This window comes from Taudactylus pleione, unplaced genomic scaffold (assembly GCF_031769625.1).
Source record: "Taudactylus pleione unplaced genomic scaffold, aTauple2 ptg000935l, whole genome shotgun sequence".
NCBI lineage: Eukaryota > Metazoa > Chordata > Amphibia > Anura > Myobatrachidae > Taudactylus > Taudactylus pleione.
The window spans coordinates 2,360,188-2,504,366 of NW_028285336.1; the positions used below are offsets into that span (position 1 = coordinate 2,360,188).

Consider the following 144,179-nt stretch of genomic DNA (forward strand, 5'->3'; position numbering starts at 1 on the left):
AACAGCAACCAAGCGGGACACATAAGTAAGTACTGCAAAGTAAAGAACACCACACATGAACACGGGTTTCCCATGGGTTCATAGGTAACCCCAGTATCTTCTCCCAGGCCTTATATGACTGTTTAGAATGTTTTCAACCTATCAATGGATCTGTTCTAATGTAAAATGTGGATGATTTATTGTTGTATTTTAGGTCATGTTTAAATGATATTAAACTGTTGTGCTTTATCTTCCACTCATAGGACACAAGGGCCCTCATTCAGAGCCGTACGCTCTGAGCAGAGTGCACGCTCTGAATGAGGGCCGGGCTCCATTTTCATGGAGCGTCCTCCTGGACGCTCGTATAGCTGTGGGTCACCACCCACAGGCTATACGAGCGTGCTTTGTGATGGCCGCGATGGTCGAGACCATCGCGACCATCGAAATTGTGAGCCGGAGCCTGCGGTTGAGGTTTTCAACCGCAAGCTCCGGAGTGATTTTGGCTCTATCAGAGCCAAAATCACTCCCACTGACATCACTAGTGATGTCAGTGGGCCGGCTTCTGACGGGAGGCGTTCCCGTGGGAACGCCCCCGTCAGGGAGGCACGCCCCCGGCACGCCCACCAAAGGGGGCGTGCTGTCAATCAACATTGACAGCACGCCCCCTTTGATCGGACACAACGAGCGAAGGACTTTCCTTCGCTCGTCGCGTCTGGTGCATGCGCACGACGGAGCTCCCTCCGTCGTGCGCATGCTCAGTGCATAACATCGACCCACTTGCGAGCGGACAGCCGCTCGCGAGTGGGTCTGAATCAGGCCCAAGGTTGCTAAGGATAAACGGCAGCCATGCCAGGGTAAGGTCGACTACTCGGAATACTATCCAACCCAGTGGCCCAGGCATTATTTAGAGCAGTAGCTATTAATAACAAGATTTAATTGCAGGAACCTGTATGCAGATACTATATCCCTAGAATTATTAAAAATGATGGGGGGACTTATTTTACAGGTGACGTTTCCAAGAACATGTGTAAGGTGATGGGTAAGAACACTAAGATTATCCCAGACTGTCTTTTCCTTTATTTGCCCCCCCTTGAGATACTTTTCAAACAGGCAGCCTCATGTGAAAATATGATAATGAGGTTACTGTACAGGGTCTCACGAAGATGAATGAGAATAACCAAAATTGAAAGTGTTATTAACTAACATGTCTAATGCAAACTGTCATGATGTCAAATCTGGAGAATTTGTTATGATCCAGATTTTTTTAGCTCAGGTTGTTTGACCGATCGGTGGAAAGGTCCGTATCTGACGATACAACATCCTCAAAGGGTGGCCGAGGAAGATACGTGGGTCCATTCCACTCACTATAGGGAGGTTAACCAACCGGTAGAGATACAAGGCGGAGACAAGGCCGATAACGTGGACCTGTCGATTGCGAGCTTGTGTCGGAAGGATTAAAAAGGTGACGGTGAGATATCTGAGCTAAAGAAATGTGTAGATCAGTGCTTCCAGCAATGGAGTGGTCTGCTGTGGTCATCCTAGTTCTTTTTTTTTCCAGAGTTTTTGTCGTGATGATCTGTTTGGGGATACCCAGTTTCTGTGATGGAGGACCGATTGAAGAAATGGGAGCTGATGGCAGTGCTGATGGAGTGGAGTCAGGAGGAGTGCAATGCCAATCAGGAGAGTGTCTGACCAATCTTAGTATTGTAATTGTTATGTTATTTGGGAAGAATACTTCCAGAAGTTATGACCCTCACACATGTTGAAATGCTTGGTATACATAAAAACACACCATCACCATATCTTCACACACAATATGAACACAGAGGCAAAAGAAACATGATACCTGGTGATGTGCATTAAGCCACTCAGTTAATTAGTGAGACAACTGGCTTTCAAGTTTTAGTCACACTGGATCCCACCAGAATTGCTCGGGGTACATTCAATTTTAGATATATTGAGGACCTTGCTAAATTGATAGATTATATCACCGAGATGTACGATGACACATTCAGGTATACAGGGAGAGAATTGCAAGCGTATAAGAAAGAACTGGTGCAACACAGGCTAGTGTTGAATTATTTAACTGCTGTTACTGGAGGGTTAGACATCCAATTTGGAGTAAAATGTTGCACCTATGTCACCAATGATACCAGCGACCCTAAGGAGGTGATAGACCGGAGGATGGATGAAATTCTGCAGCTAAAATGGGAGTTTCATAAGAACCATAATGCTTCAGTGGCTGAAGTAGGGGAGAAGATAGAAGGATGGGTTTCATGGCTGAACCCAGTGAAATGGTTCTCAGGTCTAGGGGAATGGGTCCAGGAAGTGATCGCCAGCATAGGCAAATTCTTAATCCTTATACTAATTGTCATCATAATAATTTGCATATGCGTTCGGTGTGTTCCTATTGTGTTGAAGTGTGGAAAATGTAAAAATAGAGTAAAACAAAAGAACGAAACTATGATGGTGGTCAGTAATGACAATATGAATACCAAGGTAAATATAAAACTGCATTACAACCCTGAACTAGGAAATACCATCATTTAATGTATTATATTTAGACATGCATAGAATGTATTATTGAAATGTTATTTTTAAAACGCCTCAGATAATGAAAAGTCTAAAGTCCCATTCAAGACTGCTTTTATAAGACTGGTGCATCCCCACACCTTTTACATGATCTTCCAAGATCCACGGTGTGCGTATAATAGTAGTTTTATGTCCCCACTCAGAGACACATTATTGATGGATTAAGAACCACCTTGTGCCATCCCATAATAACACTAAATAATATGTAACTGTAAGCCTAAATTAAATTCTAATAGCAGATTGGGATAGCATGTTGTTCGCTATCAAAGGGTGGACTGTCGAAACTGGATTATTGGCTGATACAAGATCAGTTTAAAATTGAATCGCAGCGACACCATCTTGCGACTGGCCGCAAGACGCCATTTTGCGAATGGCCGCCTAAGCGCCATTTTAGATAAACTCACACTTTAGTACATGTGGCGATAATACTATTAGCATCATGCGATTGCATCCGTGACCATCGCTTTAAGTTACGGCGATTCACCAAAAGCCCATTTCATGACTTTACGTATTATAAAGGATATATTTCAGAAATGGCTTTACAGTATGTCAAAATTGGATTGCATTAGCTGAACAGAGCAAATGGCCAAGTGACAACTAGCTTGTGTAGATAAGCTTCCTGGATAACATCTGCTCTCACTCCAGGTGGCCCAGCTAGAATACACACCTTACATTAGCAGGCTTCCTGCAATGAAATAACTTCAAAGACTAGAGTGTTATCTTTGGTTTGTGTCTTGTAGCTGGGTTAATTTGCATCCACACAAGAGTCTGGGAGAATAAAGAGTTTTTCTTTTGAGCCTGGGAAAGGTGGGGGCTGCTGACAGAGGGGGCATGTGGAACTATCATGCTCAGCAATCCACACTGCTAGGTGTTCACTTAGTAAGTGAGATTTAAGTGCACCATTTCTCATACACACATTAATACGCACAATTGCACTGGTAACTAATCGCATATTAGCGAATGCATAAGATCCTGTATGAAAACACTGTTTTATTAGCTTCATGAGCACGCATCTGCCCCAAGTTAACTAGCGTCTTTATATCAAACCCCGCATACTCACACATTACATATCCACATAAAAGGTTTAATAAGCTTTAGGGTATAAGATTTAAGTAGATTCAGTTAGTATAAATGCTGTGAAATAAAGATATTTGATAACTAAGGTTTTATACATGCTAAGAAATCCGTGTTTTGTTTCGTATTGATGCGTACTCTTTCAACAGAATTCCGGTATTATCGGTGTGGAGATCGCATCATACATTCTCAACTTATGGACCGCAGAGACTTCAAGCAACAAAATGTATATTATATGAACAACTGTTAGGATGATTGCATGGGGCGGGGGGTCAGAAACCCCCAGTTGTTGGAGGCTGGGTTGAGTCTATTTGAACCAGCCTGTTAAATGCTCTGTAACAGATGCTTCCCCCATGGGAACCAATAGCTTCAGCAACAAACTTCTCTATTGTCCTGTCTATTATAAATATGTGTGCTCAAACACTGGGTCTTTAGTCTTCTGGCTGAATGCTGAATGACGACGGGGTTTCTTGCTGATGCCTAACATCTGGACCAGAAAGCGCTGCGTATGTATACTGTACTTGGGGTCTGTATAATTCCTTTGCGTCTAATTGTGTCTGGATCAATAGCGTGTAACTGACTGTACTTTTTACTTGAATAATACTTTGTGCTTCGGAACCACACGTTCTGAGTCTGGAGTCTTTTATTTACTGTATGGCTGCGTACGTCATCCTTAGAGGTTTATAGGTAGAATTTTAGCAGGTACAGGCAGGGGTATATAGAGGTTCATTTCAATATCGTCAGGGCATAGTGGTTCCAATCTGATGTGCTTGACTACCATTCTTCTCTGACTCTAAGGGGGCGATTCAATCGTTTAAACGTGGCTATTTCTTTTGGACGCCTGACAGATAAATTCAATTGTTGCTCCGCTTGGGTGTGAACAGACACAGCTGTACACATTTTTGCATGCAGCATCCCTAGGTGGCGAGCAGAAGTGTGTGACAAGTCAGCACTTGGGTGTCCAAAGCAGTATTTTAAGTGGGTTTAGCCACTTTGTGTGGCTAAACACGGTGCTTCTGCGCACTCACGCCCTAGCTGAGGAGCAATTAAATAGCTCTCCCAAAAATAATTACATTGACCCCAAAGTCTCATTGCAGCCCTGTTCTATTGTTCTAGGACCCCAAAAGAGGTGGTACTCAGTAGAATATATTGCATACCACTCAATCAGCCGAATCCCAAAAGAGGTTCTAAGACCCCTACTGGCGTTCCAATTCACAGGATGCATACCTCTATTGTATAATACTAAACCCACCAGCCAGCAGGCAGTTGTTCTTTTACTGTATAATTACAATGTCAATATCAGCTCTATGGACCAATAGCCCTACTAGCCAATAGGGAATTAGCTTTGTATTGTACACTAGCCACAATAGAATTGTATGAAAGCCGCTACTTTTTTGTGTATTGCGTGTGTGTGATCTCACATCTAATGTCTGTTTTCATTGCAAAGTATAATGTGGGGCATGTGGACAATTTGGTGCTCAGGAGTTGGTACAGTACATCTGCTTTTTATGTAAACTGTATTTTTTTTTACTATGAATGCACACCAAAAATGCATATACAGGTACAAGCATCAGTATGCAGGTTATGGCACATTTTACACATTGTGTTTTTATCTAATTATACTTCATAGGGGGTAATACTGTCAAGGCAATATTCGATGTTGTGAATATGATACTTCATTACATAAATGTTCATGGTTTCAATTGTCATGGTTACAGTAAATTTTGATGTTTTCAGACGCATTAGCGCTTGTTGTTAAACACAGTGGAGTTCTATGGGAATGCTCATTAATTACTCAGTAAACTATACAGCAGAAAATCTGTAAGAAGCATTAATAAATAAGTGCCCCTCTAATGCAAGGACAATGTTCAAGGTTTGATCTATGCAATAAAATAGCCTTGTATTTGAAGGACTGTGTGTACAAGCCCTGAGTATATATCAAATATGTTTGATTTACACTATGATCCCCGCAAGGCTGTCTTTACAGTATATGAACTCAAAGCGTAGTAAGCCCAAGCTATTTTATTCATACTTCGATAATCAGTGATTGATACAAAAACACTAGTTTATTAGCATATAAATTGTTTACATGTAGAAGTGCATAGGCAAACTTATATAATTAAAAATACATATATATATATATATATATATTTTTTTTTTCTTTAAAAAAAACATATACTGAATGTAGAAGAAGTTACGAAAAGACACAGAACAGATGTGCATAGGTGGAAGCTGCCTTCATTACCAGGATTCCTTATTCACATTATCTGGGAAATCTAATGCTCGGAAGAATGCAAACACAGAGCAGACAGAATGAACCCTTCTCTGGCGAGTCTGCACCATCAGTGCAGGTGTGTACATGCAGATCGATGTCGCACTGCAATGCATTTATATATATACAGCAGCTTGTGTGATTGCTATTACTGTTTTATGGGACTTCTAGAAGAACATTAGCTGTAACATACAGTATGCATTATAGGAATAATACCTCTCAAGGAATATATACTGGATTGCAGTGTTACTTAGATAATACTAGAGTGTTATGATCTACCTTTACAGTGTCAAATCTGTTATGTTGGATAAAACAGAATACATTTTAGAACCACTTTATTATATTGATATTGCATGAAGTATTATTGATTAATTTGTTTTTTTATCTCACATTTTCAAGAAACAGTGTCTGGAGTTCTGCAAATACAGATTGGCATATATGTTCTGATTCATAGGAGTTTTACAAAGGTATATTTATCTTCTACTGTGAATATTATGGTTTACATCATGTGCCCTTCCTCTCCTTGCTTTCATTAATGGGGAACTATGCTTCAGATTTGGCTTAGAATCCCTTTGGCCTGGCAATGATTTCAGAGGCATAAGATTGTCCTGTAATCTGTGCAGAGTATTGCCTGCAACATAGGTGTAACCAGATGTTTATAGAGAAGGTAGTGATTTAAGGAGAGGGAGAAGGGAGAGAGTTTGTGTAAGATGTCATTTACCACAGCTGTTGAACAATAAGAGGTATATTTACTAAAGGCAGATATCTCTAAGTGGTGATGTTGCCCATATCAATCTTGCATATTCTACTTAACATTTATTTAGCACCTTCTAAGAGATAACAGCTAGAATATGATTGGTTGCTATGGGCAACATCTCCACTTCTAAAAACAGGCACTTTAGTAAATATACCCCTAAGTCTGAGCATTTTCAGGTTATATATACCGGTGGTGTTTGCTGTGACATACTATACTGTATGGTCAATACTGTCTGATCACAGTTTCCTATAATTACAGTTATGGTTTGTCAATATCTTGTACAGTTTTTTTTACTCTCTTCTACTTCCAACGTTTATGTGGATGGAAAATAGTCTGTGTCATCTTCATTTTTAAAGTCTGCCTTATATATTGTCAATCAAAACTACTTCACTGTAAGAGGGTCAGCAACATTAACACATTGCCTGCCAGTTTAGAAGGCTCACACTTACAGGCTAAAAGTTCACAGGCCCTCATACATTCCCAGACTGCAGAGTTTCCACCTAGACCCAGCCCAAACACTAGAGTTTTATCTGCACAAGCCCTGCTGAAGTTATGGAGGCTGTGCGATTATATTTTATTGAGCTGGCTGATTGGTTCTAATTACAGTCTACCATTTAGATTGAGAAGCACGGAACACATTTGTAGGTGAATATAGGGTTGACAGTTCATCATTTAAGATCGTGCATTTTGGGGAAAATTTAATGAATTTGGTTTTGTCTGTTAGAAAATAGCTGTTTTAATTCAAACTGCAAATATTGCAGAACATCTGTGATTTTGGCAAATTGCTGTTCATTACATTTACCCTAATTGTAGATGTTATGTTTGTTTAGGTGCATCTTGCCTGTGTGCAATTATTATGTGCCAGAGCCATGTATCTGAATGAAAGTCAGCACAGCAGGAGGGTTAGTAAATAGCTGGCCTGTCTTCACTGGGATAATAATCTGCACTCAGATATTATACATTCTGTAGCAAGGAGATATTTTTTAAAGAGTTTCAATACCTCAAACCATAATGGAATGTGTGAATAATTAAACATTATTCCTAATAGGTCTACAAGCTGTCGCTGGATGTCACAAGACCCTACACTACACAGCTTGGCTAGCCATGGTTTGCACCCTGAACAATAATACATTTGCATGCTGTCCTCAACAAACTTTTACACTCAAATCAAAGTGATTTTTTATGGATACAGTTATGAAGGGAACCAATTCCATTCATACAAGACAATTCATCCCTGGAACACACATCTATTGCAAGCATTGCTTACATATATATGCAAATACTTAGTAAAGCTATATGTAGAGGGTGAGTAACCATACAATTGTGTTTGTGTTTATTAGTTCAATGCCAGTGCGACCCTGTCAATTCTAATGAGATATATAGATTGCCTCATCTGGTAGTGATCACCCCTCTACACTATCTGACCAATGTTTGGGGTGAGTTTTATACCAAGGCCAGTGATATAGTTATGTCCTTCATCCGATAACACAATTTAGAAGTGCAAAGTTTTCTTGTATAGTAGGTTGAATTACACCTTTCCTGTGCCCTTACTTCCAAGAGGTAAGTTACCAAGTCAGATACATTTGTCACCTGTTGGCATCCTTTATCATTGACCTCCCTCCACTTTCCTACTTGGAAGAGTTTAAGAGCCATCATGGGATACCCAAAGAGGAAACAACAAGTGAAAGTTGACTTAATAAAGTTCACAAATCAGTGCAACCATCCATTCTGCTACCAGTGCCAATAAGACAAGCATCATGTGTCTGTCGCTATATATAGATATATAAAAAGCACAGTATGATCTGGAGTTCCGTGTGCAGTTGGAAGCCTGTGGAGGAGTTGCCAGTAATTAGTGCTGGAGAAGTTTCACAAAGTGTCCTCTGAACCAGCATCCAAGGGGGAGTTTAAGTTTTCACTTTCCTGTTGATAAAGAAGAGATAGTTGTCAGAAAATGTTACTCACACCTTCCATTCACTACAAATAGATGCTTAAAATGAACTTGTCCAAAAGTCTTGGGGAGATTAATGGGTGTGGTATATTTTTTAAACATTCAAAGGTTGGTATCCCCAAAATTTTACTCAGTGTTTTATTTTGGGTTATCCATTTAGCTCCCATTTTTCTTGCCTGAAAAATCTCCCTTTTTCACCTTAAAACGCATAAAATCCGTGATAAGTTCACGTTTTCGCAATTGCGCCGGGGAAAACAGAGCACTTATCAGGATTTCTTTTCGGGACCTTGGAAGGAGTTGCAGGGCTATTGGATAGCCCCGGGGGATCCATTATCGACGAATAATTTTCGTGTTTATTGGATACCGGTCAAAATGTTGACAGCATAATGTTGACATTGCTAGAATGGTATTTTAAGATAAACCCAACTGTAAGCCTAACCCTAATTGCAGCTAAACCCTAACCCTCTCTCGCTCTCTCTTCTCCCTCCCCCTCTCTCCTCTGTCTCCTTTCCTTTCTCTCTTTTCTCTTTCATTTCTGGCTTAATTCTCTCTAATCTCTTCTGTCTCCTCTTCTCTCTTGTAAATCTAACTTGGATGTTCTTTGCTCACATCTTAGATATACCGTCCATCTAATAACTTGGTTGCTCATTATTGCAATCACAATACAAGATCCGATTTTTACCCAACATTATAGAGCCTAATCATATATATTCTATTGTATAATAATGTAGCATTATATGATCTGTCAGTTTTTATAATGTGTTCCATAAATGACTGGTACTGTATAATTGGAAAGGACAAATAACAGATTTCAAATATATATGCTGTAAACCTATTCCTATGGTATATACAGTAGAATGCACAGCAATTGCTGCATCAATACATACTGTATGTAAAGTGTATGATAGAATGTTATACCCTGCAGGTGTCACTGTTTCCACTGCTGAGACTTTAGGCAGGCTAGAAGAAGTTATTCCACCAACCTTCGTATGTACTTTGGCAACTTGTGTGTTAATGAATTATAGTACTGGTTATTCCTTACTTTGGGGCAGATGTACTAAGCTGGAAAGTGATAAATTGGAGAGTGATAAACTGCCAGCCAATCAGCTCCTTACTGTCTTTTCAAACACTGCCTGACAGTTAGGAGCTCAGTGGCTGGTACTTTATCACTCTCCATTTATCACTTTCCAGAGCTTAGTACATCTCCCTCTTTATTTTTTTTAAATAGTTTATAGAATTATACAAAGTTCTTCCCAAAAAAATAGCTACATGTGTTCTTGATTAGGAGTAAAGCAGATTATTTTTTGAGAGGTACAATTAGTCAGAGAGGATAGTAAGCTCAGACATTATACTCACTTCTCAGTCATAACCACAGTTTACAAAAAAGAACAGATAACTGTGAAGTCAAATTTAATATAACTAGATAATTAAAAAAATACCATGGATTGAAGAAAACTAAAAGTACACATTGAAATCAGTAGCTGGTCCTAATAAGAGGAATACTGTAGAGTTTATTTTCACACCCAGGACCTGATTCTGGAAGTAAAGACAAAACGAGCAAGTAACTATGAACTCCTGCAGATCCAATAAACGCTCCAATCCGATGGATCGATTATTGGATCGGTGTGTACCCTTACACACTGAGCAATTTCTAGCTCAGTGTATACTTTCTTCAGATCTCCTTAATGGTATCAGGAGGTCAGAAATGAGGTAGCGTGTGGAGCACTCCAAAACCTGACCTCCCAATCTGACAATACGCTCCTGCATATACACACTATCCAATTATCGGCTGATCGGCCCAATAATTGGATAGTGTGTACCTAGCTTAACTGTTCCTATTGTATTTCCACTCCATACTATAAGATTTTCCTCTTCAGTTATCAGTGCCCTGCTACAATAGGTCCCCACTGAAAAGGCAGTGACTACTAAATATATATGTCATGATTAGAGCAATGTTGGGCTCAATCATACGAAAACAATTGAATTTTAGTTTAGTAATTATGGGTCTATGTACTAAACATTGGAGAGAGATAAAGTGGATATAGATAAAGTATAGATAATCAGCTCCTAACTGTCACTTTACAGGTGTTTAAAAATGCCACCTTAGGAACTGATTGGTTGGTACTTTATCTCTCTCCAAGGCTTAATACATAGACTCCTGATTCAGTCGTGGACGCTAAGCTGCGCTCTCACCCAGAAAAAGGTATACAATCGCACTGTCTGCTGGAAGGACGCCCTCTATGCCTTAGAGAGCGACGGCAGAGCGAACGCACGCCAGTATAAAGACACCCACCAATCTCTTAGTACACGTCATCTCCAGGAAGTGTGTGATTAATCAGTGACATCGAGAGCTATCGGAGCTGCATGCAGCACTTGGAGTAGACCCTACCCTACCACAAGCACTGCTATCAGTGCTGTCTAAAATACAACCAAGTGACGTGTACAATGACGCTTCTTTGCTAATTATGCACACCCCTAAAACGCCATTTAGACACCCAGACACGCCTGCGTTCGCACATCCACTCCCCCATTCAGAAGCACCTACCCCTGTTACCACCCACAAATGGCGCTATCTGTCACTCAAATTAGTGTCCAGTCTGTGTACTACAAGTGCACAATTCCCGAGCACAGTGAGTGTCTCGCGCATGCGCATTTTGATGCATACGCATGCGCCAATGTGCGATTATCGGTCATAGCGTGCGAACGCATCTAAGCGAGCGGGTCTGACTCGGGCCCTCTGCTCTTCATCTCCAGGAAATATATTAAACAATCGGTAACATCGACTGACATCGGACCCATATGCAGCACTTGTGGTTGACAATACCCTACCGCAAGCACTGCGAGTGCTGCTGTGTTTAATATAGCCATGTGACGTGTATGCCGATGTTGCGTCTTAATTATGCACGCCGCAGAAACGGCATTCAGATGCACAGACGCCCCTGCTATCGCACCACCACACCCCCATTACCATCGACCACCCCCTGTCACCACCCACAAACGGCATGTCCTGCCACTCATGCTTGCGGGGCGTCTATGTACAGGGTGCGAACGCTTCCCGATCACATGGACTAGTTCGTGCAAACTCAATGCGTCTTGTACGCATGCACAGATTGCAAACATTGGCAGGCTCCGTGCGAACGCAGCCTAGCGAACGGGTCTGAATCAGGCCCTTAGTACATAGGGGGCAAACTTTGAGAATAGTTGCAACTGCAGTCTGAAGCGCTAGCCTTTTTCAGGAGATATCTGTGATATTTCCTGCATGAGACTTTTGTTACGTGGCCGGCAGGATACATAAAATCATGCAGATACTACATGATTTTAGTAAAAAGTGGCCAAATACATACCCCTAAATCTACCCTTTGTCACCTATACTTTTCTCTCACAGCATTTTGATTGTGTGGATATACAACAGGTATGGCCTGTCACATTGTTTTTTTTTCTGTATTCTCTTAAGGCTCTAGTAATCAAGACTTCCGGAGTCATTTTATGCTCCTGGTCTGATCTCATGATATGTGTAATTTGTCTTATTGTAAAACACTATGGATTTTGTAATACAGATATTGTATAGATTTATTTATGCACTGTCTTTACATCACAAGGCGCCACGTACCATATTTTTGTTTAGATTTAGATTCTTAGTTGTATCACAGACACAGTGATAAGCCGCTAACAGCGTACCCGAGACGCTAGGCTGTGACTTTAACTGCACAGTAATTAGTTTTACCTGCGTATAATGTCTGAGATAAAGCACAAAGGAACTTGCCATGAGGGAAAGCCACGAATACTCGCATCAGAGTCCTTCTTAAACATAATTAGACTCAGTCGTACACAGATGTACACATGTCACAAGCCCGTCAGTGTACGCTGCCAATGCAGTTTTGTCGCTTCCAGTTGTTTTATTTATGTTAATAAGATGCACATTTTGAGCCGAGTTGCACAGGACCTGGCACGCCGCAAGGGGCTATTTGGCGTGACTTGAGCCACAGTACAAAAGTACACATCTGTAATAATCATGTCGTTTCTTCCCAAAAATAATCATATAATATGTCTATATTTAATATACAAATTTTGCAGACAGTTGCATGGAATAGTGCACCAGTAGACATAAAAAGGGTTATTAGGAGAAAGTATTTTTCTAAGTCATATTTTCTAAATGTTCCTACTCACTCTCCAGACCGTGTCCTGCCCACGTCATTTACTGTACTGTAGGTCTGAATTCAGTGCATGCAAAATGCTAGAGTCCCAACTTTATATTCCATTTTTTGTGTGTTTATATAAAGAGACAATCTACACGTGTCTGAGTGTATATACATTTTACAGCTTCTATAAATGTTACAAGCAAAGCATATGCGCTGTTAGTAAAGTATATTTAGTGACACTGTGTGTGGTATTGCCAATGATGTGCCTGTATAAGAATGTGTACTGGTCTTCTATTTATAAATGGTTTATAGCTGTTAAATGATACAATCACACTAGCTAAAGCATGGCTGATAGACAAAAGTAAATCACACTGTGGACAGTCGCGATGGAAATGTGTGAAATGACTACTTTATAGTGGGTGCTATATTACATATAAAAACCAGATGTTCTCAGGTCTGACTTGGAAAAAACATTTCTGTTTACTGTTTTTCTCATTGTGATAAACCAGGTGCCCCTGGGAAACATTCAGGTGGCATATGAGCATAGCTACAGTATGGTAAAATCCATGGCATGGATCACAGAAATGTGTACTTTATTCACTTATCAATGCACGATAATGTCAAAGTATGCCTATTATTATTATTACTATTATTATGTAACTCGCTGCAAGCACCAGAGCAATTCAACATTGAAGTATACAAAAGTAGGTGAAAATGTTAGTTATCACCTGCTTTGTTTTGTACAAAATAAGTGATGATGAACAGACCCCTCTATCTCACATGAAGGTTAAAATTGAGTTACAAAATTGCTAGTATTATCTATGCTCATTTACAGTACAGCCTTATTCTGTGCTCATATAAAATGATGTAAGGTAGGAGAAAGTTTAGATGTTGCATTGCTACTACAAGCTATCAGCACAAGGGCAGACTGAAAATAAGGGCCCCATTTAAGAATGTACTAAATGTTGCATATTTAATTTACTATCGCAGGGATATTAACGAATCTGCCACTGGCATTTAACAGTACTTACCACTCCGGCAACTATACCCTTCCTCAGCAGCGTCCTTTGATGGTTGCTGTGCGCATGACACTTTCACCCGGCGGGAACACAGCATAGCCTGGAAGGCTTTGCTGATGCTGGAAAGGCTGTTGCTGAGTCCCCATTGCTGGCAATGGGAACAGTAACGCTCTCTCCATCTATAGATAGCTTAAGAGATAACAGTGACAAACAGAGGTAACTTAGATTACTGCTGTGTGTTATATAGCAAGTGCTATAAGGGTTATGTTTTGTTGTTAAATGGGGCCCTAAGGATCATGGATCCAGGTTGATGAAGACATATTTTATCTCATTGAGGGGGAGATTTATCAAAGTTTGGAGATATATAGGGCGAGATGCATGACGCATGGCATTCATGATGTGATGCATCCCACCACCCTGCGCATGTATGCCAGCGTTAGTAATGCTGGTATGCATGAAGAACCCTGCAAAGGACCGCTCTCTCGCTCTCTAGTCTCATTCTGTGCATGCCGCAGGGGGTGCTGAGAAGGAACCAATTGGATCCCTCTCACAGCACTCACCGAATAGAAGCCCACAGGATTCTATATAGGGTAACGCCATCAGAAGATGGCGTTACCCACCGCATCCAAGCCCCAGGATGTATCGCATTCCAAGGCTTGGTGCATATGTGAAATGCAGTCAAACCCGCTTTTTCGGGGTTTTACTGCATTTCTCCCCTTGCTGCATCCCATTCATAATGTGAAAAGAGATATAAAGTACCAACCAATCAGGTCCTGCTCCGGCACTCGCATCCAAAAGGGGCAGCTGTCGATGTTGATTGACAGCTGCCCCGTTTGGAAGGCGAGCGGGGGGGGGGTGGCTGAGCAAACAGAGGCGTTCCTGCAGGAACGCCTCTGTTTGTGGGCGGCCCTACTGACGTCACTAGTGATGTCAGTAGGTGGACTTCCTGCTCTAATAGTGCAGGAAGTCCACTAGGGCTTGCGGCAACGAGACCCTACTGCAAGGGTCTCGTCGCAAGCCCGATGGTCGCGATGGTCTTGACCATCACGACCATCATCATGGCCGCCCGCATAAGCTGTGGGTGGGGGGGCCGCAACAAAAAAAAACACACGCCCTGATTCAGAGCGAGCGCTCGCTTTTTGCGAGCGGCTCTGAATCAGACCCAGAGATCCATGTGTACTAAGCAGTCACTTAACAGAGAGAAACAGTCGCTCCTACTTCACTTTTTACAATTTTGAATCAGGAGGCGGTGCTTACTTATGGGGGGCATCCACTAGACGATTTTATCCCTGTCCAACCTCTTAACGAGTTTCCCTTGAATTTTCCCTTGAAATTTGATCTTCCACTCTGAATGATTAGCAAACGATTTGCAAACGATTTGCAAAAGATCTAACGATAAACTATGTTGTTTCAATCTGTGATTGAGAGCTTTCAGCTATAGTGGGCAGATAGTGGTTCATCGTTTGATCGTTCAGCGTGAATGATGTGTAAACGATGTGTAAACGATTTGTAAGCAATCAAGTGAAATTGACCTGCATGTTCAGTCAATAGAGGAGACAATCAAACGACCAGCGGGAGTGCGCATCGTACATCGTTAGAAACAATTACTGCACGATTTGCAAACGATTTTTAAATGATTGAACGATAACGATATCGTTATCGTTCAATCACCTGCTAAAATCGTCTAGTGGATGCCCCCCATTAGTCATACACATCCTGACTGGCCGACTTCCAGCTTAATGTTTTTTTTCAAATAAACTTTATTGACAAACAAAACAAAGATGACATCTAGAATGCAACTTTTCACACTGTAGGAGGCAGATAACGGCAGCTAGAGGAGGTAAAGCTGGCGCTGGAGAAGACAGCTGACAATAAGTGACCTATCTCTTTAGTAACACCTGGGATGTGCAGTAAAAGTGTGTATGTAGATGTGTTTTTCCTGCTGGCACTTGTAGAATCACAAGGGACAGCATACCTGCTCCTCCAGGGCCTGCTGGTGTTTGGAGCGCAATTAGCAAAAAATATTGAAAATAAAAAGCACACACCTCATTTTTGAAAACATTTTATTATAAACAAAAACAAACTCACATACAGCCAGTGGCGTAACTACAGTCCCTGCAGCCACAGCGGTGGCTTGGGTCGCCGAGGAATGAGGGCGGCGCCGGTGTCAAAGAAGTGAGGGGAGAGCTGCACTGACTGCTGTGCCTACGCTGCCGCCAGAGTGACTATCAGGTGGGGCGTGTGGGAGTTGGTGAATCACCTGCGGTGATACAGGGCTGGGCAGCGGCTGCTCTTGGCTGTGTGAGGATGAAGACCATCGGGTCCTTACCCAGAACACCAGGGGCGGATTGGACCGGTCCTATTGTCCCCACACTGGCGACCCTTCACTCACTCCCTCCGCGGGCCGCTGGGCCGGATGCTGTGATCGGAGTTCAGCTCCGATCAGGCAAAAGCAGACAGCTTCAGTTCTGCTTACTGAAGCAAAAGAATTATGGCCGACGGGGGAGCTTTCACAGCAGCTCCTCCCATAAGCCTTTGCGGAGTCGTCAGTCACCACTGATACCTCCGCCTCCAGCCCGTGAGTCATTCACGCATCCGCAGCTTGTCTCTACACCTCCCCTGTCCCCTTGGACTGCCACAATGAGCAGCCTGCGGCAGGCAAGACTGGAAAGGAGCATGAGCCTGCCAAGTAGTGTGATAGGCTGTAAGTAAACCTGTTACATACTTATATAGTGCTGTCCTACCTGTGGTGTGTGTGTATATATATATATATATATATATATATTATATACTGTATATGTATATATATTCATATATTCCTTATAAACAGGCAGGCAGATATGTATAACATTATATATATATGTATATATATATATATATATATATATATTATCCAAAGGCCGCACTCGCATCATCAGCATTAATAGTGTCCTGGGGTGTCACCCATGACGTCCATACAGGAAATCCAAAAATATAGAAAAATAAGAAGCACTCACCAGATTTTCAGCACATAAGAAATATCAAAATTTTAATTCTCGCATATTCCATGAAAACGGGTAAAATCAGTCTCGACGTTTCGATCCTATCTTTACCATCCTCGGGAGATACAGCAATACACTGTGTACAACAAAGATCAACCAATCCTTAGAGATCCTAAGCTAAACTAAGCGTCACCCACTAGGTCACTAAATACCCCTGGTGGTTAGTCCAAAGGCGCCAAAACAGAGCATTGACAGCCTCCTCCAATCATTTCATCAAGCACGCATGGCTTACCACATTATTGTCCTCACACAACAAACCACCACTTCTGGAGTTCAAGCTGCCCATAGACATCAGCAGGAATATTGTGGCTGTGCTTCCACCAAGTGGAACGCACACGTCACTTCCCCTTTCGCCAGACGGGACAGTGCTCCGACACGTGGAACGCACGCATCACTTAAGCCAACCACACACTATGATTGGAGTAAACACACTGCCAATAACGCATCAGTGCCGTTACCTGGCCGCCCAGCCACCGTAGCCATGGCGATCTCATAGAAACAGGCTGCCTGTTATCATTATAGCAGCCTGATAACCTACAATAATCAATAGTTATATACAGCCTCAGATAACTAAATTATGCTCTATTTGCCACGGCACCTAGCAATATTGTGTATATTTATGTGTGTATAAAATGTTATGCATATCTGCCTGCCTGTTTATAAGGAATAGCTGCAGACCGTGGCAAGAAAAGTAATATGATATATATTATATCGAATATTTTATATATATCAAACGCCTAATTGAACATTTTGTAAAATACAGCCCTCATTCGTCACTTCATTCCTCACCCAATTCCTGTGGTATGGGAAAGGGGGAGGGGTCCTCTCTTTTGTTTCATTTAGGCAATCCAATGAATAGAAATAAAATACCCCATAACATACTGTATAACAAGGATTTGCTCATACAGAGCCAAACACGAATGTGGTACAAGTGGTATATCTTTTCTTTTTATGCAGTAGGAAAATCCATTAGTCTGAGGTCTACTGTAATGCATAGAAGTAATACGCTGCTAGCGTTTTATACACTTAACATGTATCTTGCGTTATTATTTTGCCCGTGCAGCCCCCCTTCACTGGAATGAGCTCCCTCGCTCGATCAGGCTCTCTCCAACCTTGCAGAGCTTCAAACGTGCACTGAAAACCCACCTGTTCACCAAAGCGTACCCTTCCACCACATAACCATGTTACCAGGTCTCTGTCCCTCCCGCCTCAGCCATCTCTACCTTGCTTACTTCCTGCACTCAGGTCCCTCTCTACACACTCACGCCTCATGTCATCTGTCTGTCTCCCCTCTCCCCTAGATTGTAAGCTCCTAGGCCCAGGGTCCTCCTCCCCAATGTCTCACAGCCCTCTTCTCTAGCACTTCTATGACAGCCTTCACCTTCCCAGCTGTATTGTGTATGGAGGATTGTGTTGCTAATTGTTACTTGTGCTCTGTTTATAAGTATTTACTGTATTGTAATGTAATGTTCTGTGTACCCTGTACTGTATGTGCGGCGCTGCGGACCTCTTGTGGTGCCCTATAAATAAAATGTAATAATAATAATTATAATTAATTATTTCAGCCAAAAACATGAAAAGCATATGAATCTGAAAGTGAAAATGAACGATAAGCAAATATTTTACTTCTTTATCTAACCCAGTGGTTCAAACACTTTCTTGAGTCACAGCTCCCTAGACTAAGGCTCGTATTCAATTTGAGGCGAAAAGCCGGAATCGGCGAAAAAGTTTTCGCCAGGTGGAAAAGTATCGTCATATTCAATTTGAAAGACTTTCCGCCTAGGTGGAAAGTCAATGTAATGTAATATGCGGAAAAGTTTCGCCTATGAATAGCAGGTGGAAAAAAGTGCAGAATTGGGGATTTGGGGTGCAACGTTGTGGGAACCCCATGTGGCCTTCAGACAGTCCCCCAAAGGTAAACTGCGTCAAAATAAAATAAAAAAACAGTTAAGAACACCCCTAAAAATCACTTTCATTTTGGGGGCGAAATTTTTTTTTTTAGGGGGACAAAGTTAAAAACTAGCGAACTAGACTCTCGGGGGGTCCCCAAGTATGCCCCATATGTTTTTTAATTGCAGGGGCTTGCGGCAGTTGGATTTTTCACAATTTTTTTACCTTAACTTTAGCAACTTTAACATATGCTGGCCCCCCCCCATTTTCAAGTACCCCAAATTTGCTGGGATAAGTTCTTTTCTGCAAAAAAAACCTCCTGAATACTATTCTGCACCACTTATACAAAAACGCTATTTAGCAGCTATTGAGCCCGTTTAAAAACACCAAATACCTTCAGCAAGCCAAATCGGGGGGTACCATAGCTAAACCCCATGTCAGAGCATCTTTTGGGGGGTGTCAGGCTGATTTCCCCAAATCTGACAGGACTTTTCGCTTGTTGAAGTTTCGCCAGGTCTCGTTTTTGCGTACTTTCAAATTGAATACGGGGATACGCGGGCACGCGCGTGATACTTTTCCGCCTGCAAAACATGAGATGTAGGCGAAAAGACCAGGAGGAAGAAAAGTATCGCGGGTCCGCTCAAACTTAATATGGCTCATAGCCACAAATTTATAGTGAAAAATTTGGCAAAAATGATTAAATGAAGTGAATTGTGCTCACACAATTACATCCTTAGTATCAGTTATGTGGTGTTGGACAGGTGTGCACCACTGTTGCAAATATTTATAGGATCACAATCCTACACAGGTCCTGGCCTACATCATTTTACAGATGGATTTATTTTTCTATGTGGAAATAGGATTGATGTGAATTTTGATTGTCTTGTAGAGCTTGGAGCGATCATTGCACTGAATTGTAATATAAATTGTATTGTATACATATAAAATAGTGTTATTAAATCAAACATGCGCTCCATCTGTATATCTTTCTAGATTTTCTCTGTTAGCAGGTAGCAGATCCTGCTGGTGGAGCTGCCAGTCTGAGAGAAATGTATATAGACTGATGGAGAGGTGCACCTGCTTTTTCTTTATATTGAAGGTATAACCATATTATTGGTTATTAACATTCTATTTAAAAGTACCACTATAGTAATTGATATGAGCACCTGCAACAATGCAGTTAGTATACTTTTAGCAAAATAGCCTTTTACATTAACCTTGATCACACCATTTTGTTCTACAAATTAAGTTATGTGCTATAGTTCTTTTTATAGATATCCTGAAATAGTTCCCTTTGTTACAGTAATCTTATTCAGACATTACCCTTACTGCTTCTCCAGTGTGCTTACTGCTTCTCCAATGTGCTTACTGCTTCTCCAATGTGCTTACTGCTTCTCCAATGTGCTTACTGTTTCTCCAATGTGCTTACTGTTTCTCCAATGTGCTTACTGCTTCTCCAATGTGCTTACTGCTTCTCCAGTATGCTTACTGCTTCTCCAATGTGCTTACTGCTTCTCCAATGTGCTTACTGCTTCTCCAGTGTGCTTACTGCTTCTCCAATGTGCTTACTGCTTCTCCAATGTGCTTACTGCTTCTCCAGTGTGCTTACTGCTTCTCCAGTGTGCTTACTGCTTCTCCAATGTGCTTACTACTTCTCCAATGTGCTTACTGCTTCTCCAGAGTGCTTACTGATTCTCCAATGTGCTTACTGCTTCTCCAATGTGCTTACTGCTTCTCCAATGTGCTTACTGCTTCTCCAATGTGCTTACTGCTTCTCCAATGTGCTTACTGCTTCTCCAGTGTGCTTACTGCTTCTCCAATGTGCTTTCTGTTTCTCCCATGTGCTTACTGTTTCTCCCATGTGCTTACTGCTTCTCCAGTGTGCTTACTGCTTCTCCAATGTGCTTACTACTTCTCCAATGTGCTTACTGCTTCTCCAGAGTGCTTACTGATTCTCCAATGTGCTTACTGCTTCTCCAATGTGCTTACTGCTTCTCCAATGTGCTTACTGCTTCTCCAATGTGCTTACTGCTTCTCCAGTGTGCTTACTGCTTCTCCAGTGTGCTTACTGCTTCTCCAATGTGCTTACTGCTTCTCCAGAGTGCTTACTGATTCTCCAATGTGCTTACTGCTTCTCCAGAGTGCTTACTGCTTCTCCAGAGTGCTTACTGATTCTCCAATGTGCTTACTGCTTCTCCAGAGTGCTTACTGCTTCTCCAGTGTGCTTACTGCTTCTCCAATGTGCTTACTGCTTCTCCAATGTGCTTACTGCTTCTCCAGTGTGCTTACTGCTTCTCCAGTGTGCTTACTGCTTCTCCAATGTGCTTACTGCTTCTCCAGTGTGCTTAGTATGAATCTGAATGAACTTTCAATGTTTAAAATCAGGTTTCACATGATGAGGGCTACATAGATGTCACAACAATGTACTTGTTAGGTGGATGTTATTGGGAAAATGATGTCATACAGCTGAGCCTATGGATCTTGTTAGGGATGGTGGAATTCAAACAAAAGCAGTGGCAGGACGCCAGTGGATGGTCCTGTTATAAATCAGGATTTATTCCACTGCTCTTGACAACAATTTACTAAATAAGCTACTGTAAATCCAGTGAGCTTATGATTTCAAACATATATCTACTCCCTCTCTTTCTTTGTAACGTGATGGAACTGCCTAAATATGTGACAATGGAATAAACAGGATTTAAAACTGTTACTTTACACTTTATTTTTCTTCATACAATTCCAAAATCTCCTTTAAATGTATTGTGTACGTAAATGAAGACAACTCATCAGTCTATTGTGTTTCACCACAATTGCACTTTCTATGAGGAGATATACTTTTACATTATTACAACAAGGAATGCCTTGCAGGCTGCTTGCCTGAGTCATAAATCTGGGTGACCACAAAATAGTATCTAAAGCTGTAGTGTGTAGTAATTATGCCTCAGCCACTGTTTCTGTGCTTTTAGGTAAGCTCACGGTGGGCATTGTATGAACCATATATACACTGACGCTGTTGTACACTGACGCTGTTGTACTGTTTAGTGTTTTATCAGGGTTCTGCACTATGCAAGTTCTGTCCACCCAGATCAACTTAGATGTCCCTATATACATATTTTGTTACACCTATACTTAGCTATATCTTTAAGGTGCAGGGGTTATTGTGCCGCTGACAACACCAAATGTGCTGTGAGAGCAGGACCATGATGATGTGATTCACAGTGAACTGGAGAAATGTCAGGATTTGGGAGGGTAGTTTACTCTCTTGGGAACCAGGGAGAAATCCCCCAAATTTGGGAGTCTTCTAGAATAGACAAGCATGGTTACTCAGCAAGTATGGTTAGTGCTGTAAGAACTAGAAAACAATTGGGTACACAACATATACGCTGCAGATATACCAATTCTAAGAATTATTTATCTTTGTAAGTTTAGCTGCTGCTCCTAATAAAGATACTGTTACCCACACTATACTGACTGCCCCCTCTGCCACTTCCTCTCCTCCATCTTATCCGTCATTTATTTCCTGTTCTCCATGTTCCCCTGTTCCCTGCCCTTACCTGCTTCAACTTACTGTACCCTCTCACCATTTCAATCCACCCTCTTTTCACCTAAACTGTTTAGCCTCCACCTACTCTGCTATCTGCCTGGACAATTAATGTCCCCTTCAATCCCCTCTCTCTAGTATGTAAGCTCTAACGGGCAGGACCCTTTACTCTGTGTTTCCTGTCTATCCGCTCTCTGTCCTTCCCATATGCTCCTGGCATGTCATATGCAGAATTGTTTCTGTATGTTTGATGCGTTCCGCTGATTTCATTTATTATTCTGCTTATCTGTGTCCATGTATGCTCACTGTTCTTAGAAATGTCTTTATTTGCATGAAGCTGCTGCATAATTAAACAATATTCAATGAACCCACCCCTATCAGAACAGAACCTTAATTAATCTACTCTTAGGGCCATATTCAATTTGAAGGTCAGACTTTTCGCCATCATCGTTTTTGCGGGGGATAAAGTATCGGACTTGTGCCCGCTTATCCCCATATTCAATTAGGAATCAGCAAAAATGGGACCCAGCGGAAAGGTATGTATCGAAAAGTCCTGTCACTTTTGGGGAAATCAGTCTGTCACCCCCCAAAAGATGGTCTGACATGGAGGATCACTATGGGTACCCCTGATTTGGCCTGCTGAAGGTAATTGGAGTTTTTAAACAGCCGCGGCAGGTGCATAAATGCGTCTGTGAAGAAGTGGTAAAGAATAGCATTTATCTTTATTTTTTGGGAGAAATAACTAGTCCCATCAAATTTGGGGTACATGAAAATGGGTGCAAGCATATTTTTAAGTACCTAAAGTGATTTTTAAAAATTATTCAAAAATCCACCTGCCGCAACCAGCCGCATTGTAGAAAACACCTGCCGCATACTTGGGGAACCCTCCTGAGTCAATTTAGTTTTTAAGTTTGTCCCCAAACTTTTTTTTTTCGCCCCAAAACTAAACCACTTCTTTAGGGGTGTCCTATGCAAATTTTTTTTTTTTTTTTTTGACACAGATTACTTTAAGGGGACATTCCAAAGGCTGCAGGCTATTTTTTTTAATTCTGCACCCCAAAACCCCAATTCTGCACTATTTTTTGCCACCTATGCAGTGGGGAAAACTTTTCCCCATTTTTTCGCAAAAACTTTTCGTACCTGCAAAAAGTCTTTGAAATTGAATATGGGGATAAGTGAAAATGGTGAAAATGACGTCATTGGCGATAAATTATCGCCGATAATGGACTTTTCACTCCAAATTGAATATGGCCCATAGTATAAAATAAAGTCCTTGGTAGGTGTCTGTCTGTTTGTTCGGGCTAATCTTGAGAACCACTGGATGGATTTTGATGCAGTTTTCACTATTCTCTAGAGCATTTGTGAAGTAAGGTTTAGGTGTATGACACATTAATATAGGACAAAAGTGAGCCGAGTAGTGACAATTTTAGTGATGCAATGAAAAAGCGGACTTCCGAGGGCTCTCTTGGCTTACACTGCCTAAACCGTTAAAGATATATCACAACGATGGATTTTATTTTATTCCATGTAGAGATTGATATGTATTATCCGGTATCTACAGAAAGATTTATTTAAGTCCTGTCTACTGATACAAAATACATTTTTCCCTTGTTTTTACTGTTCCTATTTCATTTATGGGGAATATGATTCTCTCATTTCAAACGAGTCCAATTCCCGGTAAGAGGCTGCTTTGACATGCCAATAAATAAAGCACATGGACAGACTAATGTGGTTGGAGTTGACCTGAGTGGAGACTGTTTTGCTCATAGACAACTTTACATGGCCCATTTGCAATTCACGTCAAAACGAAATCTTTTCACGTTGATGTCAGAAGAAAAAAACTACTAATGGCGTCTATAAGGCAATCTTATAAGACCTCATTTAAAAAAAGACGATCACTGTAAATACAAAATTGCTCCCGTGCAAAGGCGGGGCTGGTCGCTAGTTCATTATAAAAATAATACTTCAAAACTGTGGTTTGTATTATATAAACATAATTATTTACAAACGTATATGAATTGTAACTAAATCCAGGTCAGAAATATCTATTACAGACGTAGCCAAGCTGTCTGTTTTCTAGTTACTTCTGACAAACCTCTCCCATGAAAACAAAATCGTACCAAATTAGAAATATGAACAGTTTATATTAAAAGAAATAAGAAGGTATACCATACATAAATGACTATCGCAGTAATGTATGTACCATGTATGTATGCAGCTGTTTTGCACTTAAGTTGAGCCTTATTAAATGTTTAATCAGTGTGCTGCATTACTCAAGCACTGTCTTCCCAGGTCACCATGTCTGTAATGCAGTATGTACAACATTATACCGTGTCTGTAATGCAGTATGTACAACATTATACCGTGTCTGTAATGCAGTATGTACAACATTATACCGTGTCTGTAATGCAGTATGTACAACATTATACCGTGTCTGTAATGCAGTATGTACAACATTATACCGTGTCTGTAATGCAGTATGTACAACATTATACCGTGTCTGTAATGCAGTATGTACAACATTATACCGTGTCTGTAATGCAGTATGTACAACATTATACCGTGTCTGTAATGCAGTATGTACAACATTATACCGTGTCTGTAATGCAGTATGTACAACATTATACCGTGTCTGTAATGCAGTATGTACAACATTATACCGTGTCTGTAATGCAGTATGTACAACATTATACCGTGTCTGTAATGCAGTATGTACAACATTATACCGTGTCTGTAATGCAGTATGTACAACATTATACCGTGTCTGTAATGCAGTATGTACAACATTATACCGTGTCTGTAATGCAGTATGTACAACATTATACCGTGTCTGTAATGCAGTATGTACAACATTATACCGTGTCTGTAATGCAGTATGTACAACATTATACCGTGTCTGTAATGCAGTATGTACAACATTATACCGTGTCTGTAATGCAGTATGTACAACATTATACCGTGTCTGTAATGCAGTATGTACAACATTATACCGTGTCTGTAATGCAGTATGTACAACATTATACCGTGTCTGTAATGCAGTATGTACAACATTATACCATGTCTGTAATGCAGTATGTACAACATTATACCGTGTCTGTAATGCAGTATGTACAACATTATACCGTGTCTGTAATGCAGTATGTACAACATTATACCGTGTCTGTAATGCAGTATGTACAACATTATACCGTGTCTGTAATGCAGTATGTACAACATTATACCGTGTCTGTAATGCAGTATGTACAACATTATACCGTGTCTGTAATGCAGTATGTACAACATTATACCGTGTCTGTAATGCAGTATGTACAACATTATACCGTGTCTGTAATGCAGTATGTACAACATTATACCGTGTCTGTAATGCAGTATGTACAACATTATACCGTGTCTGTAATGCAGTATGTACAACATTATACCGTGTCTGTAATGCAGTATGTACAACATTATACCGTGTCTGTAATGCAGTATGTACAACATTATACCGTGTCTGTAATGCAGTATGTACAACATTATACCGTGTCTGTAATGCAGTATGTACAACATTATACCGTGTCTGTAATGCAGTATGTACAACATTATACCATGTCTGTAATGCAGTAATCATATCTACAATGGTACAATGTGACACCATATTTGTAATGCAGTACTCATCATATGTTCAATGTTACACCATGTCTGTAATGCATTAATCGTATGTACAATGTTACACCAAGTCTGTAATGCAGTAATCATATGTACAATGTTACACCATGTCTGTAATGCAGTAATCGTATGTACTGTACAATGTTACACCGTGTCTGTAATGCAGTAATCATCATATGTACAATATAAACACCAAGGGGTATATTTACTAAAGTGAGAGATTTTAGAAGTGGAGATGTTGCCCATAGCAACCATTCAGATTCTATCTATTATCTTCTAGAAGGTGCTAGTTAAATGTTAAGTACAATTCATTTCTAAAAACTCTCACTTTAGTAAATATATCCCCAAGTCTGTAATGCAGTAATTTTAAGGACAACGTTACACTCTGTCTGTAATGCAGTAATGGTATGTATAATGTTACAGTGCATCTGTAATGCAGTAATAGTAAGCGCAATGTGATACCATGTTTGTAATGCAGTAATCATTATATGTACTATGTTACACCATGTCTGTAATGCAGTAATTGTATGTACAATGTTACAACATGTCTGTAATGCAGTCATCGTATGCACAATGTTACACCATGTCTGTAATGCAGTAATCATTATATGTACAATGTTACACCATGTCTGTAATGTAGTAATTGTATGGACAATGTTACAACGTGTCTGTAATGCAGTCATCGTATGTACAATGTTACAACGTGTCTGTAATGCAGTAATTGTATAGACAACGTTACACTGTGTCTGTAATGCAGTAATTGTATAGACAACGTTACACTCTGTCTGTAATGCAGTAATGGTATGTATAATGTTACAGTGCATCTGTAATGCAGTAATTGTAAGAGCAATGTGATACCATGTTTGTAATGCAGTAATCATTATATGTACAATGTTACACCATGTCTGTAATGCAGTAATTGTATGTACAATGTTAAAATGTGTCTGTAATGCAGTAATCGTATGTACAATGTTACACCGTATCTGTAATGTAGTAATCGTATGTACAATGTTACACCATGTCTGTAATGCAGTAATCATTATATGTACAATGTTACACCATGTCTGTAATGTAGTAATTGTATGGACAATGTTACTTACAACGTGTCTGTAATGCAGTCATCGTATGTACAATGTTACAACGTGTCTGCAATGCAGTCATCGTATGTACAATGTTACAACGTGTCTGCAATGCAGTAATTGTATGTACAATGTTACAATGTGTCTGTAATGCAGTCATCGTATGTACAATGTAACACCGTGTCTGTAATGCAGTCATCGTATGTACAATGGTACACTGTATCTGTAATGCAGTAATCGTATGTACAATGTTACAACGTGTCTGTAATGCAGTAATTGTATGTACAATGTAACACCGTGTCTGTAATGCAGTCATCATATGTACAATGTTACAACGTGTCTGTAATGCAGTAATCGTATGTACAATGTTACACTGTATCTGTAATGCAGTAATCATATGTACAATGTTACACCACGTCTGTAATGCAGTAACTGTATGTACAATGTAACACCGTGTCTGTAATGCAGTCATCGTATGTACAATGTTACACCATGTCTGTAATGCAGTAATTGTATGGACAATGTTGCACTGTATCTGTAATGCAGTAATTGTATAGACAGGATGCAGTGAAGATGCTGGTGGACGGGATCCCGTACGTCAATATACCGACGACGCCATCTTGACGAGATCAGGATACTGACGTTGGCATCCCGAAGGTAAATATGTGGGTTAGCCCGGGGATTTGGGGTTTTGGTTTAGGGTCCTCCCTGGGTGGGTTAGGGTTAGGCACCAACCGGGTAGGGTAAGGGTTATGCTGCAGGGAAGGGGGGTTAGGGTCAGGCACCACCGTGGAAAGGTTAGGTTTAGGGTGCGGGAAGGGGGGTTAGGCACCACCAGGGGGGTGGTTAGAGTTAGGCACCACTGGGGGGAGGTTAGATTGGGCACCACCGGGGGGAGGTTAGGGTTAGGCACCACCGGGGTAGGGTTAGGGTTAGGTGGGAGAGAGGGAGGGTTAGTCTACTTACCGACCCCTGTCAGTATGTTGAACATCGGGATGCCGCTGTTGGTCTTCTGACCGCCAGCATTCCAACCATTGGGAAATCATATTGATTCCATATAAACAACTTTACACTGTGTTTGTAATGCAGCGATTGTATGTTACAATGTTACACCGTGCCTGTAATGCAGTAATCATCATATGTACAATATAAACACCAAGGGCCGTATTCAATTGCCGGCGAAAATGCATTCAGATAGGCGGAAAAGATTCGCCTCTGAAAGGAGGCGGGAAAAAGTGCAGTTTTGGGGTTTAGGGGTACAAAGTTGCGGGAACCCCAGTGCAGTGTTAGGACAGTGCCCCAAAGGTTAACTACGTCAAAAAAAAAAAACATTAGAACACACCAAAAAAGTACTTTCATTTTGGGGGCGAAATAGTGCAAAGTTGGGGGACAAACATAAAAACTAGTGAAACAGACTCCAGGGGGGTCCCCAAGTATGCCCCAGGTGTTTTTTTCTTTACAGGAGTTTGCGGCAGGTGGGTTTATCATGATTTTTAAAACTTCACTTTAGCTACTTTTAAATATGCTGTCCCCCATTTTCTGGTACCCCAAATTTGCTGGGTCTAGTAATCTGGAAGTGAAATTCTTGCTAAATGCTATTCTTCACCCCATATCAAATGCGCTAAATAGCACCTATTGATGCCATTTAAGTACCCCAAATACCTTCAGCAGTGCTATTCGGGGGTATCCATAGTGATCCCCCATGTCAGTGCTTCTTTTGTCAGGCTGATTTCTCCAAATCTGACAGAACTTTTCGCCTGTTTGAGTTTCGCCGGGACGCGTTCTCGACTTCTTTGCAATTGAATAGGGCGAATAGCGGGGACTCGCATGATACTTTTCCGGAGGCAAAACTAGCGATGACGGCAGAAAGTCCGGCAATTGAATACTAGCCCAAGTCTGTAATGCAGTAACTGTATGAACAATGTTATACTGTGTCTGTAATACAGTAATCTTAAAATGTTGCAAACTGGGGAAGTGATTTAGAGTATTCACAAATATGTATTTTTAGGTACACATCTTAAGATATCTGCAACCTTAAATCCAGCGTATTGCTGGTTCTGGAGTAAATATAGAGCAATTATCATCATATAGAGCAATTATCATCATCAACTCATTAACTGTAACCAACTTGTGTAGGTGTAGACAATACATGTAACCAAAAATAAGACCTATCTCAGAGGGAAATGTTCAATTTTCATCTGTTTGTCTTTACTATACTGCACATGCACATTTCACTGTTGCTCTCCCTTTCCAAGTGCAAGAGACCACCAATGATAAATCTGATGGAAGTTCGGTACAATAGGAAGTGCAGCTAATTGTATATACAGTATAAGAACAATATTATATGGCACAGTATGGACTTGATCAAGAGTAGTACACAAGTTGGCCACAGAGTTGGTCACTTCAATGCAGCTGCGTCACCCTCCTCCATCTGCTTGTGAAAGTAGCTACCATCACAACTAGCGTGCAATTCACAACAGATCTTTCCTTTTACTTTGTATGTCCACCTCCGATTAGCCCACAATTCCCACTACATGACCACGACACGTCGTGAGAACACAGACTACGGATGAATGGCAAAAAAGTGAATCGCTTGTAGTTGCTCAAAGTTGCATATACTCGGCTAGACAAGATCTGAATCAGCTCCTATATTGTATATGCAACTCTAAAATAACCCATCGTATATTAAATTATTGTGAATCTGGATACGACACAATTGTTCAAAAAGTTTGAAATTCCACTCTTCAGTAAGTGTATATAGGGACTGAATAAGAGTTGTATGCTGTTCGCAAAAATATGAATTGGCACAGGAGGCGTCTGAAGGTAAAAGATGCCCACTGCTGGAATTGCAGATCCGATGCTGCGTCCAAAGATCACTTTCGGGCAGCAATCAGCCATCTGAGTAAGCCTAAGCTAAGAATGGTCACTGGAAGTCCTACAGGAAATCTGAAGACGCAGACCCTGGCTTTGGCATGACTCCCTATCCGATGCCTATTAGATGCAGCTATAAAAGGTGAAATAACAATGAATTGACTTTGTACAGTATTTCTTGATCTATATATATTTAATTTTACTAAGACAACTACAGAAACAAAATAATATTTTGCACCAGTTCGGGAGTTTTATCAAGAATAGTAGTTGATAATGAATTACCTGTATATTTATATGCCTACAGGGGTATTGGCGATGCTGACATTTACAATAACAAGCCCTGATTTGTTCCAGTGTGTGAACAAATACAACAGCTGAATCACAAAGTTTAGCACCAGTACATTTGTTTTACCAAATGCTTGGTTAAAATCAAAACAAATCACCAGGGAATTTCTACACCTATAAACACATAGGGGTGTGCACAGGGCCGTATCTACGGTAGTGCGACCTGTGCCATGGCGCCCTGTTGCCTAAAGGATACATGAAAAGGGGCAGACTAGATGGGCCAAGTGGTTCTTATCTGCTGTCAAATTCTGTTTCTATGTTTCTACACAGATAAAGATGCTAAAACAAAGTACGGAAAACAGCTGTGTTTTGTGGTGGTCAGTGTGTTCTAGTGACAGTGTGAGAGGCATAAGAAAATAAAGTATAACTCAGTAACTAATAGCTACAGTCACAGAGGTCTTTTCCCTACTACACTCCAGAAAGACTGACAGTGCCATATAAGGCTATAGACAGGTGACATTTGCTGATGCTTTCTGTACATTACAAGCACTGTGATCCTCATTCTGCTATAGACTTTAATTACCTTTTTGGCAAAACTGGTAAAAATTCAAGAATTAATTAATTGAGGTAAATCTCTGAGAACTATCCAAAATGATTTGTTCATGTTTAAAGATGAGTATGCAAGGGGGCAGTTACCGATATTGGTTATCTTTGTTGACCTCGGCATGTAAAATTCTCAGTAGTTGCCGTCCCAATAACCGAAGATGAGAGTAGTCAAGATTTTGAAAAAAAAAAATAAAAAAAAATGAAAAACAAAATAAACCTAAAATGTAAATTGTCTTATTTGGAATGGATACATTAACATTCACAAATATATTTGATAAACAAAAGTTTCATAGATTTACTGTAACTATTTTACATATGAGAAAAGGCTGTGAATGTGCAGAAAGTATGTTGTGCACACGAGAGGAACCACTAAAATTAAACATTATGGGCGGGATTCAGAAAGGTGATAAATGCGGTCAAACGCCCAAAAATGCATTTCTCATATGCACCAAGCCGCTTGAATGCGGTGTGTAACGCCATCTTCGTTCTTGGCAAATGCTTTCGCTCTGGTTCGTCTTGAGCCGGTCCAAGAATTTCACCTCTAGCGGCATGATATGGATGTTCGGCACGCGTCCTCCTGGATTCCGGGGTCCAATTAGATCCCTCCCATCACCCCCCGTGGTGCGTGCGTCCTTATGCTGCATCATAGACCTGGAAGTCCCTCAGTCACAAAGGACAGCTATTAATGATGGAGCTGTTCTTTGCGGTCTCCTTCATGCATATTGGTGTAATTAACACATGGCAGGATACATCGCATCCAGAATGCGATGCGTCATTCATCCCACCCCCTATAAAGTAGTATATAGCAAGGTAAGTATCCAGGGTTATTGTTCATCAGAGCTCTTGAGGCTCCTTACCACTTGGAAAGTAGGACCCTTTTCTCTCCCACTCATCATTCTGGTGAGTACAAGACAATCCTCCCTGTTAATTAGTATACAAAGAAGAATCTGTTCTCAAAGCCTAAATAATAGCCCATGGGACCTTTGGCAAGATACTGGTTAGGCCTCTACACCCAGTTATACCATGCACAGCCAGAGCTGTAACTAGACTTTTGGTTCTCTGTGCCAGATTGAGCATAGGCGCCCCCCCCCCCCTATTTTTTAAACAGGGTGACAATACCCAAAAAAGGGCCATGGCCTCATGGGGAAGGGCCAGGGAAGAGATAGGGGGAAGCCAGGAGATGAACGATAATGATTGTAAAAATTCTTCATATCTTTGACATGTAGGGCATGCATCGATGAATGATTCACGTTCCCGCATGTCAGATAACGATATCTGACATCGACTGTATTTGCTGTCAGATTTTGACAATTGCATTCATTTTCATACTGTCAGAAATCATTTCATCGTTGGTAAAATCATTCAAATCGTAAAAATCGTTCAATCGTTCATCGTTCAACAATCATCAAATCTGACCGTGTGTATGCACCATTAGAGGCGCAGTATTCACAATATAAAATATTTAAGTTCTCCTGTGGTTTGCAAACACACGTTTTTGAATGATGATTCATATGTTTTCATAAAGGTTACAATTGTATTTGTTTAATAGCGTTTTAAAATAAGCAAACAATACATTGTACACATCCTAATAAAATAAAAGCAACACATGCAACTGGGTGATTGTTATTAAATAATGATTAATTCCAACAGAGCCTAATAAATGCAATTATAAAAAATTTACACTTCCATGTAGTCACACAATATTTGTAAGTATCTTCTTGAGAGATTTAAATTATTTGAACAGGAATAATGCATTGGATAGAGCCCAGTATTTTGACACTCTTACATCTATGGCATCTCAGTAATTCTAGCCTTCTGCTTTTGTTGCTCTTATTCCTGGTACTTTCCGCAATCTGTATTCCCCTTCCCTAGTAGTAGTGAATTGCTACAACTGAAGCACTGATTCCTTCCGATACTCATTTGCATGCCAGCACCCAGAATGCACTGGGGATAGCACAGCTGTATAGACCCGACTGCTTACAAGACTCGGCATCTGGCAACCAGATGGATCTTCATGTTATTAAAAGTTTTACTTTTTCCCATAACCAAGTAAATTTAACCAAAAATCAGGCAAACAGCACTAAGAGAATGACTAAATAAAGAATGATGGGGGAAGGGGGCTAAAATGAAGGTTAACTTGAGTACTTAACCCTTTAATGTGGAATGGAAATGTCACTTGTGACTTGCTAAAACATGCTGAATAATTAATATTATTTCTGCACATTACCCCTGAAAAAAATATAAAAAAATAACTAAATAAGCATTTGTACTCTGTTTTTAAGGGTTTTTATTTGTTATTTTATATTTGAATGCAATTTAGACATATGGACAGATCAAGACCAGAACTACTGTAACTGCTGTATATCCCTGTACGTGCTCTGTTAATGTAATATAAACCATCATTTACAGCAAGACAACCGGCCAGACGGCCCAGGTCAAAACAATATTCATTTAATCAACATGGTAAACAAAGGATAGAGTGATGTCATTTATGAAGCAAAACAAGTTTTATATATGCTCTTTGTTTCATGCAGTGGTTATGTGAGCGCACTACTGTAATTTGACAATAACCATATTGGGAATGGGTATGTAATGCCGTCACAATACCGGCAGCATCATCCCGATGGTTGGTATCCCGATAGGGGTCGGGTAAGTATACTTACCCTCCCCCCTTCTCCCCCCGGCCCTCCCTTCTTGTAGCCTAACCCTCCCCACCCCGCACCCTAACCCTCCACGTTAGTGCCTAAACCTAAGTTTCCCCCCCTTCATGCCTAACCCAAACCCACCCCCCTTAGTGCCTAACCCTAACTCCCCTACAGTGGTGCCTGACCCCAACCCCCCCCCCAAAAAACGCATAACCCCACTAATTTACCTAAACCTAACCCTCCCCCCCACGGCTAACACTAAGGGTGTCCCGGCTTACCTTCGTTCGGGCACACGTCCTCCTGGATTCCGGCGTCAAGATTAAGATAGGTGTCGGTATTTCGCCACTTATCTTAAATCCCTTGTCAGGATTCTAGCATTGGGATTGAGACCAGCGCCCACGCGGCTGTCGGTCTCATAATTACATCCCATACGTTGCTATAATATACTCTTGGGGTACAAAGATCATTCCACTATTTAATTTATAGGGGCAGATTTAATTAGCCAGGGACAGACTAACAAAGAGATGGATGGAGCTACAGCTCCAGGCTTCCATATAAAATTGGGCAGTATGGTGATGACCATCTGCCTAGCTGACCACACGGTCACCATAAATCATAAGTGTTAAAACTGTATTTCTTCTTTTCTCACAAAATGATGCAATTTTTCTATTTTCATGTGTTGAGGCTGATATTGTAGGAGGTGTACACGCCCACATGGCTCTGGCCACACCCAAACAGCACTGGTCACACCGATTCCCCTTCTAAGTAAAGGCCCTTGATCATTTTCAGCCCCAGGCCCTTGTGGCCCTTAATCCGGCCCTGCAATTAGCTACAAGTGGCTGACGCTAACACTGCGCTGTTACAGCAGGACAACATTGCATGGAAATCACATGAGCTTCCAATACATGTCATTAAATCGGCCTCTAATTTTCCTCTCATAACAAAATAAAAAAAGTTTATCTAATGTTCTGAAGACATAATGCATTATATTTCTATTATATTTCCTATATGCTTTGTGATAAATATATAAATATAATATATATATATATATATGTATATTGCATTTTGAAAGCAAGGAAGTTTAGATTAGATTTCTATTAAGACTCATGACAATCTTGTTTGAGCCCTACAGGATTATCTTATGTTTATTTTTCCAAGGAACTGTGTAGAAGTGATGGGACTATGAGTGTGCACTTTAATATACACTGTAAAACACAGTAGATTAGAATGTTAATGGAAATAACTAGACAAGCTCTCAATGATTTGCTGACATAATTCTTAATAAATCAAGACAAAATGAATGATGTCTCCTATGACACTCATAGAGCATTGCAAACATGATCATGTCACTGATAACTGACAAAGATTTCATCAACATTCACCTTGATCAAACAGGACATCTTAAAAATTATTATTCATTAAAGGATATTACATCTGCAGCTAGTGAGCTACTTATAATAGTATTACATGAGGGTTATTTGCTCTTACAGTTTGGATAAGGTTTCTACCGCTCCTCTATGTTAGTAAATACTGTAACTCTACATGTGTTAAAAACTTACTAAGCTACATAATTGTTTATTGCCATAGTGATGCAAAGGAGTTGTACAAACATCAGTAGATACAAGTTTTTAATAAAACCTTTTTGCACTAAAATTATGTAATGCCGACTTCTGCAGGACTAAGTTATTGGCAAAAATGTAATTCATGCTAGAATAAGTAGATGGTGACCTTGGTAAGTTCAGACTTGGACCATAGGACTATTGGTAGGTACTTTAACCATGTCTAGTACTTGCCACAACTACTTTTTAAATGCCCAAATACTTTCTGAATACTACTGGTCAAGCCAGTTAACTTTGGGCACAACATAAGCATCCACATTTCAAGAGTTTTATTTAGTACTTGCTGATGTATCCGGTTACACCCGAGTAGATCTTAGATATTTACTGTTTCTATTTCTATCTCACCACTCCAATAACACATTAATCCTTCACCTCTATAGTAATGCATCACTGCTATAGTAAGACATTAATGCTCCCTCACGTGTGTACTAACACATTCCACTCCCTCACCTCTGTAGTAACACATTCCCCTCCCTTGTCCGTGTTGTAACACATTTTCCTCTCACAGCTGTAGTAACACATTCCCTTCTCTCACTATTCAAATAAGGGAGCCACACCAACTGCCAGTGATGTTTAGTAAAACTTGGGATGACAGTTGGTGTTTGAATACTGAATGGTGCTACAGCCACGATGAGACAGGACATAGTACGAGGGGAGGAAACATTTTAGCTTATTTCACCCTCTTAGGAATCAAATCCCTGCTTAGTGGGTACCTCTGGTACCTCTGTCATGGAAGGAATATTCTCCTCAATTTTCATGTTTCCAGGTCCAGGGGTTTGGGCTGGGCATTGACAAGTCAGTCAGTCAGTGAGTCAGGACATGTGATTATATATATATATATATATATACTGTATATGGCAGAACATTAGACTGTAGTGAAACTTTCTTCCTATATGGGCAAGACATGTTACACGCGTCTGTTAGGAAGAATTTTACATGGCAGTGTTAGTGCGCATACATGACCTGAGGTCATGTATGCACATTGCCAGAGAGCATGCTGTGTGGAGGATCCCTCTCCTCAACCCAAACCTCCTTCCCATAGGAATGAGGTAACTCCAGTTCACTTACGCGAACGTCGGAAACTTTTAATCCTTGGAGTTTGCTGAATACTAGGTAGCCACAAAATAATGATGTGTAACATAACAGGTCCATTAGTCATGATAAATAGGCCCCTAACTGTTATCATACACTTTTCAAAGTTTTGTCAAATAAAAAGAATTGTGGTAAAACCACTAAATGCAACAAATAACTAAGTATTTATGCCTAGATACTTAGAGATATAGGCTATTAGTAATAACACTATCAATAAGACAAGTACAATACACAGGAATTATTTAATAAAGTACAAAAAAGTTATCACCTTACATCTTTATCCTGTTTATTACTGACTTTAATTGTAATGAAAAATGGTATAGTCCTAGCTTAAGCGCTACCTGGGAATCCTGATATAGGAGCTGATACAGATTTGCATGCAAGTCGGACGCACTATGTGCACAGATTTAATGTGGATTTTTGTTTGTATGTCGAGTTGTACGTATTTGAGAGTGCAGCACCCATACCCATATGCTTGGATAAATAGCTGTCATCATTATTAGTGTACAATTACACAAGGCTTTCCTTGGCACAAAAGATCTGTCTGAAATCAGATGCCACTTTGCATATGCACACCAGTATAGCCTGCAGATATGTCTACACTACCATGGCACATCTTCAGTGTGTCAGTTCAGCCGCAAGGAGATGTATTTGAGTTGTGTATTGTATGACTGATCCCCCATAGTTCCCATAGTTATGTACAGCCCGTCTGGTCTCATTCATAGTGTGAACAACTGCAACAACTCCCCATCAGCTCCATAGACTTCAAAAAAGCTAGGCTCATAATAGCCTTTTTAGGACCTGATTACGGACAAAATAAAAGCTAATGAAAAAAAATTGTTTAGGTGACGTACAGTAGAATTTCACAAATGTAATCACTGCAATATGTGCAAATATGTGAGCACAAATAATAAATATTTTATCTAATAGTAATAAAGTTAATGTGTTTCAAATTAAATATTTTATAAATTGGACATGACCTTTGGGAATTAGTGTATTTGTAGCTTGCATTATATGTACTCAAACTAAACGCCCACTGAAAACTATAATACAAGGACATGTCCTTAGCATTAGAAGTGCAGTTGAGAAGCACAATGTCTCTAGACACTTTAGGCTACAACATAATTCTAACCCTTTGTTTATCTATTTTTTTCCCAGTGTTATTACAACTGGCTCTTCTCCTCCTCCTCAAAAAGACTTCTTTATCCCCAGCAAGCACTAACGGAATGCATGTGCAAGAGCTCCGATTTCTTCTTCTACTAGAGTTCTGTGGTGAGAGCAGGTTGCCAGACACCATAAATATAAGGGTTAAGCCCGCTTGGCATGCCTTCTCTTCCAATATATTAGGCAATGGTTAATGTGTCTTTCCAAATCCACTGTTCTTAGCTGTCACCAGATGGATTCCTAATGCTCATCTAGAATTAATAACATGTCCCCAAAATGTAGTACTGCCACTTTTGATAACCAGGACCCCTGCTGACCGGAGGCATCCCAAGGAGCCGCACAGACTACTTGATCCAGAGCTTCCTCAACTAGTGGTGGCAGAAGTAAAACTTGGTGTACAGGAAATCTGCTGGTGGCACTCACCAGAGGAGTCTTGGTGGCAGACCCACTGATAAGCAGGCACCTCACTGGGTTACATAGGGTTGGAGGATTTTATTGGGGGGGATTCTTCCTGGTTTTTCCTGTCCAAACGGATGACTTCAAATAAAGAGAGCATGAAGGGCTTTGGCCAACTTATACCGTGTATTATATCTGATGAAGACTGAGGACGAGAACTTTGACTACTTACAGAACAAGCTTCAGTTAGTACTTTAAAGTCTAAATAAGAGGGTTTTTGTAAATAGTTATGTATTTCTTACCTTTACCATGTCCCAAATCGAGGTCTAGAATCCCATACAGACGTTCCTTTAATTTTGCTTACAAAGTGCCTCTGAGACATTACACAGCCATCACCTGATTCACCTGTGTGCTCACCTGTTGAACCATTCCCTATTTAAATCTGCACCTGCTAGTCAGCACATTGCCTGAACTACTTAATTCCTCCCAGGATAGTTCTAGGCTCCAGGCGGTCTATTCACTAAGCCTTGGAGAGAGATAAAGTGGAGAAAGATAAGTCCCAACCAATCAGCTCCTGTAAGTTTACAGTCTGTGTTTGAAAAATGACATTCAGGAGCTGATTGGCTGGGTCTTATTTTACTCCAGTTTATCTCTCTCCAAGGCTTAGTGAATAGACCCCAGGTCTCAGTACTCCTGATTCCAGCATGGACTGTGAACTATATTCTACCTCTCCGTGGACTTCACTATTTGCCGCATTGCTACTCTATGGCTTCTAGGTGCCTCTGCTTTATATGCTATTTTCAAGTGGACTCCATTACCTGAACTCCAGTCATCATACAGGATACAGCTACAGCCAGGTGCCTCTGCTTCATACGTTATGACTTTGTTACCTGCACTCCAGTCACCATATAGCATACAACGCCATCCAAGTGCCATTGCTATACTTGTCTCCATCTTCCACAGAGCCGACGTTACCTTCCGCGGCTTACTACCACCTGATGCTGTATTTCACCAATAAGTCTCCATCACTGTAGAGGTATGCCTGGCATCTGTTTCATCCAGCTGCTGTACTTTTGGGAGATTACGTGCAAGCCTTATTCTGTACCCCATTGTTACACTCGGCTCTCGAAAGGTCAATCTCAGGCTAGCGTTTACATTATTGTGCTGACAGAATATTTGTTTCCCTGTGCTGTGTGTTGTTGTCTGGGGCTGGGGCTGAGGAAGATGTGCAGTTTCCAGAGCTGTGGGCAGTGTGCAGAATACAGTATTAAAGCTGGGGTGATCATCAGATCTGTATTTCTTATCCTGACTCTTCAGTACTTGAGTTCCTAACCGGGTTCCAGTTCCAGGTCTTGTGCCAGAGCAGTGCCATAGTTCTTGCTTCCTCAAGCTTGGCTATGCATACATAAGACTCCAATTACTGGACGGAGTTCTGAGCTCCACTCTGCCGGTAGTGGTACTATATTGGTCTGAGTTCCAGGGTGGTCACCTTTGACCCTGGAGTGTGTCCTTAGCTCTGCTAAGTGCAAAGGGCTAAGGGCTGCCCAGTAGGGTGTGGGTTGATTCCTCGTGATTCCAGGTCCATATACCAGCGTCACTTCGGTCTGAGGTTCCTATTCTTGTCACTAGTGTACCTTACTGGCTGTCTGATGCATGAGCAAGAGTTATATACAACTTCCACATCTGACCTTTCATTCAGTTCGACCCAAGGATCTCGGGCCAGATCGACAGAATTCTAAACACGAGACATATAATTTATGTAATTTATTAATCTGTTTATATCTACAGTACAAGGCATGGGGGATGGGTGGGAACCTGGCGGTAATGGTGGACTACAATCAAGATCAATGCAATAGGTAAATACCAGTAACTAGTGTTATCATCATCATAGGCGGGGGGAGGGGGAGTCAGGATGATATTAGATTGTTAAGCTGGGCATCCACTATACAATTTTCTGTCAGATATCTGTCCAATCTGGCTGGTTGGAATGAAAACCTGGTAATGTATGGGAGCTAATGACAGTCGTCCATTTGCTCACAAACACTGGAAAATAGCCAAAAATGGTTGTTCAGACAAATTGGTTAAAAGTTTAAAACACACAAATGTAACCAATTTGTACAATTTTTTTTTTGTCCTTTCTTCAGTGTTTGAAACCATATGATCAACTGTCATTTGCTCCCATACATTACCAGGTTTTCATTCCAACTAGCCAGATTGGACAGATATCTGACGAATAATTGTATAGTGGATGGCCAGCTTAAGCTTTTCAGCTGGGCCTTTTTACCTCTTTGGGGTAAAATTACTAAAGTGAGAGTTTTTCGAAGTGGAGATGTGGCCCATAGCAACCAATCAGATTCTAGCTATTATCTTCTAGAAGGTGCTAGTTAAATGTTAAGTACAATCTGATTGGTTGCTATGGGCAACATCTCCACTTCTAAAAACTACTCTCACTTCAGTAAATATACCCTCTTGTCTTTGTTTGTGTTTATTCCAAGTAGTAAATCATTGTTGACTGTACCCTTGTAAATTAGGGTGTCCCAGCTTACTACTAAAAACAGGTTTTAATGGTGAATTCAAATACATAGAAAATATTTCAGACTCCATCTGTAATTAAAAGGAATTGCTTCTTCATCAGCCTGATATTGTCTTTTAGAAGACTAGAAGTAGTCCTCAGAAATACAGCTAGATCAGACACTAATCTTCTTTGAAAACAAAACTGTGTGGTTCTATTAATCACTGTAATATGTAAGATTCCAAGAATATATGCAATAACAAGAATAAGGTGGATTCTCATGCAGTATTCAGATATTTTAGCTTGAAACACATCTCAGATCCATCATTGCTTCACTTCAAAGCTGTAGTGTTACTCTGAGAGAAATAGGGGGCAACATAGGGGGCAACATACAGAACAAGTTTCCCAGAGGGAAATGTTTTGGATCTTTCAGCTTAAAACTATTTCCCCAGTGGCTTGAATGATGGTTATGAATACATAGCTCATTTTCTTTAGATGTTATTTTTACATTCTAAGGGTTATGTTTACTAAAGCGAGAGTTTTTATAAATCAGATTGTACTTAACATTTAATTAGCACCTTCTAGAAGATAATATCTAGAATCTGATTGGTTGCTATGGGCAATATCTCCACTTCTAAAAACTGTCACTTTAGTAAATATACCCCTAAGTGCCTCCTTGTAGTTGTGTTTTTTTTCTAATAGGTATACATCAGGCTTAGTTTAATGGCTTTCTCAGCTTTGTATGAATCACCACGTGTCCCCTTATGTGATATATATTGTATATATATATATATATAGTTAGTGCTGGATTCTGAACCTGTATATATGTATATATATATATATGTATATATATATATATGTGTGTGTACATATATATATATATATATATATATATATTGTATATAAAGGTCCAGAATCCGGCACTCGTGTAAAGTATATTGCAGCAACCCCGGTGCCTACCACATAAAGTGAATTCACAAATGTTAGCAAGGGGGCACTCTGAGATTTCAACAGGATGATCAGTGTCATTTTTATATATACTGTTATGTATATACATATACAGATGTGTCCTGCTACATCTTCGCTGATCGCGCTAAAAATATGCTCACCAATCGCACCATACAAACGTATGGAATTGTGCACTATACACTTGCGGGCAACGCCTCGCGCCATGTGTGGTGCGATTTGCTGCGTACGCAGCAAAGATGTAGCAGGACACATCTGTATATATATATATATATATATATATATATATATTATATATATATATATATATATATATATATATAAAATCAAATGTCCTGACTGACTCATCAATGCCCAGCACACAACCTGGACCTAGAAACATGAAAATTGGGGAGTACATTCCTCCCATGACATAGGTACCCACTAAAAAGGGATTTTTAAAAATTTGAAAAGAGCTAAAATGTTTCCTCCCCCTGGGAATGTCCTGCCTGACTCATCATGGCTGCAGCACAGTTATTAATATTAATATTATTATTATCGTTTATTTATATGGTGCTGCAGCGCCTTACAAAGTACATAAACAAATAAGTGACCAGTGACTTACAGTACAGTACAATACAATGCAGGACAAGGATATGGATAATATACATTGCTACATTAGTGACCATAACACCCAAATAAGTAGAAGAGTATAAGCAACCAAGTGTTAGGTGCCCTAGTTGGGAGTGAGGAGTAGATAAAAGTAAAGAGAAACACAAGAGAGTAAAGGGCCCTGCTCGTAAGAGCTTATATTGTAAAAGGGAGGGGCAGACAAACAGGTGTGACACAGATGGGGCAGACTGGGAGGAAGGAACATATAGCAGCAAGTTAGGATGAGAGCTGGAAGGCTTTGATGAAGTAGTGGGTCTTAAGAGCCAATTTGAAGGATTGTAGAGAGGTGGAGAGTATGATGGGGAGAGGGAGAGAGTTCCAAGGGTGGGAGCAGCACAGGCAAAATCTTGGAGGCGTGAGTGGGAGTAAGTTAGCAGTTGGCATGAGAGGCGACGTGCATTTGTTGAATGAATAGGGCAGACAGTAGAGTGAAGGGAGATGAGATCAGATATTTTTAAATGGGAGAGGAATGGGTGAGGGCTTTTAAGCGAGTGTAAGTACCTTGATTTGGGTTCTCAAGGGGAGCCAGTGGGGGTCTTACTGGAGAGGAGAGGCAGATGTAGAACATTTGGAGAGGAAGATGAGCTGAGCAGCAGCATTGAGGACCGACTGGAGAGGAGAGAGATGAGAGTTGGGGAGGCCAGATAGGAGGAGGTTACAGTAGTCCAATCTGGAGATGACCAGTGAGTGTATGAGGGTTTAAATAGCATCCTGGGTGAGAAAGGGTCTCATCTTAGTTCATATTCAAACAGCAACTGTCATCCCAAGTGCTGCCAAACATAACTGGCAGTTGGTGTGGCTCCCCTAACTTAATAGTGAGGAAAGGGAATGTGTTACTACACAGGTGCAAGAGGTAAATATGTTACAACAGCAGTGAGATGGGAATGTGTTACTATAGAGGTGAGGGATGGTAATGTGTTGCTATAGAGGTGAGAGAGAGGAATATGTTACAACAGAGAGGGGAATGTGTTACTATAGAAGTGAGGGAGAGGAATGTGTTACTGTAAAGGTAAGGGAGGGGAATGTGTTACTACACAGGTGGGGGAGGGGAATGTTAAATGTGGTGCAACGGGTGAGGGAAGGGAATGTATTACAGCACGGATGAGGGAGGGGAATGTGTTAATACAGGGGTGAGCAGAGATAATGTGTTACTACAAAGGTAAGGTAGGGGAATGTGTTACTACAGATCTTAGGGAGGGGAATGTTACTACAGGTGTGAGTGAAGGTAATGTGTTACTACAGGTGTGAGGGAAGGATTGTATATCTGCACAGGTGAGGGTGGGGAATGTTGAATGTGTTACAACACAAGCAACAAAATGTGTAACTACAGAGGTGAGCCAGGATAATGTGTTACTACAGAAGTGATGGAGTGGAATCTGTTAGTACACAGGTAAGGGAGGGTGATGTCTTACTATAGCTGTGAGGGAGTCAGGGATGGGATGCATTACTATAGAGGTGGAGGATTAATGTGCTAATATATAATCAAATGGAGTGGTGAGATAGAAATGAAAACAGTAAATATCTAAGGGCTACCCGGGTGAAACCGGGTACATCGGCTTATATATATATATATAGGGTTTGATTCAGAGATGGTCAGAGATGGACACAATGTCGATGTTTACGCAGTTAAGTGATTATCTGTGGTCTGTGCATGTGTCTAAATCACACAATGTATGCATCAAGTGTCATTACCGATGTCGCCCACAGTGAGGATTTATTTGCAAATTCATTGACAGACAGGGATCCTTTGTGGGCAGTAAGAGAGGTGAGTAATGTGTGTGTGTGTGGCCATTTTCTGGGCATGTCTCTGATTACAACTGTGATCCCGTATGCAGTGAATATGGCTCCGGCGTCTCACGGCCTGATTCAGCAAGGATCGCAGTTGCAAAGACACACGCAATCGGTCGATTAATTTGCATTGCGCATGCATATGCATCGCAGTGCGTGTGTACGAACTAGCAATTGCGATGGGAAATGCGTTTGCAGAGGCTACACAGACCCCGAGCACAGTGATTGACAGGAAGTGCCGTTTGTGGGTGGTGATGGGGGTGTGGTCGGGTGAACCCAGGAGTGCCAGTGCGTTGGGACGGTGTTGCAGGGGCGTGCATAAATTATCCACTGCAATACCATACGCAGCATGAGGGCTCATAACGTAACCTGAAATTAGCAATTCCTGAGTGAGGTCTGAGCTGCCATAACTGTGCATATGGGTCCGATGTTACTCGATGTTACCAATTATTTTGCTATGTTACCCAAGTATATGGATGTGTGTAAGGGGAAGTGGGCGTCCTTATGGTAAGCTGTGATCGCAATGTGATTGCAAACATTTGCATTTCACCGCTAATATTAGCAACCACGGTGCGTGCGTTCTAGCAGAATAGCGATCATTGCTGAATCAGGCCCTCAGTTCCCACCATTCTGCGCTACCATATGTTTACTCAGATGTTCGAAAATCGACTGATCTGCGACCGAGTTGCGTCTTTGTGCGCAGTTGCTTAGATTTGCAAAGCCGCCGATGTGTGTATTAATACAAATACAGGTGGCTGCAACATTTGCACATTTTAGCACAGTCACTGTATACAAATTTGCAGCTGCTGAGGCGTTAGCGTACATCTCTGATTCAGGCCCATAGTGCCTATATAAGCTTCAGGAAATGGAAACGTATGCTCCATGTCAGCCAATTAGTATATATCTGGGGTAGAGCTTAGCCTAGGTGAGGGGGCTTGTGGGCTTGGCACTAGATGCCGCACCAGCTGGCTGATCTGATTACCAGTTGGCTTGTGTTAGCTTAGTGCTAGGGATCACCCAAAAAAATGCTTTGTTTGTGAAAGTAGCTTCCCATCCTTATAAATAAAGCAGACTGTTGAACTAAATACTTAAAGAGTGTCATCTTAAATGTGTTTGTGTTACAAATGGTGTTATTGTTGAATGCATAGGGAAGAACCCGCTTCCCTCCCACCAGATAAAATGGAGGAATTGCTAAAAGGCATTTTGAAAATAAATGAAAAAGTAACTAAGGGCCAGGAGAAGACCAAATGGATTCTGCGTGGACAACTGAGAATGTTGGTGCACAAACAGTCTGATATGGGAGTGCAGAATACGCTGCAGAAATGATGCTGGCAGACGATGTCAAGGTATATCCTGTGATTTCTGAAACAAACGCAAAGCATGCTAAATGGCTGATGGCAGAACTAGGCTGAGGCAATACTATGTTATTTGTGCGGTGAAGCTCAGAAACCTAAATGGAAATGGATGAAATGCAGGCGTTGGACTATTAAGTGGAAGATTTTGGCTCACATTGGAGTTCCCGCCATTGGGAGAGCACAAAAATGTCATGGCTGGTCTTGAAAGACAGAAATCTTTTAGGTCACAGCTCATTGATTTGCTTAAAGTTCTTAAGAAATGGGTGTTGCCTTGAACAGAGTCTGGTGTGAGAGCACCATGATGGAAAAGGTGCCAGTAAGTGTAGAAACTATGAACATATATTTCAGTTTGGAGGTGTGTATCATTTACAGTCCCTATGTCCCAAGTTATAGGAGCCCATGTGCTGTAGCCTGTCTCATATTTGTGTATGGTGCTTTGAGTCCCACAACAGGGACGCCCTGGTTGTTTCAGATGACTGGATACAAAAGTAGTGTTGGCCTTAGTATAAACTCATCCTGGTCACCAGCACAGTGCTACCCGAGTAAGCAACTATTTATTTTTTATGGTTCAGATTCATGGTATACAAGGAATCAATTAGATGTTTGATAGAACTCTCTTAAAGATGTCAGTAAACAAAGGACAAACAATCCAACTATAAGTCACCAAAGTGTCAAGGCTACCATATGCCCTCATTTTGGGGCAAGACTTTTCTCTCTTTGAACAAGTCCTGTACTAGATATAGCATATTGGGGAGGAAATAAAACATGTGAGCATGTCTTACAAATATTCTTTTGACCCTTGATACCCACATCTAGTGCACAGGACCTTTGAACATGTTGGCAGGGACCTTGTAGAAGTCCAAGGGACGCAATGACAAACATATAATGTAATATCTGCAGTCTGTTTATTTAAATCAGGGGACAAAGTGTTTCTGTTGATTCCCACAAAAAAAGTGCAGATTTCCAAGGGTTTAGCTTGTCTGCAAATCAAAGACACCAAGCAGGAGAATGGTATTCCAATATGATGATGTGCATAGATCACATTTATTATATAAAAGGAGGAGTGTATTGTCAGAAAAGTTTGCATTCCCCATGGAGTCCACACACCCGGGTAAGGTGATGCTAGGGGAGGAGTATGTGGCAAAGCAGGAGACTTACCACACGCTTCTGGAAGGAATTCAGCTGTTAATGCTGTTAGCAGGCTGCAGGGTGGATGCTAGGCAGGTAACTAGGCAAAATGAAAGCATCGTTTATATCCAGCCAATTGGAATAGAGCTAAGGTGGGTCTTAACCTTTAAAAAGGTGTCTGTGTCACAATTTATACATTTAAAATATGAATTTATATTTTATGCTTGTATTTGTGCTAGAGTATATACAGGTAATAGTCATTTAATACAGGATTTTACAATGAAGATTTCACCCATTTGCCTCTGACTCTTAAGTTTTAATTGCACTTTCTTTGTGGTAATTATTTTTGTGGACGCATTTACAGTAAATTGAGTTGCAATTGCTCCATGTTAATCCCAACCTAAACTCTGGCTATTGATCTTTCCTACATTTACCACATTATAGGAAATCAATACCTATAAAATAAAAACAAAAAGGAGAGCGGGTTGCAAATGATTTATGCCACTATTTCCCTGAAGAATTCCCGTAGAGGACAGAACACATAGGGACCATTTAAAGGACTTGTTTCAAGAGCTCACACCTGTAAAGGATTTATAATCATTTGGACTCTACATACATTTTCCAGATAATCTTACCATGACTTTTATTGTATGTATGTGTATTTTTTATGCTGATCTGCTAATTTTTGCACTTGTACCTTGCATCTCTTGAGATGCTGACTAGTAGGAGTAGAAGTTTACAGATCCATATGTTAAACAGATAAGCCTACATATTGTTTTTATTTTGGTATGAAGCCTTTTATTTCACTGGGGGGGTCTACATTTAAGCACACTAACATTCCACACCATTAGGGTGCCTTCACTTTTACCAATAGTTTACAGATGTAGCACATGCCAAAAACAGGTGAACCCAAGTAAGGCTGTCACCTCAAGAGGAAGTTACTGTAATGTTTAAATATTCCTTGGACAAACTTTCAACTGCAACCTGCTTAACCTAATTTATGGCTTCATTTAATCATGAGTGTGACAGAGCACCTGGAAATAGGTGTTGTTTGAAGCGTTTCATTACATTCGGTAAGGTGCTGCACTGTTAAGGTGCAATAAGAAGGCGCCAAATGGGTCTTTGTATAATTATAGGATGAGACCTGATGACTCTAATAATGGCAGTAAGGATCTCCTATAAACCTTCTTCTCTTTTATATAATTTTACTAGTTCTGCTGCAAAACTCATTTATACACAGGTTATGTGGCTGATTCAAGTAACTTTGCACCTGGAACAAACAATGTTGCAATGCAAGGGGTGCAAATATATTTATTTTTTGTATGCATAGTAAATACTGGCTTCTTTTGCATGTAGCCCACAAATGCTGGACAAAGTTTAAAAAAAATAGATAGCCCAAGCGCCAGTAATGGTGTGCTGTTGACCCCCCTCCTTGTGTAGATTGTATGCATAGTAAATACTGGCTTCTTTTGCATGTAGCCCACAAATGCTGGACAAAGTTAAAAAAAAATAGATAGCCCAAGCGCCAGTAATGGTGTGCTGTTGACCCCCCTCCTTGTGTAGATTGCAGCACACTCACAGGAAGTTTTTGCCACACTTCCAAAATTTATATTTTTGAAAGTTTATATATACTGATAGTTGAGCCTTAAATAAAGGTGGTTTATAAATACACTCCCTGATATGTGTTCTAAGACGCCGCCTACTTTTTGTGTATTTCACAAATGCTGGACAGCTTTATTTTTACACTGCAATTTAAATTTTAGTTTGGACATACCCCACCCAAATCTAAACCTCTCTCAGTGGCAAACGCAGGATTTTGAAAGGGGGGTTTCCAAATCCTTGGTTACCGAACCAATGAAAAGACATCTACCCACAAATAAATAGATAGACAGACAGACACACAGATAGATAGATAGATAGATAGATAGATAGATAGAAAGAAAGAAACAGCTTACACAAGATTTAGGACCACTACAGTTAAATATACCACCGCCTATGACGGGGTACCCACACACTGACTGACACAGACACACACTCCTATCACTAAAAAACATGAATGCAGCAGGCAAATAAATATAGCCAGCATGATTTATTAAAGATCCCCCTCCCCCCAGTAGTTGTCCCCCCTTTGCAGTGCCCCCAGTAGTAGTCCCCCTTATGCAGTGGCACCAGTAGAATCCCTTATATAGTGCCCCAAGTAGTAGTCCCCCCTATACAGTATCCCCAGTAGTGCCCCTTATATAGTGCCCCCAGTAGTAGTCTCCCTTTGCAGTGCCCATAGTAGTGCCCCTTATATTGTGCCCCCAGTAGCAGTCCCCCTTACATAGTGCCCCCAGTAGTGCTCATTATATAGTGCCCCCAGAAGTAGTTCCCCCTTTGGAGTGTCCCTTATATAGTGACCCCAGTAGTAGTCCCCCCTTTGCAGTGCCCCAGTGGTGCCCCTTATATAGTGCCCCCAGTAGTAGTCCTCACTATGCAGTGCCCCCAGTAGTAGTCCACCTATGCAGTGCCCCCAGTAGTAGCCCCCTCTATGCAGTGCCCCCAGTAGTAGTCCCCCCAGAAGTGCCCCTTATGTAGTGCCCCCAGTAGTGCCCCCAGTAGTAGTCTCCCCAGAAGTGCCCCCAGTAGTAGTCCCCCCAGTATTGGCCCTTATATAATGTCCCAAGTAGTAGTCCTCCTATTCAGTGCCCCCATAACTGGCCATCCCCCTATTCAGGGCCCCCAGTAGTATCCCCCTTATACAGTGCCCTCAGTAGCTGCCACTCCCTCTATACAGTGCCCCCAGTAGCGGCCCCCCCATACAGTGCCCCTAGTAGCGGCCACCCCTCCATACAGCATACAGTGCCCACAGTAGGGCCCCCCCTATGCAGTACCAGTGTCAGTGCCTGTGCCCCTTTCACACACACACAAAAATAAAAAAAACAATTTACCTGAATCCCCGCTCCTGCAGCGACCGCCGCTGTCCGCTCCTCCCGGCCCACTCAGCACTATGGGTGAGACGTCATGGCGTCTCTCCCATTACCCGCTGCGAAGGGAGCCGGAAGGCGGAGCTCATGAGTGCTTGTCTCTGCACATATTACATCAGCCCAACATTATTTTACCAAGGTGCAAAGTTACTTTCTTTTTTTCTGCTTTGCTCCCAACTCCCTGCAATTTGGGGGCTCCTTGGTGGAAATCTAGGAACACTTGTGCAAATCGAGGCTCTCTGCACCTGTAGTTTGTACTTTGCGAATGACCTGTTGAGTGTATGAGTGTATAGCACAGCAATGGATGCATGTTTGCAATAGATCTTTGTAAATTGTAGTTGACTGCATTGATCATTACACATAATGCTGTCATATAATTACAAGCTATTCTAGAACTGCATTTTGTAGAGACACAAAGTTAAAGATGGCATTGGCATTTAATACTTTGAATGGTAGTTTGTGGGCTATAAAACACAGATAGTAAATTCCAGTAAGTAATTAAGCTAGTGTTACATCCCTAGAATGTTCATACATTCCAAATATAATATAAGTAATACAGTCTATAATGCATAAAATTTAATACAAAGTTGATTATTGCCTGCATGTAACACTGTGTGACATGTTATGGTCTCTGGTGATGAATATTTAGCCAGTAAATGAGGCGATATTTCAATGGCTTACACGCTTATTTATACTATAGGTCAGTGGTTCTCAAACTCGGTGTTCAGGACCCCACACAGTTCACTTTTTCCAGGTTGCCTAGCAGGTGCACAGGTGTATTAGTTACTCACTGACACATTTTAAAAGATCAACAGGTGCAGCTAATTATTTCACTTGTAATTATGTGAGGAGTCCTGCAAAACATGCACTGTTTGGGGTCCTGAGGACCGAGTTTGAGAACCTGTGATATAGGTGATTAAAATATAGTCAGACAATCTCAGTCAACATGCTCAAAAAGTAGTGACAATTTTCTGATCTATGTGAACATAAAAGTCTGTTTAATCAAGTTACCTGTTAAAGGATAATTCCACCCACGCCTGAACTCACCCAAATGCTATGTAACTGGACCACAGTGTTCAGGATCTCCAGTGAGTACATCCACAGATCCCGCAGTCACCTGCCATTTCTCTGTCCGCTCCTGCGCGCTTCTGCAGGCTGCATGTTGCTGGTGGACCACATGAGCAAAGAGAGTCCAGTGATGTCTGACACACTTTCCTTGCTCCTGCTGACGTAGTTGTTCTTGGAAAATAAGTAATGTTTCATTTACTGTAAATTAGTCCACCCAGGACTGAGTTGTCAATTCTAGCCTTCTAGGTCACATAGGGTCCCTAACAATTAGGTGAATTAATGATGAAAGTATAGTTTAGGTTAAAAAAAGTACAAGTAAAAATAAATGCATCAAGTTCAGTAGTTCCTCCTTAGAACCTCCAATTAAGTCATACCCCAAAAAAAAAACCTTATAAAATCCTGTTTGATCTAGGAGGGGGAAAATGTAATGGATAAACATATTATACATTTTTATGGGATGCAGTCAGGAAGCCGATGGTCGAAATGCCGACCGGAGGTTAGGGTTAGGCTTTAGCCCAGGAAACTTAGGTTTAGGCTGCGGGGAAGGGGGAGTTAGGTTTAGGTGCTTAGAGAGGGGTTAGGGTTGGGCACCCCTAAGGGAGGGTTAGGGTTAAGGTAGGGGGTAGGGTTAGGGGTACTTACCAAAATCAGATGTCAGGATCTATACCCCTGCCAGGCTTCCTGCGGTATTACATACTGATTCTATTTTATAGCTAGTTTATTAGAAAAACACAAGTTAAGCGTTTCCTAAATACTAATCGTATTGACCCAGAGAAAAGAAAAGTAAAACATTAATGGGACATGTGCCAATATAAAATAATAAGGGGGAAAACAATTTGTACCTGAATCTAAAAATGTAAATCTGAGAAATTCCCTGGAGCAATAACTCAGATAATCTCCTATAACAGAGTTGCCCAATCTCCACCCTTAAGCTGGGCATCCACTATACAATTTTCTGTCAGATATCTGTCCAATCTGGCTGGTTGAAATGAAAATGTATAGGTAATGTATGGGAGCAAATGACAGTAGATCATATAGTTTTAAACACTGAAAAAAGGACAAAAAAAATATTCAAATTGGTTACATTTGTGTGTTTTAACCAATTTGTCTGAACAACCATTTTTGGCTATTTTCCAATGTTTGTGAGCAAATGGACGATTGTCATTTGCTCCCATACATTACCAGGTTTTCATTCCAACCAGCCAGATTGGACAGATATCTGATATAAAATTGTATAGTGGATGCCCAACTTAACAGTCCATGTTTTAAGGCTATCCATGCTTGTGTCCTATTAATTTTTAAATCCTGTTAGTGAATTTACCATCACCATTTGTGGTAAATTATGCCACAGTTTAATCAGTCTGATGCTAAAACCTTCTGATCACTAGTGATGACCCCTTGTTCTCTCATCCTTGATATGAAAAGTTAATCAGACAAATATTTTAATTGACCTTTCCCAAATTTATACGTGTTAATTCAGGTAACCTTCCTGTGATTCCTGTGGGTTTCACCTATGCATTGATCTTATTTCTTATATATCCCAGGACGTTAATCCCCTAGTAGTCTCTTCTACTTCATGGGGCTGGTGCACGGACTGATACTAACGATGACGGATGAGGCAGCTGGTGTAAAATCAATATACGGCACGGGTTTCCGCTTGCAAATGAATGAACCACCACATAATCCCGATGGATTCTTGCATTAGCATACTGTAGCAAATCTGACTTCCATGGTGCCCACACTTACAGCCACATTATGCATCTATCAGACTGAAGAAGCCGAATGGGTGTAGGAATTAGCTTTCTCATGTTGAAAATGTTTAGAAAGGTCAAATTCACACATATATGTCTGACTAAGACAGAATCGGTATGAAATCCCGGCAGTCGGGATGCCTGCTGTCAATATTCCGACAGCGGCATCCAATGCTCAGGATCCCGACAAGTGTCCGGTAAGTATAGTAACCCTCCTCCCTTAGTGCCTAACCCTAACCCACCCCGGGAGTACCTAACCCTCCCTCTCCTCTAGCCTAACCCCCGTGATGCCTAAATCTAACCCCCCCTCCCCCTTAGTGCTTAACCCCCCCAGTGGTGCCCAACCCTAACCCACCCCCGGTGGTATCTAACCCTAACCTCCCCCTCCCCTAGCCTAACCCCCCGTGAAGCCTAAACCTAACCACCCCCCGTAATTAAGACCTAACAAGCCCCGATATACTTACAATCATCATCCTGGCTGTGGAGATTCTGGCGGCGGACTGTCCACTACTGACGTTATTCCAGCGTTGATCTTCTGGCCAGGTAGTGGCATTCCGGCGCTGGATGCCGGCTGTAGGTATCATAACTATATCCCGACTAAGAACAGCAATTATACACATACAGATGTATCCTTGCACATCTTTGCTGCAGTCGCACTATAAAGCCCCTCTCGGGCATTTTTAGGAGAGGTATCTTTGCTGCAGTGTAGCAGATGCAAATATAGGCTGATGATGATAACTTTCTGAAAACTCGGCGTACATGCTGAGTACGTAAATACACAATTTGCATGTTGCCTTTTTTTGTATCAATTTAAGCCAGTTTAATACAAAATGTGATCAGCTCTAAATCTCCTTTCTTGTAGCTACAGGTGGTTACCACATGGTCTCTGTGAGGACTTTAAACTGAAAAAGGTTGCCACAAAATGTTTGCTATGGGCTATTAATGTATATATACGCAGTGATCATATCTACCCTTAATCTTTTCTTAATTAGCCATTCCTCAAACTAAGATCTGCTTCACTCAGGATCCGCTCAGCTGATCTGTCAGTACTTCCTCCAGCACATCATCTATATAGTCACCTGCTATGTTACTGCCCAGTTTTCAAATTTATGTTGTAGGGAGAAGGAACCGTACAATATGTGCACTCTATTACACTACATGATTTAGTGTCACCTGCAAACAAAAGCACTACTTGTCCATAGAGTAGGTATTTATTACATACAAACTTGACCACGTTTATAAGGGATCTGTTAGTTAGTTTTCTATCTCATGTTACACTACATTAAATAATATTTTCTATAGTAAAAAAAACAACCAATTATTGAAATCTGTAACATATGAGGTTTTATGAGTGTACTAATTGACAATGATCTGTCAAAATATGTGTAATCCATCATTAAAGTGAAAACAGTCATTTACATCAGCAGATTACAGCATGGCAGATACCTGAAGCAGCTGACTTTTTATACCTGAGGGCTTCCCACCGTGCTGAGACGGGACTATTATTCCTGTAGTGAATCTCTCATCATCTTTTGGTGAGAGGCGATCAAAACCAAATTAGCGGTGATATATCCCTGCTGAAAGAACTGTGTATTTTGATATGAAGATCAGTCCATGTTGCTCTACATGCTTCATCTTGGCGAGGTTCTGTCCTGGTGCGGATCCAGCTAAATTCCTCTTGGCTGACGGTTTAGACAAGGTCAAGAGTTGCTGGAAATCTTTTACTTACTGATTCAGCACAGATAATAAAACAAGGATTTTCAAGTTCAAAAATGCATTGTCATCAAGGAGTAAATGTAACTAATGATAATACCATATGGAAGAGTTGTAGACTGCAGTCCTGCTGTAAACAGATGACGATACCACACTGAAGTATTATTTACTACAGTCTACAGATATATGTGTTATTTCTCCATCTTCCGCATGACACAATGATCTAGACATTTAAATATTTTGGACAAAAATCTTCAACATTCTCAAATATAAAATGATCAGTTTCCTTAAAAACAAACAATAAAGAGATCAAGATGAGTTAGTAATGTACCAAAGTCCTAAATATTGCAATATACAGGCTCATTTAGAGTGTGATGTGTTTGCTTTCAAAGCACAGGTGTAAAATGCAGCATAATTGCACATTCTGTGTCTCATGTAAGTTGGACGGAAACATTTTTACTTACATGCATCTTTATACATCCATGGATAGGCCAAAGGATGCAACTTTACACTCATGACACCTTGCGCTAAGGGTTATGGGAGAGAGGTTGGAGGGAACATGTAAGCGCGGACAAAGGGCCTGATTCAGCAAGGATCGCTATTGTGATCACAGCTTCGATTACGTATGCAGTTCAACTGCGATGATATGTTAATTCATTGCGATCGCTATGCCACCACAGCACTACATACGGACGCTCACTTTACCTTACACACATCTGTAATGTTTAGCAAGACTGCGAAAACATCGGTACAATCGAGCACCATCGCAGCCTCACGCACACTTGCACAAGGTCAGACCTTACTCAGAAATTGCTAACTTCAGCGCACGCTATGATACCTGCTGCGTATGGCATCGCAGTGGATAATTTATGCACGCCCCTGCAACGGTGTTCAAACGCACTGGCACGCCTGCGTTTCACCGAACACCCCACGTCACTACCCACAAACGGCACTTCCTGTCATTCCCTCTGCGATGGGCCTGTGTAGTCACTGTGATCACAGTCCCAATCACAGTGGCCGGTTCGCGCACTGCAATGCATACAAATGCGCAGAACGCAATGATCGGCCGATTACGTGCGCATTAGCAACTGCGATCCAAGCTGAATCCGGCCCAAAGTATGGTAAATGCAAAATGCATCCTATGCTGATCACAAGAAGCATATGTGTCTGTTTGTTGGCGTATCACCTGCGGGTAAAAACGCAAACTAATAATGATAGATACCTGATTGACCAAATGGATCTAAATACCTCACATTTATGCTAATACTATATGAATTTTGGTGTTGCAAACTATTTACATTATTACAGTGAGACTACCAATCTGGGAGGAATTCAATTAGTTGCGATAAAGTGATAACTTGTCACGCTTTAAGTTTTCGCACACATCGTGCAATTATTTTACTTTCCACATCTAAGTGCGCTTTCATTTTTTGCGCAATTCAATTGCAAAAATCACGATAAGTGTAGGTGAAAATTAGGAAATCTGCTTGTACCCCAAAAAAGGCAAAGTGATATAGGATAACAGTATATAAGTGTGTTAGTGACTCCAATAACATTTTTGGGGTTCTTAAATTGTGTCAAATGGCTGTTATATGCATATTTCTAAAACAGTCAAATAATGTTAGAAAGCGAGTATTTTTTGGCAAGATAAATGTTCTACTTAAATTGTGGGTGCATAAAAATGCCTATCAGTATATATTTGTGTCATCTACAGACACTTTAAAAAAAAAAAACTAACACCCACCTACAATCTTATACCCCTTTTACACCGTAGCTAAAACCCGGGTTTTTGAAGGGTTAACCCGGGCAGCTCCCTGGTGTAAAAGGGGAGAGAGTTTAATCGCCGGGTCGAGTGACCCGGCAATCCAACCCAGGTAACTAGCAGGGTTTAACACGGGCGTAGCCCGTGAAACCCTGCTGTGAGAACAGCGCACTCCAGGTCACGATGACCTGGAGTGCGCTGCTAGCCTGCCGATTGGTCCGGCTTCAGTGGCGCTTGGAGATGATGTCATCTCCAAGTGACCACTTTCACTCCGCAAAAGCCGGGTCTATGCAGACTCGACTGCGGTGTGAGCGGCGCTGACTCGGGAATATCCTGAGTTGGCGCCGGCAAAATTCCGGGTCTGATCCGGATAGGAACTTTGGCCCTCATTCAGAGCCGCTCGTTAGCGGCAGTACGCTCGTTCCGAGCGATGTTTGCACATCTGCGCATGCGTACGCTTTTTAGTACGCATGCGCGAACCAGTCAGTGCGGCCGAAAATCCTTTGTACGCTATATAGCGAGTGCCTGCTATTTTGAGTGACAGAATGAGGCGTATGTGGGTGGTAACAGGGGAAGGTGCTTGAAAATGGGGAGTGGAGATCCGAACGCAGGCGTGCTTAAAGGTCAAAACGGGCGTTTTATGGGTGTGTATATTTAAAACAGCAGCGTCATTGACCACGTCACTGGGTTATTTTATAGCCAGAACTGCACGCAAATTTGTGGTAGCAAACACCAACCACAAGAATAGCGAGCAGTTCATACGCTGGTCGATGTACTCGATTAATCTAATAAATAGCGGACATGACGTAGGATGCGTGCGGCCAGGGGGCGTTTTTAACAAATAAATTAGCGTATGTTTTGCTCGTTCGTTCAGACTTAGAGGTGTGAACACACTGCAATGTGCGTACGGATCATTTAAATAGCCACCCCTTGTTTTTAAACGAACGACCGCAAATAGCGTCCGGCTCTGAATGAGGGCCTTTGTTCCAAATCCGGGTCAGACCCGGAATTAAGGTGGAAAAGGGGTATTAAAAACACCTGACCCATTCATACAGCAGCCTATTTACCTGTCCCATTCATATAGCAGCCTATTTACCTGTCCCATTCATACAGCAGCCCCATTTACCTGTCCCATTCATACAGCAGCCCTATTTACCTGTCCCATTCATACAACAGCCCCATTTACCTAACCCATTCATACAGCAGCCCCATTTACCTGTCCCATTCATGCAGCAGCCTCATTTACCTGACCCATTCATACAGCAGCCCCATTTACCTAACCCATTCATACAGCAGCCCCATTTACCTGTCCCATTCATACAGCAGCCCCATTTACCTGTCCCATTCATACAGCAACCCCATTTACCTAACCCATTCATACAGCAGCCCCATTTACCTAACCCATTCATACAGCAGCCCCATTTACCTGTCCCATTCATACAGCAGCCCCATTTACCTCTCCCATTCATACAGCAGCCCCATTTACCTGTCCCATTCATACAACAGCCCCATTTACCTGTCCCATTCATACAGCAGCCCAATTTACCTGACCCATTCATACAGCAGCCTCATTTACCGGTCCCATTCATGCAGCAGCCTAATTTACCTGACCCATTCATACAGCAGCCCCATTTACCTAACCCATTCATACAGCAGCCCCATTTACCTGACCCATTCATACAGCAGCCCCATTTACCTAACCCATTCATACAGCAACCCCATTTACCTAACCCATTCAAACAGCAGCCCCATTTACCTAACCCATTCATACAGCAGCCCCATTTACCTGTCCCATTCATACAGCAGCCCCATTTACCTCTCCCATTCATACAGCAGCCCCATTTACCTCTCCCATTCATACAGCAGCCTCATTTACCTGTCCCATTCATACAGCAGTCCCATTCATACAGCAGCCCCATTTACCTGTCCCGTTCATACAGCAGCCCCATTTACCTGACACATTCATACAGCAGCCTCATTTATCTGTCCCATTCATACAGCAGCCCCATTTACCTGTCCCATTCATACAGCAGCCCCATGTACCTGTCCCATTCATACAGCAGCCTCATTTACCTGTCCCATTCACACAGCAGCCTCATTTACCTGACCCATTCACACAGCAGCCCCATTTACCTGTCCCATTCATACAGCAGCCCCATTTACCTGTCCCATTCATACAGCAGCCCCATTTACCTGTCCCATTCATACAGCAGCCCCATTTACCTGACCCATTCATACAGCAGCCCCATTTACCTGTCCCATTCATACAGCAGCCCCATTTACCTGTCCCATTCATACAGCAGCCTCATTTACCTGACCCATTCATACAGCAGCCTCATTTACCTGACCCATTCATACAGCAGCCCCATTTACCTCTCCCATTCATACAGCAGCCCCATTTACCTGACCCATTCATACAGCAGCCCCATTTACCTGACCCATTCATACAGCAGCCCCATTTACCTGTCCCATTCATACAGCAGCCCCATTTACCTGACCCATTCATACAGCAGTCCCATTTACCTGTCCCATTCATACAGCAGCCTCATTTACCTGACCCATTCATACAGCAGCCCCATTTACCTGTCCCATTCATACAGCAGCCCCATTTACCTGTCCCATTCATACAGCAGCCCCATTTACCTGTCCCATTCATACAGCAGCCCCATTTACCTGACCCATTCATACAGCAGCCCCATTTACCTGTCCCATTCATACAGCAGCCCCATTTACCTATCGCACATCAATTAACCTATTTTCCTACAATTTGCACTTTATCAACCCAAAAATTACTGTAACGTAATTTTTAGAGAAATTAAGTTAATAAAACATTATCTTTGCCTAATTAGTCATTAAGGGGGTGTCCCAGTGTTCCTGAACCACGTCCAAATATTTTTACCTTAAAATAAGGATTTTCCTCTACTTAACATCTGCTCAAGAGGTGATGAAAACTAATTCACTCTAAATGCTATGGAGAATTTGCACCCACAAAAACCGCGGCTAATAGGATTTAGTCACGCAATAAGATATTTTTCGCGAAAAAGCGTCTTATCGCAGCTGATTGAATTCCCTCTTCAGACTGCTATAATAAATAAAGCATGATCTTATTCCATCTTTTCATAGGTAAGAAAACATATGTGTGTATTTATTTGAACTTAATAAAAACTTTCATTTTGTATTTGCATCTCAGTCTAATGTCCCTTTGCTGTACATGGTGAATGCAAATTTATTAGCTTTTAAAAATACTCTCCAGATATGTACAATGTTGTGTGTGAATTGTGAACTGTAATTCTAGCATTAATTACTACCACTATCCTACATTCAATTCAAATGAAACACTAATGTGCTTTTACAGATACACATCATGATACCAAGGCATACTCAAGACACTGTTTATCATCATCATCAATGTGACTATAGTGAATGGTATTGTACTATAAAAGAAAAATAAATAAATGAAAAAAGCATTTATTTATTTAAAAACTTTTTTTAAAACCACAAAGATCGGTGCTGATGAACATGCCTTTATTGTACCTAGTCTACTCTTCCACACTCCTAACTCCTTCATTCTGCCTCTCTCTACAAAAAAAGCACAAGGCATACACAAAAATATTAATAGAGGTATGCTTTTCTGTTGCACATGTGCAGTATGAAAAAGTGTCGTTTACACACAAAAATGTGGTTCATATGTCTAACTAAATGAGCCCCACAGTGCCTGTATTTATTTCTTAGACTGTTTGTACATATATGTGCATTAGGCACCAATGGAGTTATGTTTATTATGATAAACTAGTTGAGGTGTGAAGAATAGGGAACTATCAGTTATACAGCACTGAGGGGTCTATTTACTAAGCAGTGTTAGGAGACAGAGTGAAAAGTGATAAGGTGCCAGTCAATCAGCTCCCAACTGTCATTTTTCAAAAACAGCCTGTGAGATGACAGTTGGGAGCTGATTGGCTGGCACCTTATCACTTTCTTATCACTTTTTACTCTGTCTCCTAACACTGCTTAGTAAATAGACCCCTTAATGTACTAAGCTCTTGAAAGTGATAAATTGGAAAGTGATAAATTACCAGCCACTCAGCTCCTGTCATGTTACAGGCTGTGTTTGAAAATTGACAGTTAGGAGCTGATTGGCTGGTAGTTTATCACTCTCCAATTTATCTTTCTAGAGCTTAGAAAGCTCCACTTTCTCTCTCTCCATACTTTGCCAGCCAGCTAGAAATGAGCTATTGTTATTTATGGCAGGCAGGTGTACAGTCCCTTTGACATAAAAACACATAAAAGCCATTAAGATGTTGTTTGACCTTCGGCCAAAATTTTATGTGTGCAGAAAATATTTTGCATATAGACATATTCTGGATAGTTCTCTTACAAGCCAGAAAAGTACACAGTGCTACTGTGTATTGTGTGCACTATCTATAGGTTGTCTGCATAGCTTTTTAGCAAGTCCATATTGCACTTTCTCTGTGCAGATGCTATGCATAATAATGATGATTTGTGCTTCATCTTTGGTTATAAAGGGTTTTGGAGCAGCCCCTTAATATAATGAGGCTACCTTTACTTCAGGTGTCACAGGTTTACATTTTAGTGTTTATGTGTATGAATTTATGCAGGTGTATTGTTGCTATGGAGTGCTTGAAGATGGCAGTAGCCACCCCACTGAAAGTAGTGACTGAGGCTGGATTACTATCACTATCTGAAGTGGTATAAAAATGTGTTGCATTCAACTAAAAGGCTGTGAGAATTCCAGCACCTCAAAATATGTACACATTCTGTCCTTTGATGTTATGTAGACTGTATTGTACCTCAGAACAAATCTTGTGTTTGCATCCTGGCATAGAATCAGATGTGTTACAGTAGTTTTCCCAAACCCTGAATGGAATGCCAAGAAACTCTACCCACCAGAATGACATCAAATATCTGCCATCTCGCTGTGATAAACTGCAACATGTGTATCAGCAATGCAGGAAGGCATGGATTTGGCGGCATAACTCCAAATATTTCCAGTTCATAAATGACTCCTGTGCGCTAATTTAATTAATGGTTTTTGACCTGAGAAACACGTTGAGATTTTTCCCAACTCAATCATTTTAATTATTTTTTATCTATTTTAAGGTTCCTAATTACTTTATAAAGGCCCTTGGACACTGAAGTCCCGATTCTATATGGGCAGGGCCATGTACATAAATCCATGTTCATTATCAAGATCCTATTAAAATTATGTTTTACAAAAGAGTCTATTGTGGTTCTCTTGGCCATAACAATAGAGTAATAGTGCTATAGAATGTGAGCAAATCTTATTTCTGGATCTTATTAAAAATACTCTAAAAATAACACAGATACCAGAATACTGAAGTCATATAAAAGTGTCTACAGAAAGGAAGTCATTTTGTTAGCCTAAGTGTGAACTGCTTGACAAATTGTTTTCTAGAAGTGTCCATTAAGTATCGGTTTCAGAGATTCTGGAGTTCTGCATTACTGTTGTTCATACAGTATACTGCCCCCTGTAGACATTACTATTGTTGTTATTATTATTATTATTATTAGAAGTAGTTATAATATATTTTTACATGGAGACTTTCTTTGGGGGTAGGTGATACATCTGTAGCTGAAGTTTCTGGAAAAAATATCTGAGTATTCAATAATTCAAGCATTGGTGCTTGGCTGTCATAGACACAGTACAAGTATTTTAAGATAAATTATATACTGTACATTCTTCTTCTTTTTAAATGCTTACCCCATTGAACATTGTGTTGCATAAGTTACTTTTCTGTTTATAAAAACATTTAAAAGTAACATGTTCCCTCAACAACATAGGAATACTGTCAAATGCATTCTGCTTTTTCTACTGATTATTTTTTCCTAAACATTTCTGGGGTACAGTAACATAATGTATTGCCCTTATTAGTTTGGTATTTATTTTTCTAGCACTGGCCTGAAAAGTTTGAATGACTATGAACAAAGAAATTAGTTCACTCTTTTACAGATGGTTGTGGGATGGTGTTGAAGTAGGAAATATACCGGTTTATAGATAAGTATGGCTTTTTCTTACTTTGTTTTCTCTTTATATGATTTTTAAAAATTCTTTAAGGAAAAGGTCAGTTTTTAGTATCATACAGAATTTTGTGTGATGAATGCATGTTGTAAACAATTATTTATTAGTTGAGCTCATAGCAGACTATTGTATAAATTAGTAAAGCTCTTCTGTTATAGAAAGGACACGGATTGAGCAGAAATCTGCAGAAAACAGAAACAAGATTAACTGTGATGGGAGGAAGGAAGTTTCTGGGTTAAAAAGACAGACACACTTTAGAAAGCATGAGACAAGATTAAAAATAAAAAAAAGCATTTTATTGCTGTCACATAATATAAAAAAAGAATAATGTGCGATTTTTCATACAAATATAAAAATATATAACATATTATTTTATAACATTGGATTAATACTCTGATTAAAAAAGATTATACCTATTTACAAAAGAATATTTCATGAACCTCGTCCACTGCACTAGCCAGCAGTTTCAGGGTTAAAACATGTCTTTCGCGGTGATCGTGTATTATATACTACATACGGTAGGTATTCCTTCAATAAAACACATATGATGGCATGTTGTTTGGACTGTGTTGCCCCAACCATCTATTACAGTGTGAGATCTGCCGCCTACTTTGAATTACTATGTTGAGCGTACAGAAATATGAGGAATGGCTGTACTGGCCCGCACACAAGCAGCTGATGAATCTCTTGTTCCAATCACACTAATTGCTCGTGGAGTTTACAAAACATTTCAGTTTTTGGTTTACATGAAATTACATTCTTTCCATATTAAAATCAGAAACATGCACAGATATTCAACTGCCATTGTTCATGTATAGATCCTGAACTCACGCCCACATTACCCCCAGAGGGGCAGACATTATAGCACCTAATCTAGAGAAGGTACAAGCTATTTCGGAATAATTCTTTTACGAACTCCTAACAGTAGTTAGTAAACTTGGCATCTCTGAGAGGCCCAGCACCATTCAGTGAAGATTTATCAAATCTACTAAAAAGGAGGATTGGAGGTGTTGTCCATAGAAACCAATCAGATTATAGCTATCAATTTAATGTCTGTACTAGATAAATGATAGCTACATTATGTTTGGCTGCTATAGACAAGACCTCCACTTGCCTCGTTAGAAGTTTTTATAAATCTCCCCCAAATTCATCTAAACCATTCTGTGTCTTCCCAATGACTGTGTTGAAATCTATGAGAACTAGTTGGCAATCTAAGCTGGGTACACACTGTACAATATATTGTATGATATATCATTCTGACATGGATCAGGTCAATATATCATACACAACGTATAGTGTGTACGCCCGATCCGTTGTTCACAATGGTCGTTCATCGCATCATACCATCTGCTGTTCTACACAGCAGATGGGACGATGCAATCAATGTCGCGATGATGTTGCGTGAAGTATGTAATGACATATTGTGCTGTCATACACCGGATCGTGTAGCGTGTACGGCGCGTGCAATGTATTGTTACATCACATTGCACCATCGCTTTGTCACACCATCATATGATGTGTACCCAGATTTTAGAGTGGACCTCTCATTCCCACAGAAATCGTGTTTTACTAAAACATATATTAAAAAAATAAAATCACTATAGTATTTACTTTTTCATTCCTCATGTTAAAACAATGTCTTACTTTCCTGACCGAATCCGAGATCCACTCATGAACTTTGGTGCCCTTGAATAATGCTAATTTAACCTGACAGGTCTATTCTAATCGGTGCTTGTTTCTCAGCTGCCCAGGCGCAATAGAAAAGTTATTTCTAGTTTTAATTCCTTCCTCGTAAAAAATAAAAACAGGAAGAATAAAACATGGAGAAATAACTTCATGTTTGTACACTAAGGAAGAGATTTTGCACAATTTTGATACAATCAGATCCAAGAGCTGGAAGAAAGCATGGCAGACGAGATAGAATTGCTGAACACATATATATTTAAAAAGGCAGCTGACACAGTGGCGTAAGGCCGCAGCAGTAATTTGCAGAGGTAACCAAGTTCATGGCAGATATTTAGAAAAATATGACCCTATATAATTGATAAAAAAATACATATACTGATAAAAACAACAGAAAAGGAGTATGACTGCACTCACAATTCTGTATAGATAATAAACATCTGGCTATTCATCATGGATGATCATCTTGTGGTTCGGGGTCTAGTCCCTTTGCTGCCAGTAAAATTAACCGCACATTACTTGGTAGTTAACATGTTAAGGGGTTTCAATCACTCTTTGGTTCCTGGCAGTCTAACCTCAAATGTACCTCTGGGGCATCTAATTTATGCACCTCTTACAGGGCTGGTATCTTTAATTAAAGCAAGGCCCTTCACACAGGAGCACACATATCCTGTAGCAAGGTCAGGGGGCAGTAGAAAGATGAAAAGCAGCCCATTGCACAAAGTATCACTACAAGGGAAGAGGGGGGTATGATTCCACATAGCTTCTCCAGATTTATTTATATGGGGAGGTGGGAAGGTAAGGGAGCAATGGGGTTTTGTAGCAGCCAAGGGAGAATAACCAGATGGTCTTACATTCATTACTAGTAACCTTTTCCTAGGGTTGCTCAATTAAGCAAAGTGTTACAATGCATAAGCCTTGCCACACTGGAGATGCAGGTGACGTTTGCAGATCTACTTCATGCTAGCAAACAGCAAACGTCATTCACTTTGTATGCGAACCTGAACTAAGCTTATCTGATGCCTCATATACCAAATTATAAATACAGCTGCGGCTAGATTAACAATTAGAACAGTTTGTCAGACTAACAATTAGGGTTAAGGTAAAGTACCAAGATGACCTGCGGTCATTGTGGGCATGTAGTTTTATATGCAAGGTGCATTTACACTGTACCTTTATTTCTCCTTATATCCTGACTGTAGCTTTGACCAATCTGTATGGTTAGGTGTGCTGCTGTTAAAGTATGGTATAAGTATCAGCAAGATGATGAGAGAAATAGTTTAGTATCAGATGTCAATTCACAGTTGTTTACCAAAATACATGAGAATACCATTTCATAACCAAGATGCCCTGTGACATATATGATCTCTAATGTACTGGGAAGTCATTTATAGTGTACATCCTTTATTTGCTGGCCATACACAGTAGAATCCAGGTGCTCAGCCCAATAGCCAGACAGCCAGATTTCTGTCAACTTTAGTCTTATATGTGTATACACTTCAGTGGACAAATCTAAAAGGCCTAGCTATTCCTGACCATTAGCAAGAATGAATAATGCCTGTGTCTGTATATATGCAAAATTAATTATGGTTATCGCAATAAACATCTTGCGAGCTTACATCGGAACCTTGCACTTAATAGAATCACCCTCTTATTCTCCATCCTGACCAATGTCTGTTAGAATCCGATCAGGCGATCAATCTATTCTGATTTGTTACCACTTAGATCTAAGTCAGCAGCATACTTAGGGGAGGTGGGATGTATGAAACCTTCTAAAGACGACAAGTAGAGAAGTTACCCATAGCAACCAACAAGCTTGTATCATTTTATAGAATGTACTAGATAAATGATAGCTAAAAGATGATTGGTTGCTTTGTGGTATCTTCTCCACTTGTCCTATTTAGTAGATTTGATACCTCTCCACCTTAACGTATAGACATATAAGGTATGTAAGTGCCGAGTTTAATGCTCGGACAAATAAAGCTGACACTAACCTTTCCCATTCATAATTTCTGTGCACATCACACATCCCTTAAGGTGGGTACACACCAGAAAGATATATCTGCAGATCAACTGATCTGAAGATATATCTGTAAATGATTGTCTGCAGCAAGTGTACGGGCGGCTGGCGGATGTGATGTGGTGCAGATATATTTGCCATTGGCTGTGCTGCACAGCCGACGTGATGTGTGAAAGACGTCATTCATAGACATATCATCTGTTCACACTGGTGGGCAACACGCCCACAATATATCGACTGTTCAATTGAAAGGCCGATATATCGGCCAGTGTCTACCACTGTTAACCCTAAAGAAAAAATATTGATTCATGAGGTTTATATCGAGTCGTTTTCACATTTATGAAAATACTTGTATTTTTAAAATACAGTATCGATTGTAGAGTATAACATTGTACTTTAATGTGTGTGCTATCTCTGGGTGTTGCAGTGTCAGTCACACAGATAAATCACAGCAGCTCCTTTGATGCGATAAGAAGTGAATAGATATAATCGTCAGTTTTATTTAGGTGGCATCCTCATATCAGGTGGCTCAATAATAGGAAGAGTAGAGATGAGGTTCTCACCTAACCTCCTGGCCCTCACTATAGCTATCCTCCAAATGTAACATTCAATAAATACATTATAGCATGTACGACACATGTTTTGGATGTAAATCCCGTACAAATGTATTTTCTACTTTTCTGAGGTGAGAGGTAAATATTATTATTAGGTAAGTTATTTCTGTGAAGTAAGTGCAGCTGTATAAATCCGACGCAGGCTGGAAGACTTGTAATGTAAAAGATGGGGTTTGGTTCATTTAAGAAGTTAAGGTAAAATGATGCGATAACGGATATGTCATAAGGGACAATGGTGTCACGTTAAACATCCCAATTACTAAAGGCATCCCTTCCTGTCTGTTAACAGTGGACTCGGATGACTACAAAGCGATGACTTGTCTGCATGTGTTTGTATTATGGCACTTGCCTGTTAGATTTAGGCATAAAAACAAGGCCAATGTTTTGAGGCAGGTTAAAAAAATATTCTTAAACCCCAAGAGGCAGCTGGAAAGGTCTTTGTGCGGTCCAGGGCGAACGGGGCCAGATGCTGACTGAGTTTCTGTGAACCTCAAAATAAAACATAAAGGCAGCTGGGAAATCTCATAGGACGAGGGTGGGGAGGAGGCGGAATATTCTCTTTTTCTTTTCTGGAACTCTTTGGAAAGAAATAATCATATTGAATCACTAATAGGGGATAAGGACAGTGGTGTTTTCAACCCCTTTAGCAGTGAATGACTTGAAATAATTATAGTAGAAGCTTATTAAAATATTATTTTTTTAGAATTACTCCACATGAAAAGTGTAGACACTCATTGACAAAATGTTGTCCACCATTTCCGGTAGTTTTCAACATGAAATGAAACTAGCAAAGATAATAGTACCTTGTATGTCCTTAATGGAGTATTAAAATAGGACTGACATTTTTTTAAGTCACTAGACTTACAGTAAACTGCTCAGTAATGTAGATACATGTTGTATCCTAACAGCGACACCTTTAAAATGCAATTTCTTTGTAGGCTATTTTTTGGTTACAAATACCTCAGTATGAAAACAGTGCCCATTGCCTATATTGTATGAAAGTAGTAACCCAGGACTCACTAAAACATTAATATACCGCTAAGTGCAAGGCATGCCCCACCCTCCATTATTCACATTTCATTAAGGAAGGACAGTTACATTAAATGAAATAATATATATATATGTATATATTTATAGAGAGAGAGAATCAAGAACGGTTACTGGTGCTACGGAGGCTCTATGCTTGAAAGACAATTATAGTGTGTGATAACATCTAGCCCCCTCTAATGATAATAGAGCTCACACTGCTAATGTCTGAACCTTGCAACATCAAGAAGCTAAATGATTTTACTTGTATTCATTTTTTTTGTTTTGTTTTGAGGCTCCGCTAGGACACAGGCTGTGTCAGGTATTGCTCATTGGGACGTCCCGGCATTGGGAAGGATACCCACTCAGTCTCTGGGTACCATGTGGGTTCTTACAAGGCTCAGCATGAGATACATTACAAGATTCCGGGGTACAGGCATATGGGTGCCCGTGGAGGTCATGTCTTAACACATTTCATGCCGGGGGGTGGAAGCTGCACATCTGCGGATGCCTGCTTACTTGTTCAAAGCTTTCTCCAGGTACTCCTGGATCCATTTAATCTTGGGGTCCAAGCAAATCTGTTTCCCATTGTGCTTAAGACGAGCCCTGTGAAGGATCAGGGAATAACAAGATAAGAGGAAGAGCTACAGGTAGGGAGAAAACAATAAGTAGACAGAAGGACAGTTTACCAAAATAAAGAATTTGCAACAAGTAATATAATGTTTCTATCATACAGCTATTTATTGGTAAATCACTGTTATTAAATAATTTCATTACCTGCAAATACACAAGGAAGGACAAGAGCAGAATTCTGCCACATTTTAATAAATACAGAAAGCAATCATTATTTCTGCTCAGTAGATCTTAATTACTGTTATATAAGGTTAAGAATTATTGATTATACAGCCGATGATGAGGTCTTTAAACTCTGAAAAAAGAATGTAAATAAGTAGCTATATTGCATGGGATGATATAACGCAAAATATGCACATCATGCAGCGTATGGTAATAATAACACAGAATATGCACAACATGCAGCGTATGGTAATAACGCATAATATGCACATCATGCAGCGTATGGTAATAACACATAATATGCACATCATGCAGCGTATGGTAATAAGGCATAATATGCACATCATGCAGCGTATGGTAATAACGCATAATATGCACATCCTGCAGCGTATGGTAATAACGCATAATATGCACATCATGCAGCGTATGGTAATAACACATAATATGCACATCATGCAGCGTATGGTAATAACGCATAATATGCACATCATGCAGCGTATGGTAATAACGCATAATATGCACATCCTGCAGCGTATGGTAATAACGCATAATATGCACATCATGCAGCGTATGGTAATAACGCATAATATGCACATCATGCAGCGTATGGTAATAACGCATAATATGCACATCCTGCAGCGTATGGTAATAACGCATAATATGCACATCATGCAGCGTATGGTAATAACGCATAATATGCACATCATGCAGCGTATGGTAATAAGGCATAATATGCACATCATGCAGCGTATGGTAATAACGCATAATATGCACATCCTGCAGCGTATGGTAATAACGCATAATATGCACATCATGCAGCGTATGGTAATAACACATAATATGCACATCATGCAGCGTATGGTAATAAGGCATAATATGCACATCATGCAGCGTATGGTAATAACACATAATATGCACATCATGCAACGTGTGGTAATAACACATAATATGCACATCATGCAGCGTATGGTAATAACACATAATATGCACATCATGCAGCGTATGGTAGTAACGCATAATATGCACATCATGCAGCATATGGTAGTAACGCATAATATGCACATCATGCAGCGTATGGTAATAACGCATAATATGCACATCATGCAACGTATGGTAATAATAACGCATAATATGCACATCATGCAGCGTATGGTAATAACGCATAATATGCACACCATGCAGCGTATGGTAATAACACATAATATGCACATCATGCAGCGTATGGTAATAACGTATAATATGCACCTCATGCAGCATATGGTAATAACACATAATATGCACACCATGCAGCGTATGGTAATAACACATAATATGCACATCATGCAGCGTATGGTAATAATGCATAATATGCACATCATGCAGCGTATGGTAGTAATGCATACTATGCACTTCATGCAATGCATTGTGGTAAATGCTTGATTATTTCCTGCAAATGGGTACAGGCGAAACACCCTAAGGCAATTAAAAAAATCTACGGAGGCCCTTTATAAAGAGAAAGGGTGGAGCAGATATTTGAGGATGGTCTTGAGTAGGAACTGTAAATTTTGCAGAATTTTGACAAAATGATGTTTTTCTGTGCATTGTGAGATTATTATAATAAGATAAAGGGCTGTAGTACTTGCATTTTAAGCAGCATGCCTTGTTACTCTGAAAGCCACTCCAATCTATCTATAATGTTTTGACCATGCATTGTTTATGACATTTGAATAATCTAGCAAACCTGAAGATGCTGTAGGCTACGTGTTTTATCAAACCCCCACTAGCTATCTCTGTTATCCAGGCCTCCAAGCCTTTGAATTTACAACACAAGAAGGACTGAGCCAGGGTTTCAGGATGCAGCTGATTAGACAAGCTGCAATCATTTTCTGGAAACTGTTCTTAGTTAAATAAACAACACCATACAGGACCATGCAAATGCTTTGAAGGACTCAAGCTGGTCAGAACACACAAGTGATATTAAAGCTGTAAGAGTGATAACAAAATAGATGAATTAGCAACTAACCTTACATAGAAGAATTATTAGAATTACCTATTTATACAATGGCAAAATACTATACAGCATTTACTTAATGTCTGTCACCCATTATTATTATATTTGTTAGCCATTATGGAGACCAAGAATGCAATATGGGTATGGGTCAAATAGGAGAAATATAAGGAAACGTAAAATGTTTATTAGATATATAAACACAGGTGAAACAATACAGATAAAATGAACAAACCATAATTGGAAAATGACGGGTGTAATGCTCACTGTACAATACCGTAACACGCATGATATATTATATATATATATATATATATATATACTAGTATTACTTGGTACTTACACAATCTGCAGAGAGCAGTTGGTGGTGGAGAGGATCTTCAGGTGTTTGATGTTGCTCTTGGCCACGTTGCTCTCATAGTATCTGCAGGGACATCGGTAAGTCAGGCTGACTGGTTTCTCTGTGGGATAAAAAGACAAACATTGAGACTAAGACCCCTGTGTGGAGCACGGCCTGTACACAACAATTACTCAGCGCTGCACGCTTTGCAGTTCTATGTTGGAAACATTGCATGGTTGATGTTTTCTTGGTTACAGATCAGTACAGGTTTGGATTTAGTGTCAGCAGTGTAAAAGAACAACTTCAAGTTTTTGTAAATGCAGATGTGACCTCTTGAGCAAGCTTGGTCTATGTGAAGCACATTACCTTTGTAAGGTATTTATTAAATTCACTAGTGACAACTGCTCAACAAGAAGGATCAACAGCAAGATGTAACTGATATATCAAGAGTTATATTTTATTATTTATTAAAGGGCAAAAATCCTTGCTGATAGTGAAAACGGCTGATTTCTCCAGCAATAGTGATTTTTCTTGCTTAACTCAATACATGAGAAATAAACCCCCCAGTGTTAGCGCTAACAACCGCAGGCACTAACAACCGCAGGCACTAACAACCGCAGGCAGTATGAGGCACAGACTTTTCTCTTCCATATGGAGGTTTATGTGAAAAGTTGGTGATAATAATAGATGAAAATCATTAACAAAAATGTTTTATAATTTGAACAGTTTATATATTTTATTTTATAATTTACATTAGTGGAACTGGAATCTCAAACCCGGGCTTTCAGCTCCAGTGCCCATGTTCCTGGCCAGTATAGCTAGGACATCTGACTCAGCTGCTAAGCAAAACATTTATCATTTAACAAAAACCATCACATAGGGTCATGTTAAGAGAAGGGTGGAGGAGGGGGGTACATGTGCAGAAGCATTGACGTGCATCCAGATTTGCAATTTGCATGAGGCGCACTTTGTCTGACATTGGCCACAAAAAGGCCACTCTTATAACTTTACCACATTTGCCTACTCTCAGGAGAATATCTGGGAAGTTCACAAATGTCAGGGAGTTCTCCTAGACTCTATCGCAGGGATGGGGAACCTCAGGCTCGGGGGCCATATCATTTGGTCTGGCCCTTAGAGCTTTTTTCTGCTACCCTTATCTGGCTAGCAGGGGGCCTAGAATGGCACCCTGCAGCCATAATCTATGCAGCAGTGCCACCTGGAGCGTCCTTAGGATGCGTCAGACGGTCACACCGCTGCCCTTACAGCTCCTGGAGCATCCTCAGGATGCTCTAGGCATTGCTGTAATCACCGGCAATTGTGACCCCACCCCTGTATGTTGTCACATGGAGGGGGCGTGGTCTGCACCCGGCCCGCAAATAATGTTGTATATATCAAAATGGCCCCAGCAGTAAGCCCTGCTCTATCGTAAGAGTGGACCATCCTGCCAGGCCTTGCACACTTCCCTAGTGTAGTGGGTGTGGGCCTGAATGATGTGATACATTACCGTGCCCACCCTGGGTGATGCAGCGAATTGTGGCCTTGCACAGGCAAACGCATCATCACACCTCCCCCCTTACTTGCCCCTAGTACCTTCCCTCCGACAGATGACCACACACATTGTTTACCAAAATAAATGTTTTTCATTCAATCAATTTCAATTGCATTGGACATTGAGGTTGTTTTCAGGACACACACTGCAGCACTGGACAATTGCTTACATATATTACAAATACAATGTGATGTGCTAGCATTAGGCACACTGTCCTGGAAGAACTAAGGGTATAGTGGTAGGGTATTCTATTATCCTGTACTTTTTTAGAACTGTATAATGCTGTACTTTTTTTCCCCACTTTTTATAGAAATAAATATGACTAGTCACTCTGAAAGTATGCTGTTTTGAGCTATGTGCTAACTTGGTCACGAGACTACTGTGTTGTATGAAAACATTTTGGAAACACAAATTAAATGTAAAACAAAATATAAAACTAATTATCATCTTACTTAGAATTTCTTTTTGTGATACATGACAGCTCCACATGTTATTGGAAAATGTTTCTTTAGTCACAAGACTCAACAACACTTCTAATTTAAAGACTACAACGCCCTTTATCTGTGCTTACAGTGGGGAGAAATGTCAGCCTACACATAAAAAACCCATTAAGCAAAAAAATTGCTGTAACTTCTGTAAAGTGTCACAAACATGGACGCAGAGCTTTAGTTAGTGCAGGTGTTGGGCACTAATGTTGGGGTGAGAAAAGACACCTGGGATATTTGATTTCAAGAAATGCCGGCAAGATTAGAGCAGGCAGTAAGTTCATTGTTTTTGGAGGTGGGGGTTAGAATTCAGACGAGATAACGGGACAGATAAGTCAACACTTAGCTGCACTGTTATTCTAGTTATTATAATGGTTTTTAACCTCAGGCCACATATAAATCTATTCCTGGAGGTGAGGAAGATAAACCATGCAAGGGAAATGGAAGATTTAACTACTGAACAAAGGATTAACCCCGTTTGGGTCAGATCGACCTAAAACACAAAGCCTAAACCATATGCTTTCAAAGAATGAAGTACAATTAATTTAAACATAACTGTTTTGAGTAACAATAACAAAGTACTACTGCCATTGTGTCTGTATGCCTGGTACTAGGTTCTAATCTAAGAACTGGGTAGACTTAAATAGTAAGTACTGTATTTATACCTCATTGGGGTATTGCCTTAATGATACTGAAGTCTTCATCTAGGGATTCAGCTTGTCAAAAAAAACAAGTTCCCATTTTCTGGCCTATTTTTCAATCTGCAGCAATAAGGCTGATATTTGCAGCAATAGAAAATCACTTATCACCGCGGTTATCAATAAAATATCTCCAGATTACTCAGCTGCCTCAGTGATCCTGGCCATGAGTGTTAAGGCTTCATTTACCGCTTTGTTGGGCCAAGCTTGGAGATGTGATGTTCTGGGTTGTTTGTGGACCCGGGGTGGTAGCAGGAGCGATCACAGAAGCAGATTTAAAAATAAAACTAGAATTTTTAATAAGTGCTTGAGTAGACATATTATGGCAGTAAATAAAAGTCCAGGAATATATAATGTGCACAAGAGTTCTGTGGTGGGAGTAAAAGGGTTAATGTCCAAGTAGAAACAATTAGAGCTGTCCAGGTGTGCAGGTAGTGAAACTGAAAATAATCAAGCCAGGTTTGCAGGTAGTGAACTGAAAATAAACAAGCCAGGTATACAGGTAGTGAACTGAAGCGCAGGATGTCAGCAGGCTCAGGCACTCAGGTATGGGCAAGGGTGATGGAGAAAGCGGGGTAGTCCAGTGGGAGCTAGGAGCTGACAGGCAGACTGGCAGACAGCGAATTCACAGGAACAGGAAAGCACAGAGAACTCCCTCTCAGCTAGGCTGAGATACACGTTGCACTGGCAAAGAAGGAAGGCACTGACCCTTCCTAAATACCCCATGCCGTGCTGTTACTGGCCGGAGGGAACATGTGACTCACCAGGATTGGCCAGCCGCATCACATGGCCAGAAGGCAAGATGGCGGCGCCCATGCCAAACGGAATGGAGACGCCGCCAGGCCTCACCAGCGCAGAGTGACAACAGGGCACAACAACGCGCCCAGCCAAAGCCCCCCGCCAGACACCAGCTCCCGCCACCAGACAGCCCGCGCCACAACGACCTCACAGGTAACACCCACCTAGCACCATGCTGAAATACCCTGGCCGTGACAGGAGATACATGCATATATGAGATGGCAGTAACAGATTGTGGTGGTACTTGTACAGACACGATCCTTGTCAAATAAGCTTTCCCATGCTTCAATAAGGAAGTTCTCACCGGTGGTGACGCCTTAATAGAAAGTAGATGGGTCTTTCAGTCCTTTAATAAACAGATCTCTTATTTAGCTAACATTTTAACATCCACTGAACTTAGAATATAAGTTTTACTGTATGAATGTTAATAAGTAAATATATAAATGGTAATAATAATAATAACCTGTCTAGTATAAGTTAGAAAAAAAACGAAAATAAGTGTCTGGTTGATTTTATTTAGGTGTAAATTCTGCACATAAATGCAATATTTGTAAATTAAGCATTCAGGCCCTGATTCAGAGCCGGATGCTCTGACAGAGTGCTTGCTCTGAATCAGGGCGTCTTTTTTTTTTTTATGTAGCGGCCTCCTGGCTGCTCGCATAGCTGTGCGTTGCCACCCACAGCTAATGAGAGCGGCCAGGATGATGGTCGCGATGGTCAAGACCATCGCGACCATCAGGCTTGCAATGAGACCCTTGTGGTAGGGTCTCGAGGCCGCAAGCCCCAGAGAGCTTTCGGCTCAAACAGAGCCGAAAGCTCTCCCACTGACATCACTTGTGATGTCAGTGGGGCCGCCCCCAAACAGTAGGTGTTCTCATGGGAACGCCTCCGTCTGGGCAGCCACCCCCCCGGCCCGCCCACCAATGGGGGCGTGCTGTCACTCAACATCGACAGCACGCGCCCTTTGGTGCGAGACCGGGAGCGACGGATTGCCCGTAACTATCCGGGTCTCGCGCATGCGCACAACGGAGCCGGCTCATTTGTGCGTATGTGCTCTGGGCCACCATCGACCCGGATGCGAGCGCTCAGCGCTTGCGACCGGATCTGAATCAGGCCCTCAGTCTGTAAGTGTATCTAGAGGTCCTCTCCAATACTGCTAATAACAGAACAATGGCTGGACCTCCTCTGCATAGCACATGTGTGTGCCATAACATCAAGTACTTCTGTCACTGTACCAAGTTTTAGCTGTCAATGCTCCAGAACTTATACATATTTCATGGTTACTGGTCATTTGTAATTCACATTTTCAAATAAATTATTAGCATTATATAAAATCTGCATGCAGACTAACACAATAGTTACATTTAGTTTGTGTCAGCATGTTGGTAGACTGTCTATATGAAAGGATAAGGGAATCCTGGTCCTGGATTTTACTGAGAATGAGGATTTTCTGGCCCTAGCCCTAACTGAGAACGAGGATTTTCTGGCCCTGGACCGACTGAGAATGAGGATTTTCTGGCCCTAGCCCTAACTGAGAATCAGGATTTTCTGGCCCTGGGATGATTGAGAATGAGGAGACCCTGGCCCTAACTGAGAATGAGGATTTTCTGGCCCTTACTGAGAATGAGGAGACCCTGGCCCTAGCCCTAATTGAGAATGAAAGTGACCCTGGCACTGGATCTGAGTGAAAATGAGGAGACTCTGGAGAATGAGGATTTTCGGGCACTGGCCCTGAAAGAGAATGAGGAGACCCCTAGCCCTAACTGAGAATGAGGAGACCCCTAGCCATCTGAGAATGATGAGACCCTGGCTTTGGCACTAACGGAGAATGAGGAGACCCTGGCCCTACCTGAGAATCAGGAGACCCTGGCCCTGATTGTGAATGAGGAGACTGACCCTGGCCCTGTTTTTGAGTGAGGAGATCCTGGCCCTGTCCTAGGAATTGCTATTGACAATCATTGGTAGTAACCATTGATGGTAGATTTTTTTGTCCTTGAAGGTTCTCCACAATCAATGGCAGGGAGCACGGCAATGTTTTTTATTCTCCTGGTAAAGATCCACCCTCCGTACCTCCCAAACAGTTCTGGTAATTGAAGGTGTAAAGCATCAATGTTTCTCCATCAATGTTTCTCCAGCAATGGTTTCTTGGGGGTACATTTACTACAGGTCGATTTTAATCAATTTAAAATCAATCAAAATCGATTAATATCAATGTTGTGTTTCTGAAGCTAAATCACACATTTACTAATACTTAAAAAACTAAATAAAAAATTGTCTGTTAGTATATGTGTGAGTAAGCCCCAGAAACCCAACAATGATTTTAATCGATTTTGATCGATTTTAAATTGATTAAAACCGATTAAAATCGATCTGTAGTAAATATACATCTTGCCATCAATGAAAAGCACGGATGGCATTATCAATGGTTAACCATTCGATGCCCTTACCACTGACTGAGAATGAGGAGACCCTGGCCCTCCCAATGTTTGTCCACAGCTTTGCCTTCCCAAACATTTCCAGAAAAGCAAAGTATGCTACAAACATTTTCAACTGTGTTTGAATACTGATCAGTAGTAGACAGTGTCCCAAGTCTAAAGCATTTCCAAATAGTAATCTGAGCCATCAGCTTGAAGGGCAACGATCATCCAAACATAACTTTCAGTTTAAACTCGGCCCTGTGTTGTGTACTTAATTTTCATTCTCTGAGCCAGTTCTTGTATGAGACAGAGCTTTGCTTTCACTCTCCTTCCTGGTATTTTCGGTAAGCCCATTTAAAGTGAATAAGGGCCTGAATCAGAGATGGACGCAATGCCGATGTTTACGCAGTTGAGCGATGATCGGTAAGCGCCTGAGTCGCACTGCGCATACATCAAGTTTAGTTTTTGTTGTCGCCCACAGTGAGGATTTATTTGCAAAGCAAGTGACAGGCACGGACTGTTTGTGGGTGGCAACGGGGAGATGGTGACTGAAATGCAGGCTTGTCTCTGCCTCTGCCTGCGACTGCGATACCATATGCAGTGAAAATGGCTCCGGTGTCTCGGGTCCGCAGACATTCTGCATGACCACAGGGCTACTCCAAAGTCTGATTATCGACTGATCTGCAACAGATGCTGCATCTTTGTACGCAGTCGCTTGGATTTGCAAAGCCACAGGTGGGGATCTCAATACAAATCCAGGCTGCTGCGACATTTGCTTATTTGCATATTACAAATTCACAGCTGCGATGGCATTAGCCTACATCTCTGATCAGGCCAAGGGCCAAAGATGTTTGCAATTGTGTCAGTTCAATGCAAGGTGATTTCTGATATTATTGCTAATTACCTAGTGTCAAATTAACCATATCTGCAATGTTATATCATTAGAAAAAAGGATTTGAATGTATTTTTGTCATGCTTGTCATGCCATGTTTTTATGGTTAGCTCGATCTTCTTGTGCAGCAATAGCTGCTATACCTGATGATTACATCAAAGTAACATTCCGCAAATAGCTGTGTAGTGTTACATGTGTGTATTGAGAGCTCACTCACTCTATTTCCCCACTGGATGTAAATGGCAAACTACAAATGCTTCTCAAATCCAATATGATCCAATTTATGCAGGAAAAAAGTGACCAACATAACAAAAACCATATTCAAAGTCAAACTCTCCTGTCAGCAGCAAACAAAATGATACAGTTTTATAAGCAAAAGCCCAATGATGAATTGCTAAACACAGGCAACTTCAAACAGACGTTGTCTATAAATGTGGAACATTCAATGGATATAGCCTTGCACTACGTCACGCTATATACTACTGCTGATATGCTGCAGTTTATTTCCATCATGAAGCTTCACTTCTAATTAGCATAGATGTTTTTAGTAGGGCTATGTATTAAGTTGGGAAAAGCTTGTCTTAACTTTTTTCCAATTTATTTAGAGATTTATCAGTTGCTCACCTAGGGGTAAATTTACTAAAGTTAAATTTTTTTTCTGTGTATGATTTGACATTCCATTTGCATTAAATTTTCATTCAATTTTGCATTTGGAGATTTACTAAAGGCAAAATCGAATGTAAAATCGGACATAAACCGAATTTCACTCAAATCCCACTCAAAATCGAACATCGGAAAAACATCGGTACTTTTGAATGGCTCCCTCCATTGAAGTCGATGGAGAGACGCAGGGTAACTAAAGTTTATTCTGCGGTTGCCACCATTGACTTCAATGGAGGGAGCCGTTCATTGGCTGAGAGAGGCGGGGGCTGACCTCTCTCAGCCAATGAACGCTCAGATACGGCTCTACAAAGGGTAGAGCCGCGTCTGAGCTCTTCATTCGGGAGGTAACAACCATCGTGGTTGTTGCCTGTGGCGTCGATCGTGATTCTCGTTTATTTATTTTACCAAGACCATGGATGCCTGCAGGGAGAAGGGGACCAGTCCAGGTAATGTAGGTGAGTATGTGTGAGTGTGTGTGTATGTATTAAAACTGTACTATCATGGTGTGTGTGTGTGTGTGTGTGTGTATTGTGTTTATTTAAACATTTCTTTACAGGTGAACTACAGGTACCAGCGGGCCCTTAATTCCTCGCATGTTGGTACTTGTGGTTCTCCAAGTACCAGCATGCAGGGGAGGCTTGCTGGGACCTGCAGTTCTACTGTAAAGACAATGTTTATACTCTTATTTTTTTACACTACACCTACACTATCAACACGCCACCCACTGCCCAGGGGCGGCGGGGATAGCCCCAGGCTTTCAGACTAGGTCAGGGGTGCCCTAGAGAGGGGGACCCCTTTATTGGGGGGTCCCCAACTCCCCAGGGATCTCTGGCCTGGTCTGACTAGTGATGCTTCGGCTGGGGGGCCTGGTGAAAGGGCTTCCCTGGCTGTGGCATGAGCCCCCCACTAGTAAGAGTCTGGTGCTGGTTCTGGAGATTACAGGGGAACCCTACGCATTTTTTCCCTGTACTTACACAACCAGGACTGGCGATGAAAAGTCCGGGGCAGGTTCTGTTTTAGGGGGGGACCGCACGTCATTTATTTTTTAAATGTAACTCTTTCTAAGCTTGTTACAGTAAGATACCTGCAGGCATCTCACTGATGTATGCATGTATATGTGTGAAAACGAACTGCTCATGCTGAAAATGAAAGCATAAAGCAGTTCTATTCAGTCTGAGCTTTGAAGTTTGTTTTGAAGTGGTATTTGCTGTTCGATTTGTACATGAACATGCCAAATCAAACAGCAAATCACTGTTCAAAAACAAACCAAATCGAATTTGATTTAGAAAATGCTTCTAAAATCGAATTTTAGTAAATGAGGGATATGAAGTGGGATTTGAAGATTCGATTTGATTAAATTTAAGGTGAGCTAAATCGCACAGCAAATCGAAATTAAAATTGAAATTTGATAAATATACCCCCTAGATTGTGCTGCTTACATCTGTCCCTATAAACCTCCATAGGGGCGGAGGCTGACCACAATTTAACAAGCCATGAGAAGTAAAGAAGAGATGACATTAACCTATGGATCCAGGAATGATTTTCACTCTTTCCTCACCAGAAGAAACTACTGTGTGCTAATTTAGAAATAGTGTTGTTGCTAAAAAGCTGCAATACAGATTTTCAGTTAGTGTAGGGTCTACATCAGTGGTCAGGGAACAGGAGTAAATTACCCCACATGGGGTAAAAATGAAATTCCTGGGTGTAATGGACGGACAGCCGGGCATGTATATGAATCATTCTATAATATAGAATGATTCATATGCATGCCCGGCTGTGCCGCAGGGAGGCTCTAAGCCATACGCCCGCTGAGATGTTATTACCAGCGGGCGCCCAGCTCCTTCCCTGCAGCGCCGCGTTAGCTGGAGGCTGGAGTTCTCTTCTGAACTCCTGCTTCCGCCTCTCTCCATGCGCACTATGGGAGAGACATCATGACGTCTCTCCCATAGTTCAGGACAGGACAGCGGTGGATGGAGGATCGGGGATTGTAAGTGTTTTTTTTGTACAAGTACAAGCGGCACTACAGGGGCATTATATGGGGGCACTACTACAGGGGCATTATATGGGGGCACTACTACAGGAGCATTATATGCAGGCACTACTACAGGGGCATTATATGTGGGCACTACTACAGGGGCATTATATGGGGGCACTACTACAGGGGAATAACTATGGGGGCACTACTACAGGGGCATTATATTGGGGCACTACTACAGGGGCATTATATGGGGGCACTACTACAGGGGCATAACTATGGGGGCACTACTACAGGGGCATTATATGGGGGCACTACTATATGATTTTCTTCCTTTCAAATCAAGGGGGTAACTTCGGCGTATCTAAATATATTTTGGGGTAAAAGGTAAAAAAGTTCCCTGACCCCTGGCCTACATAAATAGAGCCTTTGGGCCTGATTCAGAGCCGGTCGCTATTTGCGCTCGCTCGTCCAGAAAATAGGGGTGGCTATTCAAATGAACCGTTCGCTGTTTGCGGTCTGTTCATGCCTCTAGGTCTGAACGAGCGAACAAAGCTTGCGGTCGTTTTTTGGGAAACTACGCCCCCTGGCCGCTCGCATCCTACGTCATGTCCGCTATTTATTAGATTAAACGAGTACATCGAACAGGGTATGAGCTGCTCGCTATTCTTGTGGTTGGTTTTTGCTACCACAATTTTGTGAGCAGTTCTGGCTAAAAAAAACCCAGTGACGTGGTCAATGACGCTGCTGTTTTAAATATGCACACCCATAAAACGCCCGTTTTGACCTTTAAGCACGCCTGCGTTCGGATCTCCACTCCCCGTTTTCAAGCACCTTCCCCTGTTACCACCCACATACGCCTCATCCTGTCACTCAAATTAGCAGGCATTCGCTATTTTGCGAGCACATGAATTTCGGCCGCACTGACTGGTTCGCGCATGCGTATAACGATCCGTACGCATGCGCAGTTTGGCAAACATCGCTCAGAGCGAACGAGCTGCCGCTTACGAGTGGCTCTGAATCAGGCCCTTAATCTTTTATCTAGTGTAGAGTGGTGACTTCATACTGTACATGTATTGAAAGTGTAACAGATTTGGAAGTATAGCTGATGTGTGTGTGACATTCTACATTCATACATAATTGAAAGTGCTTCCTGTCAGTATCTGCTTCTCCTATCTGTCTTTTCTCTCTGGCAACAGGAATACAACATTCTTGGTTCATCTTTGAAGACTTAGGGACCTATATATCATACTAGAAAATGAGGTCAATCCTCCAAAAAGGGCTGTCTTGGGAGAGTTGCTGCATTTTTTCATATCGGGGTCATTTACCAAGGGGGCACTGCAACAGATACCAGGGATATCTGCTGAAGGCCCCTTGTTAGCAATCAGTAAAGCAGCCCCCATAGCTTTCTATAGAGATGGTGTAAGAGCCCCATTTACCAAGGGGGCACCACAACTGATGTCGGAGAAATCTGCTGATGGCCCCCTGTTAGCAATCAGTAAAGCAGTCCCCATAGCTTTCTATAGTTATAGATGGTGTAACAGCCCCAATTACCAGGCTCTGAAAAGATTTACTTTTTGGAGCTTGACCCTTCTAGCTAACACCATCTTTAGATGCCATTAGCCATTGTAGACTATAGGCTATGATATGGCAAAACTTTTCATAGAAGAATCCAAAAATTTCCTCTCAGTTAAAAAAGCAATGGACGATTGGCTTGCGTGAGCATTAGCTCTGTCTGGTCCTAACCCTGAAGTAAAGTAACCAATATATCATGTTATTTTTCAGGGATTTTCCACACATTTTAATAATATGCGACTTAGGGCTCTTATCATTACGGGTTAAGTGGCTGCAGTATGCATAGCTGCAAATTAATGCTATATAGAATTAACGGGTCAATTAACTAAGCTTTGTTAGGAGATAAAGTGAATGGAGTTAAGGTATCAGCCAATCAGCTCTTAACTGCCATGACACACAGGCTGTGTTTGAAAAATGACAGTTAGGTGCTGATTGGCTGGTACCTTATATCTGTTCACTTTATCTCTTAACAAAGCTTAGTAAATAGACCCCTTTGTTGTGACACTATTTACCAATCCGGGGCTCCTCCTAAGCGGAGAATTTCTCCCTCTAACCAGCAGCCTAACACCGCCATTGAAGGGACTACAGTGATATACCCATAGATATTTGACATTAAGAGTATCTAGTGATACTTCTCCTACTTTACTAGTCCCCCATTGCAGGGTATTGCGAATGCCATTCTGAAATGGTCTGAGCAAGCAGTTAAATAGACTCATCCTGCCATCCCCATAAAGTCTATGTGAAATATATGATTTCTCTGATGTAAACGTTTTGTTAAATTTAAAGAAACTGAGAGAAGTTCCGTCGAAAGCACAAGAGAAAACGCTGTTCTCAACATCATACATAGACACCTGAGCATATTAACCCCCTAATGTCTGCCACAAACTCTCTCCCCTTCCTGCCCATCTCGATTCCTTATATAATCATAGTTAAACTATTATACAAACGCCAGCCTGGAATGTCTTGAAATTACTTCTTAATGTGGAATTAGTGAAGGCCAAGAAAACACAAGGCCGTTCTGGAGAATTACCCTCATTAAAACTGATTGCAGTTGCTTTTGTAAATTGAGCTGCAAATGAGTCGAAGAAAATTAACATCAATAGAGAGCTGGTAGTCAGTGATTTACCAGTTAGGACAAATGTCAGCATGTGTAATTAATATAAAGTATGGTCTGGAATACTGTAAACATGTCTGTCCTTCCTTGTAAGGAATTGCAATGCTTTGTTTTATTACTTGCATCCTTGTTTCTATGAAGTGGATATTATAATGGAACAACAATGTCACACAAGTGAAGTGAGCACTAAGCCATCGGACACAAGGGTGTAACGGCCCAGCATCACTGGGCCTTGTCCCAGAGGAAAAATCTCATTGTTGTATGAAGAAGAATGTAGTTTTTTTTAGCTAAGTGCACCATCATAAAAATCAATTGAATAAATATTTGCATCACAATAAGTCTGTACAAGAAAATTATTTTTTTGCTACAGTCCTATATCATATTAATACAATAATATAATGTTAACCCTTTCATGCATGAATTATGATAAGCTAATACAAGATTTTTTTAAAACTTTTTAATAGTCTTTAAGCTTATAAATACAGAAAAAAAGTTGTTTTTTTAAACTGTAAAACTAAAGAAGGTATGCACCTGTTCACTTGAGTAGACAACATTCATCCGCAGCTTAAAAATTTGCCTTATTATCGTGGAACAGTATTTTAAGCGTGAAAGTACTTTTTTTTTTTTTTTGTAAAATGAAAATTCAAATGTCTGATAAGGTTCCAATTTGTTCTTATCATGTCTTTTATTTTTCTCCACAAACAAAAAATTATCTAAGTTGAAAACAATAATAAATGTTATGCCTATTTATGAATATATTCATCCAGACATAAAAATGGCCTCAGTGTTTATAACACAAATATTTTCATTTATGTCATACCTAGAAAGTTAGCGTTTTTCAATTTTGTGAACTGAATGTGTCAGATTTTATTGTATGAATTTAAAGTACGGATCTTTGTATTGCATTGCGTTCACTGAAGTGGACATATGATTTTACATCAACTGTGAAAAAAATAAATTAAGTATTTGATTAATACATCTACCACATTATGCTGTAAATGTTACTTTCCTTGAACTTATTTTATTTTTTTACCTGCTCTGCTATCTTTCAGTAAAATGATATTACAGAAATCCCTGAAGTGCTCAGAGCTGGTGACCTATTCTCTGCCATTGTAATTTCACCTTATTGGTTTTGTAGGAATTAAAAGCTGCTACTATGTGACATACTTTCTACTTTTGATAGAGGTCCAAAGAAGAGGACACTGGGCGCTCGCTCTGAATCAGGGCCAGGCATTTTTTTTTTCAGAACGGCCTCCTGGCCGCTCGCATAGCTGTGGGTGACCACCCACAGCTATAGCGAGCGGCCATGATGATGGTGGCGATAGTCAAGACCATAGCGACCATCGGTCTTGCGACGAGACCCTTGTGGTAGGGTCTCGTTGCCGCAAGCCCCAGAGAGCTTTCGGCTCTAACAGAGCCGAAAGCTCTCCCACTGACATCATTTGTGATGTCAGTGGGGCCGGCCCCAGACGGTAGGCGTTCCCATGGGAACGCCTCCGTCTGGGCAGCCACGCCCCCGGCCCGCCCACCAAAGGGGGCATGCTGTCACTCAACATCGACAGCACGCCCCCTTTGGTACGAGACCCGGAGTGACGGATTGCCCGTCGCTATACGGGTCTCACGCATGCGCACTGGCCTACCATCGACCCGGTTGCGAGTGCACAGCACTTGCGACCGGATCTGAATCAGGCCCACTGTGCACTAGTAATGTCTAAAGAGACTTTCTATAGGTGATATTGACTTAAAAGCAGCTGTTCCCTGTGGTGGACTTTATACATAAAAAGGTTAATGTATATAAATAAATATATGTATATTCTTACATATAGGATTTGTCATCTTTTACTTTTTCCCTTTGGCAACAAATTCAATCTGTACAATTAAGTCAGGGAGGGGATTCTCAACCAGGCATAAACAGAATATAGATTAATGATTCAATAGACACTTCTGAAAGTCTTTGGTTTATTTTAGTTTTAGGGTTTACATTTTGTGTCGACTTTGCAAAACAATAAACCCTCTATTTATGTTAATTTGGGAAAACTGGCAATAATATGTGTTGATAATAACTTCACTAGAATTACAAACTGTCATGTAATTTCAGGGATATAAGGATCATTATTGCAAAGTTTTTTAAACCACATATCAGACACAATGCTCTGTTGCAAAATATAGTATTTTTGTCTTAAGGTGCATATCTACTAGCAGATAGTGGAATGACAGTACGATTACAACATTGTAATCGTACAGTCGTTCCTTTTCCCCTGCAGTACCTACACTGAACGATATATATGTCATTTGGTGCAGGCACCCTCCCTCATCCCCGAACATGGTCAATCTGTCATTATTGGCAGATTGACCGGCATGTTCAGGCGATGATTGATGTCAAAAACAACCAGCGGGAGCGCTCATCGCTGGTCGTTTTCGACATTTTCATGCTCGATTCATGCACAATTAATGAGCGATTGCACGATTACGATGTCATAATCGTGCAATCGCTCATTACTATCTGCTAGTGGATACGCGACATTAGTTAAAGATGATTGCTCCTTATGGGTCTATTCATTATCCCTTAATCTCTACAAAATTAAATTTTCACCTACTTTTGTAGCAAATAAGTATTATAAAGGCAGGCCCAGTGACAGGGGGGGACTAGGGGCACAGCTGTACCGGGCCCCAAGGTTGTAGCAGGCCCCAGATGAGCTCACAGATAAAACTTCCCTTGATCACTGCCTACGCTGCTGCATGGTCAGCTGGGTACAGGCAGGTACAGACAAGGTCCACATGGGGAGTCTGTACTAATGTAGTTTTTATCTTTAATGCGGTGCAGCACGTGACATCATGACGTCAGCCAGGGCCGCACTGCTAGCAGAGAGTAGAGGAGCTTCAGCGTGGGTAGTGTTGTGGCTGCAGGGACACTGTGGGAGCTCGTTGGCCACTGGAGGGACACTGACAGAGGGCTGGCCACCAGAGGGACACTGACATTAGCTGGCCACTGGAGGGACACTCACAGGGGGCTGGCCACTGGAGGGACACTCACAGGGGGCTGTCTGCAGGGACACTGACAGTGGGCTGGCTGCATGGACACAGGAATGGGTGGGCACTTAAAAAAATGTGTGTACCTGGCCTCATGATTTCTGTTGCCGGCCCTGTATAAAGCTACAAGGATCATGGATATCTCCTGCTTACTTTTCAGTCCCAATCTGGCCCATTTAAAGTATTACATTTTAGGCAGTGAAAATAAAGAGTATAACATATAGAAACATACAGAAACTGAAGGTGAATATCCATCTCTTTGTTAGCTGATTATTAGTATTATTATTATTATTATTATTATTAGTATTATTATTATTATTATTATTATTATCCTTTATTTATAGGGTGCCACAAGGGTCTGCACCACCTTACATAGTGCATATACAGTTCAAACATAAGACAACATTGCAAAAACAGTTCAGAACAGTGCAGAAAAGGAGGATACAAGCCATATAAACATTACTGCATATACAATTATCATACATAAATGTTACAATTATCAGAGATATCAGACAAAGATTCATCAAAACTAAAGACATTCTAAAGGACAAATTGCACTTTGTGAGTCATTAAGCAAAATACAGTTTAACCCAAATATGTTTATTTGGTGTAACATTCACAAGATGTAAAAGTTTACTTCTACAGAACTTAGGGGAAGAGGGGTTAATGCAGATAAATTCAAGGTAGTGCTCTCTGTTACCAGACAATGCAGACAAGCCTACATCCTGCAGATGCTTATTCGGTATAAAACACTGTTTTGTTTTTTGTTTTTATCTTCGGATTAAGATAAATCATTCTAACAATGAGGAAGGATTGTAATCATTTTGCCATATAGTGCTTCTTATTAAGGCTATTAATGCTGGTTATATTCATTACGTATAGTCCTTGGCTGCGCTCTATATTCAACAAATAGTAGCAGCATTCTATCATCGCTGTGTTTTCAGTGATGATAAAAACCATGATGACATGTACAGTAGCTCTGTATTACATTTCACTCATTGGAATGTGTAAATGAGAGACAGCCTCACTTAATCCAGACACCAGAGGACACAGGATCTCTTATTAGACATAATTATCCAATTTAAATGTCACTATCTCTGGACACCCCACAGTTAACCATTTTTACGTCAGTGAAGCTTGGGCATTTGTAAATATGGAGACTATAACTAAATGCTGGAGATGAGAAAGTTGTCTGTTGCAGATATTACTCTGAGGAGGAGGGGGGGGAGGCAGTGGCAAACGCAGGATATCTAGAGGGGGGTTTCAAAATGCTTGATTTTAGAGTGAGTGTGGCCAGTCCATAAAGAGGGCATAATTACCACTTATCCAGCATTTATATGTGTCATACATAGTGTATTGTGTGTCATAATTCCAGCATATACAGGACCAGAGATCACAGTAAGCCATTAGATGTGGCAGTAAGACATCCTGCCTGAGCTGAATGTATGTATGTTAGATGTGGGCACCATTCCAGAGAATTAGAGCAAGTCAGGGAGCCTGGAGGAGCAGCAGAAGAACCTAGCACTGCTCTGGACATATATGTACATATTGGGCTCTATAGCAGTGCATCCTTAATGCTGGGCATACACTCTACAATTATCTGTCAGATATCAGTCAAATCTGTCTGGTGGGAAGGAAAATCTGGTCCGTTTTCCAGAGTATGGGAGCAAGTTTCTAATGTTATTTGCTCCCATACATTACCAGATTTTCATTCCAACCAGCCAGATTGGACAGATATCTGACAGATAATTCTATAGTATATGCCCAGCATACAGTGCATGTTTTCCAAATCCCCTAATTGGTGCACAGGTATATTTATTACTGGCTTATACATGTCCACAGGTTGTGCCATTTATTTAATTTATGATACTGAGAAGAACATGCAGCACTAGAAAGATTCCATTATATTATATCTATTGTGGTCATGGTGTGGGCTGGGGGGTTTTCCAGGCAGACAGAACCCCCCTGCTTTTGCCTATGAGGGGGGGGGAGATTGCTTAGCATTACTTTCTGCCCTTATGGAGGCATCTGCAGCCAACCTTAACATTCAGTTTTCACAGGAATTTCAGGTCTTCCTATCTCCAGCAGATCTGTTAACATGAACCCTACAAAGTGGACAAATGGTTATGGTACTGCAGGCAGCAGAATTACCTTTGGGGACATTTTAGAGGTTTAGAAATGAATCACTTTAAAGATCAACTACTTTATTCATCAGGTCACAGCAGACGTGAACTCTTGGACTCTCCTAAGTAGCATCTAGGTATTCAGATGTCAGCAGCAGGTCAGTAGCTTTTTCAGGGTTAAAAGTGTTAAACAGCTTTGACCCTAGTAGTGACAAAGTCATAACTCTATTGTACTGGCTATAGTAACATTAAAGGGAACTATATCTAGTATAAAAGTTTTTCTTTTGAAGCATTTGTAATGGATTTTTAGGCAATGAAGGTTGTGTATAGCACTTACTGAAACCTATACATTCTGCTGCCTGGACCAGCAACTGCTATAGAGCCCACATTATGTATACAAAGCACAAAATATATGTTATTATTAAGGGTTTTATATAATTTTTTTTATTATGATTTATTTACAATACACAGCCATGAACAACTGGACACACGGACAATTTGCCACATGAAAAGCACCCATATGAAAGCACTTTATTCTACCAGATCTATCCTTTAGAAACATGTTAATTATTTTAAATATGATTACCTGGTAATACAAAGTTAGAATTGGTTATTCTCATTTAACCCTTATCACTGTTATATTTGTGTCTATTATGAGTGGAGTTTGTTAAAGCAGTAATATATATATATATATATATATATATATATAATCCATCGATAGGTACGGCACACTCTATTCATAGTAATATAGCTGCCGCGGTGCCCGTAACATTAAAGTATATAAGTATCCAAAAACGACACCCAGTGGACTTAAAAAACAAACTCCACACCACCTTGGTAGCAACGTTTCGGGCTTTATTGCCCTTCGTCAGGATTTTTGTGCAGCCTGACAAAGGGCAATAAAGCCTGAAACGTTGCTGGGTGGTGTGGAGTTTGTTTTTTAAGTCCGCTGGGTGCCGTTTTTGGATATATATATATACACATATATATATATATATATATATATATCCATTATAACTATGCACATATGCATACATAAAAGCTTTGGAGAGAAACAAAAAGAAAATATTCACCTCTAAAAAACAACACTATTTATTGTAATGTGTGTGGGGGGCATGGGGAAGAATTGTACTGTACGTTGTCACAGTGACATCCCCCCCTATTTTGGCAGTGTTCACCTTGACCTCATCTGCACCTGGCTACCAGAGTTTAGCAATTTATTAAGTTGCTAAGCATGCGGCATATCAATGTGTCCCAGTATGTTTTTATTTTTTTCTGACTATAGCAAAGCATAGATATTACAATTGTAAAGCACAGCAGAATATGTTGGTGATAAATAACTAAATAACTACTAGCCTAAAAGTTTTAAAGAGTTACTGCACCTAAACTGTATTTTTACCCAACATCACCCTAGCTAGCAGAGTTCTGTGGCTTCAGTTCCACGGGCCCATTATGTGGCAGAACTCACCCATCTTGCACAGCAATGGCAATCCGAATTTTACATTCAAAGACACCACAAAGAAAGACATAGCACAACACTGATGGAGCCTTCCCTTTACCTCAGTGGTTTCTAAACTGGGTCCTCAAGCCACCCTAAAAGTCCAGGTTTTAAGGATAGCCATACTTGAGCACAGGTGACTTAATTAGCACCTCAAGCATGGATATCCTCAAAACCTGCCTTGAGGGCAGAGGTTGGGGAACACTGCCTAAACAGGAAGCATTGCAGTCCTGGTGGTAGTGACTTATCACTAGCTGCAGGGTCCCTGGCTTGGAACCTTCATGATTCTGCTTGGGAGAGGGGAGACTATTTACAGTAGGTGCCATTATTTTGTAAGTGGATGAATGCTGGCTATCATAAAATGTTCAGCAATCAGTGGCAATTGTCAAATATTGTGTCACATTTACAGAACACCCATCTGTTATACCACCCACTGTAACATACAAAATACCCCTATGCATTGTTGAATATGAAATGTAAGGGAGCCTATTTCTTTCTTGCACATGACTCCGCTAAGTAACATGTACACAAAGAATTGGAGGCATTGTCAATGTAATCCTTTATTTTCCTGTCTGCCACATATGTAATATTTTGTCCATTACCAGGAGCATCATAGAGTCTTGCCTAAGCACAGCTGCAACATAACTATGGCCAAGTTAATAGATGGTTACCATGATAAAGTGCATCATAGCAGCCAATTGCTCTTACATTATATCTAAGGATTTTTCTATGCTTCTACTTTAAAAAACAATAATAATCTTTCTTATATTGAGTGAAAACGTCATTTTTTCCCTATGATTTAATTACATATCTCACTAAGCCCCTGATATGTAAACTAGACAATGTGTTTCTAAAATACATGCAAGTAAGCAATTATCGTCTATGATACAATGAAATGACGTGTAATTGCAGCTATTCTTCACTGGAAAGTCCTTTCAAAGTTTGAGAACTAGGATTTAAACCCACAGAGTACGATATTGGTTACTAATGTAATAAATGTAATAGTATTGATGGTTCTGCAGGTCCTTTGGGTGTTTGCACTACAAAGGTCCCGCTTCTTCAAGGCGTTCCTTGTCTTTTCTCTGATCCTTTATCTCTGCACTTTCCCTCCCCTGTTTATCCTTAGCCATGGTGAGCTTGTAACATAAAACGGTAAATGAGTCCCATAAAAGGAGGTAACACAACGTGTTTGTTCAGCTCCAGGAGAAGTGTCACACACTACAGCGCCAATGAGGGTCTCAGCGCTCCTAATGCCTGATAACTAAACTGCGTCTGTATCAGTGATTGTACAATGTCATGTAATATATTTGTTAGTAAGTTATTGTGTGCATGCAACATAGTTACTGCACGTTATGTATCAACTGTATCACACTATAATGAGTTTACTATAAACAAATGCGGTAATAATGTAACATCCAGCTCTAGTTTTCTTGATGATGAGAGGTTAGCAAGAGCTGGACCACAATTTACGTAATAATATAGATCTATCTATCTATCTATCTATCTATCTATCTATCTATCTATCTATCTATCTATCTATCTATCTATCTATCTATAATCCTAATGATATATAGATAGATATACGCACTGACACACCTATAAAAGTAGTATAACTCTATGTGCAAAGAGAGAAAAAAGCACATTATTAATGTATTTAACTGGAAAATGAACTTTGTTTTCTCCTAATGAAGTTAAATGGCCTGTTTCACTTTCTGGAATTTTTATGTACAGGAAATCATAAAAATCTATTTCCCATCTGACTAATTAAATAGCCCTGTTATATACTCTGTGCTGCGTTATAGAGCAGTGATGTCGGGTTACTTGCCTGCAGTCAGACGTCTGCAGTACAAGCCCGGAGACCCCCCCTGTATGTGTTGGGAAGGTAGGCAGAATGATCCCCGGACATATATCATGTGCAGATAGAAGTGCACCCAGCAGGAATACTACCCACCTTGTACTTGGGAAAGCATTCAGCTATTAATAGTGTATATAAAGGTTAAAGACATACAATATTATAGCGCAAATCAAACCTAGAATTATGTTAATAAATCTATGGAAATAATTGGAGATGAAGCAAGAAATCAGTTCAAATATAAAATGCAAAACTGTAACAGATGTAAATAATAATGGGAAATGGAACAAGCACTAGATTGAGAAACTACCCAAATCTTTGTGTCTATGTTTATCTGATCCCACAAAATATACAGAGATAACTCAATTTGCGTCTGGCTGGCGGTCAGGGTATCTGCAACTCTGTCGTCAGTGATTGGGATATATATATATATATATATATATATATATACTGTGTACATCGAGTTAGCTACACAGAAAGGGATAAGGACCAGGGGAGGTCAGCACTCAGGCCAGATTTACCTATATACTATACACCCAGCCAGAGAGCCCTTCTGTAGCCATTCGTGATTAGGCAAATGAGGTAGTGCAATAAAACTATAACTATTCAATTTCTAAAGTGTGACTAGTGAGGAATTGGCCAACACTCCATAGTACAATAACGATGTAATTCATAGCAGATCCCACAGCTTCCTATGTGATTTATTATGGAGCCAGGGTCTCCGACTGGCAAACTAATGACACAGAAATGAGATACAATCATAAAAGATCTCATATAGCTGGATTAGGGAGAGATTACTTGTATAGATTTATTATTTTATTATATATATATATATATATATATATATATATATATATATATGTTTTATGGTGTGTGTGTAAACATATGATCGGCAATTTGCACTATATATTGGATTGGAAATCAGATTGGACAAACAGTCACGTCTCCTTAAATCCAATGGGATAAAGTGTGTGTAATCCAGCCTGAGAACAATAGTTTGGCATATAGAATAAATGCTACAAAATCCTGGAATGAAGAGAAAAAGCAGAAAAAGCAATATGACAATGCCACAGTTGTTCTATTCACGAGAACTAGAAATGACAATTATACCTATGCAACTATAGCTAAATATGCCCTAATTCTATTATCCATCGCGGTTAGGTCAAACTATAGACATCCATTCTGCCATATATACACTAATAAAAAAATCCTGCTGCTATTTCTAGTGATGTATTATGATATGTCTGTTTTGCTAGTTAAGGTTGTGGCTTTTAGACATTGAATTTCACCATTGCATTAATGATTAATATTTTTATTTAATTTAAAATCATATATATCATACGTCAAAAAAGATTGCAATCTATTTATATGTATACATATGTATTATATATTTTAATAAAATTGGTTGCAATATATATGATGATGTCTTGATAAAAGACATCTGGTTTGGTAAATATAAGGTGTTAACTTTGTGCCTTTCATGTGTGATATTTTGAAACCTGTAATACAAGTCGGACAATGCTGCTCCGTTTCCTCTCCACACACCTCATTGCCCGCATCACCCGTGAAACTAATATCTTGCTACAGACAGCCAGTATCATCTTTTTATCATTTATCTTTTTTTGTTTGCCCAACCAGACCTGTGAGGTTATCAGGGCGATGGGACTGTTATCCTCTATGGGCTTTAACTGTTCTGTTGAATGGACTGAGATGCCATAGATACATGTATGCTTCCCAGATGTTGTGCTGATATACTGGCCCTAGGCTAGGTAATCTGCTCTGTCTCATCAGAAGATGCTGTCCTGTGTAGCCAATGCAGACCCACACCCACCTTGGCTGCTGCTTTCTTTATCCTGCTATGCTAATGTTGTTTATGCTTTCCTTTTTTATGTAAATGTTGCAGACCCCCAAATAAATCCCTTTTTTCACTATAGTACGTAGGGACAAGAGGGGGTCAAGCATTTGAATGGATTTGATTGAAGGTGTTCTTGGTTGACAAAAGGTACAAATCTCAAGGTGAACCAACCATGATGGAGATTACAGGTGTTCAGGGGTCTCCTGAATCCAGGACAGGGGTTCCCAGAACATCTGCACATTTTCCTACCAGGCACTTAATCCAGTCACCACTCGGGTGTTACCTATAAGTAGTATCATACAGTCCATTTAGTGTGAGCACGTACACTTGTGTTATGTCTACATGCAGGGGAATTTCTCATGTTACAGGAGAGAGAAAAAACATTTTCATGCATGTTGGTTAAAGTAAGTCACAGATATACTCAAAATCGATTTTATCTATTATGAAAAAGACAAACATTTCAATCGTATATAAAACAAATTCTTGCAGCAGAACAAAGACAGTCTATGTACAGAAATATAAGGTCTACTTTATGCATCATGAAAAGCTGATGATGAACAATCAAATTGTTATATTGTTACATGGGTTAAAGAGACTACAAACCAACAGTAATCATAGTTAATATATAGAACAGTACTATATTGCATTCTATCTATCTATCTATCTATCTATCTATCTATCTATCTATCTATCTATCCGTGAAATATAAAAGGTGACAATCAATCAATAAAACGATTAACACCAGTGCTACAGACCATATTTCATGATCTATAAACTCCAGGTCTCTGCACTTATTGGTCGTGTAATTGCTAATTACAAGTAAATTAGACTCCAGTATTCTTGCACACCCAGAACTAAATTGCAGGGATTAAACGAAATAACAAATAGCTTAGGGGAGAGCAGCTCAATTAAGGGCGATTTAGTGACTCCTGGGAGACAGCAATATTTTATTTTTGATGAAAGCAATGAGATGTAACACAGGACAAAGCTGGGAATTAGGCATCTTCTGCTTATCTGCACGGGTGATGGGTGCCTCTGTCATGAATACATCTACAGCAATAAGACCCCCACTGAGTGGAACATTCACACTTCCAATCATAAAACGCTTTATTATCCGTTTGCAGCGCGCCTATGTGTGTGTTCACACGGCTGAGAGATGCGTCTGGTGGAAGCGACACTTCAGCATTATATGGAGGCGTTGGGGGACATGAGTAGGGCGCTTGGGGGGGGGGTGTTTAATGTAGATGTAGGAATTTTGAAAGCTATGAAATAGTAAACTTATATATAGGACACACACATGGCACACTGTATACAGCGAGTTGGAGCGTCAGCATCCTTATGCCAGCAAGTATACTCTGCAACTGCTACACACAGTACACAGCTGTAATGTCCTACACACATAGTAACGTTGGCACAGTACCGCATTGAAGCACACCTGCATAGAAGCAACCCACATACCAGCAAGACACATGTGCTATGCACATAGCATTACTATAACCACAAGCAGGAACCGCAGATAAACTATATTAAATACAGTTTGCAGCAACAGATGCGCTTTATAAAACATATCTTTTAAACTCATAACAGAGCTACAGATAGATAGATAGATAGATAGATAGATAGATAGATAGATAGATAGATAAAGTGCTATGTGAGAGCTATTCCAAATCTGACAGAACAGATCACTCTCAAAGTAAAACTATGCAACATGAACATAATAAAACATCACAGTTTATAAACAGATTACTTCTCAGCACACCAACATTTGCATTCATTTGGTAAGGCACTTTTTTTTTTGCCAGAACAATGAACTCTCATTGCTGCATAAGACGATCCATATACACAGCATACATAAGTGATTCTGTAGCAGAGCTCCCCAATAGCTACTTACCCTCAGAGAAGCAGATAGTCCCCAGGAGAAGGGTAAGTAGAGCTAGGCTCTTTGGGTCCATGCTGCTGCTGCTGCTGTTCTATATTGAGCTGTTTTCAGGACAAGAGTGAGTCTGCGAATGAGCTGAGTGCAATGTGGAGAAGTCTGGGAGCGCAGGGCTGGGGGTGGGGAGAAGCTCAGAGTGATTTATCACCTCTGGCATGTTATTACATCCTTCCTCTATTAAAATAGTTGGATGTAAATCAGCAAAGCTCTATTTCGGTATAGGTAGGCTATCTGCTAATAATACAAATTATTTCAGCTACAGAAATCTGTAAAATACTATGTGATGTGATCTGTCCCTGTGTTGCTGGGATTTGTTGCATTGTTGTAGGGGGATAGTGGTCTCTGGGTGTTGGGTAGTGTTTAGTTGGACCACTTTCCATCTGTTATATATTATTTAGAATGCTGGACATTGAGCTGTTAGTTCTCTTGTCACCTAGACTGTCTCCATATATTCAGTGTGAGGGAATATAGTAAGTATGTACAGACATAAAGGTGGAATGTAATGGACGGGAGTATTTAAAATATATCTTCAAAATGCTGAGTAGGAATGTTGTGTTTTTAGTATATGAACTTAATAGATGAGCAGAAGACAAAGTAGAGTCTATAAGGCTATATCATCATGATCACCATTGTTTGTTTATAATGCACAATAGATGATCGTACAGAGAACAACATTAAAAGTTAAATATCTTAATTCACATTTAAAATAAAAAAATAATGATTGATTTACTGAAGGCATATACATGAATTAAAAAATATCACCAATTAATCTTCAGGCGCTATTAGAGACTAAAGGCGTTCCTCTTCCCCCAGTCTGGTGATTCTGTTTCAGCTTACTACACCCAATTAGGTAAGGAGAGAATTGAAACATTAGGAATTGTTTTCATTTTCACCAAATCAGATTGGGGTTTGGAAGCAAACATAGGTCCATCAGGCTAGAGGATAATGTACACCTTTGGGAATTCAACCCCTTAATAAATATTTGTTTTGTTGGCGTTATTTGAGAAAACATAGGTTTTTTTTGTTGGTTTGTAGTGCCATGGTGTATTCAATGGCAAGGGTTCCGTGGCTGGGGATAGGATGGGAAAATGTATTACAAGAGGCTCTTACCATTTAGTCTGCCAATAATGTGGTAGGTGTGTTAGAAAACAATATATTCTTGTGAGGATGATTGTGATTAATGTATTTGTGCTTTTCTTCTGTGGTAGGGAATTTAGACTGTGAGAACCACTGGTGCAGGGACTGCTGGGAAGTCATTGTAAAGAGCTATTTAATATATTGGTGCTATAATCATAATATGCAGGTAGTAAAGGATGACATTAGTCTAGATTGCTAGATGAAAGTTTTCTACATTTTCTTTGACAGCGGTTTATGGTAAATTAATTATTTAGCAAGATATGTGGTTAACAAAAACCCACAAACCTACAATCTTAGCTATGATATAACACACCATATTGTATTTGCTTAATTTGAAGAGTACTTATGCTACATTTTGAAAATATAAAATGCTATATTACACAAATTCATGTTTTCCACGCAACTCTAGAAATATGTTATTTATAGCATACGCATAGTACACAGTGCTTTACAGAGAATATTTGGTCATTCACATCAGTTCCTGTCCCAGTGGAGCTTACAATCTATGTTCCCTAACACAAGCACACATACATACACACTAGGGCTATTTTATGTTGTTAGCCAATACACCTACCAGTATCATTTTGGAGTGCTGCCCAAATATAATTGTTTTCTTTACCTTCAGTTTGGAGTTTTAGGGGTTTATTTACTAAGCAGTGTTAGAAGACAGAGTGAAAAGTGATAAGAAAGTGATAAGGTGCCAGCCAATCAGCTCCCAACTGTCGTCTCACAGGCTATGTTTGAAAAATGACAGTTAGGAGCTGATTGGCTGGCACCTTATCACTTTCTTATCACTTTTCACTCTGTCTCTTAACACTACTTAGTAAATAGACCCCTTAGTCCTAAAGATGCTTCACATGATTAAATGCAGACATCTGTACATGCCTGTAAACCCCAGTGACCAAGACTTGTCATCTCCTGTCATTGCATATTTCTACTAATAAATATACCAATTTATTATATTTAACCACCGTAAGTCTATTTCTATGTTAACCTATTCAGGACCAAAGTTCCCTTTGTATGACTTAATATAGTTTTACTACTCTGCATTTGGTTTAAAATCCCCAAACTCCAATGATCCTTTTCAAGTCTATCCCTCAATATTTCCTAAATTATGTCTCTGCGTTGTGTTCTTAATCAATAGTGTGATAAACTGTTCTTAGCCTCATTACAAATGTGTTCTCTAATATGAGTTTTTCATTTTCTACCCATTCTAACAAGTAATTCACACGGACATTCCACCAAATAAAAAGTCTTACACCTGTAAGCATTGCTAGATTTAGTTGATATAAAGTCTTCCCATTAGTTTCACATTATTTTTAACTGATTTACAAGCTTTACATTTATTGAACAAAAACCTTTTAACATATTCCCTAGTAAAGGGATTTTATTATCCAGATGGTGAGAAGTTTTAACCAATTTGTCTCTTAAGATAAAGTGCTACTAAAAACGAGCTTTGGCCTAATTGGAAGCAATGTGCTAAGAATAGGATGCCACTTCTATATGTGCCGATTACCAAATTCATTTCTATATTCGTAACACTATTGAACCCTGTCATAAAAGATTCATATTCAATATATTCAAAATGATTGCCCCCTCCCCCAGCAGTTCTCTCTGCTTGCCGTAATGATTTGTCACTATCAAATACCCTTGTTTCTTCAAATGTTCATGTTCATAGAGTGTGTGCATGATAATAGATGTTTTCCTTAAAAAATAAATCCAATTCAAATGAATGTAGAGGTGTTTTAGCAGCATTCTGTAGTTGGAGCATCAGGGCACTCCAGATATTCTCCAAAAAGGTAAATCTTAGTGGAGCCTAGAGCAAAAATAACATTCATTCAGATTTTGTTATGTGCCATTGACGTTATTCACATATCTGGGTAAGGGATTACTCAAAATACATTAGTAAATCTGTTTCTGAATAAAATGCAGCTTTTCTCATAACCTAGATGTCATAATGTAACAATGTGAGCGAGTAGGGAATAACTGATTTCTGTAGTCATTTTCTGCAGTTTGGCTGCTACAACAGATTTCAGTGCGTCTGTGTCAAGTATTCCTGACCACTGCTGACTTCATTTTAATCAGTGATAAAGATATGAGAGCATATGTATTTGTTTATTTAATCACAGTTAAATTGAAACTCCCACATTTATTGGAATTCAAAATCAAAAAGTCACTATTCACAAATAAATCTGCCACAAATTCTTGGTTGAAAAATATATGAAAACATAAAGCCCACTAATAATAACTGACATTCATACTGTACTTTGTACTATGCCACAGATACTTGTTAACTTATGACAATTCACAGTTATAACAATATAGCAGTAGGTCAAACTATTTGGTATATTGTCAAAATGTGCACCCCCATCAAATGACATTTAAAACAATTAGTATTTACACATTATTAGACATAACAGTGCCCCACATGCTAAACTCAGCCCTGCTACATTGCATGAAAAAACACATTGCTTGCAAAAAGTGAATCCCCATACAATATACCAGTACAGGGACCATGTACATAGCCCAGTCCTGTAACCAGTATATATTACATATGTTGATGACTAGTTTACAATACAGAGTCTCTCGCATGGTGGCTAGTATGCAATTCAGAGGTTAACCAATGGAAAATACAAACCATAATCCCTTATGTCTTGTGTACAAAACAGAGCCCATACCTTGGTGATCAGTGTGCTATAGAGAGCAAATTACCTGGTGGCCAGTGTGCTACACAGTTCCCACATACCCTGGCGACTAGTGTGCCATACAGAACCCATTCCCTGGTGATTAGTGTGGTATAAGGAGCTCATTCATTGGTGATTAGTGTGCTATACAGAGCTTGTTCAACAGGCTCGGGCCAGGGTAATCAGTACCCACTCCCCCCCTCTCTCCGCATTCCTGCCCATTCTCTGGTGACTAGTACACAATTTCTATCTCAGTTTATTCCCACCAGATATCAATGTTGGGTGAGAGTAGCTCAGTTCATTCTATTGCAACCACAGCTGGACCAAGCTATTCTTATGTATCAGAAAGGCAGCTGATATCACAAAAGGTGAGGAAGCAATTAAAATTATTCCATCATCTATTAGGTGCACAGATCATGTGATGATGTGCATATCATTACATCACATGCACATTTCTCAGCAGCAAACTATCAGTTCTAGGGCTAGCAATTGGAAGAATGGGTCAAATTGTTTTTGACATTGTTGCATGCATAACAAGGGCATGTAACCATTAAGTGTAAGCTATTTTATGGTTTAGGCTATTGATGGTACACTTGTACATGTGCAAATTAGAAAATTAGTTTGCACATGTATGATACCCTCGGTTCCATGGGAATCAATGGACATTGCAGTTTAGGAGGCTATCACCAGGTGGAACTGCAACATCCCATTAAGATTGGGAGATACTGAGGAGCGGAATGTAGAGTAGAATGAGGTGCCACAGGTCTGCAGAGAGGGCAAGAGACTGGGCAAAGCCAAATTGCTGAAGTGATGAAAGGTGAAAAGCATCACTGAATGATTATTTGATAATATTTGCTACTAGTACCAAGATCTGCAGTGGGTACCCTCGGTGACCACTGCAGAAGTGCCAGCAGAATAAGGCTGAGATTTGCAGACAGTGAGTCAGCACTTGAAGATGCAGTTGAGATACGTGGAGGCTGTGTGTGAGTAAAAGCTGTAAAAGGGAAATACTGCTGAGATACTGAGACTTATTAATCCCTACTAAGTACTGTAAATCCTACTGAGAGTATATGAGAAATACTGAGAACTATTGAACACACTAAAGGTAGACATGTAATTAGGTCAACAGGTACAAATGGTCAACAGGGTCAAAAGGTCGACTTGCAAATGGTTAACATGAAAATGGTTGACACATCAGTTTTTTGCTCTTTTAGAGTTGGGCACTAGAAGGGACGGTTAGGGTTAGGCACCAGGAGGGAGGGTTAGGGTTAGGCACCAAGGGGAGGATTAGGGCTAGGGTGAAGTTTAGGGTTAGAAAAAAAATGTGGTGACCATTTTCATGTCGACCATTTGCAGGTTGACCTTTTGACCCTGTTGACCATTTGTGCCTGTCTACCTTCTTACATGTCTTCCTTTAGTGTGTTGACCTATTGTCCATGTTGACCTTTTGTCCTTGTCGACCTATTGCCTGTCTAACATCTGGTGTCTATCTAGACATTGTCTACCTTATTACTGTAGATCTATCAATCCGTAACCACCCTAACTTGTGCAAGAAATTGAACTAAAGATCTGTATGTGCAAACAGTGTGATATACATCTTGTATGAGCTACAAAGTAAAGTGAGGAAGATATTTTGTGTGAATTATAAACTGATAAAAAAAATGCACTTTGGAACTGAGCTATTGATACTGTTAAGTGCTGAAGATAATTGTCCTATTGAAAGTGGGACTGTGTTTATTGTGCTCTAATATTGGAAAGACAAATATATTGTTTCTCTGGGATTAAGAAAGACCAACATTTGATGCTAGTCCTACAACTTTTGCCTATTGTGGATTACAAATACATGCATGTTATAGGACAGTAACAGTCCAGCAACAGGGTACTCCAATGACAGAATGTTAGGTACACTTCAAAGGAAATGACTGATCAGATTGAGTTTTTTGCTAAATCTGTAATAATATATGTTGCTATTATCTTATATTTGTGTTTTGCAGTGGCTTTCATTTGTTTAGAGAATAGTATATTGAGACAACTGAGAAATTGCATTTTCTCTAGTAATAGCCAAAGATGTGCTGCAGCAGTTAAGATACAGAAGCCCATTTAACTATTGGAAAGTTATTTCCCATTACTTATTCACTACCATATTGCAAACTACTTTGTCATATTAGCTATATTCCTTTTGTGCTACAATTTACTATAATATGTAGGGTGATCATTATTTTCAACATACATTGACCTAACTCCTCTCACTCCCTTTCATACATCTACTTGATTATTCTATTTATCTAAACAGTTACATTATGTAATTTTACTTGTGTGTCTGAGGCTAGCCTCTTTGGTACAGCCTGAGGTGGATAAAGCTTGTGGAGTCGCTGCCAGAGAAGATGGAAGATCAGCTGGAGCTGCCATCTCAGCTGTGAGGTACCATCTACACCTAAGTTATCTGTGCCCACACCAACACCCACACATGCACAAAGGAGCACTGTTAGACAAACATCACATTGGTATGAAGAAAGTGATGTAGCAACTGTTGGGATAACCACAGTTACTGATTGCCATAGCCAATCAGATCTGCATGTGAGTGTCAGCCACAAAGATATGAGGGCCATGAGCAAAGTCTCTGCTGTGGAGCAAAGACTCAAATTCTGATTGTATCTGGCACCAAAATCATACATTTTAGTGCTCCATTCAATTAAGCACCCCAGGCTGGCCGTGTCTTCAATCAGTCTTCAAGGCAGGACAAGTAACATTATTTTGCTGCCCTGTTCTGAACTCTACTGCAGGAGTTCTTCAGTAGAAGAGAGAAAATTGAGCTGCTATTAGCATTAAATTCTTCTGGCCAAGCATGAGTCCTTCCATAATAAAACTGCCGCTACTTTACTATAACACGTTATTAGGTATCTCTAAGTGTTTACACATTTGTGTCATAATGTGTTAATGTAAAATACAGAGTCCATAAATTAGGGCTTCCTTAATGTGAAACTAAACTCAAAAATCAAAAAAATAAATAAATAAAATAAAAAAAAAATCATATCTGACCTTTAGACAAATGTTATTCTTGGCCCGGTATTGAGAAGGATCTGTGTTTGGTTAAGTCTTCCCACTGCTAAAATTATTTGAACAATTTTTTTTTCTCTATTTCACTCTTTGGGGTATATGTACTAAGCCTTGGAGAGAGATAAAAAGGATGGAGACAAAGTACAAACCAATCAGCTCCTGTCACTTTACAGACTGTGTTTGAAAAATAATAATTAGGAGGTGATTGGTTGGTACCTTATATCCATTCACTTTATCTCTCTTCAAGGCTTAGTACAGTGGTCTCCAACCCTTAGCTCGCAAACTACCAGTAGCTTGTGGTCTTAATTTTGGTAGCTCACCTAGCTGCAGTACTGCGAAGTGAACTAGGAGAAAGTGACCTCTGACGTGTGCTGCCCAGTGGCATCAACGCCATGGGTGGAGCCACAAGGAAGCATGTCAGGTGATTGCCGCAACCACTACAGAAATCAGCTGATGTGCTTCCCTGCAGTACCACCCACGGCGTCTACGTTATGGCGGAGCAAGTGACTCTCGCCCAGCCCTGTCGGAAAATCACACAGCAGCCCTGCCTATATCTTTTGCTCCTCGACTGCACGTACCTCCTTGGAGCTGGTAATTAACAGTGAAATGTGCCTGTGCTTACATTTTATTTACAAACTACAACAATATCACTGTAATAATTAAATGCATTTTTATTTTCTATTTTTTTTTCATTAAATATCTTCAATTGTTCAGTTATTAGCCAGATTTTAGAAGCTCTTCAGGAGATTTAATTTTTCTAAAGTAGCTCACACCTTAATTAACGTTGGAGACCACTGGCTTAGTACATAGACGTTTATGTCACTTACAAGAATAACATTCAAAGTACTCTTTTGGGCACAGACTGAGTGTAAATCTACCTGTATGACTGTAGTGTCTGTGTCTGATCTCACCAAAACATTGCTGTAACTATAAAAACTAATTTTGTTCTCTTCAGCTGTAGAATAAACAAAATGCAGTACAGTAATCTCAATGCTAGGCATTCAATTTGGTCGCTCAATGTAGTACAGTCTTAATGCTAGGCATTCAATTTGGTCGCTTGTTTGTACCAGTCAGACATTTGCTGCAGATGCCTATGAATTGTAAAAAATCTGTAAATACAAAGTGTTATCTCTTTTTAATTGTAAGTATCACAGCTATTTAAGTAATGCCTAACACAGGAGGCTAAATCTGAAGACCAAAATCTGTGCAGTTTTTCCATTGTGGCCTATAGGCTACAGTTTCATTGTAGAGAGATCTTCATATCCCTTCCCATCAGTCTAGGCTGTGCGCATGAACAACCCAAACCCTAAAAGTAGAGTGATAACGAAAGACATCACATAACTGTACACTCTTCACCTAAATGGGATCTTTTCCAGCCACTGTCCCAGCATGATAAGAAATTATACTTTTCAAGGGCCACTCCCGCAATGATTAATAGACCCCTTAATCTGTGTGACAGGTGGGCTGAGAAATTTCCACTGAGCTAGCCATCTTACTGTGAGTGAGAATTGATATAGTAATGCTGCAGAATGACAACCACATTAAGGTTTATTTAATAGAAACTACTTACTGTACTGTTATTATTAATACCATGGTATTCCTTTTTCTAAAGTATTAAAAAAAAATCCCCAATGAAATTAAAGAGTGACGATGTTGTCTCCAAATAAATTATCAATACAAGATTAGAGAAGACAAAGATGAAAAGAGATTTTTTTCTGCGCATACAAAGTACCTTTGCAATACTTGAATGACTGTATACTTTGCCAGTACTCAGGATAATACACAATAACACTATGGCGCTCATGTAGAGTTGGATTACTGGGGTTTTTTTGTGCACGATACACATCTTACAAAAAAACACAAAAAATATCTACACACATCCATAGAATTATGAATCCTCGAGCCTGGAGAGGTGGAATGGAGTAGGGAAGGGGTGAGTACAGTAAGAGCTTTTCCACATAGTTGCCATTCAAGTGGACCTTCATGTGGACACAGTTCCGGCTGTGAGGAAGAACATTTAAGTGAATGCTGGATGAAAAATGCCACGATACACAAATATAATGATGATGATGATTTTCAGAATAGTTATCTACACACTTCTGATTGGTTGATTGCAGATTGACCTCATCAACTGATAGTGCTTAAAACATAAGCTTTACGGTGTGGCCCTCTATTTACACTACATCATTTATTTTTCAATTTGAATTAATTATTGCGGTGAAGATTCCCATTTGATAATTAAAGGGAGAAACAACAGATGTTTGTATTTAATTTATTTTGTATGTAAATAAACCTTATATTTAATATGCATCTTTAGCATTTATTAATAACTTGCCAAGTACTAATCTTTCTTGTTTATGGCACTTCATTGCATTCTAACATTGCATACAAATTGGGTAATGTGTCTTTAGCACTTATTACTAACATGTTCAATCTGCATGTCTACATTATTTCTACACTATCGTGGGGCATAATTATATACTTGTGTGCCTTACATGCGCCTAGCACAAATACTACTGTTTGGCCTCCTAGTATTTGGCCAGAACAGGGAGAGAATTCTGTGCAAATAATCTACAATAAATCTGGTTAATTAGTGAACCTTGTGCAATATATATATATAATTTGTTATAACTGTTTTGTACTTAAGCATTGTGGCTATTTTTTTTTTCATAGTAAATCACATAATTCAATAAGTTCTGAATCTGTGTTTGTACAAACTCACATGTCAAATGTTAGCTTGGTAATTTTAGTGCTAAATATATTATGGAAGGGGAATGTGTTCTGGTAACATTATCTCATTGTGGAATTACTGTATATAAGTCAAAATGGGTGAGAGCTGAAAAACTCGCCAAGGGCAAGCTTATGAATTAAATCTTAGTCGTGGTGGTGAAGGCAATATTATTTATGTGATAAAGGTAGGTTGTAATTTTTAGGCATACCAAGGGGTAAATGTAATAGCCTGCAGACTGTAGGTATCAGCGAGTTCCATGAGAGACTGCCCAATGTTTTAAAGTAGCAATCATTTAAAAGGCAAAATCAACCTGGTTTTACGTTTTAAATGACTGCTACTTTGAAACTTCGGACAGTCTTGCACAAAACTCACTGCTGCCTGCACTCTGCAGGCTATTACATTTACCTCCAAGTGTCACAACAGTCTCAGATGAGAGTTGGTTGTGACAGCTTGATTAGCAGGTGCCACTGCCCACCTGATCTGACAAGTGTCCACTACTTCACTCTAAAGCTTCTTACACTTCAGAAACCATTTCTCACCTCACCTTCTCTTTGCTTTGATTCCTTTAGCTGATAGCTAATTGCTTTGCATGGCGTATTACATTGTTTTCTATGTATCTCCACACTGCCCCATCAACTGGTCCATACCCCAAACGATATGATGCCACTTTATCCTTGTCACACTCTGCACAAATTGTGTGACTTACCTTGCCATTTGTTGCAGGTCAGGATTTAGGCCTGACCTTGTTCGGGAACCAAGCAGTGACATCATCATCATGCACTATGTCAGCTGATAGCATTCTTCCAGTGAGAGTTCTCCTGTCTCAGCTGACCTCAGCAGCCTATCAGGGACTTTCAGCAGACTCATATCCCCTGTGAGACCTCCCACTGGTGCCTGAGCAAAGTGTTGCTTCCTAGAGTTCAGTTCTAACCTGTGGCTCCTTTGTGCAGAATACCACCACTGCTATCAGGCTCATTTACCATACTCCAGCGTTCCTGTGATATTCCGTTACCTGTTCCTGACCTTGGCTTTGTTTGCGACCCTGATTTCGCCTGACCCCTGGTACTGCATCTGATATCTGGTTTTGACTTTGGCTATTCCCTGTGACCTGTTTACGCCTGCTCCCTGGTTTCGTCTAAGTCCGTTTGGTTCTGACCCGGCCTGTCGACTAAGCTATATGTCTTCTCCGCTTCATCCGGAGACCTGGAGAAGGGGAACTATCCTGAGGGCCGCGACCTGTGTGTCAGACGCAGCCAAGCCCATACCTTCTTGCAAGGGTCCCTGGTGAATACTGCTGGCACATTAGACTGCCCGCCTCAGGCTTAGGTCTAGCCAACTCCCTAATATGGGCCGATTCCTTAACCATCCGGGAGTTGTGACAATCCTACAGTCTCTTTTTAGCCTCTTCTGTTGAAACTGTTTCACTGTATATCAATTATGTATACATCTGTATGGTGCCACAAAATCTGTGGTGTCTTATAAATGAACTTTGATGATGATGACGGCCTGTCGTGATCATTTTACAATCGTGTAGACTTTATAAAGCTTGCTGAAATGGGATTTTGATAGAAAAAGGCATACCTATGACCCAATGCTTTCATATGCGATATCTACTAAATTTTTTACGCAACTTCAAATACAGAAGTATTTAATTGGCAGATGGCATATTGGACCCTTTGTCAATATATGAGGATGGTTAGGGTGCCTCATAGGTCATACTAGCTGGAACTGCAATTGGAGCAGTATCTTCTGCAGATAGAACAGTAATGATCATATATGCAAAGTACACACATGCTGGCGGCAGCATTGCTCAGACCAGGTATTGAGAACAGAACTCATGTTAGCCATTTCCCATGGAAACAGTTCAAATATTAGGGTTATTGGCTGTCTCTTACTACCACGTGACTGATCAATATAACTGTTCAAAAGAATAATTTGTGGGAAAAATTTAATCTATTTTGAAAGATGCTCTTTTAACATATAGTTAACATATATAATATGTATCTAATATCTCAGATTTTTGTTGTTTCTCTGGCTTGAAAGAGCAAGAGTTAAGTAACAATGAATTAGAAAATTTTATCAAGCAACCTTAAATAAAATGGACTTTATTCTGTGTTGGACAAAAGTGGAAGCTTTCCAGCATACTGAACCTGCCCTGCACAATGCATATGTACTTTCACAGAGGTATCAGAGCTGAAGGTTTGCTGTCTGGGTGGCAACTTGCCAGGTACCATGTGGACACACAAAAGATCCATCTCATGGGAGAGTCAGACTTCTATACTTGTTTGAGGCAGGGGGACCTTGATGGGGCGCCTGTTGTAGACAAATCTTTTCATCCTACATAAGATGAGTGTAAGTGGTGATACTAATGATGACAGTAGTAGTAGTAAATCTGGCAGCCATGGACATCCGCATATGCAGGCACTTTGTGTCCTACTCAAAATCTATTTGCAGTGTAGGGCCACACCCATTGTAATGTAGTGAAAACCGAGCTCACCCTCATTCTTTCATCATCTTATGCAGTGAGAACTGTCTTGTTTGCTACCATAATCTGCAGTGAGAACTGTATTAGTAAATTCTATGGTGTATGTTGATTTGCAAAACTAACCTTCTATAATACATGTCTACCCTCCTGGAAGTCGCGGGAGGCTTCCAATTTTTAGGGTAACCTTCTGCACCCCTGAAAGAGTGGGAACTTCTCCTGCATTCTGCCCACTTCCGCATTCTGCCCATGGGTCCGTAGGGGGCGTGACCTAATGTTCTATGAGAATTGCTGCATTTGGCCCCACTCCCTTATTAAAATATGCGCCGTTCACGGCAAATTTCAGTGAGGAGGCGGGGCTTAATGATGCAATCCATCCACCCCCGTCCCCAACACCTCTCACCTGCTTCTCCTCCCCAAGCTTCTCCAGGGGAGGAGAAGTCAAATGTCGGCAAGTATGCCTTCTATTCACCAAAGTACAGTGACAGAGAGATTCAGCTGAATAAAATTCATAGTCACTGTCCAAACTAGTAGTGATTTTGTTGGGGGGTTTCTCTGGGGGTCCTCGTCTTTCTGAATACCGACTAAGGGAATCCAGCAGCAAAGCATGGTCTGAAGGCATCTGGATGGCTGGGACAGATTACAGTTACAGAGGGAAACAGGTACGACACGCACACCACTCACCGATCCTCAGCCATTAGGGTGGTATTACACCTACACATTTTGTTCCTCTATTTCTTTGAACTAGGACTGGCTCACAGAGCCCTGGGCTGGTTATGCTTTTGAAGGAGGACCCCACAGCTTTTTTTTTTTTTGTACCCTTTTTTTCTTTTTTACACAAAACTCACATGTAGCCTGCACATATCTCACTGATATGTGCAGGCTGCATGTTCGGGTGTGTTTGGCTGCGGCCAGACACAGGGAACACGGGGAGAACGCGATCACATACACCATCGAAAAACACAATTCAGCAAAACACGATTCTTGGTAAATTTTAGAGTTTCAGCTATCAAAATTCTCCCATGTTCCAGCAATGCTGTGCATGTTTAAACTCGGGCAATCTTGGACCAGACACAATTCTTAGTGAATTTACGCCTCGGTGTCATGTATAGGTTGATATAAGATATATTATTATATTTGGATAATTTTGTTTGTGCAAGCAGGTATCATTGAAATTCATATGTGCAAATATGCATATAAAATGTGCACACTTTGCATTATGTAAAGCCAAACTCAACTCAATTTCTTCCCATCTAAGTTTTTTTTTTTGCTGTAACTTTAATTCTAGTTCCAGACACAGGAAACTAATACGAGCAGGGCCCTCGACCCTCTTGTGCTTATCCTTACTCTACTTTCATCTACTTCTTACTCCCCACTAGGGCACCTAACACTTGGTTACTTTACTCTGTAGTTTATCTGGGTGTTATGGTGGCTAATGTAGCAATGTATATTATCCATGTCCTCGTCCTGTAATGTATTGTACTGTAAGTCACTGGTCAACCTATTTGTTTATGTACTTTGTAAGGCACTGCGGAACACTTGTGGCACCATATAAATAAATGATAATAATAACAATAATATCTGCAATATATATAATTATGTGTAAAGTAGAAATGTGACTGGATTATCATTTATAAAACATAATTGTTTCCAGTAACACAGCATATTTGGGTACCAAACAGAAATGTAAAGTTACAATGCCAATTATGGCAATGATATCATCACTCTTATGAGGAGCAAGCAAAAATTAGTGCAGCTCATTGCCTACATATTGGGAACATAACCCACTGGGCTGATACATAAACTCACGACTAACTGAACCACTAGATAAGACTGTACCTATTTCAGGATGCTAAAACACTTGGCTCTCAGTTAAAAAGATATACAATAAATGGTTGCCATGGTGACCCCACCTCGCAACTTACAGGGCTTAAAGGATCTGCTGCTAACGTCTTGGTGCAGTTACCACAGGACACCTTCTGGGGTCTTATGGAATCTCTTATGGAATCCATGTCTCGACGGGTCAGAGCTGTTTTGGTGGCACAAGGGGGGCCTATACAATATTAGGCAGGTAGTGTTAATGTTATAATTGATGGGTGTATATTTAATTCAATTAATATATGCTGTGCACATACAAACTTTCCCTAATTTTTATAATTGTTTTATTTAAATGTGTAAAGCCAGTAGTAACACTAGTATTTTATACTGTGTTACCCTGATATTGTGTGGTAGACTGATTATCATATATCATTTTTGTCTCATACTTTTTGCTTTCCATCCAGGGACACATGGCATAGACAGTCCATCACTTTGAGTGGTGATAGAGGTAATAGATTGTGCACACCCGCTTGCTCTCTTTGGTGTGCAGGTCTCCATCTGCCTGTTTATTTTCTCTCATGTGTCCATCTCCTGCTAGGAAAGATGCACAGACTGACTGTGACAAATGAGGAACCACTGTCAGAGGTTACAGTAATGGGACAGATTGCCAATGATTCACTGATGACGACAGGCTAAATCAAACTACAAGGAGTGATGTCTGAGAGATGTCATTTATACTGTTTTGGCAATAAATGACCAGTGGGCATGAAAAAACAATATGCCTTACATTATAAACTAACTATCTCTGAAGTATTTGCTGCCGGGTTGGTGGGGCCATGATGCAAATTGTGTCATGAAGCAGCTTCCACTTCAGTAAACACACAAGGCCCTGATGCACGTTGTCAGTAATTGCTCATGTATTGATGTATGGAACTACTTGTGTATATATGTATATTAGCCCATATGCAGAGTTGTATGCATCTTTGACCCTATAAGTACTCTTAGGGGTAGATTTACTAAAGTGCAGGTTTTTGGAAGTAGCGTTGTTGCTCGTAGTAACCAATCAGATTCTACTTAACATTTTTCTAGCCCCTTCTAGAAGATAATGGCTAGAATCAGGTTGGTTGCTATGGGCAACATCTTAACTTCTAAAAACCAGCACTTTAGTAAATATATACCCCTAGTTCGATAACCATCATCATAATCAGGCAGCACTTGCACAGGCCCTATTGGATACACCTGGAAACAGGTGTAAATACGCTTCCATCCAACTCTCTATAGCCTGCAAATACACTTACAACATGTCAACCTCATTTGCTTCTGATCAACATTCTCGGAATCCATCTTGCTGAAACCTTGTGCAGCCCCAATTTTTCAGTCAATATGGCTTGAATTCAGGTAGATGAAATGCCAGTTACCTCTTCTAAATGTCAATTGGTCAGTCTACAGTCATGACAAGGTCGTGGACTTTAGTGACATTTTCCAGAGTGCTGACTTCCACAGGCCTTCCACTTCTGGCTCCATCTTCGCATGCCTGCCTTCCACATCTCAATTCACGGCACCTCTTCTTCACTGCACTATATGATGGAGCAGACTCCCCTAATGGTTTTGCAAGTCAGTGTGAATTTAAGTAGGCGTCTTCTTCAATTGCAGATATCTAATGATGGCTCGAACTTCAGTATTCTCCATTTGTCAACTATTATTGACATTGTTCTGTTTATTATTCAATATGTGCAAAACTAAAATAATTGTGCTGTAATATTCCACAGTGTTCTACTAAGACTTCTAGTACATACATAAAGAAAATCAATACAGGGCGACATCTACTACTACTATGTCAGGACACATACTTTTGGATCAACCCTCGTAATTGAAGGTGCCTTCCTGATTTTACTACCTTGATAAGGAATGTGTCATATGTGCTACAACAAAGGTATATAACTTCACTGCACACCTACAGGAAGAGAAAACTATTTCTATACAATGGTCCGTATTCAATTTGAGGCAAAATGTCGGAATCGGCGATAAATTATCGCCGATGACGTCATTTTCGCCTTATTCCATTATCCCCGTATTCAATTTAATTGACTTTTCGCCTGTGCAAAAAGTCAATGTAAAAAAATGGGGATAAATTTTTGCTTGCCTTTAGCAGGCGAAAAAAAGTGCAGAATTGGGGTTTAGGGGTGCAGGCTTAAAAAAAAAAGCCTGCACCCCTGGGAATGGTCCCTAAAAATAATGTGTGTTAAAAAAAGTGAAAAAAAAATAGGGACACCCCAAAAAACTATTTAAAATTTTGGCGTTTAAAAAAAAATAAATAAATAAGGAAAACACTTCTACATTAGCGGAATGGAGTCCAGAGGGGTTCCCTTATATGCGGCACGTGTTTTCTTTTTTGCAGGAGTAGCAGCAGGTGCATTTTGTCAGAATTTTCAAAAATCATTTAAGGGACTTAAAAATATGCTTGCACCCATTTTCAAGTACCCCAAATGTGATGGGCATAGTTATTTTTACAAAAGTAAAACTTCTAAGTGCTCTCCTGCATTACCTTTTTCAAAGCCGCATTTATGCACCTGCCTCGGCTATTCAAAAACCTGACTTTCTTCTGCAGGCAAAAACAGGGGGTTCCCACAGTGATCCCCCATGTCTGAACATCTTTAGGGGTGTCCTACAATTATTTCCCGAAAATTCACGTATTTGTCCGCCAATCCAAGTTTCGCCTTTTCCCGTTTACGCCTACTTTGGAATTGAATACGGGGAATAGCGGGCACGCGGCGATACTTTTCCTCCTGGAAAACAGGCGAAGGAGGCGAAAAGTCTAGCAGGCAAAAGTCTGGACTATTCGGCTCAAATTGAATACGGACCATTGTTGGAAAAAAACGGTATTTCATTTTTATTTTAGATAGCACAGCTATGTACAGTTATCCTGCTTTTATTTGGTGTTCCTGTTTGATTTTTCTTTAGAAATTCTGCCATGACACGGATAGTTTGAAAACAGTTTCTGCATCCTCAGCAGGTCATGTTTTTCCCTGTTTAACTGAACAGAAACCCCACAAGAGTTCACACAGGCAGACATGTACAAGATGAATGCATGACGGAATCAGTAACTGGGTATAGAGTAATGGCTCGCTCTGCATTACCCGATGTAAGAGATTGCAGACAATACATACCACATGCTGCGCTTGTTAAAGACCAATTAAGCATTTCTGCGTAAATGAGGAAGCAGTGGAACAACAATGCAGTACAGAGATTGGAGGCTGCTTATAAAGAGGGTCTGTAATGTGGTATCTATGTAGAAATACTGCCAACAATTACTGTACATTAACATTCCTCTAAATTTGCAAATTACTGGAGGATCATTTGCAAAAACGTGATTCAAGCTGGGAATATCATCTAAGCACCATGCAATCAATATATAAATACAGGGTAGTACAGTAGGCGCTTCTGTATTGGGTTAAATAGTCACTTTTTAAGTCCGTAAAATTGTTGAAATCAGTCAAATTCCAGAATCATAAAACTATTCTTCTTTCTGTACCCAAGAAAAAAGGATAACTTGCCAGTAGTACATATACATATGCCTGGCACTTCAGCTGGCACAGTACCTCTCTTATGTATTATTATTATTATTATCCTTTATTTATATAGTGCCACAAGTGTTCCGCAGCGCCTTACAATGTACATAAACAAATAATTTGACAACTGACTCACAGTACAAAATAGGACAAGGACATGGATAATATACATTGCTACATTAGTGACCATAACACCTACATATGCAACAGAGCGTAAATTTGTATACCAACGATAGTGGATGGCACTCAGGGTCTCATATGTTATATAGTAAAAATGCACAGGTTAAAGTATTGAAGACGCTTACTGAAATTTATTTAGTACTTCGTACAAAAGCCTTTGTTGGTAATTCAATTAGGGTAAACTGCGCTCTGGGAACTGTTTCACAATCTGTGACAGCACCCAACAAAGAGGGCTCCACCTCTCTTAGACTATGGATTAATATAGATATAATATCAGGTGCGCTCAACTGATTGGAATTCGGGTTAAAGAACTAGTCTTAGACTGTAGTATAAAAAAAAAACCTATTTATTAATTTGTACAATATCTAAATCTATATATAAACCAGGGTAAGTGTGTTAGACACCTGTGTCCTAGTTACTCCCTTGCTCACTGCGTGGCTCTTGGACAACTCTTCTAATAATTATTTTCACTCCTCTGTCAGAAATCTTGTGAGGAGCACCTGGTCGTGGCCGGTTTATGGTAAAATTATATTCTTTCCAATTCAGGATTATGGCCCCAACAGTGCTCACTGGAACATTCAGTTTAGAGATCCTTTTGTAAACAATGCTATCAGTATGTTTTGCAACAATAAGGTTGCAAAGGTCATGAGATGTTTCTTGTGTGACACCTTGGTAATGAGACACCTTTTTATAGGCCATCAGTTGGGACTGAACCATCTTATATTAATTTGCACTGACAAGGGGCAGGATTGCTTTCTAATTACTGATAGATTACAGCTGGTGTCTTGACTTTCCATGCGTTTTTGCACCTCCCTTTCTTCATGTGTTCAATACTTTTTCCCTGTATCATTACACATAACTTAATTTACGGACGTTTATGGTTTGATTTCTTTGCATGTGTGGTTTGCATGGATTGTTGCTGACATTTGGTGAAATACAATAGCCCCATTACAAATATATTTACTGAGAAAAATGTTGATGTGTTCAATACTTATTTTACCCACTGCATAAACAGTATATATAACTCCTCGTCTTCTCCTCCTTCCTCAGGAAGTATATAAAATAATAGCGAATACCATTTATTAAACATTTAAAACATACAACAGAGTGATAGAAATTGTGCGTACCAAAATATATATTGTAAAATGCTTATCTAAAATCATTGGTCTGGATCTGGGTCCCGGAAACTACCAAAACAGATTCCAAGGTCTAAGTTTTTCAGCATACAGTTAGGTATTACAAATCACCCCAGTTCAGTCTTTATTATCAACGCGTTTCAACATAACTGTATCACCCTGAGGAAGACACCACCCCATTACTTTTTAGTAGCACTGTGCTTTGTAAACTAAACAACACTACACTAAACCATATTAATTAACATAATAATATACCTCATCCCAAATAATATAAAGCACATATACATATTTATTTATAGCCAAATGCATAGCACATACTGAGTTAGCATGTAGGAGAACCCTGTATAGTAGGTATTTAAAGTGTTTCAAAAGTGTATAAAAGCAATAGCTTAAAAAATATACATGCAAGTGCAATAGAAGATACACAATTAGAACAAAACATATCTGAGTAGACCAAGAAAGACAGATTAAATAAAGCAAAATAAAAGAAACATATTTTAGTATTTTTTTTAACACAGTGCATAGAAAATTTAATAGATGTCCTCCGTGAATACAAACAGGACTCCGGCAAAGAGAGCGGGGAAGGGCTTAGGAACGGTGACAAGGAGACATGCATGGGGAGGTGGACTGAGAGATGCAGTGCAGCTGCTATCACTGGGCAGATGTTTTCTGTTCCCTGTCTACACAGTGGGACATCTCTTTTCATGTTCCTCTTTGTCAGACTCTCTAACTCATTCAACCCTGCAGACTTTGGCTGGGAGATATGTTTATCTTGGGGTAAATACCACTGAATATTGGGGCAAGTAACACTATCAGACTTGAAAGGTCACCTAGTAAAACTTATGATAGGAAGAGAAAAAGTGAAGCTGTGACAGGATATCTGTGACAACGTCTGGTAACCCCTTCCTATTCCTGCCACCTCAGTGATCTTCAGTCTGATGATGATGTACAATTTCACAATACACTAGAGCCATTCAGCCTAATGGAATCTGATTCCTGATGAATAGTGTGGTGCAATTTGAACTGTGTCACTCTTTTACACTGAGGTTGTGATGACATCTATTATTCCCTGCTATCTCAGCAATTCCATGCATCTATATGCACATGCACCATCCATCTACAGCTATTCTTGTTTATTAAAAATACATAAGCCTGTTACACTTTACACAATGTGTGTGCCCGGCCGACCCATTGTGCGACAAACGACATATCGTCGTTTGTGCAGTCTGGTGAATGACCGCACAATTTGTTGTTCACCAGCCGCATCAACAACCATGCGGTCTTTCATGTCAATGTGATGAACAACCCGGTGGGAGCGCGCATGGTCACTCATAGTGGGTACACACTTGCCCATGTGGACGATATGTCGGCCCAATCCGCCAGATTGGGCAATATATATCGTCTAGTGTGTACCCAGCATTAGACTTCTGGCTTCCAAGACAAGGAATAATGAATAGAGCAAAGTAGAACTGTTTTAAAAATAGTTTTGAATAGAAATGTAACCATTTTTAGCACTGCCATGGGTAACAGCAATCACCCTCCTAGGTCTCTTTTATAGCCAGCCAATTACAGTTACAAATGTAGCCTACAGCTCTATAATACATTTTTGTTTGTGATCAAAAAGTGTCGTTTGTGAACCTACAAGATACACTGTGCAATACAGTCTTTGAAAATGTTTGATTCCTTACACATCTACCCAGGTGCTTCTATTTTGATCCTATTTGGATTTCTGTTTGGATCCTAGCTGTTACTTGGCACAAATCTCACATATTATTATTAAGGAGAAAGCAGCTGCAGCCTGCAGCCAATTAGCAACTGATAAAACACCACAGCACATTTTACTATATTATATATAGTTTATTAAGGCATAAAAAAGCATAACTGCAAGATATATGATACATGTGGCAAAATGAACTGAAGGATGATGTCCACGGAAATCTGGCTTGTCAGTTCATGCCATAGTCAACAGTATATTTGTTTTCTGGCCCACACAACAGGGCTAGGGATGAGTGACAGTTTCAAAACGACTCTACAGCTGGACATTATGCACCCAAATATGAGCCTGCGCAGATTTGGCATAGCCACATCAAATATGAGCCTGTGCAGATTTGGCATAGCCACATCAAATATGAGCCCGTGCAGATTTGGCATAGCCACATCAAATATGAGCCTGTGCAGTTTTGGCATAGCCACATCAAATATGAGCCTGCGCAGATTTGGCATAGCAGGGGTTAAAAAACCCCACAACATTTCCTTAATTTTCAGTTCGGACACCTGCAGAGTTCCTCATATTCTCTATAATGAAGGACGTTCATCCACCTATTCTTATTCTACACTCTTTATATAGTAATAATTATTACATTCAATATGTTAAACTGGTGTTTATAGACTGGAGGAGGCCTGTATGCAGATGTGCATGGACCTACACTGGCCAGAATGAAAGGCGTTGACGCATGCACAGAAAATGAATGGCATATTTCTGAAGAATAATGGCACAGGTGGCCAGCAGGACAGACAGGAGGTAAGTGAAATAAATGGGTGCAGGATGTGCGGGGATTCCCTTTGTTGATATATGTGTTTACCATTTGGCAGTGGTAAGCAGAGCAAATAGCATATACCAGTGGATTCACCAAACTAAATAGATAGCTAAGGACTTAATCAGTAGGATGGTTTATTGTGTAGCAGTATGTCCCTGCAGCCATACTCACAGTTACATATACTCAGTATCTGGATGGAGCGGAGCTTGAGTGGAACATACAGCATACTTGCCGACAATCAGCTCCAGCTTTCCGGGAGGGAGCTGATTGTCGGGTAACAGTGGGGGGCGGGGCTGGCCATTAACGTCACATTGGGGGCGGGGTGGGGGAGGGGTCAGCCATTGACAGCACATTGGGGGCGGAGCCAGGGCGAGGCCATGCGATCGCGTTATCATGGCCCCGCCCCCTCTTCACAATGCCTTATTTTCGGCATTGTGAAGCAGGAGGCGGGGCCACGATGACACGATTCAGCGCGAATCGTATATCACCGACCCCCCGCTATGGGGGTTTCTAGTTTTTTATGGAGGAATTCGGGAGGTTCGCAGACTTCCAGGAGGCTTGCCTGCCTTTCCAGGGGGCGGGAGCGGCACCCGAAAATCGGGAGGCTCCCAGCCAAATCGGGAGGGTAGGCAAGCATGACATACAGTGCACCAGCCGGTGATGCTTGTGGGTAGCGGTGCATATATAGTGGATAGCAGTATGGGCAATAGTCAAAATCCCTGCGGGTATAATCCCAGCATCAAAATCCTTGACACTCATAATCAGTGGAGGCTCCAGAGGGGGGCTGCAGCAAAGTTCAAATTCAAATAGGGGAGTCACACCAACTGCCAGTGAGTCCCAGTCAGTAGTGTTTGAAATGACAGTTGGTGTGACTCCCCTATTTGAATTTTGAACTGCATTGCAGCCTCACCTCTGGAGCCGCCACTGCTCATAATACAGATATTGACAGAATACTGACAACCACGATAATGACATTGACAAAATACAGTCACATGAAAATCCCAACACATTCAATATCCCAGCACAGTTAAAATCCTAACACATCACAATCCCGGCAAGGACAAAATTCCGACACATCAAAATCCTGGCAAAGACAAAATCCTGACACATTAAAACCATGGCAAGGACAAAATCCCGACACATCAAAATCCTGGCAAGGACAAAGGGTCTCCTTCAGACCCGGTCGCAAGCGCCGATGCACTCGCAGTCAGGTCGATGGTTAGCCCTGCGCACGCTCAGCGGCCGCACTACTTGTGTGCAAGCCCCAGAGCGAGAGAGAAACTCTCTCGCTCTGGAGCTCACTATCAAAGGGGCGGCTGTCGATGTTGATCGACAGCTCGCCCCGTTTGGTAGGCGGGCCGGGGGGTGGCTGAACAAATGGAGGTGTTCCTTTCGGAACGCATGCCATTTGTGGGCGGCCGCACTGACAATATCAATGATGTCAGTTGGGAGCTTCCTGCTCGATCAGAGCAGGAAGCTCCCTGGGGCTTGCGGTTGATGAGACCCAACCTTAGGGTCTCGTCGCAAGCCCCGATGGTCACGATGGTCTTGACCATCGCGACCATCACCCTGGTCGCTAGCTAAGCTGTGGGTGGTAACCCATAGCTTAGCTTGCGACCAGGAGGCTGCACTAAAAAAAAAAGAGGTGCCCGCCCTCATTCAGAGAGAGCGATCGCTTCTTGCGACCGCCTCTGAATGAGGGCCAAAATCCCAACACATCAAAATCCTGGCAAGGACAAAATCATGACACATCAAAATCCTGGCAAGGACAAAACCCCGATACATGTCAATCCTGACAAGAACAAAATCCTGACACGTCAAAACCCCGGCAGGGACAAAATCCCGACACATCGAAATCCTGGCAAAGACAAAATCCTGACACATTAAAACCCTGGCAAGGACAAAATCCCGACACATTAAAATCCCGGCAAGGACAAAGGGTCTCCTTCAGACCCGGTCGCAAGCACCGATGCACTCGCAATCGGGTCGATGGTTAGCCCTGCGCACGCGCAGCGGCCACACTGCGCGTGTGCAAGCCCCAGAGCCAGAGAGAAACTCTCTCGCTCCGGAGCTCACTATTAAAGGGGCAGCTGTCGATGTTGATCGACAGCTCGCCCCGTTTGGTAGGCGGGCCAGGGGGTGGCTGAACAAATGGAGGTGTTCCTTTCGGAACGCATGCCATTTGTGGGCGGCCGCACTGACAATATCAATGATGTCAGTGGGGAGCTTCCTGTTCGATCAGAGCAGGAAGCTCCCTGGGGCTTGCGGTTGATGAGACCCAACCGTAGGGTCTCGTCGCAAGCCCCGATGGTCGCGATGGTCTTGACCATCGCGACCATCACCCTGGTCGCTAGCTAAGCTGTGGGTGATAACCCATAGCTTAGCTTGCGACCAGGAGGTTGCACTAAAAAAAAAGGTGCCCGTCCTCATTCAGAGAGAGCGAGCGCTTCTTGCGACCGCCTCTGAATGAGGGCCAAAATCCCAACACATCAAAATCCTGGCAAGGACAAAATCATGACACATCAAAATCCTGGCAAGGACAAAACCCCGACACATGTCAATCCTGACAAGAACAAAATTCTAACACGTCAAAACCCTGGCAAGGACAAAATCCTGACACATCGAAATCCTGGCAAGAACAAAATCCCAACACATCAAAATCCTGGCAAAGACAAAATCCTGGCACATCAAAACCCCGACACATCAAAATCCTGGCAAGGACAAAATCTCGACACATCAAAATCCTGACACATCAAAATCCTGGCAAGGACAAAATCCCGACACATCGAAATCCTGGCAAGGACAAAATCCCCAAACATCAAAATCCTGGCAAGGACAAAATCCCGACACATCGAAATCCTGGCAAGGACAAAATCCCGACATATCAAAACCCCGTCAAGGACAAAATCCCGACATATCAAAATCTCAACACATCAAAATCCTGGCAAAGACAACATCCTGACACATCAAAATCCAAACAATGACAAAATACTGACACATGAAAATTCAGACAAGTAAAAATCCCAACACATCAAAATCTCAACAATGTATGTACACTCCATATGGGTGGCAATTGTGCATTTGACTGCTGGGATTTTGACTGTCGGGATATCATACCCAACCCAGCAGTATGCCTTGTCAGGTATCTCTGAGAAGGTATATCACAGGGTTTCTCTGGAGCTAAGTCTGAGTTCCATTGTGTTGCTCTTAAACAGTGACAAAATGGTGCCGCGCATGTGCAGAAGACCAACCCGGCAGCCATCTTGGTAAAAACAGATGCTTCCCTAGAGGAGCATCATAGAGGTAGCTCAGTGGCGCACTAAATATTTCAACACCCTTGATCCAGGGGTCCATATGTACCACACACTCTACATTATAGATAAGCCACTGATTTCAAAGCATTTCAGTATACTGTACCATGTTCATGATGGGGATGTGAGTGCACCATACTCTATGAAAACATACACCTAGATGCATCAAAGATGTCATTAGAAATTATCTTTGGGGGACACTTTGCACCATTGCTGCATTTTTGCAGTAAAGCGCTTTTCAAGAAACACAGAGACTGAGTGGACCATTTGCCTGTTTGCAGGGTTTACCTAACCTGTTTGTGCACAGTGATTTGTCTGGGCAAAATGCACACAAGTACGGAGAATCAAGCACATCTCAATCGTATTTACACTTACAAATGAAGAGGTGGAACTAAGATGTAGCTGGGCGTTGTTATGTCGGCAATGTTCACTGTGGGTTTGCTGATGAAACTTGCAGACTGTGCAGAGTCCAATACGCGTGTTTGAAGGCATATCTTTTGCATCTAGTATAGCGTAGGTGCAAGTACACAATGATGATGCCTAGTAGCAAACAGGGCGAACACATAGGAGACAGGCTCACTGCAAGATGCATGCAACTCGCGCTTTTTTTACGTGCACGCATATGCCTGATTTACTTGTAACTCTGCACCTGGTCCTGTGTCTCTATGTATCAAATAATGTTCATTACCAATTCCCCATCCATCCTCCTTTCCCCTGAGACTTGTGAAAATATCTCTTTTTTTTACAGTATCAAAAAAATTTCCCAGAAAACACGATCTGCCAACAGTCTACCTGCGCTGTGCTATCCTTATGGCATTCACAGAGGGCCTGATTCAGAGCCGGACACTCTGACCAGAGCGCTCGCTCTGAATCTGGGCCCTCCTCCATTAAAATGGAGCGTCCTCCTGGACGCTCGTATAGCTGTGGGTGACCACCCACAGCATATACGAGCGTCCAAAAAGATGGTCGCGATGGTCTTTACCATCGCGACCATCGGACTTGCTACGGAAACCCTGCGGTAGGGTTTCCCAGCCACAAGCCCTGGAGTGATTTTGGCTCTATCAGGGCCAAAATCACTCCCACTGACATCACTAGTGATGTCAGTGGGGCCGGCTTCAGACGGTAAGCGTTCCCATGGGAACGCCTCCGTCTGGCAGGCACGCCCACCAAAGGGGGCGTGCTGTCAGTCACCATCGACAGCACGCCCCCTTTGGTGCGAGATCCGGAGCGACAGCTTGGCTGTCGCAGTCCGGGTCTCGCGCATGCGCACGACGGAGCTCCCTCCATCGTGCGCATGCACAGTGGGGAACATCGACCCACTTGCGAGCGTACTGCCGCTTGCGAGTGGGTCTGAATGACCCCCAGAGTCAGAGCCGGCTGTGAAGTGAAGGTAATACAGGACTATCACATTATTTCCAAGCTCTTCACTTGCACAGGCTCCTATCAGAGCTCCCAGGGTGGCGATTATTTTGATAACTTCCACCCTAAAATCTCTGCTTATTATTACAATATATGTAGATAAGAAATGATAGCTATCAGGGCCCCACTGTCACAAATGATAACTATACACATTTGTGGTGTAAAACAGGGCTCTCATTAATGACATCCATGAATTGAACACAAGATAGAGCGCACTGCTGTTCAGTGATTTATTAACAGAATCGCTTTTGCCTCTTGTGCAAATTAACAATAGTGTTACCTTAGTGAAATGTAAGAGCAAAACTAATACATTTTATTTATTGGTTGTCTTTTAACTTTGACTACAAGAAGAATGAACTGTTAGCACTGATGTAGCCATTGGTATGATAGTATCATACATTGCAAGGTTCATCTTTTGCTCTTTAATATGGAATGTTAAGTTACAGTAATTACTTAATAATCTAAGAGATATAGGGTGAGATGTATTAAAAATCGTATTTATAATGAAATTATTAACGGACATCTTCACCTACCCACCTGCGGGAACATCCGTATGATTCATCTTCTTCTTGCCTCCAGTGTAAGTTTGGTATCTGTAACTTTTCCCCAATTTGGGAGATTGTACATGACCCTTATGGGCTGTGTCTTCTCCTAAGTAGGGAATTGGACATGATCCATAAGGGCTGTCATTACTCCTATGTGGGGGATTGGACAGAACACTTTTTAGCTAGCATTACTCCTATGTGGGGGATTGGACAGGACCCTTATGGGCTGTCTTCCCAGTAAACATCATTACACAAATGTTACATGATGGAGTGTATAACATCTGTTGTTAAAAGCAAAATGCATTATTGGTAGGCCAATTTGAATATATGTAATTTATTTTACCCATAATGCATCTTGTTTGTTATAGATGCAATGTTTTCACTCTTTTCCTGTGTTTTTTGCATAAAGAAATTAATAAACAGTGGTTTGCAATAGAATAAGTGCTATAAAAGAAATGTATATTAAAAAGAGAAATAAAAAAATATTCTCTCTATTTCTACAGGTGTGTGAATTAAACCCCAAGTGTAAGTTTAATTATCCCCAAATGTGTGGGATTGGGCATGACCCTTATGGCCTGTGTTTGTTCCTTTGTAGAGACATGGCAATGACCCTTATGGGCTGTCATTACTCCTAAGTGGGGGATTGGACATGGTGATCTTTATGGGCTGTCATTTTTTCTATGTGGGGAATTGGACATGGTGACCCATATGGGCTGTCATTACTCCTATGTGGGGGATTGGACAAGGTGACCCTTATGGGCTGTCATTACTCCTATGTGGGGGATTGGACATGGTGACCCTTATGGGCTGTCATTACTCCTATGTGGGGCATTGGACATGGTGACCCTTATGGGCTGTCATTACTCCTATGTGGGGCATTGGACATGGTGACCCTTATGGGCTGTCATTACTCCTATGTGGGGCATTGGACATGGTGACCCTTATGGGCTGTCATTGCTCCTATGTGGGGGATTGGACATGGTGACCCTTATGGGCTGTCATTGCTCCTATGTGGGGGATTGGACAAGGTGACCCTTATGGGCTGTCATTGCTCCTATGTGGGGGATTGGACATGGTGACCCTTATGGGCTGTCATTGCTCCTATGTGGGGGATTGGACATGGTGACCCTTATGGGCTGTCATTGCTCCTATGTGGGGGATTGGACATGGTGACCCTTATGGGCTGTCTTCATTCTAAAGATCATCACACAAATGTGATAACAGTGAATGACATGGTGGAGTGCAACTATGGCATTAGTTAAAAACAGAATGCACTAATGGTAGTATCATTTGCATATATGTAAAATATTTTACCAAGAATACATCTTGTTTGTTATAGATGCAATGTTTTCACTCTTTTCCTGTGTTGTTTGCATGAAGAAATTAATAAACAGTGGTTTGCAATAGAGTAAGTGCTATAAAAGAAATGTATATTAATAAGAGAAATAAAAAAAAAATTATTCTCCCTATTTCTACAGATGTGTGATTTAAACTACTCCCAGTGTCATGTTACATTTTTGAAGTGGGGGTAAGAGTATGGTCCTTATGGGGTTTTCAATTTGCACTGGGCTCCATAAAGCCTAGTTACGCCTCTGGTCAAAATACTGGTGCCGGAATCCTGACAGCGTCCAGATTCCAGTATCGTGACTGCCGGCATCTTGAAGGTAAGAATCTGGGGTTAGGGGGTGGGTTAGGATTAAGATGTGGGGAAGGGAGAGGTTAGGTTCAGGCAACAATGGGGGGTAGGGGGTAATCATTAATGTTAGGGTACTTCCTTGATGGCATCAGGATTCTGACTGTCAGGATGCCGCTGTCGGTGTTCTGACCGGCGACATCTCGACTGCCGGGATCCCATGCCTAACATGCAAGTGACCAATTTTGAGTAATGTAGCACTTCATTCCAGCCTGACAACTGACAATACACACTCATATACATTACTCATCATGCTGCACCCCCCCATTGATATTACACATGCTGCGCCCACCCATTGATATTACACATGCTGCACCCCCCATCCATATTACACATGCTGCACCCACCCATTGATATTACACATGCTGCACCCGCCCATTGATATTACACATGCTGCACCCCCCCATTGATATTACACATGCTGCACCCCCCAGAATATACATTACTCATCATGCTGCACACCCCAATTGATATTACACATGCTGCACCCACCCATTGATATTACACATGCTGCACCCGCCCATTGATATTACACATGCTGCACCCCCCCATTGATATTACACATGCTGCACCCCCCAGAATATACATTACTCATCATGCTGCACCCCCCCCAATTGATATTACACATGCTGCACCTCCCCCCAGGGCCCAGCATATACATTACTCATCATGCTGCACCCCCCCATTGATATTACACATGCTGCACCCCCCATTGATATTACACATGCTGCACCCCCCCATTGATATTATTTTATTACACATGCTGCACCCTCCCAGAATATACATTACTCATCATGTTGCACCCCCACCCAGTCAGTGAGACCACCAGAAAGAGAGAGTGAGTGAGGAGTCGAGTCGAGCCGAGGGCAGCCAGCAGCAGCACGGAGCGGAGGTCACTCTCAGCTGGCGGGACCGGACAGACTCTTCAGTGTGGCTGATGTGTGCGCGGCACGCCGACCCCTTCCTGTCATGTGACACCCAGGAGGAGAGAAGGCGGCTATTGGATGCACGCGCGAAGTTACTGTAGGTAAGACAGGCTGTCACAGCGCTGATGCAGCCTGCAGGAGTCGGACCCGGCGTATTTTGCATTGAGGGCAGAGCGCCCCGTGCAATTGCATGGGTTGCCCGCCCTAGAAACGGCCCTGCTTCCGGGGGTGCGGGGGTTACCCGAAAAATTAGGAGCCTCCCCCGAAAACCGGAGGGTAGGCATGTATGGTATACAGTTGAGTCTGAGGGGAATGTAAGTAGTATAAGTGAGGTCTGATGGCATAATTGGGTGTGCTGAGGTGCATGAAAGGAAGTCTGTGGAAGTCTGCTGGCATGTGAGGCATCTGCAAGGTATGTAAGGGCATGTCAGAAGGTGTGAGGGACATGTAAATTGCATCTGCCGCTTTTCAGCATTGTGGAGAGATCATCATAGCATGCACTTTCTGCTGGCACCAGGGCTCCACACTACACATCTGCATTCATCAGGCAGGTGGATGAATAGGAATGGTGGCCATGCATGTTTCATCTGTAATGGGACCTCCACTTTCGGATGGGAGCCCTGACGTGCTTAGGTTCATCTGGTGTTAATGTAAGCCATGTATCTAGCTGCACTCCTTCCTGAAATCACTGCATTAAGACTTTGATGACTGACATAGTGAGTGGAGAACAGCAGGAAAGTCAGATTAACTAGTCCTAGTCCACACAGATATTCACAATAAAATATGTTCGAAAAATTCAGCTAAGACAGTAATTTCAGTTCGGGTCAGGCCTAGAAGCTAGGGAGTAGCATTTCATCGTTAAACTTATTAGCTGTACACTGATATACCTCTTCCCTGCCTTGGAAAATAAGGTGGTGCTTCATGTCAAAGGCCTGTTTACTCTATAATGGGGATGTTGGGTTGGAGGTTGCTCACTAGCATGGGTACAAAACTGCAAACATGAAGTAACAAATCCCTGTGTATTACTGTAATATTAATTTGATTAGGGGTACTTGCTGCTGTAGCTTATTGTACATTTGCACTTTTGTACCTACTTTTATAGGTACTACATTTGTTCCGAATGCAAAATCTGCATATTTATCATCCGGAAAGTTTCAACTTCGATTGAATGAATTGCTGCCTATTGCTGATGCCGTAATATGCTGGAGGTACATGTAAATGAGTGAGTTGCTACTACTATATATGGTACTGTGTATTATTTACTGATAATTATTATGGGGTAAGTATTATATTCAGGTCAGTAAAATGTTTTCTGTATAGTATACAGTATTAGTCATTTATTGGGGTCTGTACAAATAAAATGAATGACAATTATACAGTACACTTAGCACCATTGTAAACTATAGGAAAGTGATGGCAGTATGGAGGATACGCAATGTACACTGCCTCAGAAATTTACAGTAATATACTTGTGTTTTTGTTTATTTTATAGATGTGACATCTCATACAGGTTTTATATAGGAGTCACCAAATGTTTCCTGGCCTATGGTGGGCAGACATATTGACACTGATCTGCTCACAGCAGATTTCATAATGTACTGTATGGGTCTCACACTCAGTGCTGACCTGATAAGCTATTGCTTTGCTAGGATTATTATATGCACTGTAGCTCATTACAGTTTAAGTACAATGATAATACTGAAGTGAGTCTCACCATTTCTTTTTCCTTCCTTCACACATAGCAGAAATATGTCTTTAAAAAGAGAGGTCAGTAATATCTGCCAAATATATGCCTAATACTGTGAATGGTTACTCCAATGTTTTGGAATCACAGTCCTGAGGCCCCTGGATTTAGGGTTATTTGTAATACATATTTTAGTTAATACAGCCGTCATTTATAGCGTTGCCAGTAATGTTGTAAAATATATATAAAACCTCTAGAAGCCATCAGAATCTTTGGCTAGATAGTCACGCACACGGATTTCTGTGAAACTCTATATTACAGGTGGGATGAGTTGTGTGTACAGGAAAATAAGACAGACGAGTAGCGGGCAGACAGGTCTGCGTGTGGCAGGGGCATGACAGTGATATACAGTACCTGCTGGAGCTCTGTATACCATCCTGGCTCTGCCTCTTTGTTTATATATGACCCTGGAGCACAGCTTGTCCCAGCAGGTGATAGATGCTACTGGACAGAACACATGTATCTGGTAGAGATAAACTGTGTCACCTGAGGGGGTGATTAGACCTGCCCCTGCCCTTCCTGGTATGTCTGGGCCATAAAATGAGGTGCTATGAGGTGGAGGCTTCACACCTGGGCAGCCACAGGGCAGGGTGATAACAGCCTGAAGTTCTCTTGTCATACAGTTTATGAAGATATTTTATGGGGTCAGCTCCCCATTCTGTGGAACACCTTGTGGTTAATGTGCATTGTGATATCAGATCTTTCCAAGTCACTCTATACAGGAATTGAATTTCAACAGAGACTTTAGACATATCTAGTTTATTCATTTTAGTATTGGATTGAATAACAATATTGTGCACCACAAATGGGGCTCCCAGGTGTATTGCAGTTCCCAGGATAGTCACGCTTTTTTCTCCCCAATTTTTTTTAAAACTCATAATAATTATTTGGCCATAATTTAAACTCCTGATGGACGGAACTTGTTACATTTGACATGTGATTATTTATTTGCGATTTGGGCAATTCCAGCTGCGCTCCTGTTCAAAGCGCATATCTAGGTTAGTTTCACCAATGAAGTAAAGCTATACAAATACACAAAGTACCATTCACAATACAGACACGTCTTATGTTCTCTCACTTTCATGTTTCATTTAAGACATAAGTGAGGATAAATCATGTAGTGTTTTAGGAAAATGTTTTACTTTGAAGTAAGGTTTCACTCTTTGCTCCATGTACATTCTTTATATGTATTCATAGACCCACAAAGCTACAGATGACTTCTCCATGCCAGTTCATAGCACTGGTATAAGGCCTGCACCTTAATATAGGAGCGCTCTCTAGTTTAATGTCCATTAGATTATTGTAGCAATAGAGTGATGTTAAAAATATGTATCAAATGTACATAAAACAATTGCCAACTGCACTTTGAAACAAACTGAAACATTTAAAACATCACAGAAGGTGTTTAAATGATTACAAATCTTCCTTCTTTACCTTCCCTCACTTATAACATAATCTCCTCCCCACTGCCTACAAAGGCACCTCGTAAGCTTCCGATGGTGCGATGCTGCACTCAGGGCCTAATTCAGACCCGCTCGCGAGCGTAGGATGCTCGCAAGCGGGTCCATGGTGCCCTAATGTGCATGTGCACGACGGAGGGAGGGTCTGTCGCTATTCGTCTCATACCAAAGGGGGCGTGGTGTAGATGGGTGTGCCGGGGGCGTAGCTGCCAGACGGAAGCGTTCCCACCTACCGTCTGGGTCCGGCCCAACTGACATCACTAGTGATGTCAGTGTGAGTGATTTTGGCTCTGATAGAGCCAAAGTCACTCCTGGGCTTGCGGCCATGAGACCCTACCGCAGGGTCTCGTCGCAAGCCCGATGGTCGCGATGGTCTTGACCACCGCGACCATCATCATGGACGCTCGCTATAGCTGTGGGTGGTAACCCACAGCTATGCGAGCGTCCAAGAGGCCGCTCCAAGTTGAGGTAGGAGGGCCCTGATTCAGAGCGAGCGCTCTGGTCAGAGCGTCCGGCTCTGAATCAGGCCCTCAGATCACAGATACATGCAGGAGGTGTCTATTCCCTACAGACACCTCCTGCTGCATTCGCATCTATGTGCGCTCCCCTGTGGCTGTGCAACACCGTCCACATCTGAATCAGGCCCTACTGTATAATGACACAAGCCATGTTTCTGTTTCCATACTTGGGATGCCTGATAGCCATAGAGATGGCTTTTGGTGACAGGCAAACCAAGATAATACAAAATGATCACTGTCTGTTTCCTCTGTGCAATGGTGAGATTTGAAATATATGTGGCAAGTTAATTGGAGCATAAGGGAGACTGAAAGAATATGATTTAGTTTGAATTCTTTTTGAAGCAAAATACAGCCATTCATAAAAAATTTAAAAATGATGTACAGGTATCTGAAAGTTAGACTTGGAATGTGGACGCAATGGTTATTTGAATATTTGAAATGTGGAATATTTTTCTTTTTAGCAGGATATACAGAAATAGTATAAGATTATGTGTACATAGTTGTCATTTGACCATCCCAAAACACATTAAAAAGCATATTTTTCAGAAAATTTTGTTAAAAAAAAGACAGTGCTTTTATCGCTTTTTTACAATTGTTAATTAATTTCAAATGTTGCAGTGTTTTTGTTGCTCAGAACACTTCTTTTACAGAACTTTTACAGAACTTTAGATTGAGTTTGTTGCCAAAATGGTGCTCTATGTGACAAGGCTAGCGATTTGTTGCTTCATTAGAGGAATGTTGGGAGCAAGGAACGGGATCTACTCACATCCTTTTATAACCCCTTATAAACTGATAAAGGGCCATAATGCTTATCTGTACTTTTATGTTGGATCTTATCCTGGGACATTTTATGGCACCAGTCATATGACAGTGCCCACCTCTTACTCACTTCTGCTTATCCTCAGGCCACGACCATCTCAGATGCATAAGAAGATGCCATTTGGGCATTTGACAATAAGCACCTTCTAGTTACAATAAAGTTAGTTTATTGTTTTGTATGCAGGTGTGCCAGGGCGTTTGAATGCAGTTTCAGGGGCGTGCACAAATTATCCACTGCAATGCCATATGCAGCCTGAGCTCTGACTGCGTACATGAAGTTTAGTAATTTCTGAGTAAGATCTAACCTTGTGTAATGGAGCATGAGGCTCCAATGTTACTCGATGGTACCAATGTTTTCGCAGACTTGCAAGGTATTATGGATGTGAGAAAGGGGAAGTGGACATCTTTATATTGTCCTGCGGCGGCAGTGTGATCGCAGTAATTTGCATATTGTCACAGCAGAACTGCGTGAGCTACTGCAACCATGATCGCATCTGTGATCCGTACTGAATCAGGCCCTAAACAAACGTTCTGGTGCTAGTACTGAACACACATTGTACAAGTAAAAAAAAGTAAAAGTGACAGTGTATGAAACTATTTAGGGCAGGTTGTCCACCCCAGCTTGACCGTATTGCACCCCAAGGGGGTAGAGGTACCCTGGTTAAGAACCCCTGTGCTATGCAGTACACAAGATAGTTCTTACCACTAATAACATTAGTAATTTTATTTTCACATTTTAATATTGTAGACAGTAAATTATTTCTATCTACAGTCAGGTGCATAAATATTGGGACATTCACAGAATTTTCATATTTTGGCCTCTATTCACCACCACAATGGCATTGAAATGAAACACACAAGATGTGCTTTAACTGCAGACTTTCAGATTTAATTTGAGGGTAATTACATCTAAATCAGGTGAACGGTGTAGGAATTACAACGGTTTCTATATGTGTCTCCCACTTTTTAAGGGGCCAAATGTAATGGGACAAAATAAACAATACTAAATCTAACTTTCACTTTTTAATACTTTGTTGCAAATCTTTTGCAGGCAATTACAGCCTGAAGTCTGGAACGCTTAGACATCACCAGACGCTGGGTTTCATCCCTGGTGATGCTCTGCCAGGCCTCTACTGCAAATTTCTTCAATTCCTGCTTGTTCTTGGGGCATTTTCCCCTCAGCTTTGTCTTCATCAAGTGAAATGCATGCTCCATCGGATTCAGGTCGGGGGATTGACTTGGCCATTGCATAACATTCCACTTTTTAGCCTTAAAAAACTCTTTGGTTGCTTTTGCAGTTTGCTTCGGGTCATTGTCCATCTGCACTGTGAAGCGCCGTCCAAAGAGTTCTGAAGCATTTGACTGCATATGAGCATATAATATTGCCCGAAACACTTCAGAATTCATTCTGCTGCTTTTGTCAGCAGTCACATCATCAATAAATACAAGGGAACCAGTTCCATTGGCAGGCACACATGCCCATGCCATGACACTACCACCACCATGCTTCACTGATGAGGTGGTATGTTTTGGATCATGAGCAGTTCCTTTCCTTCTCCATACTCTTCTCTTCCCATCACTCTGGTACAAGTTGATATTTGTCTCATCTGTCCATAGGATGTTGTTCCAGAACTGTAATGGCTTTTTTAGATGTTCTTTTGCAAACTCTAATCTGGTCTTCCTGATTTTGTGGCTCACCAATGGTTTACATCTTGTGGTGAACTCTCTATATTCACTCTTGTGAAGTCTTCTCTTGATTGTTGACTTTGACACATATACACCTACCTCCTGGAGAGTGTTCTTGATTTGGCCAACTGTTGTGAAGGGGTTTTTCTTCACCAGGGAAATAATTCTTCTGTCATCCACCACAGTTGTTTTCCGTGGTCTTCCGGGTCTTTTGGTGTTGCTGAGCTCTCCGATGCGTTCTTTCTTTTTAAGAATGTTCCAAACAGTTGATTTGGCCACACCTAATGTTTTTGCTATCTCTCTGATGGGTTTGTTTTGATTTTTCAGCCTAATGATGGCTTGCTTCACTGATAGTGACAGCTCTTTGGATCTCATATTGAGAGTCGACAGCAACTGATTCCAAATGCAAATGTCACACCTAGAATCAACTCCACACCTTTTACCTGCTTAATTAATAATGAAATAACGAGAGAATAGCCCACACCTGTCCATGAAATAGCTTTTGAATTGATAGTCCCATTACTTTTGGCCCCTTAAAAAGTGGGAGGCACCTATAGAAACCGTTGTAATTCCTACACCGTTCACCTGATTTGGATGTAATTAACCTCAAATTAAATCTGGAAGTCTGCAGTTAAAGCACATCTTGTTTGTTTCATTTCAAAGCCATTGTGGTGATGAATAGAGGTCAAAATATGAAAATTCTGTCAATGTCCCAATATTTATGCACCTGACTGTATGTCATTTACCAAATATTGTGCCAATGTGTGTTGACAAATGTGGGCAAAATGGAGCGGATGTTCAAGGAGCACATGACCGCTCATCGGTCGGCCATTAGAACAGCCATAAGCACGAGTAATTGCGAATAAAACCCGTGGCTCAGCACTTTTGCACGTTTCCTCACACACTGGCATCCCTACGATATCGGATGATTGATCACGTGCCTGCATCCATACGTGGGGGTGACCGTGGTCTAAGGTTAAAACAGTTGGAAACCAGGTGGATATTTAGATTGGGTACCCTGCTCCCAAGGGCCTTAATGACCACCTGGGACTCAGCAATTTCCAGTAATCATTTGCTTTATATGATGTTTTTTAGTGTCTAATATTGTTTATCCTCATGACTTTCAGTTTCATATGATGACTTATGTAGTAGCATTTGAGTTTTTGTCTTTCTAGTCATTGTATATATATATGACTGACAGTATGGCCTTAACTTATTAGGTCATGATCATTTATTGGTAGGATGGTATGATACCACTATAGTGCTTAGTACTGTACTTGTATATGCCATTAGCTTGTTATAATGATCCCTGGTATGTTTATATAATATGCGTTATGGAGACTGCACCAGCTTAAGCTTATGTTTTGTATATATACAGTTTATATCTATTCTTATCTGCTGTATGCAGTATTCTGTTCTCAGTGTTATATATGGCTCCATATTCTTAGCGTTACCTTGTTTAGTTTATTAGGTTGCCATGGTGATGGGTATGCACGTCCTATTTTGGCACCGACCGGGCGGGGGTGCGGCCCCATTCCAGGGGAATGATGTACACATGGTAATAGTGAGTTATGTTGTATCTATTGTTATCCTTATGAAAGTGCCACTACTTGGATTAAAGGCACTAAAACGTTGATGTAAATGCCGCTGTGAACTGTATTTAGTATGCCTGGAGTGCTGCACCATTTGTGAATATATATTGTGATATGATCATTGGTAAAGTGGTCTGTGGCAGGTACATCTGTCCCAGATTCCTGTCTTATGTGTTTTAAACCCCCAGGAGAAAGTCTGCAGTATAGCAGGCTTGAGTTTCGGCTTTTTGAAAAGCCGGTTTGGGACCTGGGGGTTATGAGTGAGAGGAGAGGGAGGGGTTAAATTTGTAAATAAACCTTTTAATATATTTCTTCCTATAAACCTCTAAGATTCACCTGCCTAGAACCTCTAAGACAAAACCCTGCCTAAAAACCTCTAAGACAAAACCCTGCCTAAAAACCTCTAAGACAACGCTAATTGCGTATGCAGTATGACCGCAAATAAAGACAGGAGTGGAATCTTGTGGTTCCAACGCACAAGTATTATTCAGGTAAAAGTACAGTCAGTTACACGCAATCTATACATACATAATTTAGGCGTAAAAGGAAATAATACAGACCAAGCACGGTTATACATACGCTGCGCCTCTGGATCCAGAGATAGACTTCTGACTAGATATCCTCAGCTCACCCAAAATTCAGCATGAACTGCCAAACCAGTGTTTGGACACATGTATTTATTCCCCCCCAGACTGAAACAGGACAAAGGGGAAACTTCCTGCTGATCTCATTGGTTCCCAGAGGAGGAGCATATGTAACGACACATTTAACAGGTTGTTTCAAATAGACTTTTCCTGCCTCTAACAGCCGGGGTCTTTCTGGTAACTCCTCCTGTAACATTCCATCAACTAAAACATTTTGTTGCTTATAAGTTCTGCGATCCATAACTTGAGTTTGCATGATGCGATCTCTCCACCGATAACACCGGGATTCTGTAAAAAGCGTAGGCATCAGAACGAGATCAAACATACCTTGCTTATCATATATAATACCTTAGATATCAAAAACCTCTATTTCTTAGCATTTAAACTAACTTAACCAACTTGAATCATACATTTTGATGCTTATGGAACCTTATGTGCGAATATGTAGTGTGTGGGTATTCGGGGTTTGATATAAGGACGCTAGTTATTAATGGGTGAGTTTTAAGTGCATAATCTCTCATACACGAAGTGAACATCCAGCAGTGTGGATGGCTGAGGGTTGTAATTCCACATGCCCTCTGTCAGCAGGCCCCCACCTGCTGTGTTCAAAGGAAAACAAAACCTCTTTTGTTCTCACAGACACTTGTGTGAAGTGCAAATGTATTATCACCTCAAACCATGGTATTTAGAGCCATCTTGTCTAGAATTCAGGCAAATCCAATTGTGTAGATATTATATTACAATTGCCACAACTATACTTTATCTGCATCCCGGGATTCCCAATTTGTATGTAAAAATACCCATTGTCTCTCCTTATTTACTTCTACTTAGAAAGCTGGTTTTTCCCGTTGCCCTTGGTGTTAACAAAAACATTGCCATCTGTTCTTAGTTAATGGGTTATAACTTGAATTAATGCTGACCACACAAAATGGTGTCTTGTGATCTCATTTCCAAAATGGAGTCTTGTGGCCATTCGCAAGATGGCGTCGCTGCAATTAAATTTTAAACTGAACTTGTCTCACTCAATTATTCAGCTTTGACAGAGGGCTCCACCCACGGCCACTCCAGGTTTTGGTTCTCTTAGCCTGGTAACAGGCTTGTTAGAGTTTCCACCTGAGAGTGGCCAATATAAGCCTAGTGTGTTTAGGGCTGAGTGTTTCACCTGGGAGAGCAGGCAGGGAGTTTGCTCAGAGACACTTGGATACCTAACTGTGAGTGTTGTGCTGTGCTTTTATTGCTGGCGAGGGCATTAGGCCCTGCCAGGTTCTGGTAGTGAGGGAACTACCTGTGAAGTTAGTGCCCCGACAGGGCTAGGATTTATATTTATGTTTTCTTTATATTTCTGACATTGTACAATAAAGACTGGCGCCGACCAGCTTGTACTTGCATCCAGACTGGTGTGCTGCTTCCCTGCTGCTGTGTGTGTGTGTGTGTAAGGAAGGAGTCCTCTACCCAGGAGAGGGACCCCCTAACCTAACTGTGTCACAATATGGTGGAGAATGCGGGCAACCACACACACTGAAGTTGCAGCAAGAGGAAAACTTTCCATTAAAAAATTAAAGGGACAGACACCCAATTTGTAAGTGTGGAAATATCGCTGTGTCCTTGGAGTCCCATAGAGGAGGCGTCAGCCAATGCTCAGAGAGGCAAGGTTCAGCTTCCAACCTACACCCCAGGACAAAATGGAGGACATTATTAAGGCCTTGCTCCAAGCTACAGCAGCTCAGCAGGAGACAAATAAACTTCAGCAGGAATCTACCAGAGCTCAGCAGGAATCCACCAGGGTGCAACTGTTGGCCTTGGAGACAGCCCAGAGGCAACAACAGGTCGCCATCGAGGAAACCTGCCAGGCCATAAAAGAGGTAGTACAGCACCTGCTCGCCCGGCCCAGAGATGCTGCTACTGGTCCTCCCACCCCCACTCACTCCGTGCGAGCCAGTCACTTCCTCCAAAAGATGACTTCGGGCGATGATGTGGAGTTTGAAAGAACCGCGTTTGAAAGAACGGCCGAAAGGGAGAGTTGGCCCAAGGAGCAGTGGGCAAGTCTGGTGGCACCTTTTTTGTCTGGGGAGCCACAAAAGGCCTATTTCGACTTATGCCTGGCTGATGCCAAGGACTATAAAAAACTAAAACAGGAGATCCTAACTCGTTTGGGAGTCACCACCTTTGTTCGTGCCCAACGGGTCCACCGCTGGGAGTTCCATAGGGACAAGCCTCCACGTTCACAGATGCATGACGTCGTCCATCTGTCCTCAAAATGGCTACAGCCCAAGACGCTGATGGGACCACAGATTGTGGAAAGGGTCGTGATGGACCGGTACCTGCGATCATTACCTGTGACTCTGCGCAAGTGGGTGAGCCATGCAGACCCTAAGTCCGCGGACCAGTTGGTCGAGCTGGTGGAGAGGTACGTGGCGGCTGAAGAGCTGATGAGTATGCCCCACCGAGCCCCGATGGTGCATCGGCGAACTCCCACAGACACTGGTAAGACTGTTCCAGGGGAGAAGGGTGCTGGGCGGTGGAATGTACCTAAGACTGAGGGTGTAGAACCTGGAGACAGGCCTGCCAGGCCAGGATAGTTCTTGCCCCGTAAATGACTAGACATTAATATGACTCAGTGTTTCCGATGTGGTGGCTTCGGCCATATTGCCGCTAATTGTTCACTTACAACTGAACCTATGCAATGTGATACTGCTCATGTCTACCGCAGGGGGTCTTTCTTTGCACAGACAGACTGTACGGCTGACCGGCAGGCTGAGACTGATAAGCACATGTGTGTACTCACTGTAGATGGCAACCGAGTAGAGGCACTGTTAGACTCTGGTAGCTTGGTGACACTTATAAAAGCTGAGCTGGTGAACCCCTTGAGGCATACAGGGAAAACTGTTGGTGTGACCTGCATACATGGGGATACTCGATATTATGTTACGGCCGAGGTGAACATCGAGACATCTGCCTGATTTAGAGGTCAGAAGAGAGGTCTTTGCCGTGGAGCAGTTGAATGACCCTACTTTGGTAAAAGCCATGGAGAATGTAAAAGTAGTTGAGGGTAAACCCGTAGACCCTGATGGTCCTTTGTCCTATCCCCACATGGCAATGTGTCAGGATTTGTTATATCAGGTGACTAAGAAGGGGGAAGATATTGTGGAACAACTAATAGTTCCCAAAGCCTACAGAAGAACAGTGTTGGATCTGGCCCATGGTCATATAACGGCAGGCCATCTAGGGGTAGAGAAAAACACTGAGCGAATAATGCAGAGGTTTTTCTGGCCTGGGCTTCATAAAGAGGTGTCTGACTTTTGCGCATCCTGCCCTGAGTGTCAGTATCATGCTCCCAGGCCACATTTTAAGGGTCCACTAGTTCCATTGCCTATCATAGAGGTGCCGTTTGAAAGAATAGCGATGGATTTGGTTGGACCCTTAATGAAGTCTGCCAGGGGACACTAGTATATTCTGGTCATAATGGATTACGCTACCAGGTACCTGGAAGCGATCCCGTTGCGCAATATGTCAACCAAGACCATTGCCAGAGAGCTAGTTCATGTCTTTAGCAGGCTGGGTATACCCAAGGAGATACTAACTGACCAGGGTACACCGTTTATGTCAAAAGTCATGAAAGAGTTATGCCGCCTGTTCAAAATTGAACAGTTAAGAACTTCGGTTTATCACCCCCAAACCGATGGGCTGGTCAAGAGGTTTAACAAGATGTTAAAACACATGCTTAGGAAAGTGGTCGACAAGGATGGTAGGGATTGGGATTACTTATTGCCGTATTTATTGTTGGCCATAAGAGAGGTTCCCCAGTCCTCCACCGGGTTTTCACCCTTCTACTTGTTGTATGGGAGACACCTAAGGGGGTTACTAGACATTGCCAAAGAGACATGGGAGGGGCAGTCTAGTCCTTACAAAACGGTGATTGAGTATGTTTCTCAAATGCAGGAGAGAATTGCTGCGGTAGTGCCGATAGTGAGAGAGCACCTGGAACAGGCTCAACAGGCACAGCAGAGGGTATACAACCGCAATGCCCGGTTACGCAGCTTTGCTCCTGGGGACAGAGTGTTACTGTTGGTTCCCACTGTGGAAAATAAACTTTTGGCTAAATGGCCCTTTGAAATCTTAGAAAGAGTGGGGCAGGTCAATTACAAAGTTTACCAGCCGGGGAAAAGAAAGCCGGAACAGATATACCATATAAATCTATTAAAGCCCTGGAAAGATAGAACGGTACTGTCGGCCGTCCTAGCCCCTCCAGTAAATCCAGGGCCCTTAGTTCCCGAAGTGACAGTGGCAAAAACGCTGTCGGCAATTCAACAACAAGAGGTCAAAGAGTTTCTGATCAGAAATAGGGTGCTGTTCTCTGACGTACCTGGGAAAACCTCGGTCATTAAACATGACATAATCACTGACCCAGGGGTTAAAGTTAATCTAAAGCCCTATAGGTTACCAGATGCACAAAGAGAATCGGTGTCGAAAGAAATGAAAAATATGCTAGAGTTAGGGGTTTTTGAAGAATCACATAGTGAATGGTCAAGTCCCATTGTGTTGATTCCAAAGCCCGACGGGAGTGTGCATTTCTGCAATGACTTCCGAAAGTTGAACAGTGTTTCAAAATTCGATGCCTACCCGATGCCAAGAGTGGATGAACTGATTGAGAGACTAGGGACGGCAAGGTATTTAACCACTCTTGACCTAACCAAAGGGTATTGGCAAGTACCGTTAACCGAGAGCGCCAAACAAAAGACAGCTTTTTCAGCGCCAGAGGGCTTGTTTCAGTACAAGATGTTGCCCTTCGGGCAACATGGGGCACCTGCTACCTTCCAAAGAATGATGGACAGGATTCTAAGGCCCCATAGACGGTATGCGGCTGCTTATCTGGATGACGTCATTCATAGTCCTGATTGGCAGTCTCACTTACCCAGGGTACAAGCAGTGTTGGACTCCATCTATAAGGGCAGGTTTGACAGCCAACCCAAAAAAGTGTTGTCTAGGCATGGAGGAAGTAAAATATCTGGGATACACCTTTGGCAGAGGCCGGATAAAGCCTCAGCTCAATAAAGTTGATGCCATACAAAACTGGCCACGGCCTCTGAATAAGAAGCAGGTGAGAGCCTTCTTGGGAATTACGGGGTACTACAGGAGGTTTATACCTAACTTTGCCACCATGGCAGTCCCACAGACTGACCTGACCAAAGGCAAACAAAAAGTCATGGTAGAATGGAGTCCTGAGGCAGAGAAAGCTTTTCAGGAGTTGAAAGTAGTGTTGTGTTCCCAACCAGTCCTGATGACTCCTAATTTTGAAAGGGAATTCATAGTACAAACCGATGCATCAGAAGTAGGTATAGGAGCGGTCCTGTCCCAGAACAAGGAGGGTGAGGAACACCCTATTTTCTATCTAAGCAGAAAGTTGAATGTACATGAGAGAAACTATGCCACAGTGGAGAAGGAGGCGTTGGCCATAAAGTGGGTGTTAGAGGCTCTCAGGTACTACTTGGTCGGAAGAAAGTTCAAATTGATCACTGACCATGCCCCTTTGAAGTGGATGTCCGAAAATAAGGACAGTAATGCGAGAATTACGAGATGGTTCTTGGCGTTACAAACTTTTAAATTTTCAGTGGAACACAGGCCAGGAATCCAGCTGGCCAATGCTGACGCGTTGTCACGCGTTCATTGTTTGGGGGCTTCAGTTGTTCCGCCCCACAGGTCGAAACAAAGGGGGGGGATATGTGATAGGATCATTGGTAAAGTGGTCTGTGGCAGGTACATTTGTCCCAGATTCCTGTCTTATGTGTTTTAAACCCCCAGGAGAAAGTCTGCAGTATAGCAGGCTTGAGCTTCGGCTTTTTGAAAAGCCGGTTTTTGACCTGGGGGTTGTGGGTGAGAGGAGAGGGAGGGCTCCACCCACGACCACTCCTGGTTTTGGTTCTCTTAGCCTGGTAACAGGCTTGTTAGAGTTTCCACCTGAGAGTGGCCAATATAAGCCTAGTGTGTTTAGGGCAGAGTATCTCACCTTGGAGAGAAGGCAGGGAGTTTGCTCAGATACACTTGGATACCTAACTGTGAGTGTTATGCTGTGCTTTTGTTGCTGGCGAGGGCATTAGGCCCTGCCAGGTTCTGGTAGTGAGGGAACTACCTGTGAAGTTAGTGCCCCGACAGGGCTAGGATTTATATTTATGTTTTCTTTATATTTCTGACATTGTACAATAAAGACTGGCGCCGACCAGCTTGTACTTGCATCCAGACTGGTGTGCTGCTTCCCTGCTGGTGTGTGTGTGTGTAAGGAAGGAGTCCTCTACCAAGGATAGGGACCCCCTAACCTAACTGTGTCACAATATATATATATATATATATATATATATATATGTTTCTTTAACTAAAATTGTTATTCTATTAACTTGTGGGAAGAGGGTTCTGTAAGTATACAGTTGACATCACTGTTTTTACACTGTTTGCAGTGATGATGTACGTAATCTTCAGGGAGTGTCTTGTTTCCATGGTAGCCGTGAGGCACCAGAAGTAGTACACGTCATCGGGAAGTGACGCTGCGCTGGTTCTCATGGGCGGCGTCCTCCAAGCTGCACATTCGGTACTGGTATTCTCCATTATATAAGGTAAGCCATTTATTGTTATCTTGTTTGTTACCTTGACAAAAGGCATACAAACCCTGAAATATTGGTATTTGCGAACAAATACATTTGACTCATTGAAAGTCTCCGAGTGCTGCCGTCTTCCTTTCTGTGTATTGGTTGATGCCGTTTCTGTGGATGGGACCGGAGCCCCAGCTGTTTTAGTGCGGAGTGCCGGACCTCTCCTCTTGACGTGAGTGCCGCCATCAATGCAGGAGTGTGCTTGAATGAAATGAAACTGTGAGGAGGGCACCCAGGTACTCTTTTTGCTGTGTTATATATATATATATATATATATATATATATATATATATTATATATATACACACACAGGTTTAGTCTCCCATATACAAATATTCCGAAATACGGAAAATTTTTGGCTTGACTGAGAAAGTGAAACCTTTGCTTTTTGATGGCTCAATGTATACAGACTTTGTTTAAAGCACAAATTATTAAAAATATAGTATAAAATAACCTTCAGGCTGTGTGTATAAGGTATATATGAAACATACATGAATTTCATGTATGTACACCCACTTTTATTGATGCACAAAATTATTAAAAATATAGTATAAAATTACCTGCAGGCTGTGTATAAGGTGTATATAACACATAAATGCATTCTGTGTTTAGATTTGGGTCCCATTCCCAAGATATTTCATTATTTTATGCAAATATTCCAAAATACGGAATATTTTGATATCCAAAATACCCCTGGTCCCAAGCATTTTGGATATGGGAGACTCGACCTGTATATATTAGAGATGTGCGGTTTGGTTCTCCAGAAATCCGAATCCACACAAATTTCGTGAATCCGGGTAAATCCGAATTGCGGTTCTGATCTCATGAAGAGATCCGGGTAAATCCGGGACGCGGTTCTGATCATTTTGTGCTACGGAATTCGGATTTTAAATCCAAATTTCAGGTTTTGGATTGCATAAATTACATGATTTTAGCTGTTTTTAAAGCTTTTTATCTATTTTTTTTTTTAAATCTAGATCCAAAACCAAACCAAAACACTTAAGGGTGGTTTTGCAAGACCAAATCCAGATCCAAAACCTTGAAGGAGATACAGATCCAAAACCAAAACACGGGGGTCGGCGCACATCCCTAATTTTATATATATATATATATATATATATGTCTATATATATGTATATATATATATATATATATATATATATATAGCGTCCGAATGGATGGCACTCCCATACAGCAATCAAAAAGTCCCGGGTGCCCTCCGTAAGAAAACGAAAAGTTCTCCACAAATACACACCAAATCGGCGGCACTCCGGTATAAATAAAGCAAATAAGCAGGATATAATTCCAACGTTTCGATGCTTTATTGCATCTTTGTCAGGGTACAAAATGTATGATAAACAGCACACTTACATATACCCCTCACCACACCACGTGTGTCGCCACGGCTTCCGGGTCCGGCTAAGGAGCGCCCACTTGTGACGTCATCAGCACGACCCCCGTTGCCCGGCAACAATACTAAAAACAAAATGAACATAGCAGCAAATCACAAAGAGGAATAAACAAATGTAATCCCCAAATCGTATAGGCATATTATTCACAGATGCCCCCCCAAAAAAACAACAAATTAAACTAATAACAAATACACTAAACTTTTTCCATAATAGCCTCACAAAACGATCAAAATACATTCAATTGCCAAATAGGTGCAAAATACAGCAGGGAAAAAGACTAACTGCCTAATTTACAAAAAGCAATGTAATCCTAGATTTTCATTCAATCCTTTTGGTTGCAATGTGCCAAGTCTATAAATCCAGCGTGCCTCACACTGGAGCAATTTACGCGATCGATTACCACCACGAATAGATAGTGGAATGTGGTCTATAATAATATACCTAAGAACTGATAAATTATGACCCACCTCCACAAAATGCCGTGCCACCGGTTGGTCACTGGTGCCAGTTGAAAGGGCAGCCCTAATGGCCGACCGGTGTAGGGCCATTCGCTCCCTAAGGGTCCGATCAGTTTTGCCCACATAGTTAAGACCGCATGGACAGGTGATCATATACACCACAAACTTAGTGGTGCAGCCCACCCGGTGACGGATAGAATACCTTTTACCACTATGTGGGTGAAAAAAACTGTCACCAGTACTTAAATATCTACAGGTAAGACAGTTCAAACATTTAAAACATCCATTTTTAGTTTTTAAAAAATGATCCTGTTCTTTGGCCCTTAATTGTCCTATATCTGTCTTAACCACCCAGTCACGTATATTCTTACCCCTAGTATAACAAGGCATGAGGGATGTTTCTACTAGATTAAGATCACTATCCTTCTTTATTATGGGCCAATGTTTTTTAGAGATGATATTAATCTCCTTACTTAAAGTATTATAGTGATTCACCCATGGGAATCTCTCTGTCTGTTGTACTTTATCACTAGGGTGCAGTAGATGTTCACGGGGTAATGACATAGCACGAGCTTTCGCTCTATCCAGTAAATCTCGTTTATATCCCCGTTTCAAAAACTTGACAATCATCCCATCAATATTTTCAGAGGCCATCTCAGTACTGCTACAAATACGACGAGCACGTAAAAACTGTGAAAATGGAAGACCATATTTAGATGATCTAGGATGAAAACTATTAGCGTGTAAAGTCGTATTTCTATCAGTGGTTTTGCTGAACAGTGACGTATTTAATTTAGACCCACATTTAGTGATCTCAACATCAAGAAAAGTTACTTTTGATTCATCAATGTTGTATGTTAATTTAATTGGACTCCCTGAATGGTTATGTTTGTCTATTAATTCCTCAAACAGTTCTTTTGAACCGGACCATACAATAAAGAGGTCATCTATATACCTGGTGTAAAATTTTATATAGCTTGACATCTCAGAAGAAAAAAATATGTCACGTTCTGCATGTATCATATACGCATTGGCGTACGATGGGGCCACATTCGACCCCATCGCACACCCACTGCGCTGCAAATAAATTTTCCCATCAAAAATGAAATAGTTGTGGGTAAGAACTATTTCCAACAATTTGGTAACAAATGATGTAACCGGCCCCTTATACAGAGGATTACCATCAATCAAACTGTATACTGCACTAATACCTTCATCATTAGGGATGATAGTGTAAAGATTTGAAACATCTATGCTACACAAGTAGCATTCCTGTGGAATGTCACCCAATTGTATCAATTTATTAAGAAAAGATGTAGTATCTAGCAAATGATCTGGATGTCCCATGACACACGGTTGTAAAAGTGTGTCTAAGAATACAGATGTTGGTTGAAATAGAGATCCCCGGGCCGAAATGATTGGACGCCCCGGAGGGTTGTCCAAGCATTTGTGCACTTTTGGTAAAGTGTATAATATAGGAGTAATGGGATACTGAGGCAGTAGAGCATCACACAATTCTTGTGAAATGATGCCCTCCAGTACCGCCCCCTCCAAACATTCCTGTAAAATTCCTTTATAATTTGCAGTGGGATCCACATCAAGACGCATGTATACCAACTTATTACTGAGTTGTCTCATCACTTCAGCAGTATACTTGTCAAGGTCTTGAATAACAATCGACCCGCCCTTATCTGCGGGTCGTATAACAACATCAGAATATGAAGACAAAGATTTTAGCGCTTTAAGCTCCTCCCTACTCAAATTGCTGGAACATCTGGGTACATTTCTATTCAGCATATTAACATCCTTATCAACCATATTAATGAAGGTTTTGATAGAATGGTTATTAGACATAGGATCAAACAAAGATTTCATAGTCAATTTAGACACTGTAGTAGGCACATCACATGCTTTACCACTTATTGGTTTTGCCTTGGATCCCCTAAAAAATTCATGCAGTTTCAATTGTCTGTGGAGTTTGTATTTCTCAATCTCCCAATCCATATTACGAAAGGAAACTGTGGGGACATACGATAAACCCTTAGATAGTACCTGATATTCAATATCCGTCAGATTCCGTTTTGATAGATTGAAAATTATTTTCTCTTCAAGAGCGGGGGACGTCCCGGTCGTCTTCTTCCGCGACCACTGTTGTCCACGCCTCGTAAAACGTCTCCTTGATCGGTAAAGTGCTGGCGTGTTCTCACCCCTAAAGGGGCCCTTGGAGCCTTTCCATTTGTAAAATCCTGCACATCTGAATCACTTGTGGTTATATTATCCTGTGTAGAATCATATCCTCGTTGATATCTGCGGTAATTCTTCCGACGGGGTTTATCAACTTCTTGTTGTCCTCCATTAATCCACCTATAAATGCGGTTTTGTTCATAATCCAGGATCACCTTAGATAATTTCTGTTTTTTAAACTGGATTAAATCCCGCTTATACATGGAGAGCTGTACATCCAGTTTTTCCAACCAATCAGTTTGTGAATCAGACGCTAGTGTGACTTTATGTTCCACTTCAAATGCAGTAATCTTTTCCTTTGTGAGATTTAACTCACGAGTGGCCTCCTCTATTACCAGCAATATAAGATCATAACTGCATTTATTCAAAATGCTAATCCAACGCTTACAAAAAGAGATGTTATGTCTTCCTATCGTTGGACAGTTGTTAATACGAAATCCCCTCGGGATACGTTTATCTTTATAATAGTTACTTAATGTAACTCCATGGTAGAAGTAATCAAGTTCTCTTTGTTTTAATTTCAATAAATCCCGATATAGTTGCTCTACACTCTTGACACCACTATCCTCAAATTGTTCTTTAAACAGGATTGATTCCGCATCTGATTCAGAAAATGACAAAATTTGTCCCTGTGTTAGCTTGGCCATATTAATTGCATCATATAAATCCTCCTCATTTGTGATGCCACCTTCAGCCATATTTCCAATAGATAAATGCAGTGACAAAGTATTAACAATAATAATGGGTGCCTATTTCCTGGAGCCGCTTCTAACCTGCATAGAGCGATTCCAATATTGCGTCCGAATGGATGGCACTCCCATACAGCAATCAAAAAGTCCCGGGTGCCCTCCGTAAGAAAACGAAAAGTTCTCCACAAATACACACCAAATCGGCGGCACTCCGGTATAAATAAAGCAAATAAGCAGGATATAATTCCAACGTTTCGATGCTTTATTGCATCTTTGTCAAGGTACAAAATGTATGATAAACAGCACACTTACATATACCCCTCACCACACCACGTGTGTCGCCACGGCTTCCGGGTCCGGCTAAGGAGCGCCCACTTGTGACGTCATCAGCACGACCCCCGTTGCCCGGCAACAATACTAAAAACAAAATGAACATAGCAGCAAATCACAAAGAGGAATAAACAAATGTAATCCCCAAATCGTATAGGCATATTATTCACAGATGCCCCCCCCCAAAAAAAAAAAAAAACAAAAAAAAAAACAACAAATTAAACTAATAATGAATACACTAAAAGTTTAGTGTATTATTAGTTTAATTTGTTGGTTTTTTTTTTTTTTTTTTTTTTGGGGCGTCACAAGTGGGCGCTCCTTAGCCGGACCCGGAAGCCGTGGCGACACACGTGGTGTGGTGAGGGGTATATGTAAGTGTGCTGTTTATCATACATTTTGTACCTTGACAAAGATGCAATA

At 41.0% G+C, this 144,179-nt stretch overlaps 1 protein-coding gene and 1 pseudogene across 2 annotated transcripts; one reads left to right on the forward strand and one right to left on the reverse strand.

The window, feature by feature from the left end:
- Positions 1-5,715: 5,715 nt before the first annotated feature.
- CXCL12 (C-X-C motif chemokine ligand 12) lies at positions 5,716-94,369 on the reverse strand. Of its 2 annotated transcripts, XM_088459784.1 has the most exons (4): positions 94,253-94,369; positions 69,841-69,958; positions 67,235-67,321; positions 5,716-8,594 (listed from the first exon to the last, which is right to left on the reverse strand). In XM_088459784.1, the coding sequence occupies exons 1-4, from the start codon at positions 94,311-94,313 to the stop codon at positions 8,579-8,581; spliced, it is 282 nt and encodes a 93-aa protein (XP_088315910.1). In that variant the 5' UTR covers positions 94,314-94,369; the 3' UTR covers positions 5,716-8,578. The 2 variants fall into 2 exon arrangements, with proteins under 2 accessions (XP_088315910.1, XP_088315909.1); XM_088459783.1 differs by lacking the exon at positions 5,716-8,594 and having other exon boundaries at positions 61,647-67,321; positions 94,253-94,328.
- LOC148473324 (uncharacterized) lies at positions 51,695-58,117 on the forward strand (annotated as a pseudogene).
- Positions 94,370-144,179: the final 49,810 nt, after the last annotated feature.

Bases quoted from the DNA above. Each gene is read 5' to 3' on its own strand.
- CXCL12 (XM_088459784.1), bottom strand. From the start codon at position 94,313: ATGGACCCAAAGAGCCTAGCTCTACTTACCCTTCTCCTGGGGACTATC. The intron at 69,959-94,252 runs GTAAGTAGCTAT...TTTATCCCACAG, and splicing joins GACTATCTGCTTCTCTGAGG to AGAAACCAGTCAGCCTGACT. The intron at 67,322-69,840 runs GTAAGTACCAAG...GATCCTTCACAG, and splicing joins AACTGCTCTCTGCAGATTGT to GGCTCGTCTTAAGCACAATG.